The sequence below is a fragment of the Jaculus jaculus genome, chromosome 4 (assembly GCF_020740685.1).
Source record: "Jaculus jaculus isolate mJacJac1 chromosome 4, mJacJac1.mat.Y.cur, whole genome shotgun sequence".
NCBI lineage: Eukaryota > Metazoa > Chordata > Mammalia > Rodentia > Dipodidae > Jaculus > Jaculus jaculus.
Window position 1 is genome coordinate 117,464,357 of NC_059105.1, and position 124,998 is coordinate 117,589,354.

General features: G+C 45.2%; 2 protein-coding genes and 2 pseudogenes across 11 annotated transcripts; 2 read left to right on the forward strand and 2 right to left on the reverse strand.

Annotated features, from left to right (window-relative positions):
* Nucleotides 1-28,734: 28,734 nt before the first annotated feature.
* Nucleotides 28,735-28,912, reverse strand: LOC123460307 (annotated as a pseudogene).
* Nucleotides 28,913-49,400: 20,488 nt separating this feature from the next.
* LOC123460140 (N-alpha-acetyltransferase 11-like) lies at nucleotides 49,401-50,582 on the forward strand. The gene has a single exon (XM_045147718.1). It carries the CDS (start codon nucleotides 49,557-49,559, stop codon nucleotides 50,187-50,189), a length of 633 nt encoding a protein of 210 aa, XP_045003653.1. The 5' UTR covers nucleotides 49,401-49,556; the 3' UTR covers nucleotides 50,190-50,582.
* Nucleotides 50,583-52,720: 2,138 nt separating this feature from the next.
* LOC123460542 lies at nucleotides 52,721-52,809 on the forward strand (annotated as a pseudogene).
* Nucleotides 52,810-59,888: 7,079 nt separating this feature from the next.
* Kansl3 (KAT8 regulatory NSL complex subunit 3) lies at nucleotides 59,889-117,541 on the reverse strand. Of its 10 annotated transcripts, none has more exons than XM_045147226.1 (22): nucleotides 117,479-117,541; nucleotides 116,245-116,509; nucleotides 111,851-112,021; nucleotides 97,361-97,451; nucleotides 97,092-97,277; nucleotides 84,203-84,334; nucleotides 83,843-83,959; nucleotides 83,498-83,599; nucleotides 83,316-83,387; nucleotides 81,470-81,544; nucleotides 81,126-81,283; nucleotides 78,635-78,698; nucleotides 77,839-78,039; nucleotides 77,526-77,682; nucleotides 75,126-75,203; nucleotides 73,703-73,894; nucleotides 73,034-73,115; nucleotides 72,332-72,462; nucleotides 70,857-70,966; nucleotides 70,270-70,492; nucleotides 69,811-69,944; nucleotides 59,889-61,893 (listed from the first exon to the last, which is right to left on the reverse strand). In XM_045147226.1, the coding sequence occupies exons 2-22, from the start codon at nucleotides 116,457-116,459 to the stop codon at nucleotides 61,873-61,875; spliced, it is 2,712 nt and encodes a 903-aa protein (XP_045003161.1). In that variant the 5' UTR covers nucleotides 116,460-116,509; nucleotides 117,479-117,541; the 3' UTR covers nucleotides 59,889-61,872. The 10 variants fall into 10 exon arrangements, with proteins under 10 accessions (XP_045003161.1, XP_045003162.1, XP_045003160.1 ...); XM_045147227.1 differs by lacking the exon at nucleotides 117,479-117,541 and adding an exon at nucleotides 117,131-117,258 and having other exon boundaries at nucleotides 73,703-73,879; XM_045147225.1 differs by lacking the exon at nucleotides 117,479-117,541 and adding an exon at nucleotides 117,131-117,258.
* Between the last annotated feature and the right edge of the window lie 7,457 nt (nucleotides 117,542-124,998).

The following is a 124,998-nucleotide window of genomic DNA, read 5'->3' on the forward strand; positions in this document are numbered from 1 at the left end:
GAGGGTGGACTGCAGTGTGACGCTCTGCTGAGGGTGTCATACGTGTGAGGAGAGAGCGAGGGTGGGGTGCAGTGTGACGCTCTGCTGAGCGTGTCATACGTGTGAGGAGAGAGCGAGGGTGGGGTGCAGTGTGACGCTCTGCTGAGCGTGTCATACGTGTGAGGAGAGAGCGAGGGTGGACTGCAGTGTGACGCTCTGCTGAGCGTGTCATACGTGTGAGGAGAGAGCGAGGGTGGGGTGCAGTGTGACGCTCTGCTGAGCGTGTCATACGTGTGAGGAGAGAGCGAGGGTGGACTGCAGTGTGACGCTCTGCTGAGGGTGTCATACGTGTGAGGAGAGAGCGAGGGTGGGGTGCAGTGTGACGCTCTGCTGAGGGTGTCATACGTGTGAGGAGAGAGCGAGGGTGGGGTGCAGTGTGACGCTCTGCTGAGCGTGTCATACGTGTGAGGAGAGAGCGAGGGTGGGGTGCAGTGTGACGCTCTGCTGAGCGTGTCATACGTGTGAGGAGAGAGCGAGGGTGGGACTGCAGTGTGACGCTCTGCTGAGCGTGTCATACGTGTGAGGAGAGAGCGAGGGTGGGGTGCAGTGTGACGCTGTGCTGAGCGTAGTCATACGTGTGAGGAGAGAGCGAGGGTGGACTGCAGTGTGACGCTCTGCTGAGCGTGTCATACGTGTGAGGGAGAGAGCGAGGGTGGGGTGCAGTGTGACGCTCTGCTGAGGGTGTCATACGTGTGAGGAGAGAGCGAGGGTGGGGTGCAGTGTGACGCTGTGCTGAGCGTCGTCATACGTGTGAGGAGAGAGCGAGGGTGGACTGCAGTGTGACGCTCTGCTGAGCGGTTCATACGTGTGAGGAGAGAGCGAGGGTGGGGTGCAGTGTGACGCTCTGCTGAGGGTGTCATACGTGTGAGGAGAGAGCGAGGGTGGGGTGCAGTGTGACGCTGTGCTGAGCGTGTCATACGTGTGAGGAGAGAGCGAGGGTGGGACTGCAGTGTGACGCTCTGCTGAGGGTGTCATACGTGTGAGGAGAGAGCGAGGGTGGGGTGCAGTGTGACGCTGTGCTGAGCGTGTCATACGTGTGAGGAGAGAGCGAGGGTGGACTGCAGTGTGACACTCTGCTGAGCGTGTCATTCTTGTGAGGAGAGAGCGAGGGTGGGGTGCAGTGTGACGCTCTGCTGAGGGTGTCATACATGTGAGGAGAGAGCGAGGGTGGCTGCAGTGTGACGCTCTGCTGAGGGTGTCATACGTGTGAGGAGAGAGCGAGGGTGGGGTGCAGTGTGATGCTACTGCTGAGCGTGTCTTTCCGTGTGAGGAGATAGCGAGGGTGGGGGTGCAGTGTGACGCTCTGCTGAGGGTGTCATACGTGTGAGGAGAGAGCGAGGGTGGACTGCAAGGTGTGACGCTGTGCTGAGCGTGTCATACGTGTGAGGAGGAGAGGCCAGGGTGGACTGCAGTGGTGACACTCTGCTGAGCGTGTCATTCTTGTGAGGAGAGAGCGAGGGTGGGGTGCAGTGTAGCGCTCTGCTGAGCGTGTCATACGTGTGAGGAGAGAGCGAGGGTGGGGTGCAGTGTGACGCTGTGCTGAGCGTGTCATACGTGTGAGGAGAGAGCGAGGGTGGACTGCAGTGTGACACTCTGCTGAGCGTGTCATTCTTGTGAGGAGAGAGCGAGGGTGGGGTGCAGTGTGACGCTCTGCTGAGCGTGTCATACATGTGAGGAGAGAGCGAGGGTAGACTGCAGTGTGACGCTCTGCTGAGGGTGTCATACGCGTGAGGAGAGAGCGAGGGTGGACTGCAGTGTGACGCTGTGCTGAGCGTGTCATACGTGTGAGGAGAGAGCGAGGGTGGACTGCAGTGTGACGCTCTGCTGTGGGTGTCATACGTGTGAGGAGAGAGCGAGGGTGGACTGCAGTGTGACGCTGTGCTGAGCGTGTCATACGTGTGAGGAGAGAGCGAGGGTGGACTGCAGTGTGACGCTCTGCTGAGCGTGTCATACGTGTGAGGAGAGAGCGAGGGTGGGACTGCAGTGTGACGCTGTGCTGAGCGTGTCATACGTGTGAGGAGAGAGCGAGGGTGGGGTGCAGTGTGACGCTCTGCTGAGCGTGTCATACGTGTGAGGAGAGAGCGAGGGTGGGGGTGCAGTGTGACGCTCTGCTGAGGCGTGTCATACGTGTGAGGAGAGAGCGAGGGTGGGCGTGCAGTGTGACGCTCTGCTGAGGCGTGTCATACGTGTGAGGAGAGAGCGAGGGTGGGGTGCAGTGTGACGCTGTGCTGAGGCGTGTCATACGTGTGAGGAGAGAGCGAGGGTGGGGATGCAGTGTGACGCTGTGCTGAGCGTGTCATACGTGTGAGGAGAGAGCGAGGGTGGGACTGCAGTGTGACGCTCTGCTGAGCGTGTCATACGTGTGAGGAGAGAGCGAGGGTGGGGTGCAGTGTGACGCTCTGCTGAGGGTGTCATACGTGTGAGGAGAGAGCGAGGGTGGGGTGCAGTGTGACGCTCAGCTGAGCGTGTCATACGTGTGAGGAGAGAGCGAGGGTGGACTGCAGTGTGACGCTCTGCTGAGCGTGTCATACGTGTGAGGAGAGACGAGGGTGGGGTGCAGTGTGACGCTGTGCTGAGCGTGTCATACGTGTGAGGAGAGAGCGAGGGTGGGGTGCAGTGTGACGCTGTGCTGAGCGTGTCATACATGTGAGGAGAGAGCGAGGGTGGACTGCAGTGTGACGCTCTGCTGAGCGTGTCATACGTGTGAGGAGAGAGCGAGAGTGGGGTGCAGTGTGACGCTCTGCTGAGCGTGTCATACGTGTGAGGAGAGAGCGAGGGTGGACTGCAGTGTGACGCTCTGCTGAGCGTGTCATACGTGTGAGGAGAGAGCGAGGGTGGGCTGCAGTGTGACGCTCTGCTGAGGGTGTCATACGTGTGCGGAGAGAGCGAGGGTGGGGTTGCAGTGTGATGCTCTGCTGAGGGTATCATACGTGTGAGGAGATAGCGAGGGTGGGGTGCAGTGTGACGCTCTGCTGAGGGTGTCATACGTGTGAGGAGAGAGCGAGGGTGGACTGCAGTGTGACGCTCTGCTGAGCGGTGTCATACGTGTGAGGAGAGAGCGAGGGTGGGCTGCAGTGTGACGCTCTGCTGAGGGTGTCATACGTGTGAGGAGAGAGCGAGGGTGGGGTGCAGTGTGACGCTCTGCTGAGGGTGTCATACGTGTGAGGAGAGAGCGAGGGTGGGGTGCAGTGTGACGCTCTGCTGAGGGTGTCATACGTGTGAGGAGAGAGCGAGGGTGGGGTGCAGTGTGACGCTCTGCTGAGCGTGTCATACTTGTGAGGAGAGAGCGAGGGTGGGGTGCAGTGTGACGCTCTGCTGAGCGTGTCATACGTGTGAGGAGAGAGCGAGGGTGGGACTGCAGTGTGACGCTCTGCTGAGGGTGTCATACGTGTGAGGAGAGAGCGAGGGTGGCTGCAGTGTGACGCTCTGCTGAGGGTGTCATACGTGTGAGGAGAGAGCGAGGGTGGGCTGCAGTGTGACGCTCTGCTGAGCGTGTCATTCGTGTGAGGAGAGAGCGAGGGTGGACTGCAGTGTGACGCTGTGCTGAGCGTGTCATACGTGTGAGGAGAGAGCGAGGGTGGACTGCAGTGTGACGCTGTGCTGAGCGTGTCATACGTGTGAGGAGAGAGCGAGGGTGGACTGCAGTGTGACGCTGTGCTGAGCGTGTCATACGTGTGAGGAGATACGAGGGTGGACTGCAGTGTGACGCTCTGCTGAGCGTGTCATACGTGTGAGGAGAGAGCGAGGGTGGACTGCAGTGTGACGCTGTGCTGAGGGTGTCATACGTGTGAGGAGAGAGCGAGGGTGGACTCCAGTGTGACGCTGTGCTGAGCGTGTCATACATGTGAGGAGAGAGCGAGGGTGGCGTGCAGTGTGACGCTCAGCTGAGGGTGTCATACGTGTGAGGAGAGAGCGAGGGTGGGGTGCAGTGTGACGCTCTGCTGAGCGTGTCATACGTGTGAGGAGAGAGCGAGGGTGGACTGCAGTGTGACGCTGTGCTGAGGGTGTCATACGTGTGAGGAGAGAGCGAGGGTGGACTGCAGTGTGACGCTCAGCTGAGCGTGTCATACGTGTGAGGAGAGAGCGAGGGTGGACTGCAGTGTGACGCTCTGCTGAGGGTGTCATACGTGTGAGGAGAGAGCGAGGGTGGGGTGCAGTGTGACGCTCAGCTGAGCGTGTCATACGTGTGAGGAGAGAGCGAGGGTGGACTGCAGTGTGACGCTCTGCTGAGCGTGTCATACGTGTGAGGAGAGAGCGAGGGTGGACTGCAGTGTGACGCTCTGCTGTGGGTGTCATACGTGTGAGGAGAGAGCGAGGGTGGGGTGCAGTGTGACGCTCTGCTGAGGGTGTCATACGTGTGAGGAGAGAGCGAGGGTGGACTGCAGTGTGACGCTCTGCTGAGGGTGTCATACGTGTGAGGAGAGAGCGAGGGTGTACTGCAGTGTGACGCTCTGCTGAGCGTGTCATACGTGTGAGGAGAGAGCGAGGGTGGACTGCAGTGTGACGCTCTGCTGAGGGTGTCATACGTGTGAGGAGAGAGCGAGGGTGGGGTGCAGTGTGACGCTGTGCTGAGCGTGTCATACGTGTGAGGAGAGAGCGAGGGTGGACTGCAGTGTGACGCTGTGCTGAGCGTGTCATACGTGTGAGGAGAGAGCGAGGGTGGACTGCACTGTGACGCTCTGCTGAGGGTGTCATTCGTGTGAGGAGAGAGCGAGGGTGGGGTGCAGTGTGACGCTCTGCTGAGGGTGTCATACGTGTGAGGAGAGAGCGAGGGTGGGGTGCAGTGTGACGCTCTGCTGAGCGTGTCATACGTGTGAGGAGAGACGAGGGTGGACTGCAGTGTGACGCTCTGCTGAGCGTGTCATACGTGTGAGGAGAGAGCGAGGGTGGGGTGCAGTGTGACGCTGTGCTGAGCGTGTCATACGTGTGAGGAGACTGCAGTGTGACGCTCTGCTGAGCGTGTCATACGTGTGAGGAGAGAGCGAGGGTGGGCTGCAGTGTGACGCTGTGCTGAGGGTGTCATACGTGTGAGGAGAGAGCGAGGGTGGGGTGCAGTGTGACGCTCTGCTGAGGGTGTCATACGTGTGAGGAGAGAGCGAGGGTGGCGGTGCAGTGTGACGCTGTGCTGAGCGTGTCATACGTGTGAGGAGAGAGCGAGGGTGGGGTGCAGTGTGACGCTGTGCTGAGCGTGTCATACGTGTGAGGAGAGAGCGAGGGTGGACTGCAGTGTGACGCTCTGCTGAGGGTGTCATACGTGTGAGGAGAGAGCGAGGGTGGATTGCAGTGTGACGCTGTGCTGAGGGTGTCATACGTGTGAGGAGAGAGCGAGGGTGGGGTGCAGTGTGACGCTGTGCTGAGCGTGTCATACGTGTGAGGAGAGAGCGAGGGTGGGGTGCAGTGTGACGCTCTGCTGAGGGTGTCATACGTGTGAGGAGAGAGCGAGGGTGGGGTGCAGTGTGACGCTGTGCTGAGCGTGTCATACGTGTGAGGAGAGAGCGAGGGTGGACTGCAGTGTGACGCTCTGCTGAGCGTGTCATACGTGTGAGGAGAGAGCGAGGGTGGACTGCAGTGTGACGCTGTGCTGAGCGTGTCATACGTGTGAGGAGAGAGCGAGGGTGGGGTGCAGTGTGACGCTGTGCTGAGCGTGTCATACGTGTGAGGAGAGAGCGAGGGTGGATTGCAGTGTGACGCTCTGCTGAGCGTGTCATACGTGTGAGGAGAGACGAGGGTGGGGTGCAGTGTGACGCTCGTGCTGAGCGTGTCATACGTGTGAGGAGAGAGCGAGGGTGGGGGTGCAGTGTGACGCTCTGCTGAGGGTGTCATACGTGTGAGGAGAGAGCGAGGGTGGGGTGCAGTGTGACGCTGTGCTGAGCGTGTCATACGTGTGAGGAGAGAGCGAGGGTGGGGTGCAGTGTGACGCTGTGCTGAGCGTGTCATACGTGTGAGGAGAGAGCGAGGGTGGACTGCAGTGTGACGCTCTGCTGAGCGTGTCATACGTGTGAGGAGAGAGCGAGGGTGGACTGCAGTGTGACGCTCAGCTGAGCGTGTCATACGTGTGAGGAGAGAGCGAGGGTGGACTGCAGTGTGACGCTGTGCTGAGGGTGTCATACGTGTGAGGAGAGAGCGAGGGTGGGGTGCAGTGTGACGCTGTGCTGAGCGTGTCATACGTGTGAGGAGATAGCGAGGGTGGACTGCAGTGTGACGCTCAGCTGAGGGTGTCATACGTGTGAGGAGAGAGCGAGGGTGGATTGCAGTGTGACGCTGTGCTGAGGGTGTCATACGTGTGAGGAGAGAGCGAGGGTGGGGTGCAGTGTGACGCTGTGCTGAGCGTGTCATACATGTGAGGAGAGAGCGAGGGTGGGGTGCAGTGTGACGCTCAGCTGAGGGTGTCATACGTGTGAGGTGAGAGCGAGGGTGGGGTGCAGTGTGACGCTCTGCTGAGCGTGTCATACGTGTGAGGAGAGAGCGAGGGTGGACTGCAGTGTGACGCTCTGCTGAGCGTGTGATACGTGTGAGGAGAGAGCGAGGGTGGGGTGCAGTGTGACGCTCAGCTGAGCGTGTCATACGTGTGAGGAGAGAGCGAGGGTGGACTGCAGTGTGACGCTCTGCTGAGGGTGTCATACGTGTGAGGAGAGAGCCAGGGTGGGGTGCAGTGTGACGCTCAGCTGAGCGTGTCATACGTGTGAGGAGAGAGCGAGGGTGGACTGCAGTGTGACGCTCTGCTGAGCGTGTCATACGTGTGAGGAGAGAGCGAGTGTGGACTGCAGTGTGACGCTGTGCTGAGCGTGTCATACGTGTGAGGAGAGACGAGGGTGGGGTGCAGTGTGACGCTGTGCTGAGCGTGTCATACGTGTGAGGAGAGAGCGAGGGTGGATTGCAGTGTGACGCTCTGCTGAGCGTGTCATACGTGTGAGGAGAGACGAGGGTGGAGTGCAGTGTGACGCCGTGCTGAGCGTGTCATACGTGTGAGGAGAGAGCGAGGGTGGGGTGCAGTGTGACGCTCTGCTGAGGGTGTCATACGAGTGAGGAGAGAGCGAGGGTGGGGTGCAGTGTGACGCTGTGCTGAGCGTGTCATACGTGTGAGGAGAGAGCGAGGGTGGGGTGCAGTGTGACGCTGTGCTGAGCGTGTCATACGTGTGAGGAGAGAGCGAGGGTGGACTGCAGTGTGACGCTCTGCTGAGCGTGTCATACGTGTGAGGAGAGAGCGAGGGTGGACTGCAGTGTGACGCTCAGCTGAGCGTGTCGTACGTGTGAGGAGAGAGCGAGGGTGGATTGCAGTGTGACGCTGTGCTGAGGGTGTCATACGTGTGAGGAGAGAGCGAGGGTGGGGTGCAGTGTGACGCTGTGCTGAGCGTGTCATACGTGTGAGGAGATAGCGAGGGTGGACTGCAGTGTGACGCTCTGCTGAGGGTGTCATACGTGTGAGGAGAGAGCGAGGGTGGATTGCAGTGTGACGCTGTGCTGAGGGTGTCATACGTGTGAGGAGAGAGCGAGGGTGGGGTGCAGTGTGACGCTGTGCTGAGCGTGTCATACATGTGAGGAGAGAGCGAGGGTGGGGTGCAGTGTGACGCTCAGCTGAGGGTGTCATACGTGTGAGGAGAGAGCGAGGGTGGGGTGCAGTGTGACGCTCTGCTGAGCGTGTCATACGTGTGAGGAGAGAGCGAGGGTGGACTGCAGTGTGACGCTCTGCTGAGCGTGTCATACGTGTGAGGAGAGAGCGAGGGTGGGGTGCAGTGTGACGCTCAGCTGAGCGTGTCATACGTGTGAGGAGAGAGCGAGGGTGGACTGCAGAGTGACGCTGTGCTGAGGGTGTCATACGTGTGAGGAGAGAGCCAGGGTGGGGTGCAGTGTGACGCTCAGCTGAGCGTGTCTTACGTGTGAGGAGAGAGCGAGGGTGGACTGCAGTGTGACGCTCTGCTGAGGGTGTCATACGTGTGAGGAGAGAGCCAGGGTGGGGTGCAGTGTGACGCTCTGCTGAGCGTGTCATACGTGTGAGGAGAGAGCGAGGGTGGACTGCAGTGTGACGCTCTGCTGAGCGTGTCATACGTGTGAGGAGAGAGCGAGGGTGGGGTGCAGTGTGACGCTGTGCTGAGCGTGTCATACGTGTGAGGAGAGAGCGAGGGTGGGGTGCAGTGTGACGCTCTGCTGAGCGTGTCATACGTGTGAGGAGAGAGCGAGGGTGGGGTGCAGTGTGACGCTCTGCTGAGGGTGTCATACGTGTGAGGAGAGAGCGAGGGTGGGGTGCAGTGTGACGCTGTGCTGAGCGTGTCATACGTGTGAGGAGAGAGCGAGGGTGGGGTGCAGTGTGACGCTCTGCTGAGCGTGTCATACGTGTGAGGAGAGAGCGAGGGTGGGGTGCAGTGTGACGCTCTGCTGAGGGTGTCATACGTGTGAGGAGAGAGCGAGGGTGGGGTGCAGTGTGACGCTCTGCTGAGGGTGTCATACGTGTGAGGAGATAGCGAGGGTGGGGTGCAGTGTGACGCTGTGCTGAGGGTGTCATACGTGTGAGGAGAGAGCGAGGGTGGGGTGCAGTGTGACGCTCTGCTGAGCGTGTCATACGTGTGAGGAGAGAGCGAGGGTGGGGTGCAGTGTGACGCTGTGCTGAGCGTGTCATACGTGTGAGGAGAGAGCGAGGGTGGACTGCAGTGTGACGCTCAGCTGAGCGTGTCATACGTGTGAGGAGAGAGCGAGGGTGGACTGCAGTGTGACGCTGTGCTGAGCGTGTCATACATGTGAGGAGAGAGCGAGGGTGGGGTGCAGTGTGACGCTGTGCTGAGCGTGTCATACGTGTGAGGAGAGAGCGAGGGTGGGGTGCAGTGTGACGCTCTGCTGAGGGTGTCATACGTGTGAGGAGAGAGCGAGGGTGGACTGCAGTGTGACACTCTGCTGAGCGTGTCATACGTGTGAGGAGAGAGCGAGGGTGGGGTGCAGTGTGATGCTCTGCTGAGCGTGTCATACGTGTGAGGAGAGAGCTAGGGTGGGGTGCAGTGTGACACTCTGCTGAGGGTGTCATACGTGTGAGGAGAGAGCGAGGGTGGACTGCAGTGTGACGCTCTGCTGAGGGTGTCATACGTGTGAGGAGAGAGCGAGTGTGGGGTGCAGTGTGATGCTCTGCTGAGCGTGTCATACGTGTGAGGAGAGAGCGAGGGTGGACTGCAGTGTGACGCTGTGCTGAGCGTGTCATACGTGTGAGGAGAGAGCGAGGGTGGACTGCAGTGTGACACTCTGCTGAGCGTGTCATTCTTGTGAGGAGAGAGCGAGGGTGGGGTGCAGTGTGACGCTCTGCTGAGCGTGTCATACGTGTGAGGAGAGAGCGAGGGTGGGGTGCAGTGTGACGCTGTGCTGAGCGTGTCATACGTGTGAGGAGAGAGCGAGGGTGGACTGCAGTGTGACGCTCAGCTGAGCGTGTCATACGTGTGAGGAGAGATCGAGGGTGGATTGCAGTGTGACGCTCTGCTGAGCGTGTCATACGTGTGAGGAGAGAGCGAGGGTGGACTGCAGTGTGACGCTCTGCTGAGCGTGTCATACGTGTGAGGAGAGAGCGAGGGTGGACTGCAGTGTGACGCTCAGCTGAGCGTGTCATACGTGTGAGGAGAGAGCGAATGTGGATTGCAGTGTGACGCTGTGCTGAGGGTGTCATACGTGTGAGGAGAGAGACGAGGGTGGGGTGCAGTGTGACGCTGTGCTGAGCGTGTCATACGTGTGAGGAGAGAGCGAGGGTGGGGTGCAGTGTGACGCTGTGCTGAGGGTGTCATACGTGTGAGGAGAGAGCGAGGGTGGGGTGCAGTGTGACGCTGTGCTGAGGGTGTCATACGTGTGAGGAGAGAGCGAGGGTGGACTGCAGTGTGACACTCTGCTGAGCGTGTCATACGTGTGAGGAGAGAGCGAGGTGGACTGCAGTGTGACGCTCTGCTGAGCGTGTCATACGTGTGAGGAGAGAGCGAGGGTGGACTGCAGTGTGACGCTCTGCTGAGCGTGTCATACGTGTGAGGAGAGAGCGAGGGTGGACTGCAGTGTGACACTCTGCTGTGGGTGTCATACGTGTGAGGAGAGAGCGAGGGTGGACTGCAGTGTGACGCTCTGCTGAGCGTGTCATACGTGTGAGGAGAGAGCGAGGGTGGACTGCAGTGTGACGCTCTGCTGAGGGTGTCATACGTGTGAGGAGAGAGCGAGGGTGGACTGCAGTGTGACGCTCTGCTGAGCGTGTCATACGTGTGAGGAGAGAGCGAGGGTGGACTGCAGTGTGACGCTCTGCTGAGCGTGTCATACATGTGAGGAGAGAGCGAGGGTGGGGTGCAGTGTGACGCTCTGCTGAGCGTGTCATACGTGTGAGGAGAGACGAGGGTGGGGTGCAGTGTGACGCTGTGCTGAGCGTGTCATACGTGTGAGGAGAGAGCGAGGGTGGACTGCAGTGTGACGCTCTGCTGAGCGTGTCATACGTGTGAGGAGAGAGCGAGGGTGGACTGCAGTGTGACGCTGTGCTGAGCGTGTCATACGTGTGAGGAGAGAGCGAGGGTGGACTGCAGTGTGACACTCTGCTGAGCGTGTCATACGTGTGAGGAGAGACGAGGGTGGGGTGCAGTGTGACGCTGTGCTGAGGGTGTCATACGGGTGAGGAGAGAGCGAGGGTGGACTGCAGTGTGACGCTGTGCTGAGCGTGTCATACGTGTGAGGAGAGAACGAGGGTGGACTGCAGTGTGACGCTGTGCTGAGCGTGTCATACGTGTGAGGAGAGACGAGGGTGGGGTGCAGTGTGACGCTCTGTTGAGCGTGTCATACGTGTGAGGAGAGAGCGAGGTGGACTGCACTGTGACGCTCTGCTGAGCGTGTCATACGTGTGAGGAGAGAGCGAGGTGGACTGCAGTGTGACGCTGTGCTGAGCGTGTCATACATGTGAGGAGAGAGCGAGGGTGGACTGCAGTGTGACGCTGTGCTGAGCGTGTCATACATGTGAGGAGAGAGCGAGGGTGGGGTGCAGTGTGACGCTCAGCTGAGGGTGTCATACGTGTGAGGAGAGAGCGAGGGTGGGGTGCAGTGTGACGCTCAGCTGAGCGTGTCATACGTGTGAGGAGAGAGCGAGGGTGGACTGCAGTGTGACGCTCTGCTGTGCGTGTCATACGTGTGAGGAGAGACGAGGGTGGGGTGCAGTGTGACGCTGTGCTGAGCGTGTCATACGTGTGAGGAGAGAGCGAGGGTGGGGTGCAGTGTGACGCTGTGCTGAGCGTGTCATACATGTGAGGAGAGAGCGAGGGTGGACTGCAGTGTGACGCTCTGCTGAGCGTGTCATACGTGTGAGGAGAGAGCGAGAGTGGGGTGCAGTGTGACGCTGTGCTGAGCGTGTCATACGTGTGAGGAGAGAGCGAGGGTGGACTGCAGTGTGACGCTCTGCTGAGCGTGTCATACGTGTGAGGAGAGAGCGAGGGTGGCTGCAGTGTGACGCTCTGCTGAGGGTGTCATACGTGTGAGGAGAGAGCGAGGGTGGGGTGCAGTGTGATGCTCTGCTGAGCGTGTCATACGTGTGAGGAGATAGCGAGGGTGGGGTGCAGTGTGACGCTCTGCTGAGGGTGTCATACGTGTGAGGAGAGAGCGAGGGTGGACTGAAGTGTGACGCTCTGCTGAGCGTGTCATACGTGTGAGGAGAGAGCGAGGGTGGCTGCAGTGTGACGCTCTGCCTAGGGTGTCATACGTGTGAGGAGAGAGCGAGGGTGGGGTGCAGTGTGATGCTCTGCTGAGCGTGTCATACGTGTGAGGAGATAGCGAGGGTGGGGTGCAGTGTGACGCTCTGCTGAGTGTGTCATACGTGTGAGGAGAGAGCGAGGGTGGACTGCAGTGTGACACTCTGCTGAGCGTGTCATTCTTGTGAGGAGAGAGCGAGGGTGGGGTGCAGTGTGACGCTCTGCTGAGCGTGTCATACGTGTGAGGAGAGAGCGAGGGTAGACTGCAGTGTGACGCTCTGCTGAGGGTGTCATACGCGTGAGGAGAGAGCGAGGGTGGACTGCAGTGTGACGCTGTGCTGAGGGTGTCATACGTGTGAGGAGAGAGCGAGGGTGGACTGCAGTGTGACGCTCTGCTGAGCGTGTCATTCATGTGAGGAGAGAGCGAGGGTGGACTGCAGTGTGACGCTGTGCTGAGCGTGTCATACGTGTGAGGAGAGAGCGAGGGTGGACTGCAGTGTGACGCTGTGCTGAGCGTGTCATACGTGTGAGGAGAGAGCGAGGGTGGACTGCAGTGTGACGCTGTGCTGAGCGTGTCATACGTGTGAGGAGATACGAGGGTGGACTGCAGTGTGACGCTCTGCTGAGCGTGTCATACGTGTGAGGAGAGAGCGAGGGTGGACTGCAGTGTGACGCTGTGCTGAGGGTGTCATACGTGTGAGGAGAGAGCGAGGGTGGACTCCAGTGTGACGCTGTGCTGAGCGTGTCATACATGTGAGGAGAGAGCGAGGGTGGGGTGCAGTGTGACGCTCAGCTGAGGGTGTCATACGTGTGAGGAGAGAGCGAGGGTGGGGTGCAGTGTGACGCTCTGCTGAGCGTGTCATACGTGTGAGGAGAGAGCGAGGGTGGACTGCAGTGTGACGCTCTGCTGAGGGTGTCATACGTGTGAGGAGAGAGCGAGGGTGGGGTGCAGTGTGACGCTCAGCTGAGCGTGTCATACGTGTGAGGAGAGAGCGAGGGTGGACTGCAGTGTGACGCTCTGCTGAGGGTGTCATACGTGTGAGGAGAGAGCGAGGGTGGGGTGCAGTGTGACGCTCAGCTGAGCGTGTCATACGTGTGAGGAGAGAGCGAGGGTGGACTGCAGTGTGACGCTCTGCTGAGCGTGTCATACGTGTGAGGAGAGAGCGAGGGTGGACTGCAGTGTGACGCTCTGCTGTGGGTGTCATACGTGTGAGGAGAGAGCGAGGGTGGGGTGCAGTGTGACGCTCTGCTGAGGGTGTCATACGTGTGAGGAGAGAGCGAGGGTGGACTGCAGTGTGACGCTCTGCTGAGGGTGTCATACGTGTGAGGAGAGAGCGAGGGTGGACTGCAGTGTGACGCTCTGCTGAGCGTGTCATACGTGTGAGGAGAGAGCCAGGGTGGACTGCAGTGTGACGCTCTGCTGAGGGTGTCATACGTGTGAGGAGAGAGCGAGGGTGGGGTGCAGTGTGACGCTGTGCTGAGCGTGTCATACGTGTGAGGAGAGAGCGAGGGTGGACTGCAGTGTGACGCTGTGCTGAGCGTGTCATACGTGTGAGGAGAGAGCGAGGGTGGACTGCACTGTGACGCTCTGCTGAGGGTGTCATACGTGTGAGGAGAGAGCGAGGGTGGGGTGCAGTGTGACGCTCTGCTGAGGGTGTCATACGTGTGAGGAGAGAGCGAGGGTGGGGTGCAGTGTGACGCTCTGCTGAGCGTGTCATACGTGTGAGGAGAGACGAGGGTGGACTGCAGTGTGACGCTTTGCTGAGCGTGTCATACGTGTGAGGAGAGAGCGAGGGTGGGGTGCAGTGTGACGCTGTGCTGAGCATGTCATACGTGTGAGGAGAGAGCGAGGGTGGACTGCAGTGTGACGCTCTGCTGAGCGTGTCATACGTGTGAGGAGAGACGAGGGTGGGCTGCAGTGTGACGCTCTGCTGAGGGTGTCATACGTGTGAGGAGAGAGCGAGGGTGGGGTGCAGTGTGACGCTCTGCTGAGGGTGTCATACGTGTGAGGAGAGAGCGAGGGTGGGGTGCAGTGTGACGCTGTGCTGAGCGTGTCATACGTGTGAGGAGAGAGCGAGGGTGGGGTGCAGTGTGACGCTGTGCTGAGCGTGTCATACGTGTGAGGAGAGAGCGAGGGTGGACTGCAGTGTGACGCTCAGCTGAGGGTGTCATACGTATGAGGAGAGAGCGAGGGTGGATTGCAGTGTGACGCTGTGCTGAGGGTGTCATACGTGTGAGGAGAGAGCGAGGGTGGGGTGCAGTGTGACGCTGTGCTGAGGGTGTCATACGTGTGAGGAGAGAGCGAGGGTGGGGTGCAGTGTGACGCTCTGCTGAGGGTGTCATACGTGTGAGGAGAGAGCGAGGGTGGGGTGCAGTGTGACGCTGTGCTGAGCGTGTCATACGTGTGAGGAGAGAGCGAGGGTGGGGTGCAGTGTGACGCTGTGCTGAGCGTGTCATACGTGTGAGGAGAGAGCGAGGGTGGACTGCAGTGTGACGCTCTGCTGAGCGTGTCATACGTGTGAGGAGAGAGCGAGGGTGGACTGCAGTGTGACACTGTGCTGAGCGTGTCATACGTGTGAGGAGAGAGCGAGGGTGGGGTGCAGTGTGACGCTGTGCTGAGCGTGTCATACGTGTGAGGAGAGAGCGAGGGTGGGGTGCAGTGTGACGCTCTGCTGAGGGTGTCATACGAGTGAGGAGAGAGCGAGGGTGGGGTGCAGTGTGACGCTCTGCTGAGGGTGTCATACGTGTGAGGAGAGAGCGAGGGTGGGGTGCAGTGTGACGCTGTGCTGAGGGTGTCATACGTGTGAGGAGAGAGCGAGGGTGGGGTGCAGTGTGACGCTCTGCTGAGGGTGTCATACGTGTGAGGAGAGAGCGAGGGTGGGGTGCAGTGTGACGCTGTGCTGAGCGTGTCATACGTGTGAGGAGAGAGCGAGGGTGGACTGCAGTGTGACGCTGTGCTGAGCGTGTCATACGTGTGAGGAGAGAGCGAGGGTGGACTGCAGTGTGACGCTCTGCTGAGCGTGTCATACGTGTGAGGAGAGAGCGAGGGTTGGGTGCAGTGTGACGCTGTGCTGAGCGTGTCATACGTGTGAGGAGAGAGCGAGGGTGGGGTGCAGTGTGACGCTCTGCTGAGCGTGTCATACGTGTGAGGAGAGACGAGGGTGGGGTGCAGTGTGACGCTGTGCTGAGCGTGTCATACGTGTGAGGAGAGAGCGAGGGTGGGGTGCAGTGTGACGCTCTGCTGAGCGTGTCATACGTGTGAGGAGAGAGCGAGGGTGGGGTGCAGTGTGACGCTGTGCTGAGCGTGTCATACGTGTGAGGAGAGAGCGAGGGTGGGGTGCAGTGTGACGCTGTGCTGAGCGTGTCATACGTGTGAGGAGAGAGCGAGGGTGGACTGCAGTGTGACGCTGTGCTGAGCGTCTCATACGTGTGAGGAGAGAGCGAGGGTGGGGTGCAGTGTGACGCTCTGCTGAGCGTGTCATACGTGTGAGGAGAGAGCGAGGGTGGGGTGCAGTGTGACGCTGTGCTGAGCGTGTCATACGTGTGAGGAGAGAGCGAGGGTGGGGTGCAGTGTGACGCTCTGCTGAGCGTGTCATACGTGTGAGGAGAGAGCGAGGGTGGACTGCAGTGTGACGCTCTGCTGAGGGTGTCATACGTGTGAGGAGAGAACGAGGGTGGACTGCAGTGTGACGCTCTGCTGAGCGTGTCATACGTGTGAGGAGAGAGCGAGGGTGGACTGCAGTGTGACGCTCTGCTGAGGGTGTCATACGTGTGAGGAGAGAGCGAGGGTGGACTGCAGTGTGACGCTCTGCTGAGCGTGTCATACGTGTGAGGAGAGAGCGAGGGTGGACTGCAGTGTGACGCTCTGCTGAGGGTGTCATACGTGTGAGGAGAGAGCGATGGTGGGGTGCAGTGTGACGCTCTGCTGAGGGTGTCATACGTGTGAGGAGAGAGCGAGGGTGGCTGCAGTGTGACGCTCTGCTGAGGGTGTCATACGTGTGAGGAGAGAGCGAGGGTGGACTGCAGTGTGACGCTCTGCTGAGCGTGTCATACGTGTGAGGAGAGAGCGAGGGTGGGCTGCAGTGTGACGCTGTGCTGAGCGTGTCATACGTGTGAGGAGAGAGCGAGGGTGGGGTGCAGTGTGACACTCTGCTGAGCGTGTCATTCTTGTGAGGAGAGAGCGAGGGTGGGGTGCAGTGTGACGCTGTGCTGAGCGTGTCATACATGTGAGGAGAGAGCGAGGGTGGGGTGCAGTGTGACGCTGTGCTGAGGGTGCCATACGTGTGAGGAGAGAGCGAGGGTGGGGTGCAGTGTGATGCTCTGCTATGCGGTTTAAGTGTGTTTACTCATATGGCCATTTTCAAGTATTCCACACTGTTAAAGGGACATTGAGAGCATTGAACAATTATTATCATCAGAGAGTTTTAAACAGTGGGCAGAGAGATTCTTTCTTGAAGGCCTAGAGTATATATAGAAGAAGTGACCGAAGGATCAAGAAACATCCAAGTCTCCATGTTGCAGCAGGAGAGTGGGACCTATGAGCCAGAAAGTTTAGGGGTTGGGATAGAGGGACAGAGAAGGAACTCAACTTTCTAGTCTTTTTTTTGGGGGGGGGGGTGTTAGGGTTTCACTCTAACTCAGACTACCTGGAATTCACTCTGTATTCTCAGGGTGGCCTTGAACTCACAGCAATCCTCCTACCTCTGCCACCTGATTGCTGGGGTTAAAGGTGTACACCATCACGCCTGGCTGCCTTCTAATCTTTTACTTGAAATAAAACAAAGGCCAAGGGGCTGGAGAGAAGATGCTTGCCTGCAAAGCCTCAGGACTCATGTTCAACTCTCCAGGTCCCATGTAAGCCAGATGCACAAGGTACACACATACACAAGGGGGTGCACACATCTGGAATTCGATTGCAGTGCTGGAGGCCCTGGTGTTTTAATTCTCTCACACTCTTGCTCTCTTGCACTTAAAAAAAAAAAATCCAAGTTATGTCCTGGCCTCCAGAGTTCTTCCTTAGTGGAACCCACAGTCTTAAATGCATGCTAAGAAAGCACTGTACCACTGGGCTGCAACTCCTAGCCCTGGATTTCAGCTTGTGGTTGTAAATGCTCCAGGCACAAGGCTAGAGCAGAGAGTCCATTCTTGGAGATGGGGCATCTACCCACAGGTATGGGGAGACTGGGGCTGCAGATATATCTGGCCTGTGCTTCTGTTTATGAGCAGAGCACTACTGGGGCTTGGGTTTGGAGAAGGGGGAACTAACTAGCGATCTCAAAGGTGAGCAAGACCACCCCGGGTCAGTGCCCTTGGGCATCTGATTTTTTTTTTGGGGGGGGGTTTCGAGGTAGGGTCTCACCCTGGCCCAGGCTAACCTGTAGTCTCAGGATGGCTTTGAACTCACGGCAATCCACCTACCTCTGCCTCCCAAGTGCTGGGATTAAAGGAGTGCACCACCATGCCTGGCAGGCATCTGATATTTAAAAATATTTTATTTATATTTATTTATTTCAGAAAGGGGAGAGAGGCAGAGAGAGAGAGAATGGGTGCATCAGGGCCTCCAGCTTCTGCAAAAGAAGTTCAGATGCATGTGCCACTTTGTGCATCTAGCTTACATGGGTCCTGGGGAGTTGAACCTGGGTCCTGTGGCTTTGTAGGCAATCACCTTAAACACTAAGCCATCTTTCCAGCCCAAAGTTCTACATTCTATTTGAGATCAGCCAGCTGGGTGCAGACTTAGGACAAGAGAGATTTGAAGTAGGTGAAGGAAAGGGCAGCAGTGGAGGGCCAGGGAGTTGTAATAAGTGAGGGAAGCCAAGGGTGAATAGTGGGACCTCCAGACTGCAGAGAAGGCTGCCTGAAACTGACAGTTATTGCATGCACATATGGGAAGGTGCTGAGGCAGAGTGGGAAGGATCTACCTAAAGGACAGCCAAGGTTTTGGGATCTTTGAAACACCATAAATTAGGACAGCAGGCATGGCTGGTGAGCACAGCAGATATAGCTAGGTGGGCAAGCATGGGGAGGAGGGAAAAGCACCCACAGCAAGGATGCCATGCAGGGAATATTGTCTCTAACAAGCAAGGGCTATCTGCCTCATGAGAGTGTGGAGGAATATCCTGCTGTGTGGGCATAGCCTCAGGTTGGCAGGCTGTACATCAGAGGGGCAGCCAGAGGACAGCAGGCAAGAAAGAGTTTCTACAAAGATTTAGACTCAAAGCTGCTAGAATGTATATTCAGGTGTTTTTGCTTTTCAGTGCTATGAATGGAACCCAGAACTCTGTAGGCTAGGCAAGTGCTCTACCACTGAGCTATACCCCACACCTGTAGGTGTTCTTAAAAATATAACCAAGCCAGGCATGGTGGCATATGCCTTTAGTCCCAGTCCCCAGGTGGCAGAGGGAGAAGGACCACTGTGAGTTCAAGGCCAGCCTGGGACTACAGAGTGAGTTCCAGGTCAGCCTGGGCTGGAGTAAGACCCTACCTCAAAAATAAATACAACCAAAGAAATTTATCAATTGAATTTCAGGGCTGGAGAGATAGCTCAGCAGTTAAAGTGCTTGCCTGCAAAGTCTAATGACCCAGATTCAATTCCCCAGTACCCACATAAATCCAGATGGACAAACTGAACATGTGTCTGGACTTTGCTTCCAGTGGCTAGAAGCCCTAGTACACTCATTCTCTGTCTCTCCTCCCTCTTTCCCTTAAATAAAATAAATGAATAAAAATTCTTTTTTTATGTGCCATCATGTCTAGCAATAAAAATATGTTTTAAAAAGTTGAATTTCACACCAGGCATGGTGGTATATGCCTTTAATCCCAGCACTCAGGAGGCAGAGGTAGGAGGATTGCTGTGAGTTCAAGGCCACCCTAAGACTACATAGTGAATTCCAGGTCAGCCTGGACCAGAGTGAGACCCTACCTCAAACACACACACACACACACACACACACACACACACACACACACACACACACACACGTATATATATGTGAATTTTATAGAAAAAATGAATATTGGATTTCTCTTGAATAACCAGCATTCCTGGCCACATGGGGACACTCTTGGAATTGGGGCAGGGTGACCCATCTGTTCAACTACTCCCTTTGGGACCCCTTTGCCACCTGCCTTGGTTCCCACGAAACAAACTGGAGTCCTGATGCTGCTCAGACACTAGGTGGCAGCAGCTATTTTTCATAAACTCAGCTAAGACCAGTTTCCTAAGCCAATGGCTTTAAGAATTGTGGGTGCTCAACCTCCAAAGGGTTTTCTGGGCAGGAGTGCAGAGCAGTCACTGGCCTGGCTGGGCAGTGAGGTAGACAGGCATGAGCACAAGCTCCCATCCTTTCCATTCCAGAGGTTTGTGCTTCTCTGCCTGGACCAGGTCTGCACAGCTGTACAATGGCAGTGGTGGTTTGAGCAGTACATGGCCCACAATGTGCTGCAAAATGGGGTCTCATATTGGCAAAGAATAGGTGATTGCTAAACATACTCCCTGTCCTCCCAGGAGCAGCCCAGATTCTTAGGGGAGTTTCAGCTGTTCCTACAAAGCCACTGTGTTCTCTCCAGCTACCCACAGGTGGCTATAGGGCCCCAGTGGATATGGGGAAGAAGGTGGGACAGCAGAGAGGTGTCCTAGATGAGGGAATGTCTCTCTCTGCCTTCTCAGGCTCTTGCTTACCTCCTGAGTTCCTGGTTTCATCCCTGGGCACTGAGATGGAGAGAAAAGATCAAGTTGCAGGAAGTGAAAACTGGGTGCTGACCCTGACTTCTCTGCAGTTTGGTGTCAGTGGTGACGTGCTCGGGCTTTTTGTTTGCTTGTTTGCTTGTTTTTTGTGGTAGGGTCTCACCCTAGCCTAGGCTGACCTACAATTCACTATGTAGTCTCAGCGTGGCCTTGAACTCATAGTTCTCCTACCTCTGCCTTTTGAGTGCTGGGATTAAAGGTGTGCACACCTGGCACTCAGGCTTTTCAAAGGCTCACAGCATGCAGGCAGAGCTGAACACCAGGCCACAGGGAGGTCAGGAGAACCTAAGAAGGGGGGGGGCACCCAACCTGCACCTCGTGTTAGTTGCTTTTCTCCTCACTGTGAACAAATACCTGACAGAAACAGTTTAGAAGAGGAAAGAATTCTTTTGCTCAGCTTCCAAGGGCCCAGTTCATGTTCACCAGGCCCCGTGATCTTGGGCAGAACATTATAGCTGGCAGAATTAAATGGCAGGGAAAGTTTTTTGCCCTCTGGTAGACAGGAAGCAATGAGAGGAAGGAACAGTGGACCAGGTATAACCTTCAAAGGCAAACCCAGTGAGCTGCTTCCTCCATTTGGGACCCACCTCCAAGTTTCCACAGTCTCCCAAAATAGCACCAACAGCTGGGGATCAAGCATTCAATACAAACCATAATGACCCATCTCTGGGGCATGGTGAGTGGAGTCAGCTCCTAACCCGGAGAGAACAGTGGACACCTCTTCTTGATCAGTGTTGCAGTCCGGTTCACTGGTAGAAACCCAACCAAGAGCAGCTTCTGGGAAAAAGAGATTTATTTTGACTTACAGGCTTGAGGGGAAGCTCCACGATGGCAGGGGGAAATGATGGCATGAGCAGATGGTGGATATCATCCCCTGGCCAACATAAGGTGAACCTAGCAAGAGGAGAGTGTGCCAAACACTGGAAAGGGGAAACTGGCTATAATACCCATAAGCCTGCCCCCAACAATACACTCCCTCTAGGAGGCATTAATTCCCAAATCTCCATCAGCTGGGAACCTAGCATTCAGAACATCTAAGTTTATGGGGGACACCTGAATCAAAACACCACAATCACTATTCTGTGACATATGCTTCTAGCTTGAACTGGGATGAGATTTCAGTGTTCATATGCCCCAGAAATCATGAGTGTGCATCTAGGGTTTCCTCAGCCCCAGGCCTCTGAGCCTATGCCCTAGTCAGTGGTTAGAACATCAGCAGCAGGCCACTGGCTCCATCTCTTGTGAGTCTCAGCTCTGGGCTGATCCTGAGTCTTGAGCCACTGTGCTCCTGAGGCTCAGAGAAAGTGTCTGTCGTGTGGACCAGAACCCTGGATGACACCAGGTGCACCCACCTTCTCTAGGCCTTCTCCTCCCCCTCTAAAATATGGAAGTGAGTCATTTAACCTCAAAAGTGTTCTGTAAACTAAAGCACTGATGAATGTGAGTCATTACCTCCCTGGCTGGCCTGACCATACCTTGTTGTGCCTTTTACCTTACCACTTTTGAAATTCCTGCATGTGTTCTGACCACTACCCTTCTGCTAGCCTTCTGAGTCAGTCACCCTGACCTTTGGGTCTCATCTGTGTCTGGGTCAAGAATGGCAAGTCAGTTTCCCTCTAGGTACCAACTAACCATGGTTGTCTGTACCTGTGCATTGACTCACTGTGAAAGTGATGCAATTAATTAGTAATGTCTGCCAGGCAGTAAGTAGGAAGGGAGTGTAACAAAGGTATCACCTCTACCTATTGATCTAAATGGGACCTGATGATGGGCTGTCAGATGCATTCTCTCACCTCACTGCCACATATCAGCCACAGCTCTGCTGCAGAGCTGCCTGTTTTTCCTATATATGAGCAAGGGCTCTGAGGAAGCTGGGCTTGCACTGGGAGCCCAACCAAGAAGCCTAGTTTAGATAATGCTTACCATGTGCTGAAGTTTGATGCCTGGGTAGTAATCAGGGAGGGAGCCTCACTTTAATCCCAGCACTCAGGAGGCAGAGGTAGGAGGATCGCTGAGAGTTTGAGGCTACCCTAAGACTATATAGCGAGTTCCAGGTCAGCCTAGACTACTGTGAGACCCTATCTTGAAAAACAAAACAAAACAAAAAAAACTTTTAAAAATGAAGTGGAAGGATGAAAGAAGGAATGAGATGGTTCTTCCTATAGTGACATGGACAGGGATAGACAGGGTGGTAGGGAAGTAGAACTTTCATGCTTTGGATATGAGGCTTATGGCCTTATGTATGGAGGTAATCAGTAGATAATAAGTTACTACAAGCATTTCAAAATGCAGTTCTGATCAACTCACTTCCCTGACCCTCCACTTACCTCACATTAAAACCAAAGGCTTGCCAAGCCTACGGCCTTAGGTTCTCTTCCCCAGAACCCACATAAAGCCAGATGCACAAAGTGGTGCATGAGTCTGGAATTTGCAGTGGCAGGAGGCTCTGACACCCCATACACACACTCTCTTCTTTCATGCACACAAACAAATACAACTACTTAAATTAAAAACCCATGTTTCAGTCTGGAAGGTTCTTCAGAGTTCCTTAGGTTCCTGGCTGCCCAGTCTCCATGGCAATCCTGTTTGGCAGACTCTGCCTGGGCTAAGCCCTATAGTGTCCCTCTTGCTGTTGACAAGTTTGTCCACCCTCAGCTCTGGAAACATGTCTTCCACCTGAAGAATATCCTCTTCTATACTTGCATACTTCCTTTTGCCTGGCACAGAAGACCTTCCCTCCAGGCTTAGGTTCTCACAAGCCTTCACCACAACTGGCACTTCTTCCTTGTGCCACTGGGGATTCTCCTGTCAAGACTGTAGTTTCCCAGATGGCGATCTGTGCTCCCATGCGTCCCCAACTCTAATTCGACCTAGCCCCATATGACATAGGCCCCCGGCTCACCCACATTATTACAGTACAGTGTCCATCAGTCAGTTTTCTGCTATGAGAGGTTTGCAGGGGTTCTAGCATGCTTAGGAGCCAGAGAGGCCCAGTACGATGGTGGCCTAGGAGAGCAGCTCTTTCCACTACTTACTTGGCCAGCTCATCACCTAGCTTTGGGAAAGGCACAGAACCCACCTTGGACTCTTCTTACAAAAGAATGGGTCGTGCCCCATTCCTTTTCCACTTCTACAAACACAATGGAGACAAGGCAGGGGTAGTTAGTGTAAGGAAAGCATAAGAGAAAAGTAAAAGAGAACACTGGACTTGATCTCTATAGACAGACTGTTTACTGAGAGAAACAGCGAGGGGCAACATGAAGGCTGGAGCACTGAGCTAGGCTGGAGTTTAAGTTTATAAGGAGGATTGTAAGAAAAACAGACTACCAGATGCAGGTCTAAGGGAAGTAGATAAGGAACTGTATTTATTTGTGACCTTGCTCAGAATAAGCTTTTTTAGCCAAATCTAGGGAGGATACCCCACCAGATTGTTTCTGTTCCCTCGAGGTTTTCTGAGCTGAGAGAAGTTAAGCAATCAGGAGTAGCCTGTCAAGGCTGCATGCCTCTGAGACTTCTTTATTGCTTGATAGTTTTAAGGACAGTTATTAACTCTTTAGTTCCCTCTACTTTTCAGGGAAGGCTATTAACCCTTCAGTCTGGACTCAGGAAGGATAAAAAAGATTGGGGAGAACTGGGAATGAGTGGGGCATTATAGGGGTGGACTGCACAGGCAGAAGCAAGGGTGACGTCAGATCCTCTGGTTACTTCCTGCTGGGGGGGGCAGTAGACCTCTTGGGGTGTCCAGTGCAGTCCTATGGAAGTTTGATGTTCAGGGGCTGATATTCAATGACCATGAAAAATTTAGTGACTCGTGGTGAAGTCAAGGCAAGGATTCTGTCTTGGAGGAATTTCAACGAAGCATTTCAGTACGTAAGGACCAAAACAGAGGGTAAATATTATCATAATCAGGGGAATAAAGCACATGTCAGAGCCAGGATGGATTTAACTTGAAGGAAGCAGCACTGTGAAATTTCTTAATTTATAGCAATATAAATCTTAGTTGGGGGCTGGAGAGATGGCTTAGCGGTTAAGCGCTTGCCTGTGAAGCCTAAGGACCCCGGTTCGAGGCTCGGTTCCCCAGGTTCCACATTAGCCAGATGCACAAGGGGGCGCATGCGTCTGGAGTTCGTTTGCAGTGGCTGGAAGCCCTGGCGCGCCCATTCTCTCTCTCTCCCTCTATCTGTCTTTCTCTCTGTCTGTCACTCTCAAATAAATAAATAAATAAATAAATTGAACAAAAAATATTTAAAAAAAAATCTTAGTTGGTCACAGAGAGATGTCAGGTCACATGCAAAGAAATAATATTATTGGCCATTAAAAAAGACTAATATAGCCCAAAATATTATTGGCTCTGGTTGGTAACATTTACCTCTCTACAATCATTGTAGTCCATCACCAAAATCTTAGTCACATAGGTGTGGCTTTTGGGAGTTTCAGCTTTTAGTTTTCTGCCCCGGCCAGTGGGGAGTCGAACAAAGAAGCGAGGTGAAAATCAACCTGAATGAAATAAGGCAAACAGACACAAGAAGGAGACCATGCTAGATGTTTGTCATGGCCTCGAGAGTTTATTCTTACATGTAGGTTTATATAGGGTTGTAGGGGGAAGGGGACATGGTCAGGGCAAGGAGTTGTAGGGGGGAGGGGATGTGGCCAGGGCAAGGAGTTGTCAGGAAACCTAGAGGGGATGTAATTAGGTGTTCATCTAACCTTGCCTAACTGGCTTAACATCCTGACTGCACCAGGCTTCACATCCTGATCATAAACTGGCATTTTTTAAAAGATAAGATTCTGTAAGCAGTCTGCTGACCAGTTCCAAAAGTACCTAACAGAAAGCTGGATGGACCAGCTTTCTGAGTAATTAGTCAGTTTATGAGCAGGCCCAGGCAAAATGGAGAGGCTTTTGCTGTATGGCTCCTGACATCTCCTCCCTTTTATACAAAAGAGGAGCAGGACCGCTATTCAGCAGTGGGCTGCAATGCCTTTGTTTCTTCATCAGCTACAGGCAGGATGGGGGAGTATTCAGCCAAGCGTACGATCCCCTGGTAGTTGAATATTATGTGAGGAAGTAGAAACTTAACTTGCTATATGGCAGTCTTTGTTTCTGGTACTTGAGTATTAGGTGAGGAAGTAGAAACTTAACTTGCTATATGGCGGTTTCCATAAACATGGCCGAGGTTTGATTCATAGCTCCCAACATCTCCTCGGGGGAGGGCCACTTTGCAGCGATGGGCATTAACCAACTGGGGGAGTAGGGACCCGACTCCTCCCGTGGGATGTCTTTTTCCCACAATCTTTGGCCCTTGGTACCTTTTGGGGAGGGGAGGCAGGGCCTATGTGGCCAGAGAGCGAGGCACGGCCTTAGTGATAACAGTTATGGTACCAACCTCCATGCAAACCAGGTATACCTCTCAGGGAATCCAGAAGCGGTCAGATAAGGACCTTCCCCTGCAGTGCTTTGCCTCACACCCACGTTGGTGCCCATATCACACTCACTTCATTGTGAGCTGATATGTATAGGTCTGAATCCTATGCAGCTCCCATAGGAGGGGTAGCTATTTGGCCATGACAGGTAGACCGCAGTGATAGCTGAGGTGTAGAAGACAGCGGTATAGTAAATAAGTACAGAGTGTAAGATAAAGAAACTGACAGCTGCAGGTGGCAGGTCTTCAGTGGCAATGCCTCGCCTCGATCCACTGTGATAATAGACCTGTAAAGGCTGCAATCTGTTGACATATAAAAGACATGATTTTAATTATAACAATGGGTCCAATTGTGAGTGAGAGGATTAAGATAAGTAGAGGTCCTTCCAGCTTTGTTCTGTTAGGGAAAAAAGGGAGATTCTCTCAGGGAAGTGTTTCTTCCCTGGATATGTGAGATGTCACTGGAGGATCATCAGCTTGTTTTACAAGTCTCTCTGGTAGCCATCTCGCAGCATTTTCTTTGGTGTCAAGCAAGCATACTGATCCTCGGCCCCAAATGGGTACCGGGTCTGGGCCATTCCATTTTAAGGTTAAAGGATCTTTTTCACATGGTTTTGGCAAAGGTATTTTTTTGTATTTGTGTGCCAAAAGCGATCAGCTGCTGACTTTCCTTGAGCATCAAGGGTTAAAAAGTTTAGGACAAACAGTGCATGATGAAGAATGAGCCTTTTATGGGATATAAGTCCCCCGTTTTTAACTTTTGGAGGGTAAATGGACCCAGAAGAGGGGCCCCTCCTGCCAGAACACCCCAGTGGGTGTAAAGTCAGTGGCACAAATGACCAGGAGAAGAGGCTTTTTATAAGAGATAAAAGTGACTCTTTGGCTCAGAATTGTAGCCTCCACTATCTTCAGGGCCTCTAAAATTTCCCACAGGTAAACTAAATGTAAAATGCTGATGAGGAGTGTAAAGGAATTGTTTAAAAAAAAAAAAAAAAAGCAATCCTTTAGGTCAATAGTGATTTTACAATGTCCTGCAGGAATTGCTACTGGAGTGGGGAGGCCTGGTTGTAGGGCCCCCATAGGTACCATGGCCTTATTAATTTCTCTAAGGTCCTGGAGCAATACAAAGATAGGAGTATTCCAAGGAGAGGTGGTAGGTCCAATATGGCCTGCAGCATGTTTTTTCTGTACTAACATTGTGGCTGTAGCTAATTTCAGAAGTTAAGGGCCATTTATACATTTAAGGTATTTTTTTTTATCTTTGGTTATAGATTCCTCTCTGAGTGTTTAAGACCACGCAGATAGCCAAAAGTTAATTAAGGATTAATTTTAGAGGTCATTAATGGCTCTCCAAAGAGACTTTAGGGACACAGGAGTAGCCCCGTAGTTTACTGGTGTCTTGCCTGTTAGGATGAGTCAGGGCCATGCTGGCCAAGTAATTTTCCCTTCTTTGGGAAGTCAGGAGGGCCAATTTTTCCTCAATTGTGACTCTCCTGTTTTAGAATGTACACCAATTTTGTTTGGGTCTCCATATCCTCCCTGCTCAGGAAGACAGGTGACTTACCAGGGGGTCAGTGTAGAAGTGTCCCATCATCTCCAGTGGCCTCATGGCATGGGAGTACAGGCCAAAATATTGACACTTTTTACTCTAATGATTCCAGTTGGCTTTGGCTTATACATAGGTGATTAACACAATCAGAAAGGAAGTTACATCAGCCTAGATGTATGTACATATAGAGCACATTTGATTACTGAAATAGACTTCATTTTGTCCTATCTTTAAAATTTTTGTTGTACTGTGGCAGCATAAGCCATATATCTGAGGCATAGGAAGTAGGCACATCTCACATTTTAAATATCTAACATTTATAAATATAGGCAGAACCTGTTACCAGTCTTGAAAACAGTACCAATTGATTTATAAACTTAACTAATTTAACCTAGAAATTATCAGAAAAGAACAAGTAAGACAGTATAAGGTCTTAGCACCTCTGTGAAAACATCTTTGACTAGTTCAGATACCTGTGTGGGCACAAATTACCCAGAAAACATTGGAAACAGAACCATAGAGCTTGAATTATATATATTTATATTTATATTTATATTTATATTTATATTTATATTTATATTTATATTTTAGATGAGAACCATTGTTTGAGCATGAGGCTGTACCCTAAAGTAGGGAATATGTCTTAAGAGTTAATTTTGTTATAAGCACTGTACTTAAGATGCAAAAATTGAGACAGTTACTTTACATACAGTAGAGTAGAATTTGGTTTTTCCTGAGCCAAAATAGCTAGCTAAATACTAATATAACCCTTGATAAAATTTTTTGAAAGAAAAACCATTATTTGAAAACCAATGATTTTGGCTTAAACTTGATAGCTATTGATTTTATGTATCACAGAAATTTTTATTAACATAAAACAATTTTATGTTTTACCCATGACTTAAATTTGATAAAGTTTAAGTAAGCTATCCCAACAAATCCCAGGAAGATGAAAGTTATTATTACTGAAATTAAATCACTTAAACCTTAGTGATTAAACCTAGTTATGACCATTCAATAAAATTAGCATAAGTAAGACAGAAGCTATCTGTAAAGTCACAATGTCTTTAGGTATGAGTACTTCACCTTTGGAAATTAACCATTTCTACGTGAGCCTTTATCTTTAGAATAGTTAAAACCTTGATGAAAAGAGGAACCTAATTTACTTTACTGAGTCTTAAAGCCAGTTTTATAATCCTTAAATCATAACAAATTAGCATCAGTGACCTGTTAATGAGTGAGGCCTTATCATAAGACTCAGTTTATCTATTTAACATTTTGTCTAGTGAGAGACTTTATCTAACAGATGTGACTTTAGGTGTTCATAAGAGATGAACTAAAGAGAACCACAGTTATATGCTGTATTCCTTTTTCCTTGTCAGAGACAATTGGCCATTTTTGTTTCTAGTCAGAGTCTGGGGGACACATGGCTTAAATTTGCATGGGGTTTGAGATAAAGGAGATTCTACCTTTTTTTTTTTAAGAGTCCAGCTTTCCATGAATTTAAGTAGGATATGTTGGAAAGCAAGAGCAAAATGAAATTACAAAGCAGAGAGATAAGCATCCTGACATTTTTAAAAATTTGTTTATATTTAGTTATTTATTTGAGAGTGACAGACAGAGAGAGAAAGAGGCAGAGAGAAAGAGAGTGAGAGAGAATGGCGCACCAGGGCTTCCAGCCTCTGCAAACGAACTCCAGACGCGTGCGCCCCCTTGTGCATCTGGCTAACGTGGGACCTGGGGAATCAAGCCTCAAACCAGGGTCCTTAGGCTTCACAGGCAAGAGCTTAACCGCTAAGCCATCTCTCCAACCCCATCCTGACATTTTTTTTCCTATTTCAAAGTTGTTTGTTTTTACATAGCAAATTTACCCATTTGTAAAACACAAGGTGATAGACTTTTGTGTATGTTTAACCTGGTTAAACCTCCAATTACATCTGTACTTATGACTTTGTGACCCACCTAACACAGGCATCACCTGTGTCTAATGTAAGATGAATTTAGATTAAGACTATGTCCCTATATAAAACTTTTAGAGTATCCTTAAGAGTCTGTAAACAGTTGAAGAATCTCTAACTTTAGGCATGGCATTTAGGTTTAGCCTGAAAATTCTTTCCTACATACGCACATCTTTATCCACATACTTTAACATTCTCAGTACCACTCAAAAAGCATTTTTAATGAGGATTCTATGTCCCAACATTGAAAAATTCTTTCCCAGTTCCTTCAATCAATTCATCTCACCCCATCATTAATTATCTTTTCTCTCTCTCTCTCTCTCTCTCTTTTTTTTTTACTCCCCCAAGGGGGTGCACCGTTCCTGCAATACCAGGTCGATGCGTGGAGTGGACGGAGTAAGCTATTCCAACTCCAAGCTCCAAAAATCCGTTTAATATATTGTCCTCGGATACGGACGTATCAGATATTAAACTGATAAGAATAGATACTACATGTGATCTTAGCCAAAAGGCCAAGAAGCGATTATCTTTCTTATAAGGCTATTAAAAAATTACACCAAATTAATCCTATTACTAACAAGTGAGTAGTCTAACAAAATTTTATGTCATTAATATCAATAAGACACTAAATTAAGGCAAATATTGTTGTTATCTTGAGGCAGGCTGGCCTAGAAGTCAGGTCAGTTACCTCCTCCTTTTAAGTAACAGGACATTACAAGCTTTTTTAAAAATATCTGACAAATTATAAGTTACCTCTTTAGAGGAAGTTTTGTTGTTTTTAATGATCTTCTATGTAAGGTGAACTTGACCGAGAACAAATACCTGGCAAATTCCCTCCTTAAAAGACATTTAACTTTTCCTTTTCAATTTCTATGCTTAGGTCTTTGATTTCCTTGAAATCGTTCTCTGGAAGAAAAAGGAATATCACCTGCGTCCATCTCATCTCTTTAGTTACAAACAGTCACAAGCATGACATGACTAGCAAGCACAATGAGCATACATAAACACATATACACATATACACACACATAAAAAGAACAAATCCTCCTGATAAAATTTAAAAATTTGCTTAAAGAACTTGAAGCAATCTCAATTTCTTGTGTTTTTAAAATATCTTTTACTATGGCAATTAGCTCCTTTTTACTCTTTGCTAATTTTTTTTTAACCCATATTCCTTATGCCTTGAGAGAAGTTTTAAGCCTTTCAACAATTTATGCTTACTTAGGGTCTGTCCCATGATAGAAAAAGAAAGAGGAGAAACGGCAAGACCAGAGGGCAACATTCCCGGTCAGAGAACGGGCACGGGGGTTTCCCAGTGGGCCTACCATGAGCCTGACCACAATGTTAAGAGCTGGCAGCCACTCTAAGAGCATTTACTGGCTGTCGCATACCCAGTTTTGTCGATAGGAAGAGAGGCTAGATAGGAGGTCTTTGCCAACGCCCAAACAGGCTGTCGGGATTCACACAGGGAGCTAGGGGCCTTCAGCCAATGCCAGAGGGTAGCCCTGGCTAAGAGGCTTCAGTTGCCCTGTCGCTATGTTGCAATTCCACGCGATGGCGCCAACTGAAAGTAAAAGGAGGAAGAGAAGTGCAAAAAGGAAGTCCCGCAGTTCTTGTGCCTTGAAAAAAATGACTCAATAGTCTTTAGTTTAATTTTGTTTATTTTTATTTAGTTATTTGAGAGCAACAGACAGAGAAAGAGGCAAAGAGAGAGAGAGTGAAAGAATGGGCATGGTAGGGCCTCCAGCCACTGCAAATGAACTCCAGATGCATGCGCCCCCTTGTGCATCTGGCTAATGTGGGTCCTGGGGAATCGAGCCTCAAACCAGGGTCCTTAGGCTTCACAGACAAGCGCTTAACTGCTAAGCCATCTCTCCAGCCCCAATAGTCTTTACTTTAATTGCCTAAAATTCGTCGCTTACCTCAATCGGATCAGCTTCGCAGGCGGGCTTTTTTCTGCGTCAATGGTGGTGTGGGTCTTTACAGGTGTATTGCCTGTAGTGACCTCTATGCAGACATTCACTCACCCATCCAGTGGGGTGGCGGTCTAATGGCTGGGACGGCTGTCCACTTTGAGCGACATTCAGGTCTTTATTTGTACCTCGGTCCTCACGTTTGGGCGCCATTTGTCCTGGCCAGCGGGGAGTCGAACAAAGAAGCGAGGTGAAAATTAACCTGAATGAAATAAGGCAAACAGACACAAGAAGGAGACCATGCTAGATGTTTGTCATGGCCTCGAGAGTTTATTCTTACATGTAGGTTTATATAGGGTTGTATGGGGAAGGGGACGTGGCCAGGGCAAGGAGTTGTCAGGAAACCTAGAGGGGATGTAATTAGGTGTTCATCTAATCTTGCCTAACTGGCTTAACATCCTGACTGCACCAGGCTTCATTCACATCCTGACCATAAACTGGCCTTTTGCAAAAGATAAGATTCTGTAAGCAGTCTGCTGACTGGTTCCAGAAGTACCTAACAGAAAGCTGGGTGGACCAGCTTTCTGAGTAATGAGTCAGTTTATGAGCAGACCCAGGCAAAATGGAGAGGCTTTTGCTCTATGGCTCCCGACAGTTTTCCATTTGCCAAACTTCATTTTGTAGTTTGTGTACATAGTAGGCTATTATCCCACATCAATCTTACGAACAGGCAAGTAGGGAGCTCTTCAGGAGAGTGGTAGTTATCAAAGCCATTAGGAAAGAAACTCCTAGATTATGTTAAATCTATTAGCCATTATGATCTGGTTATTATCTATGTGTGAGTTTTCTTGCATGTGACATGACATTTACAGGTGACACAGACATTATATTTAAGGTTTAAAAATAATAATATAGGTTATAGGTAAGGAAGAAGGAATTACTAACTTGGATGGGAAGTTAATTGGAATTTGTAGAAATATAAAGATTTGGTTTAGGTAAGGTAGGAAGTATAAGAAATTAGTATTGGCCAGGTGTGGTGGTGCATGCCTTTAATCCCAGCACTTGGGAGGCAAAGGTAGGAGGATCGCCATGAGTTCGAGGCCACCCTGAGACTCCATAGTGAATTCCAGGTCAGCCTGGGCTAGAGTGAGACCCTACCTCGAAAAACCAAAAAAAAAAAAAAAAGAAAAAGAAATTAGTATTGAAGTAATATTTGAAATATCTTAAATTGTTTTAAATTTAAATATGATAGAGATTAAGAAGTTTAGATTTAAAGGCTTCTTTTTGTGCAAGTCTTTAATAACCTCTGCCTCCTGAGTGCTGGGATCAAAGGTATGCACCACCATGCCCAGCATGACAGGAGCCATCTTAAGGTAATATTATTATTATAATTATTATTTTGGTTTTTTGAGGTAAGGTCTCACTCTAGCCCAGGCTGACATGGAATTCACTATGTAGTCTCAGGGTGGCCTTGAACTCATGGCAATCCTCCTACCTCTGCCTCCTGAGTGCTGGGATTAAAGTTGTATACCACCATGACTGGCTTGTTTGTTTTGTTAAGATATAATAATCTTATTAAATAGTAAGAGGTCACAAATACAGGAACATAGAAAACTTGGTTGAGAACTTTAAAGTCAGTCTTTCACAACCATTATCATGACCAGATTAATATCAGTGAATTAAAGTTTTTTTTTAAGTTTACAACCTGAATACCATAGCATACTGTTACTAGCCAGGGCCATCCCTTGTTAGTCTGATATAAGCCCTAGGCTAATAGTCATCCTATATATATTTCAAGGAGTCTGTAATCTGATCAAGTATTTTAAGAATTAATCAACTTTGTATTTAACTTTCTGTTTAAATTTACTCATACCTTCACCCACATACTTTACTCCTACCTTCATCTATACACTTTTACCTTACAATCAATGTAACCACTCTGTAAAAGTCATTTTCATCAAACATTTACAAGTATTTAAAGTTTCCAGTTTATTTTCCTTAGTTCATCTCATAACTACCAACAAAAATTTTCATTGTCCTTACCATAAGACTTTTAATATGACCATTTAAGTTTTATTTCTAGTTTCTGCTTGTATGGTTTTTTTGCCCCTATGGTTAATCATAAATAGGCTGTCTGGATTCTGATTGTCTGTCTTCCCATTTCCCTGGGCCAGCAGTCCCCCTAGATGCCCCTCTTTTTTTTTGAACATTTAGAAGGTCAGTTATATTAATTTCACATTTTTGACTTTTATGTTATATTTCAATAAGGTTTAAATAAACAAACAAAAGTTCATTTAAAATGAATCTTGATTGTGTTAAACATTTAGTTTTTTTTCAGTACTCAGAATTTAACAGTAGAAAGTATAGGTATAGCTCAATTTAACTCTGATTTGAGTCATGACAATATAAATTAATCAACTTATTACAAAGAGTAGTCTGAACTATATGAACAATTAAGGTGAAAAAATAGGGAGAACAAAAACTTTTAAGTTAATCCATTTTATCACAGGCAATCCAACCCTTCAGTTTAAGCCCCATAACCTTTCTATATAATTATCATATCCTTTTTATAACATACCTTACATCAATATTTTACCTTATATTCTTTTCTGATCCCAAAACATCTTTTTCTGTAGAAGCATAATTAGAATTTTGTATGCAAATATGTCTATTGTTGTAGTAAGCATGAATAAGCATGTTGTCAAAAATGTGGAGGTTGGGCTGGAGAGATGGCTTAGTGGCTGTGGCACTTGCCTGCAAAGCCAAAGGACCAGGTTCAACTCCCCAGGACCCATGTAAGCCAGATGCACAAGGGGCACACATCTGGAATTGGTTTGCAGTGGCTGAAGGCCCTGGGAAGCCCATTCTCTCTCACTCCTCTACCTGCCTATATCTGTATCTCTCTCTCAACTAAATAAAAATAAAATATTTTAAAATAAAAATATGTGGAGGTTAATTATTTTAAATATCTTATAAACCTGGTTTCAATAATTTAATATCATTTAAAATATATGAGCATCAGAACATTTAATGATTATGTATTGGAACAATTAATGATCATGAACTTAGTCATATATAAAAACTACATGAAACATAGAACATATGGAATGACATGATTAACCAACATTAGACATGACAACACAAAACATGGAGAGAAATATCTTTTTAAAAAATTTTTATTAACAACTTACATGATTATAAAAAATATCCCATGGTAATACTCTCCCTCTCCCCACTTTCCTCTTTGAAAGTCCACTCTATCATATTCCCTCTCCATCTCAATCAGTTTTTGTTTTATTTTGATGTCATGGTCTTTTCCTCCTCTTATGATGGTCTTGTGTAGGCAGTGTCAGGCACTGTGAGGTCATGGATATCCAGGCCATTTTGGGTCTGGGGGGGAACATGTTGTAAGGAGTCCTACCCTTCCTTTGGTTCTTACATTCTTTCCGCCACCTCTTCCACAATAGACCCTGAGCCTTGGAAGGGATGTTAGAGATATTACAGTACTCTGTTCACTTCTTTCCAGCACCATGATACCTTCTGAGTCATCCCAAGGTCACTGTCATCTGAAAAGAGAAGATTCTCTACCAAAAGTGACAGTAGCATTAATATATGGGTATGAACATTAAGAAAAGTGCTTACTGGGCAGTTTGATAAGCATAGTGTATACATTTAGCCAGACAGCAGCAGACGTTACACCCCTGGGGCTCATGACTACTCATTTTAACTTATTAGTATCAGTGATACATTCCTTCCCATGGAGCAGGCCGCCAGTCCAATTAGAGCACAGTTGGTTTCCACCATGACAGATGTGCCACTATTGCACCCATTAGCTCATTTGGCCTGGCTGGAAGAATATAAGGCATGCAGTGTCCACTGTTGAGTATCATCACTGGTAATTTCTCTCTCCCATTGAACTGCACTCAGTGTGGATTTTTCCAGCTTTCTGTCAGTTGCTCTACATGGAAGAGGTTTTCAGTTCAGTTCCAGCAGAATTTCTCAGTGGCCTTGCAGCCCAAGTATGTGGAGTCTTTAGCAATAGGGTCTTACCATCTAACCTGGTAGGCAACCAAAGGCCTTGGCAATGGCCTATAATGTTTTGGGGGCATCAGGGGCCTCCCTGGCCAACAACTCACTAGAAGGTATCCCATCTCTGGCAATGAACATTTTCTAGCAACAATCTATGGCTCCTGAGTGTTCCATTGTCCAAAAAAGTAGGATTCCATATGATTTATTTATATCCTCTTAGATTGTGATTAGCCCTCCCTCCACCTTTCTTTTACTCAATCTCTTCCCCTGACCTCACTTTGGGCCTTTTCACCCCCATTAATCTATTCTTCTATTTATATATATACAATACCATCATATTAAGTACCCCCTCCCTTCCTTTCTCCTCCCTTTATATTTCTTTTCTAGTTTACTGGCCTTTGCTACTGAGTTTTCTTCCTACTCACATGGAAGTCCGATCATCTGTAGCTTGGCTTTCTGGGCCTGGGTTACCTCACTTAGTATAATCCTTTCCAGATCCATCCTTTATTTTGCAAATTTCATAACTTCATTTTTGTTTACTGCTGAGTAGAACTCGATTGTATAAATGTGCCATATCTTCATTATCCACTCATCAATTGAGGGACATCTAGGCTGGTTCTATTTCCCAGCTATTGTGAATTGAGAAGCAATAAACATGGTTGAGCAAGTATTTCTAAGATATTGAGATGAGTCCTTAGGATATGTGCCTAGGAGTGCTATAGCTGGGTCATATGGTAGGTCTATTTTTAGCTGTATTAGGAACCTCCACACTGATTTCCACAATGGCTGGACCAGATTGCATCCCACCAATAGTGTAGAAGGGTTCCTCTTTTTCCACATCCTCGCCACATTTATGGTCATTTGTTTTCATGATGGTAGCCAATCTGACAGGAGTGAGATGGAATCTCAACGTAATTTTAATCTGAATTTCACTGATGATTAGGGATATAAAACACTTAGATGCTTATATGCCATCCATATTTCTTTGAGAACTCTCTATTTAGTTCCATAGCCTATTTTTTTAATTGGCTTGTTTGATTTCTCATTATTTAATTTTTTTGAGTTGTTTGTATATCCTAGATATTAATCCTCAATCAGATATATAGCTGGCAAAGATTTTATCCCATTCTGTAGGTTGCCTCTTTGCTTTATTCACAGTGTCCTTTGCCATACAAAATGTTTGTAATTTTATGAGGTACCAGAGGTTAATCTTGGTTTTATTGCCTGAGCAATTGGGGTTGTATTCAAAAAGTCTTTGCCAAGACCAATATGTTGAAGGGCCATTTGGACTTAATTCTTGTGCATGGTGAGAGAGAAGAATCTATTTTCATCCTTCTGCAGATATATATCCAGTTTTCCCAACACCATTTGCTGAAGAGGCTGTCTTTTCTCCAATGAGTATTTTTGGCATTTTTATCGAATATCAGGTGGCTATAGCTACTTGGGCTTACATCTGGGTCCTCTATTCTGTTCCACTGATTTACATGTCTGTTTTTTTTGCCAGTACCATGCTGTTTTTGTTACTATGGCTTTGTAGTATAGGTTAAAATCAGGTATGGTGATACCACCAACCTTATTTTTGTTGCTCAGTATTATTTTAGATAGTTGAGGTTCTTTGGGATTCCAAATGAATTTTTGGATTGTTTTTTCTATTTCCATGAAGAACACCATTTTAATTTTGATGGGGATTGCATTAAATGTGTAGATTGCTTTTGGTAAGATTGCCATTTTCACAATATTGATTCTTCCAATCCAGGAACAAGGGATGTTTATCCATTTTCTAGTGTCTTCTGAAATTTCTCACTTGAGTGTTTTAAAGTTTTCATTGTAGTGATTCTTTACTTCCTTGATTAGGTTTATTGCCAGGTACTTTATTTTCTTTGATGCAAATATGAATGGGAGTGATTGTCTGATTTCATCCTCTGTGTGTTTGTTGTTAGCATATAGGAAGGCTACTGATTTCTGTATCCTGCTACATGGCTACAGGTGTTTATCAGCTCGAACAGTTTGCTGGTAGAGTCTTTAGGGTCCTTTATGTATAGAATCCATGTCATCTGCAAATAATGGTAACTTGATCTCCTCCTTTCTAATTTGTATCCCTTTATGTGTGTCTCTTGTCTTATTGCTATGGCTAAGACTTCCAGTATTATATTAAGTAAAAGTGGGGACAGTGTCTTGTTCCTGATTTTAGTGGGAAAACTTCCATTTTTTTCCCCATGTAGTAACATGTTGGCTGTAGGCCACAGTATTCTGTTTGCGAATATTGTTTCTATTTTTTTTGTTTATTTTTATTTATTTATTTGAGAGTGACAGACAGAGAGAAAGAGGCAGAGAGAGAGAGAGAGAGAGAGATAACGGGCACGCCAGGGCCACCAGCCACTGCAAACAAACTCCAGATGCATGTGATCGCTTGTGTACCTGGCTAAAGTGTGTCCTGGGAAAACGAGCCTTGAACCAGGGTCCTTAGGCTTTACAGGCAAGCACTTAACTGCTAAGACATCTCTTCAGCCCTGTTTGCCAATATTTTGTTGAGAATTTTTGCATCTATGTTCATTAGGGAGATTGGTGTGTAATTTTCTTTTTTTGTTCTATCTTTGCCTGGTTTTGGTATCAGGGTGATGCTGGCTTCATAGAAGGAATTTAGTTGGATTCCTTCTTTTGCTATTTTATGGAAAGCTTAAGAAGCAATAGTGTTATCTTCCCTGAAGGTCTAGTAAAATTCACCAGTGAATCCAGATGGGCCTGGACTTTTTTTAGTTGGGAGATTTTTGATAACTGCTTAGATCTCCATACTTGTTATAGGTCTATTTATGTTTTTAATCTCGTCTTGATTTAATTTAGGTAGGTCATATAAAACAAGGAAACCCATTTCTTTCAGATTTTCATACTTAGTAGGGTATATGTTTTTATAGTATGTCCCTATGATTTCTTAAATTTCTCCAGTATCTGTTGTGATGTTGCCTTTTTTACCTTTAATTTTATTAATTTGTGTCTCTTCTCTCTTTCTTTTGGTCAGATTTGCTAAGGGTTTATCAATCTTGTTTATCTTTTCAAAGAACCAACTCTTTATTTCATTGATTCTTTGGATTGTTTTTTTTGGTTTCTATTTCATTAATTTCTGCCCTAATCTTTATTATTTCTTCTCGTCTACTGATTTCCGGTTTGCCTTATTCTTCTTTTTCCATGGTTTTAAGGGGAAGCATTAGGTCATTTACTTGAGACCTTTCTAATTTCTTTTTTTTTTTTTAATATTTTTTGTCATTTTAATTTTTTTTATTTGAAAGTGACAGAGAGAGAGAGGGAGAGAAAGAGACATATATACAGGGAATGGGCGCGCCAGGCCTTCCAGCCACTGCAAACTAACTCCAGACACATGCGCCCCCTTGTGCATCTGGTTAACGTGGGTCCTGGGGAATCGAGCCTTGTACTGGAGTCCTTAGGCTTCACAGGCAAGCACTTAACCACTAAGCCATCTCTCCAGCCCAAGCTATCTCTCCAGCCCCTAATTTCTTAATATAGGCACTTAAAACTATAAACTTACTTCTTTGGACTGCCTTCATTGTGTCCCAGAGATTTGGGCATGTTGTGTTCTCATTATTTGACTATGAATTTTTTTATTTACTCTTGATTTCTTCACTGACTCATTTCTCATTTAGTAGTGTATTGTTTAGTTTCCATGATTTTGTTTATGCTCTATAGCTTTTCTTGCTATTGATTTGTAGTTTGATTCCATTGTGGTCAGATAGAATGCAAGGAATTATTTCAATTTTCCTGTCTTTTTAAAGATTTGCTTTGTGTCCTAATATATGGTCTATTTTAAAGAATGTTCCATGTGCTGCTGAAAAGATTGTATATTCTGCAGCATTTGGATGAAATATCCTGTATATATCTGTTAGGTCCATTTCTTCTATGATCTCATTTAATCCAGATATATTTGTTTATTTTTTCCCAGGATGATCTGTCAATTGATGAGAGTGGGGTATTGAAGTCATCCACTACCATTGTGTTTGGTGTTATCCGTGACCTTAGTTCTAATAGCATTTGTTTAATGAATTTGGGAGCCTCCATGTAAGGTGCATATATGTTTAGGATTGTAATGTCCTCCTGTTGGAGTGTGCCTTTAATCAATATAAAGTGACCTTCCTTATCTTTGTTAACTAATGTTGGACTGAAGTCTACCTTGTCAGATATTAGGATAGCAACCCCTGCTTGTTTTCTAAGCCCATTTGCTTGAAACACTGTTTTGCAACCTTTCACCCTAAAATAGTGTCCATCCTTTGTAGAAAGGTGACTTTCTTGGAGGCAAAAAATTGAAGGATCCTGCTGTTTAACCCAGTCTGCAAACCTATGTATTTTGGTTGAGGCATTGAGGCCGTTGCTATTAAGAGATATTATTAAAAGGTGTGTATTTCTTTTTGCCATTTTTTTTGTAATTCTGGTTTTACCTTTGCTCTCTTAACTAGTATTTGAGTATTGTTTGCTTTTTCCAGGTTCCTTATATGTGTGCTTTTCTTTCTCTTCAGTGTGGAGGATTCTTTCAAGTATTTTCTGTAGAGTTGGTTTTGTCTTCAAATACTCCTTTAGCCTGTTTTTGTTGTGGAATGTCCTTATATCTCCATCTATTTGAGTGGATAACTTTCCGGGGTAAAGTAACCTTTCTTGACAGTTGTTATCTTTCAGAACTTGGAATACATCAGTCCAAGCCCTTCTGGCTTTTAAAATATCTTGAAATTCCCTTCATACTTTTCAATTAGTTTGTCTTTCTCTTTGTTGGACTATAGTAGATCTGCCACCTGGTCTTCTAGCTTAGATATTCTGTCCTCTCCTTCATCCACTCTACTGGTGAGATTTTCTAGTTTTTTATTTCATTAACTGTGTTCTTCATTGCTAGTAATTCTGACTGGTTTTTCCTTATTATTTCTATTTCCTTTTGATGTCTTGTATTGACCTCTTTATTTCATTAAATTGGTTTCCTGTGTCTTCTTTGATTCCTTCGATTTCCTTTTTCATTCCTTTGATTTCTTTGAACCTATTTATAATCATCCTTTTGAAATCTTTCTGAGGCATTTCCTCTAACTCATTCTCACTGGAGGTCATTTCTAATGCATTAATTTTTGGTGGATTTATATTGTATTGATTTTTGGTGTTTCTTGTGTTATATATTTTTGCATCTTGGATTAATTTAATGCTTGATTTTCTGCTTAGCTGCAGTATTGCTAGATGTATACAATCAATCTGATGTTATATATTTTCAGGGTTGGAGATTAAGGTGCTAGGTGTGGCTCTCAAGACTCTCAGAGTATCTACAAAAGTGATCCTAGGTGTTGGGTTTGCCTGCTATGAGAGTATTCACGTAGGCTAAGTGGAACATAATATAGGCAGATTCTAGAATTTAACTAACTAATGTACACATTCAATGAAAAACAGCACAAAGTATTTATGCAAATGTAGGTACAACAACCAGATCCTCTAACTGTCCCTTAGGGTGTGTGGCGCCCCAGCCACACCCTTAATCCTGACAACAAGGTGGTTAAGATTTCTGGTTTGTTGGAAGGTTCCAAGTCAGCTTGTGATCAAGTGAAACCCTTCCCTAAGGTATAACAGAAGAGGAAACAAAGCCACTATAAATCAGGAAACAACAAATAACAAGCCCAAAATATAGCTTATTTATGAATGGCAAATCTCACCATCCACCATATTTAACATATAATTTTTCCTGATATGGAAGGTACAATTAGCACTTGCAGTTCAGGCCTATATACCAGGTTTATTAGGTGGTTACTGACCTGGTGTAATCCCAGTTACCTTTTAGGATGATTTTGGTCTCAGTTATGCTGCATTCCTGCTTGGGTCCCTGTGTGGTGCACTGTAGGCTAGCTGAGTCACTGGATCTCTGCTCTGTTTGCCAGTGCTGGGTACTGTGATCTCCCTTCTGCTGGTCTCTGGTGCTTGCTGGCACTTGCACTGGCGATGGGGGAGGGTAGTCTGTCAATGGTGGTTTTACTTCTCTCACTGGTCTACCTGATCCTCTATCTTATGATCAGCTCCTCTGTTGTTCACTGCGGTCCTCCCTTCACATTTCTTGAGTTTGTGAATAGCTGCGGTGTGTGTGTGTGTGTGGAAAATCCCCTCAACTGGCTTTTCCTGCAGCTCAAGCCGAGCCTGGAAGTTGTGGCCCTGTGCTGGAGCTGCTTCTGCCTGCCTATGTAGGCTCTGGATGGTCTGGATCTCTCCTACTTCTCTGTTGCCGTTTCAATTTCTTATACACCTCACTTTTTAGTAAAAGTGTGTATTTTGCTTGTTTTTTTTTTTTTGGCTTTTTCTCCCCTAGGCTGCTTTGGCATGGTTCCTATGCCACCATCTTAACTGGAAGTCTGACATTCCTTTTTAAGGTTTTAGTATGTGTGTGTGTATATATATATATATATATATATATATATATATATATATATATATATATTTTTTTTTTTTTTTTTTTTTTTTTTTTTTTTTTGGTTTTTCGAGGTAGGGTCTCACTCTGGCTCAGGCTGACCTGGAATTCACTATGTAGTCTCAGGGTGGCCTCGAACTCTCAGAGATCCTCCTACCTCTGCCTCCCGAGTGCTGGGATTAAAGGCGTGCGCCACCACGCCCGGCTAGTTATATTTTAAATTGATGAGGACTTAATCTTAACAGGACAAGAGCCAGTGGTTTGAATTTAAAGTTTATAATTTTTCCTTTGGTGGCTTGTAATGAAAAGTTGGGGAAAAGAGAAAAGAAAGGAAAAAATCCTAGAAGCTCTATAGTGATTTTAACTTTGAGCAAGGAGAGAAAAATTAGATATCCATATGCAGAAGAAATTAAAGAGGCCCAGTAAAGACAGGAGTTTCTTTAAGAAGGCAGGGTTTGTATTTGACTTAGTGATATGGCTTGAATTTGGGATGAGATAGAGAGACCCTGGCAAGTCATAGCCAGATGGCAGAATTGTGTGTTTTAGAAGGGTCAGGGTTTTAGAGGGTTTTTGGTGATAGAGAATTTGATAAGTAGAACAAGAAGTACAAAGGGAAGGGCAGGAATGGAGGGCTAAGAAGCCCTGAAGGTAAAGAATCTTGGACCACTTGCCATGTTTTCTGAAGAAGTTATCAAGATCAATGAGAATATTAAAATCACCAGGCATGGTGGTGTACACATTTAATCCCAGCACTAGGGAGGCAGCGGTAGGGGGATTGCTGTGAGTTCAAGACCAGGTCAGCTGGAGCTGGAGTGAGAACCTACCTCAAAAAAATAATAAAAATAAAATCGAAAGTACCAAATTCAGGCTAGTGGTGGCCATTATCTAAGGAATATTGTGGCCAAATTTGAACAGAGAGCTGGAGTAATTTGGCAGACAGGAGCTTAGGAAATTTGAGTTCCTTTCAATTAGCCCTGAAACATGCCAATGGAGTGTCTTTTAGAACAGATGATTTAGAGCCCATTTTTGAGGACAAGGATTACAGTGGCCAATCATGCCACCAGGGACATCTCCCAGGCTTAGGGAGGGTAAATAAAGCCCAAGAATCCTTGGGAAGGGAGCATCACTGCACTCATAATGCTTGGGGTGTGGAATGACACATTGGAGGCTCCCAGAGTCTCTGATCATCTGAAAGGTGAGAAACTCCCAGAGTTTTTAAGGTCTTGGGTGGGGCTCCTCCACCACAGACCAGGAATGAATACTGAATAATGAGAATGATTTTTAAAAAATTTTTTGTTTATTTTTATTTATTTATTTGAGAGTGACAGACAGAGAGAGAAAGAGGCAGATAGAGGGAGAGAGAGAATGGGCGCACCAGGGCGTCCAGCCATTGCAAACGACCTCCAGATGCGTGCACCCCCTTGTACATCTGGCTAACGTGGGTCCTGGGGAATCGAGCCTCAAACTGGAGTCCTTAGGCTTCACAGGCAAGCACTTAACCGCTAAGCCATCTCTCTAGCCCCATGAGAATGAATTTTATGAGGGTGTTGAATGCAGCAGATCACATGGCAAGAGGCCTCTATTCTGCAGTTCAAAAGTCTGGTGGGAGAGGGTGAAAAGAAGAATGAAAGGAAGAAACCCTCACATATTAAGCTGGAAAGACTGGAGGTTTCAGGTCACAGGCAGCTGTTTAGTTCAGAGTAGTGATCATGGTGAGTTTGGTGCTCCTGAGGGAGTGAAACATTGACAGGGATGTAGAGAGGAGAGAGAAACAGAAAGGGAAGACATGTGGCCCCAAAGCCCCAGAGGGCTCTGATCCAAATCAAGGCACTAAATATAAGGAAAGTGTAAGAGAAAAGCAAAAGAAAACACTGGACTTGATCTCTACAGACAGACTATTGAGAGAAACAACGAGGGGCAGCAGCCTTCCTGCGGGATGAAGGCTGGAGCATTGAGCTAGGTTGGAGTTTAAGTTTATAAGGAGGATCCTAAGAAAAACAGACTACCAGCTGCAGGTCTAAGGGAAATAGGTAAGGAACTATATTTATTTGTGTTCTTGCTCAGAATAAACTTTTTTAGCCAGATTATCTAGGGAGGATATCCCACCAGATTAGATTGTTTCTGTTCCCTCAGGTTTTCTGAGTAAAGGGAAGTTTATCAATTGGGAGTAGACAAGCCTGTGAAGGCCACATGTTACTGAGGTTCTTTACTGCCTGCTGGTCTTAGGGATAGTTATTAACTCTTTAGTTCCCTCTAGTTTTCAGGGAAGGCTATTAACCATTCAGTTAGTTGACATGACTTTATTAAGCTCTCTGGAGACATAAAAGGAAGGAGTGAAAGATACTTCCCAACAACAAACATCCAGCTCCTGGTGTGGGTCTAGGCCTCCAGCCACCTGCACCTCCAGGTGGGTGCATAACCCTAAATCCATTTCTAGTCCCAAAACAAGCCTCTTGGCTGGCTGGTGCTGACTCATAGGACAAGATCAATGGCTAACGATTTTTATTTTTAAATTAAATTAAATTTTATTTATTTAAGACACAAGCATAGAGAAAGAGAGATAAAGAGAGAGATTTGGCATGCCAGACTCCAGCCACTGCAAATGAACTCCAGACACATGTGCTACCTTGTGCATCTGGCTTATGTGGGTTCTGGGGAATTGAACTGAGGTCCTTTGGCTTCGCAGGCAAGTGCCTTAACTGCTAAGCCATTTCCCCAGGCCCCTTGGTTTTGTTTCATGAGGTATGGTTTCACTCTAGCCCAGTCTGACCTGGAATTTAGTATATAGTCTCAGGGTGGCCTCGAACTCACAGTAATCCTCCTACCTCGGCCTCCCAAGTGCTGGGATTAAAGACGTGCACCACCATGACAGACAAGCTAAAACTTTTGATGGTACCTCTGTCCAGAAGCAACTGTCAGTGAAAATGGTTGTTTTGGGTTATATCCTTTCAAGAAAGTTGAGCCAGGTGTGGTGGTGCATACCTTTAATCCCAGCACTCAGAAGGAAGAGGCAAGAGGCTTGCCAAGAATTTGAGGCTACATAGTGAATTTGAGACTACATAGTGAATCCCAGATCAGCTTGAGCTTGAGCGAGACCCTGTGCCCCCACAAAAAAAAAAAAAAAGAGGTTGAAGTCCTAACTTCCAACACCTCCAAATATGACTATTCAGAAATAGATCATTACAGATATTACAGTACTTAAGATGAGGTCATGCTGGAGGGGTCTCATATGATTGGTGTCCTTGCAAGAAAAGGGCTCTGTGAAGAGTATTGGACTAACGCATCTACAAGTGAAAGAACCCCAGAGATTGCCAGAACACCACTAGAAGCTATGAAGAAGAGGCATTCCCTGGCATATGTGTTCCTACCTACACTCAATTTGAACTTCCAATATTCAAAACTATGAGGATAACTAATTTACAATAACTTATTTTATTTCTCTCTCTCTCTCTTTCTAATATTTTATTTATTTATTTATTTATTTATGAGAGAGAGTGGGAGGGCGAAACAGAATGGGTAAACCAGGGCCTCTAGCCACTACAAATAAACTCTAGATGCATATACCACTTTGTGCATCTGGCTTTATGTGGGTACTGGGGAGCTGAATCTGAGTCCTGTCCCCCTTTTTTTGAGGTAGGGTCATATTCTAGTCCAGGCTGACCTGGACTTTACTATGTGGTCTCAGAGTGGTCTTGAACTCACAGTGATCCTCCTACCTCTGCCTCCTAAGTGCTGGGATTAAAGACATGTGCTACCACACCCAGCCTAAATAGCCATTGTTTTTGATCTCCCAGATTGAGGTACATTATTATGGCAGCCCAAGGAAACAAACACAATGGTGTTCAAAGGATACAATGTAAAAGAAAAAAAAAGAAAAGAAAAAATAAAGAAAGAAAGCTGGGAGTGGTATTGCATATATATATCACAAGATATAGGATTTTCAAGGTGGAGTCTCACTCTAGCTCAGGCTTACTTGGAATTCAATATTTAGTCTCAGGGTGGTCTTGAACTCATGGCGACCCTCCAACCTCTGCCACCCAAGTGCTAGTATTAAAGGCGTGTGCTACCATGCTTGGCTTCCAAATAAAAAAAATTTTTTTTGAGGTAGGGTCTCACTCTCTAGCCCAGGCTGACCTGGAATTCACTGTAGTCTCAGGGTGGCATTGAACTCACAGTGATCCACCTACCTCTGCCTACCAAGTGCTGGGATTAAAGGTGTGTGTCACCACGCCTGGCTTCAAATAAAATATTTTTTAATCAATTTTTATTAACATCTTCCATGACTATAAAAAATATCCCATGGTAATACCCTCCCTCCCCCCATTTTCCCCTTTGAGATTCCATTCTCCATTATATCCCCTCCCCATCAAAATAAAAGAGAGACTAATTGAGAGGGGGAGGGGATATGATAGAAAATGGAGTTTCAAAGGGGAAATGGGGGGAACGAGGGAAATACCATGGAATATTGTTTATAATTATGGAAGTTGTCAATAAAAAAAAATTACGGTGGTTTGCCGGGCGTGGTGGCACACACCTTTAATCCCAGCACTCGGGAGGCAGAGGTAGGAGGATTGCCATGAGTTCGAGGCCACCCTGAGACTCCATAGTGAATTCCAGGTCGGCCTGGGCTACAGTGAGACCCTACCTCAAAAAAAAAAAAAAAAAAACAGTGGAAGAAAAGGACAGCACCCCAAGGTTGTCCTCTGACCTCCATACATATGCCTTGGTATGCACACCAATACAGTACACATAAAATAAAATTTAAGAAAATGTAAGTAATCAGCAAAACTGGCCCCTTCAGTAGGTTTGTAGTTTTCTTATTCTCTCCTCCTAAGACAATTTAAAGGGAGCCCAAGCTGATGATACAAGAGTTCAGGCCTTTGTGGGTGTGGGTGTGTGTGTGCACCTGCATGCACATACTTATCAGGTAGAAGATTACCCTGAGCCAGGCATGGTGGCACACATCTAAGTTCCACCATTAGGCGGCCAAGAAGAGCACTGCTTGAGGAGGACTACTTGAGACCAGCCTGGCAACAGAGTGAGACTTGGGTGTGTGTGTACCTGGCACACAGACTGAAGGAAGACACAGGTACTTATCTAAATACATTCTTTTCATCTTGCTTTGTTTTGCCTACTTGTTCTTTCTCCTGAACCTTTTCTTTCTCTTCTATAGTTACTTTGGATTCTAGGAATAGGCCTGCTTGACGAATATCTTAAGGACCAAAATTATCTCCTGAGCAATAGAGACCTTGGCACCAAACATAGCTGTGTGGCTGATCCTAAAATAGTGATCAAAGGAGCTGGACTGCAACCATGGGGCGCTCCAAGGTTTTCCTTTGTTTCTCTTTCCTATAGAGCACCAAGGCTGCTATAAGTGCTATAAGACAGACCTTAGGTCATTAGGCCTGTGTTCTTCCCAGTGAAATCATTTTATTAATATAGTTCCAAAGTTGGGTATGGTGGCACACACCTTTGATCCCAGCACTCAGGAGGCAGAAGTAGGAGGATGGCTGTGAGTTTGAGGCCAGCCTGAGACTACAGAGTGAATTCCAGGTCAACCTGGGCTAGGGTGAGACCCTACTTTGAAAAACCAGAAAGATAAACAAAGCTGCTTTCCAGCCCTCACCACTGCTCATCTACTTGATTGGCTTTCTGGGATGAGTGGCCAAGCCTTATCTGCTGGGATTGCCTTGGATCATTAAATTATTATACTATCTTGCAATTGGAACAGTTTTTTTTTTTTCTCTAGTTAGGTTCTCACTCTAGCCCAAGCTGATCTGCAACTCAGTCTTTAGCCTCAGGCTGGCCTCAAACTTATAGCAATCCTGCTTACTTCAGCCTCTGGAGTGCTGTGACTAAAGGCTGAGCCACCATGCCCAGCTTAATAAGAATTGTTTTGTCAAATATCAAAAAATGTGGTGAGATACCTTATGTTCAATCTTTTATGAGTTCATATAATCAATATATTTCTTTTTTAATATTTTATCTTTATTTATTTGAGAACGAAAGAGGCAGAGAGATAGAGAGAGAGCAGGGGCACACCAGGGCCTCCAGTCACTGCAAAAAGAGTCCAGATACATGTGCCACCTTGTGCATCTGGCTTATGTGTTTCTGGGGAATTGACCTGCGGTCCTTTGGTTTTGCAGGCATGGCCTTAGCCACTAAGCCATCTCTCCAGCCCTAATCAATATATTTCTAAGAAAGGGACAAAACTTATGGCACAAAGGTCTCAACTGCCAAAGCCAAAACCACTGCAGAATGATAGATGTTGAAGGGGAAGAAAAGAATGGTATTAACTATTTTAATCCAATCACACAAACATGAGCAAAGTACAATGGTATTTATGTATGGAAATGTCATAATGAAGCCCATCATTCTGTATACTAAAGTAACAAAAGTGAAGGCTGCGGCTGGAGAGATGGCTTAAGGACGTATGTTCTATTCTCCAGATCCCACATTAGCCAGACACACAAAGGAGAGTCAAGCACAAGGGCACACATGTCCACTAGGTGTCGCAAACATCTGGAGTTCAATTGTATGGCTAAGGGCCTGGTGTGCCAATTCTCTCCTCTCTCCCTCCCTCTTTCTGTAAAATTATATATATATATATATATATATATATATATATATATATATATATATATATATATATATATTTAAAAAATTGCAGCCAGGCATGGTGGCTCACACCTTTAATCCCAGCACTCAGGAGGCAGAGGTAGGAGGACTGCCCTGAGTTCAAGGTCACCCTGAGACTACATAGTGAATTTCAGGTTAGCCTGGGCTAGAGTGAGCCTTACCTCAAAAAACTAAACAAAACAAAAAAATAGCAAGGGGCTGGAGAGATGGCTTATTTTTAGGAGTTTGCCTGCAAAGCCAAAGGACTTTGGTTTGATTCCCCAATACCCATATAAGCCAGATGCACAAGGTGGCACATGAATCTGGACTTTGCAGTGGCTGGAAGCCCTGGTGTGCCCATTCTCTCTCTCTCTTTTAAATAAATAAATAAAATAAAATATTTTAAAAATTGCAGGCTGGAGAGCTGGCTTAGCAGTTAAGGTGCTTGCCTGTGAAGCCTTAGGACCCAGATCCCACATAAACCAGATTCACATGGTGGTACATGCATCTGAAGTTTGTTTGAGGTGGCTAATGGCTCTGCCCTGCCCATCCTCTCTGTGTCTCTCTATATATAAGAAAAACAACAACAACAACAACAACAACAACAAAAACAGGTCTCACTCTAGTCCAGGCTTACTTGAAACTCACTCTATAGCCCAGCCTGTCCTCAACTCATGGTGATCCTCTACCTCAACCTCCTGAGTGCTAGAATTAAAGGTTTTTGCCACCACATCCAGTCTCATTCTAGTCCAGGCTGACCCGGAACTCACTCTCTAGGCCCAGGCTAGCCTCCAACTCATGGTGATCTCTCTACCTCTGCCTCCCAATTGCTGGGACCAAAGCCTTGCACCAGCACACCCACCCCCAATTTTTCTTAAAAAAATATTTATTTATTTATTTATTTGAGAGAGAGGCAGATAGAATGAGTACACGAGGTCCTCTAGCCCACTACAAATGAACTCCAGGTGTTTGTACCACCTTCTGCATCTGTCTTATGTAGGTACTGTGGTTTTGAACCTTGGTCCTTGGGCTTCAGAGGCAAATGCCTTAATCACTAAGCCATGTCTTCATCCCAGTTAAAGAAAAAACAAATTAGCAGGGCATGATGGTACATGCCTTTAATCCCAGCACTCACGGATTCAGAGGTAGGATCACTGTGAGTTTGAGGCCACCCTGAGACTACATAGTGAAAAGGGAAAAAAAAGGAAAAAAAAAAAAAAAAGGAGAGGAACCACAGGTCTGGTTGTGGGGTTGGCAGGGACCGCAGAGCTGGACTCATCTAAAGGCATTGGTCTCAGAAAAAGCTAAGCAAAAAAGAGGGCTCGGGTGGTGGCTCACGCTCAGAATCTCAGCACCAAGGTAGGAGAATCGCCGAGAGTTCGAGGCCATCCTAAGACTATATCGTGAATTCCAGGTCAGCCTGAGTTAGAGTGAGACCCTACTTCGAAAAAACAGCCAAACAAACAAAAACAAAAAAAAGAAAGAAAGAAAGACAAGATACTGTCAGGCTAGAGAGATGGCTTAGTGGTTAAGGTGCTTGTCTGCAAAGCCAAAGGAGCCAGGTTTGATTCCCTAGTACCCTCGTAAAGCCAGATGCACATGGTGGCACATGTGTCTGGAGTTTGTTTGCAGTGACTGGAGAACTTGGCATGCCTATTATCCCTCTCTTAAGTAAATAAATATTTTAAAAAATATTTATTTATTTACTTGAGAGACAGAAAGGAGGGGGGAGAGAGAGAGAGAGAGAATGGGCATGCCAGGGCTTCCAGCCACTGCAAACCAACTCCAAATACATGCGCTCCCTTGTGCATCTGGCTTACGTGGGTACTGGAGAATCAAACCGGGATCCTTTGGCTTTGCAGCCAAACGCCTTAACCGCTAAGCGATCTCTCTAGCCCAATTTTTTGTTTTCAAAAAAAGGTATTGGGGCCGGAGAGATGGTTTAGTGGTTAAGGCACTTGCCTGCAAAGCCTAAGGACTCATGTACAACTGCAGATCTCACCTAATCCTGATGCATAAAGAAATGGAAGATAGTGGGAGATCTTCCTCATCTGTTATGAGCCCTATTTGGATATCCCAGCTGTTTTAAAGCAAACGTTGGTGTGTTGGTGTGGCTTGTGCTCCGTGGCATCCTCTCTGGTTCTCTGCAGTCTGACAGGCTTCCCTCCCGCCGCCGCCATGAACATCCGCAGTGCTCGGCCCGAAGACCTGATGAACATGCAGCACTGCAACCTCCTCTGCCTCCCTGAGAACTACCAGATGAAGTATTATTTCTACCACGGCCTCTCGTGGCCCCAGCTCTCCTACATAGCTGAGGACGAGGACGGCAAGATCGTGGGCTATGTCCTGGCCAAAATGGAGGAGGATCCTGATGATGTCCCGCATGGACATATCACCTCCCTGGCTGTGAAACGCTCACACCGGCGCCTTGGTTTGGCCCAGAAGCTGATGGACCAGGCCTCACGGGCCATGATTGAGAACTTTAGCGCCAAATATGTGTCCCTGCATGTCAGGAAGAGCAACCGAGCAGCGTTGCACCTCTATTCTAATACCCTCAACTTCCAGGTCCATAAAGTGGAACCCAAGTACTATGCAGACGGGGAAGATGCGTATGCCATGAAGCGGGATCTCTCCCAGATGGCGGATGAGCTGAGACGGCAGCAGGTGCTGAAGAAGGGCAAATACGTGGTTCTGGGTTCCAGGGACAACCAGGAGACTCAGGAGAGCCTAGCTGGCAGTGATCGTGGGGGTGACGGCAAAGATGGTGCCGATGCCCAGGACAGCTCGGAAGACTTGGACTTCACCTCCTAGAGCCTGCTTGAGCGTCACAGGTCACTGTTGCTCAGGCACTGCGGTCTTCTCTACAGCATCTCTCGGCTCTGAAGTCTTTTCACAGTGACCTGAATTGCTTCTCACTTTGGACTCGGCACCCACTTTGACAGAGCCTACTGTGGTCATGAAGGAATGCCTGGACACAGCTTGCTGGGCATGAGCCAAGGAATCTTGAGGACTGCCGTGAGAGAACCTTCCTTGGCCTCCTCATCCCATGATACCACTGTGTTCTGTTGGCACATGTCTGACTTTGGACAGTGGTTGTCCCGCAGGGGTCTCCTAGAATGCCAAACAGAAAGCAGGGACAGCTCTTGAAGCTCCCCATCTTTCAGGTTTTGCCTTTATCTGAGTTTTTCATCAGGATGATCATGTCCCCTTGTTTCTTGTTTTTTTCTTTTCTTTCTGAAAACTCCCTGTGTCCTGTGTTGTTCTTTCTTCTGGAGGTATTTTTCCCTTTCCACATAGAAGGTGATAAAAATATACTATATGTGCAAAATATATAGATTTTAAGAAAAAAGACATACAGTAGTTAAATTGATCTATAATAAAAAGATAAATGCAAAAAAAAAAAAAAGGAGAAGGAAAGAAAGAAAATGGCACTCCTTAGATCTGGGCTTTTTATTTGTTTATTTATTTATCTATCTATTTTGGTTTTTTTCAAGGTATGGTCTTGCTCTAGCCCAGGCTGACCTGGAATTCACTTTGTAGTCTCAAGGTAGCCTCAAACTAATGGCGATCCTACCTCTGCTAAATGCTGGGATTAAAGGAGTGTGCCACCATGCCCAACTTCTTTCTTTTTTATTTATTTTTTATTTTTATTCATTTATTAAAGACAGAGAGAGGGAGAGAAAGAGAAATAGCAAGAGAGAATGGGCATGCCAGGATTTCTAGCCACTGCAAACGAACTCCAGATGTATGAACCACCATGTGCATCTGGCTTACAGGGGACCTGGAGAATCCAACCTGGGCCTTAGGTTTTGCAGGCAAGTAACTTAATGGCCCCAAAGATTGATTTTTGTAACTTGATTTTTCTCTCTAACTGCTTTCAATATATTTTCTTTGGTTTGTATACTTGGTAGCTTAATTATAATATGGCAAGGAGAGATCCTTCCCAGGTTTTGTCTGGCTGGTGTTCTAAAGGATTCCTGTATCTGCACTGGCATCTCTTTCCCAATTTTGGGGAAGTTTTCTTCTATGATTTTGTTGAAAATGACTACTATGCCTTTGGAATGAAATAATTCTTCTACTATAACCTGAATTCTTATGTTTGATCTTTTCATAGTGCCCTGAATATCTTGAAATTCCCCTTCACACTTTCCTATTAGTTTGTCTTTCTCTTTGTTGGACTGTATTAGATCTGCCACCTGCTCTTCTAACTGTGTTCTTCATTTAGTAATTCTGACTGGTTTATTATCTCTATTTCCTTATTTATGTCTTGTATTGACCTCTTTATTTCATTAAATTGGTTTCCTGTGTCTTCTTTGATTTCCTCTTTGACTTCTTTGAGCATATTTATAATCATTCTTTTGAAATCATTCTCAGGCATTTCCTCTAACTTATTGTCACTGGAGATCATTTCTGATACATTAATCTTTTTTGGTGGATTCGTATTGTCTTGATTTTTGGTGTTTTTGTTATACATATTTTTGCATCTTAGATTAATTTTAATGCTTGGATTTTCTAGTTAGCTGTAGTATTATTAGATGTATCAATCAATCTGAAGTTATATATCTTCAGGGTAGGAACTTTCTTTTCTCAATTTTTATTAACATCTTCCATGATTATAAGAAATATCCCATGGTAATACCCTCCTCCCTCCCCCCACCTTCCTCTTTGAAATTCCATTCTCCATCATATCCTCTCCCCCTCTCAATCAGCCTTTCTTTTATTTTGATGTCATCATCTTTTCCTCCCCTTATGATGGTCTTGTGTAGGTAGTGTCAGGCACTGTGAGGTCATGGATATCCAGGCTATTTTATGTCTGGAGGGAACATGTCAGGAGTCCTACCCTTCCTTTGGCTCTTACATTCTTTCCACCACCTCTTCCGCATTAGACCCTGAGCCTTGGAAGGTATGATCGAGATATTACTCAGTCACTTCTTTCCAGCACCGTGATACCTTCTGAGTCATCCCAAGGTCAGGGTAGGATCTCAAGACTCTCAGAGTATCTACAAAAGTGACCCTAGGTGTTGGGTTTGCCTGCTATGAGAGTATTCAAGTAGTCTGAGTGGAACAAAATACAGGCAGATTCTAAAATTTACCTAAAAAACGTACCTATTCAATGAAAAACAACACAGAGTATTTATGCAAGAGTAGGTGTTATGACAACCATATCCTCTAACAAACTCTCAATCCCTTAGGGTGTGCGTTGCCCCACACCCTTAATCCTGTCAACTAGGAGGTTAAGATTTCTCTGTTGAGAGTTCCAAGTCAGCTTGTGACCAAGTGAGACCCTTCCCTAAAGAACAACAGAAGATTTTCGGCGACGAGGAGGACGTGGAGGTCGTGGCGCTCCGCTGCGGCGCCACAGTACGCGCTCGCGCATAACTGGGGCCGCTTGGCCCGCCGCGGGCGGCCCCTTTAACCGCGAGCCACATCGCAAAAAAAAAAAAAAAAAAAAAGAACAACAGAAGAGGAAATAAAGCCACTATAAAACAGAAAGCAACAAATAACAAGCCCAAAATATAGGTTATTTAAGAATGGCAAATCCAACCTTCCATCAGATTTAACATATAATTTATCCTGATATGGAAGGTGAAATTCGCACCTCTGATTCAAGCCTATATATCAGGCTTATTTGGCAGGTTCAAGCCTATATATCAGGCTTATTTGGCAGGTACTGACCTGGTGTAACCCCAGTTACCTTTTGGGATGATTCTGGTCTGTTATGCTGCACTCCTGCTTGGGTCCTTCTTTGGTGCACAATGGGTTCAAGTAGGCTGGCTGGATCATTGGATCACTGCTCTGGTCACTGGTGCTGGGTGCTGTGATCTCCCTTCCCCTGGTCTCTGGTGCTGGCTGGTGATTGCGCTGGCTGTGGTGAGTGGGGGGGAGGCTGTGGATGGTGGTTCTAGTTCTCCTGTTGTTCCACATGACCCTCTACCTCATGATCTGCTCCTCCATTGTTTACTGCGGTTCTCCACATTTCTTGAGTTTGTGAAGAGCTCCCATGTGAGTGGATAATCCCCTCACCTGGCTTTTCCTGTGGCTCAAGCCGAGCCTTGCAGCTGTGGCCCCGCGGACCTGCTGCTGCAGACCTGGTGCTGCCACTGCAAGAGCTGCTTCTGCCTGCGTATGTGGACTCTCGATCTCTCCTACTTCTCTGCTGCCATTGGTAATTTCTTATACACCTCACTTTTTAGTAGAAATGTGTATTTGGCTGCTTTTTTTTTTTTTCCCCGTTTTTACTCTAGGCTGCTTTGGCATGGTTCCTCTGCCGCCATCTTAATGGGAAGCAAAGATTGATTTTTGATTGGGAAATCTCTCCTCTCCAAAGACAAAAAGTAACTGTGGGGCTGGAGAGAAAGTGTAGCGGTTAAGCGCTTGCCTATGAAGCCTAAGGACTCTGGTTCGAGGCTCAAGTCCTCAAGACCCACATTAACCAGATGCAAAGGGTGCATAAGTCTAGAGTACGTCTGCAATGGCTGGAGGCCCTGGTGCGTCCATTCTCTCTTTCTCTCTGTCACTCTCAAAAAAATATATGTATCAAGACACATAGATCCCTTTGTTGTTGTTGTTTTTGGAGGTAGCAGTTTACTCTAGCTTAGGCTGACCTGGAATTCATATGTAGTCTCAAGGTAGCCTCAAACTCACAGAAATCCTACCTCAACCTTGTAAGTGCTAGGACTGAAGGTGTGTGCCATTAAAGGATAGGAGAAAGCTAGCTTTTAAAAAGCAGTTTCAGTTAGAGATTGAGGCCTAAAGACAACCAGGAGATGCCAACCCATATGTGACCTTGCCCTGGCAAAAGAATGGAACTCTTGGCAGGAATGGAATTCATGTCTGATGGAGACTGATCTCCAGCAACCCCTGCTACCTAGTCTAACATGCTACCTAGACATTTGGTCCAAGTAGGATGGCCACCCTCCAAATCTACAAACCAATTGGGTCTTCCACTTGCATACCTGAACTGGACACTGTAAAGACTGTGTTCAGCCTCCTCCCCTGTTCTCTGTGTGACTCTCTGGATTCCCTCTCATCTCTGCCCAGACACACATGAGTATGGCTTCTACCCCCAGTGGAGATGGGAAAGCATAGCATTATTTTCTCCCCCCCCCCCCCCAAGTAGGGTTTCACTTTAGCCTAGGTTGACCTGGAATTCACTCTGTAGTCTCAGGGTGGCCTCAAACTCGTGGCAAGGCTCCTACCTCTGCCTCCCAAGAGCTGGGATTAAAGGTGTGCGCCACAACACCTGGCTTAGCCTTGATTTTTAAAAAGATATTTTATTTACTTATTTATTTGATGGGGGGGATTGAGGACAGAATGGGCATGACAGGGCCTTCAGCCACTGTAAAAGAACTCCAGATGCATGTGCCTCTTTGTGCATCTGGCTAACGTGGATCCTGGAGAATCAAACTGGGATCCTTTGGCTTTGCAGGCAAATGCCTTAACTGCTAAGACATCTCTCCAGCCCCTCAGCATTGTTTCTTTTCTTTCTTAAATTATTTTTCATTAACACCTTCCATGATTGTAAGCAATATCCCATGGTAATACCCTACCTCCCCCAACTTTCCTCTTTGAAACTTCAGTCTCCACCATATCCCCTCTCCATCTCAATCACTCTCTTTTATTTTTATGTCATAATTTTTTTTGCTCCTATTATGATGGTCTTGTATAGGTAGTGTCAGGCACCGTGAGGTCATAGATATCCAGACCATTTTGTGTCTGAAGGAGCACGTTGTAAGGAGTCCCACCCTTCCTTTGTCTCTTATGTTCTTCCTGCCATCTCTTCCACAATGGACCTTGAGCCTTGGAAGGTGTGAGATATTGCAGTGCTGATCACTCCTCTGTTACTTCTTCCCAGCACCATGATGCCTTCTGAGTACTGGGGAATCTAACCCAGGCCATTAGGCTTTGCAAGCAAGTGCCTTTAACTGTTGAGCAACCTGTCCAGCCCTTGTATTATGTAATGAGTTTTATGACATCAGAAGAGATACTTTTGTTGTTGTTTGCTTTTTTAAGGTAAGGTCCTGCTCTAGCCCACGCTGACCTGAAACTCACTATGTAGTCTCAGGGTAGCCTCATGTTGACCCTCCTACCTCTGCCTCCTGAGTGCTGGGATTAAAGGTGTGCACCACCATGCCATTTCAGAAGAGACACTCATATGAGTAAAGTGTTAATGATAGTTTTCAGAGACTATGTACTTAGGGAAGGTCCAAAGAGCTACCTGTGTCTAGTGGCCTATGATATAATTCTACTTACCAAACATGCCCTGATAGAAGACAAAAGCAGTACAGTGCTTGTGGTTATAATTTCTTAGGTTTAAAACATATTTTTGAAGCTGGGCATGGTGGCGCACACCTTTAATCCCAGCACTTAGGAGGCAGAGGTAGGAGGAACATAGTGAATTCCAGGTCAGCCTGAGCTAGTGTGAGAACCTACCTTGGAAAACAAAACAAAACAAACAAAAAAATTTCTCCAGGCGCTACAAAAGAACTCCACATACATGAGCTACCTTGTACATCTGGCTTATGTGGGTCCTAGGAGTTGAACCTGGGTCCTTTGGCTCTGCATGAAAGCACCTTAACTGCTAAGCTATTTCTCCAGCCCTGTAATTTGTTAGTTTTAAAGACATTAGTTTGGTTGCAATCTTTTTTTTTTTTTTTGAGGTAGGGTTTTGCTCTAGCCCAGGCTGACCTGGAACTCACTAGCAATATCAGGGTGGCCTTGAACTCACAGCAATCCTCCTACCTCTGCCTCCGGAGTGTTGAGATTAAAGGTGTGGCACATACCTGTTTGTTTTTTTTTTCTTTTGGTACCAGGGATTGAACCCAGGGCCTTGTGTAATGCTGACTAAGCATTCCTCCAAGGCCTTATTATGGCTTTGATCTTGTGACCTCCTTCATTAGCCTCTTGAGTGCTGGGACTACCAGGTATGTGTCTCCCTGCCTAACTCCCATTAATACTCTAACTCCTTATATTTATTGTGTATTAATTCCTAATAATTTCATCCAACAATTCTGCTTCAAAGGGTTACGTTGTTGTATGCTACTTTCTGAGATGACTGACTCCATAAATATCTTGTCGGGAGGAGCAGTCCCAGAAAACAAGTGGAAACTAAAACTTTCCTTTTAGTGAAAACTTTGTAAGACATAACAAAAGCTCTAGCAGTCATCCCCACTGTGATTAGGGGCTTTGTGGTTAGCCTAGACATGCACTTGACCTGGCTGCAACAAGGTACACTGCTGTTCCAGCTTGAGTGATGTCATCAAGGACAAGGCGAGGGGACAGTTGCCAATGCCCAAAAGCAACAAGGCCATACAACCCTTATGGTGTTGGTAGGCCAGCTAACAAGGCATCCTCCCCATTCCAGGCAGATTGGACTCTGCATATCCCCAGGGAGCCACAACTCACACCTTCTCCAGAAGCAGAGAAGTCTCCAATCCACTCTAGGTTCATAAAAGCAAAGTAGGGGTCCTGACCTCTGCCCACCCATGGTAGTTAGAAAGTAGCTCCCCTTCACATTCAGGGCAATATCAGACAAAGACTGAGTAAACAGATTTAAACAAGATCTAGGATTTTAGAAATTTCATTCAAAAGTACTCAAAGAGGGATGGAGAGAAGACTCAGCAGTTAAGGCACTAGCCTGCAAAACCTTACAACTCACGTTCACCTTAGCTGTTAAGCCATCTCTCCAGCCCCTACAACCCAAGTTCGATTCCTCAGGACCCAGATGCACAAAGTAATCCAAGCATCTAGAGTTCATTTGCAGTGGCTAGAGGACCATTCTCTCTCCCTTCCCTTGGGGGGAAATATATATATATATAAAACATTCAAAGACAGGGTTGGAGAGATGGCTTAGCAGTTAAGGCATTTGCCTGCAAAGCCTAAAGACCCATGTTTGACTCCCCAGATCCTATGTAAGCCAGATGCACAAGATGACACATGTATCTGAGTTCAATTGCAGTGGCTAGAGGCCCTGGTGTGCCAATTCTCTCCCTGTGAGTTCAAGGCCACTCTGGGCTAGAGTGAGACCCTACCTAAAAACAAACAAACAAAGAAACCAAACAAACAAAAAACTTGCAAGAGGTTATAGCTTACATTATATTCACCAACACTCTCTAACAACTGGTAGAAGATCTTGCACCCAAAAGACAGCTTAAGTCAAGTGCTTGCCTCACAAGCATAAAGACTTGAGTTTGATACTCAGAACGCATAAATTCCGGGTATAGAAACAGACACCTGTGATCCCAGTGCTGGGAAGGCAGAAAAAGGATCCCCAGAGCTCACTAGCCAGCCAGTCTAGCCTACTGTTTGTTTTTTTTTTTTTGAGAGACTCTGTCTCAAAACAACGTGGGTGGTATACTTGAGGATGACACCCAAGCTCATTCTCTGGTTTCCACACACAGGTGCGTGTACACCTGCACAATCATGTATACACACATACACACGAGGGAAAAAAGGAAAAAGAACTTGGCAGAATATCACCAATGAGGGCTGGAGAGATGAGATGGCTTAGCAGCTAACGCATTTGCCTACAAAGTCAAAGGACCCAGGTTCGATTCCCCAGGACCCACGCAAGCCAGATGCACAGAATGCATCTAAGCCCTGGTGTGCCCATTCTCTCTCTTTCAAATAAAAACATTAAAAAAGAACATCACCAATGATAATTAAGAACTTGACAATACTATCAGTGAACAAAATTTTATTGATATTTGTAGAACATTTCACTCAATAGCTGCAAAATGAACATTTAGGGCTAAGGGAACATACACCAAGGCAGACTATCATAATCTTAAATCATAAATAAGCCTCAACAAATTCAAAGGAATATCTACAGTATCATACATCTGTTTAGAACAGTGGGGAAAAAAACAAAGAAACAGACAGTAGTGAGATGGCGCATGCCTTTAATCCCAGCACTTGGGAGGCAGAGGTAGAAGGATCGCTGAGTTCGAGGCCACCCTGAGACTGCATAGTGAGTTCCAGGTCAGCCTGGGCTAGAGTGAAATCCTACCTTGACAAACCAAAAACAATGTGTAATAGGGGCTGGAGAGATGGCTTAGCGGTTAAGACACTTGCCTGCAAAGCCAAAGGATCCAGGTTCGATTCCTTAGGACCCATGTAAGCCAGATACACAAGGTGGTGCATGTGTCTGGAGTTCATTTGCAATGGCTGAAGGCCCTGGTGCACCCATTCTCTATCTGCTTCTCTCTCTCTCCAATAAAAATAAAAAATATATATATTTATAATAGTACTGCTATTCTAGAAAAAAATTAAGACAAGTTGGCATGCCCATACTAAGACATAAAAGGAATAAACTATATTAAGCATCTATACAACTGGATGGACATCAAGGAAATTACAGAGAAAAGATAATCTCAAAAGGTCATGTACTTGAGGATTCTATTTTTATATCATTCTATTTGTGGCAGTGCAGAAGAGATTAGCAGTTGCTATCGGTTAAGATGGGGGAAAGATTATCAAGAGGAAGGAGAACTCTGTGCTAAGGGGAACAGTACTGTCTTGATTATGGCTGCAGGGACAATGGCAGTAGCACACAGCACATTGTTATCAACAGCAGTAGGGTCTTGTTCTAGCTCAGGGTGACCTGGATTTCACTATGGAGTCTCAGGGTGCTGTTGAACTCATGGCGATCCTCCTACCTTGGACTCACGAGTGCTGGGATTAAAGACGTGTGCCACGACGCCTGGCCAGTTTTCTGCTTTTGATATAGTACTTAAGTAAAATGTAAGCATTGGGAGAATCTGAAGGAAAAGTATATAGGCCACTCTCTCACTGCAAGCTAAAGACACACGTAACAAAAGAGATTAGAAGCAGAAGATTACAGTTTTGATTCCTTACCTCCCTTTTTCTAGAAAGGCAATAACATGACATCTCTGGATGTTATTACTGAATGTGGTGGGAAGGGCTAAGAACCAGTCCCTAAGTAGGCTTTCTGCCTTCAGAATTTGAACTGAGAGACAGGCTGTAAAATGAGTCCTATTCTAACAGGATTAAAACGGATTCTGAAGTGGGCAGTCATGGCCATAGGGAAAGCAGCATTCAGCCTGCCTATCTATACACATACATACATACATACATATATGGCTTATTAATTACTATTAATTACTAATGCCAGGCAAGGAAACTCATGCTTGTAATTCCTACAATGAAGAAATTGAGGAAGCCAAGGCAAGATTTCTAGAAGTTCAAAGCCAGCCTGGGCTACATAGTAATAGCTTATAACCCCATCATTTGGGAGGCAGAGGCAGGATATCAGGAGTTCAAGCTTAGCTTTAAGTAGTGAGAAGCTGAGGCCACCCTGGGCTACACATGAAAAAACGTTTCAAGAGAGGGGAAAAAAAAAGATGTATAGTGCTTACCTCATTCCACAGGACAGCAGCAAGATGACCACAGGCACTACCACTATATCTCTTTCTGTGCACCTACTATGTGGTGGGTTCCCATAAGCATGCAAATGAAGTCAAATGAAAACAAGCAAAGGCAATCCAAAGGTTGGGTGTTTTGTTTTTAATTGTTTTTGCTAACATAAGATCAGAACTATCACAGTGACTCAGTTCTAGAACTTATCCATTGCCAAGATTATGCTAGTGATGAGACCAAGAGTGGGCAGAAGGTCTTTGCCTTCAGTCACCTCTTCTCAAAGCCACAAACATCTTCCACAGGGCATTAAGATATATCTGCTGTCCAAGAGCCTTCTTGATCCTTCTGTCTCTGTACGAGGTAATGGCTCCAGGACTGCCATGAGATTGACAGGGTAAAGCTTCCTTTCACATTCCCAAGGGTGTGGTTTGAGGAATGTGATCTAGACTCCAACCCCTTCCTTTGTTGGCTATACTTCAAAGTAGAGATCAGTGCTTTTTTCTCCCCTTCACCAGTTTTGAAGTTCTTCAAAATACATAGTCCAAGCCTCAGAAGTCACCCATGGGGTGCACATAGGAGTTACCAAGGCAGAACAACTTGAGTTTTTCTTTGGTCCCAGTACACAGGGAGCAGCCCCTCCAATGTTGTTCAAGCTGTCCTAAGTCATGCATGATTGTTTAGGGCCCTCTGCCAGACCTAAATGATCCCTCAAAGCTTCACAGAGCCCCAGTCTTACTATCCTTTGCCTTTTGGTGGTTATAATCCTATCTACAAAGCTATCAAACTCTTGACCGCCTTCAGACTTCAAACCTTCTTAAATTCACTGAATGCCTTCTGAATTTCAGAATGCAGTCACCAACCACAATACAAACATGCTGCCTCACTATGTGAATCAATGAGAGCAGTTCTTCAGTCCAGTGAGGTCATGGGATTTAGAGAACTCTCTTCACATCTGTTACACACATCCCTCTGACCTGAGACTTCAGCACTATGTGTTCTCTTCTTGGCTCAACTAAGATTACTGGTGAGGGTCTAGGATTGAACACAGGTGGCCTAATGTGAATACACATGCCCTGTGAACAGTCACACTTGAGATGCCTATCTTTCATCTTGACTGGAAATGTTTTCAGTGTGTGAGGGAAGAGAGCCTACACTGGAACACAAGCATAAAGCCAAACCCCAAGCTATCATTGCACTCTAAGTCTTGTGAAGAAGTAATGACGGGCTCATGGCTCCAATTTCAGGGTCCACATCACTAGGAACTATGATCTGCAGGGCTCAGGCTAGCATCAGGAGTTTCACACAGAAGCCACTACAAACAATCTTCCTACCTCTAAGCAGGAAGACAAAGTTATATGGAAAAGAAACAAACACTGCAACTAAAGCCCAGCCTTCCTTGTCCCAATGCCTCAAACTTCCCGAAATGGCCAAGATATCACCTTAGCTGAACTACCTCTTGGATTCCAAACACAGGACTGTCAGGGTTGAGGCTTCCTTCTGACTTGGCAAATTCTACTTCTCATCTCTAGCTATTAATTAACAGCTCTTCAAGTGCCAGATGCAGACCCTATAAGCCCAAACTGTGGGCACCAAGGGGTTCAAGAACATGCCTACCAGCCACTTCCTTTGCTGCTCTATCCCTCACTTTGTCTTTCTGAACCTGCAGGCTCTCTGGAGACAGGTACTGCACAAATCATGTTGAAAAAGAAAAAAATTCATTCAGAGAGCTATGTTTACCTGGTGACTGTTGTTCCTCACATCCTAGAGCTACTAAAGGGCCTGAAAGCTTACAGCCCAGTTCTCTTTGCCTTTCTCATGAAACTACAATGAGCAGTCCTACACCAACACCAGTGTTGGGGAGGAAGTGTCTCTGATCCCAGTCCTGCTGGGAAGCTGGGACTGCTGGCACCACCTTGCAGATCCAGGATGATGTTCTACCACCTGGCCTAATGGTTTCTTGAAACACAGAGGTGCAACCTTGAAGACAGTTTGTGGAAAGGTGAAAACAACTGTCTTAAAGATGTCTTCAGACCCTTGGATGGCTCCACAGGACCACACAGGCTCACCTTGATGCAGCTGGCACCAATCTAGTAAGGAGGACATATTGCTGTCATGTTCAGGGTGCTGGCGGCAGGCGCTGTGGCAGAAGAGGGATGAACAAGGGTCAAAGCTTTGCCAGGTTACCACATCCAGACCCTCTGACCCAATCATCCCATTCTCGAGAACTGATTCTAGAGTAACCTTCAACAAGAAAGAAGCTGGTTGCACAAGGACAGGCACTCTGGCACTATGTGGTTAATAAATAAAACATGACCTATGACTATGGAGCCAGGCTCACCTGGCTACTCCTGAGAACAAGTAGCTCACAGGCTCTATAAGGCTCCTCTTTACCTGTGAGACATAGATGACAGCACCTACTTCCCAGGATGCTTTGAGGATTAAGTGAGATAACTCACATACAGCATAAACAGGGCAGGATGTGCTCAACCACAAAGGTCACCTCTTAGTAGTGTTTATCACATATCAGATTAGGAAAGGAATGTAGAGAAAAAGGAGGCAAGTCATTAAGGGCAACAGATTGAAGGGAAGAATTCCTTAACTGTTCTGACAATATTACTTTTAGATCTTGGGCATTTTTAAGGACTGCAGAGGATGCCATAGATTGTTGAGCCCTGCCATTTAGGAAGAAGAAAGTAAGACAGAAAGGTGACATTTGTTTGCTAAGTCTTCTACCACCTCTTCACATTTCATACTTTTCTTTAAAAAAAGTATGAATTAAAAAAAATATCTATGGGGGGCATAAAATGGCTGCACCAAGGCCTCTAGCAACTGCAAATGAACTCCAGGAGCATGTGCCACCTTGTGCATCTATCTGGTTTATGTGGCTACTAGGAATTAAATCTGGGTCCTAGGGATTCATAGGCAAGTGCCTTAACTGCTAAGCCATCTCTCTCCAGCCCACATTTCACACTTTAGAAACAGCTAGAATAGCAAAGGAAAAAAGATGGAGGACACAGGACAGGAGGAATGAAGGAGTTTGACAAAACCTCAAAGGATCAACCTATAGAGCCCCATAGCAGAGCTGCAAATAGGAAGTTGCTGTCCTCATGCTGAAAAGGACTACTTGCCCAGGGTCCCCTGTAACACAAAGCCCAGTGTCATGGGAATCAGATAGAGCAGGGCCTTCCACCCTGCTAAGACCATGGTGTCACTGTCTCGAGGACAGAGAGCTTGTGACTGTGAGCAAGAAGTACATTCCTAGACCTCTGATGCAGGACACAACATAGTCCTCTCTTTCCTTCTGTCAGGACACAGACATATTACCCTCAAGGAAACACTGCACTGTCACAGTCCTAGTCAAAGTTTGCTGGTATTTTTAATCTTTTTAAAATTCACTCCACTCAAATATTAAGTAACCTCAAAATTAAAGCACCTGCCTGTGAAGCCTAAGGACCCTAGTTCAAGGCTCAATTCCCCAGGACCCATGTTAGCCAGATGCACAAGGGGACGCACGCATCTGGAGTTCGTTTGCAGTGGCTGGAAGCCCTGGTGCACCCATTCTGTCTCTATCGGCCTATTTCTCTCTCTGTCGCTCTCAAATAAATAAATAAAAATAAAATAAAGACAAAAAAATTTAAAAAGTAACCTCAAAATTATTTTTTTGAGATGAGGTCTTATGTAGTCCAGGCTGCCGTCCAACTTGATACATAGCTGAGGATGACCATGAACTTTTGATCCTTCTGACTTCTAAAGTGTTGGGATCACAAGTGTATGCACCATGCCAGATTTTGTGTAGTGTTGTGGACTGAACCCAGAGGTTTTATGCATGCTAAGCAAATACTCTTTGAGTCAACATTTCTTGCTCTGAATTGTTGGTTTGCTGTTCTTTGCTGTACTTGCCATGAACTTCCAGAAAATTCTTCTGTCTCCACTTTTCATCTCACTATTAGCATCAGCATGCTGAGATTATAGAAAATGTTATCCATTGAGCCATCTCCCAAAGAATTGTTTTTAAAAGCTTAAATGAACTACTATTAACACACAAAAAAAAGGTTAACAAATGCTAGGCTTAACAGTCAACACCTGTAATCTCGGCATTTGGTAGGCTGAGAAAGGAGAATCCTAGAAGACCAGTCTGGGCTATATATAGAGTGAGATCCTATCTTAAAACAAAAACAGCCAGGCGTGGTGGCGCATGCCTTTAATCCCAGCACTTGGGAGGCAGAGGTAGGAGGATTACTATGAGTTCGAGGCCACCCTGAGACTCCATAATGAATTCCAGGTCAGCCTGGGCTAGAGTGAGACCCTACCTTGAAAAACCAAAAAAAAAAAAAAAAAAAACCCAGAAAAATCAATTTCTAATTAGCAACTGTGGTACTTTGAATAGATAGCTCCCAATATATTCAGTGTTTTATTAGTTTGTAGTTTGCATCTGCAGCCATCTGACTGGAGGCAGTGTCACTGAGTGGATCTTAAGGTGTGGTGGTGGGTTTGAGATTTCAATCTAAAGATAAAGTATGCCTAGCTGGAGTTCCTGAAGTGTGCTGTGCTGTGTGGCTTTTTAGGCTTGGGCCTTTCTCTCTCTGTGTGTTTGGTCCCTGTGAAGGCAGGCCAGCTTCTTCTGCCATTATAGAACTTCCCCTGGATCTGTAAGCTTCAATAAACCCCTTCCTCCATAACTGTGCCTGGTCTGGAAGTTCATCTCATTGAACTCGAAGCTGTCTGCTACAGCAACTATGCATGCGTGGATGTATGTATGAATGTGTGAATTTCCAACTGTTCCCCAAATATCAAAATGTTTTGCCAGGATGATTGGGCACATATGTTTACTTCAATAAGCGTGAAATAATAAATTAGGGCTGGAGAGATGGCTCAGCAATTAAGGTGCTTGTCTGCAAAACTTAAAACTGAATTCAATTCCCCAGCACCTACTTAAGCTCTGGCTTAAGTAGTAGTGCACAAAGTGGTCCATGCATCTGGAGTTCGTCTGCAGTGGCTAGAGGGCCTGGTGCTTCCATTCTCTCTCTGCTTGCAAAAAAGTGAATAAAAATATTTTAAAAATATAACTATATATGATGGTGTATACCTATGATCCAGCACTTAAGAGGCCTGATGCTGGGGGACTGTGAGCCTAGACTCAATAGTGAGGCCCTGCTTCAAAAAGAAAAGAGAGCTAGAAAGATGGCTTAGCGGTTAAGAAGCTTGCCTGCGAAGCCTAAGGACCAAGGTTCAATTCCCCAGTACCCATGTAAGCCAGATGCACAAGTTGCCACATGCGTCTGGAGTTCATTTGCAGTAGTGGCTAGAGGCTCTGATGCATCCATTCTCTCCCTCATAAATAATGAAATAGGAAAAAAGGAAGAAAAAGTGGGGGAAAAAAATGGCTGGAGAGATGGTTTAGCACTCAAGGCACTTGCCTGCAAAGCCAAAGGACCCATGTTTGATTTCCTAGGACGCATGTAAATCAGATGCACAAGGTGACGTGTACATCTGGAGTTCCTCTGCAATGGCTGGAAGCCCTGGTGTGTCAAATCTCTCTATTTCAAATAAATAAATAAATAAAAATAAAATATAAAACAAAATAAACATTCAAAAAATTTTAAACTACCTAAGCTTAAAATTTTTCATTTTTTATTTTTTTGCACACACAGAGAAAACAAGACACAAAAAGAGAGAATGGGCATGCCAGGGTATCTACCACTGCAAACTAACTCCAGATATATGTGCCATTTTGTGTACCTACTTTACATTAGTACTGTGGAACTGTATCTGGGCCATCAGGCTTTGCAAGCAAGTGCCTTTAACCACTGAGCCACCTCTCCAGCTTCTCCTTATCCTTTATTTATTTTTTGAGGTAGAATCTCACTATAGTCCAGGAATTCATTATATATTCTCAAAGTGGCCTCAAACTCCCAGCAATTCTCCTACCTCTGCCTCCCAAGTGCTGGGGTGTGTGCCACCACACTCAGCACATGTCAATTTTTAAGAGAATCTCACAAGGTTATGGGTACAATGCCGCATGATTTTTAGTTTAGTTTTGTTTTATGTTTTCAAGGCAGGTCTTGCTGTGGCCCAGGCTGACCTGGAATTCACTATGTAGTCTCAGGGTGGCCTCAAACTCATGGCAATCCTCCTACCTCTGCCTCCTGAGTGCTAGGATTTAGGTGTGTGGCACCATGTCCAAATATTTTTAAACCATGAGGCCATGGCAGGAGGATCTCAAATATAAGAGGAAGGTGGCCTGGGTTACATATGGAGACTCTTTCAAAATACAAAGAAAGTTTTAGCCAGCATAGTGTATACCTATAATCTCAACTACTTGGGGGACTGAAGTAGGATGATGATATGTTTGAAGACACCATGGAAAATTCACTGAGATCCTGTCTCAAACATAAGAAAACAAAACTGGGCTGTAATTTAGCTCAGCATTCTAGCACGCAGAGTCCATCTCCAGTGCCAACACAAAAAAAATCTACATGATAAAAGATCCTGAAATGAAAGTTAAAAAGCAAACATTCAATATGTAAGGAAAAAAAAAAAAAGGGGGGGAAGCACACTGAGAATGTAGCTCATTTGTAAGAGTGCCTTCCTAGCGTGCATAAGACTCTGAGTTCAATCTTATGTGCCAAAAAAAAGGAAAGGAGGGGAATGGAGAGATGGCTCAGTGGTTAAGGTGCTTGCCTGTACAACCTAATGGCCAGGGTTTCATTCCCTAGTACACACATACAGCCAGATGCACAAAGCAGCACAGGTGTCTGGAGTTCATTTGCAGCGGCTGGATGCCCTGGGTACACCTATTCTCTGTCTTTCTTTTCTCTCACTGTGCTTGCAAATAATAAACAAATAAAAATAAAATATACGCAACTGAGTAAAGGATTAGCACCTGAACATATAAATCAAGTCACTATAAATCAAATAAAGAATATAACGAGAAGTTCCTAAAACAGAACCTCAGGAGTAGTCAAGAAAATAGACATTAATACACAATTTTATTTTCACCATTGGTCTAATAAAATAAAAAATTTATTTCCACAATTGGCGAGAAAAAAAAAAAAACCCTGAAGACAAGTAGTCAACAGGTGGCTAGGTGTTAGGTGTAACTACCCTCCTCTTACTGATGTCTACCTTTGAGAACTGCTCCAGAGGGATACAAGAATCATGAGCAAAGGTGCTCAAAGTATCAAAATAAAGCATAATCCAGGTTGAGGTCTTAGCTCAGTAATAGAATGTTTGCTTAGCTTGCCTCAGTCCTTTGCACTAAGAAAGAAAAAAATAGCATGACCTAACCCTCTAACCTATGAAGGGATACCAAGACAATGAGATACACTTTTATCTATTCACACAGTGAAACACAGCCTCTGAAATGATATATACAGGTCTCAATGTAACCAACAAAAACAAAGCTACAAGGGCTAGAGAGATAGTTCAGTGGTTAAGGTACTTCCCTGCAAAGCCTAACAACCCAGGTTCAATTCCCCAGTACCCACATAAAGCCATATGCAAAAAGTGCATCTGGAGTTCACTTGTAGCTGCTAGAGGTCCTGTCACACCCATTCTTTGTCTGTCTGTCTCTCTTCTCTCTATTCCTCTCTGTTTGAAAATATATATTTTTTAAAGGTAGTTATTTTTAGCCAGGTGTGGTGGTACACCCCTTTAATCCCAGCAGTTGGGAGGCAGATGTAGGAGGATTGCCATGAGTTCGAGGCCACCACCCTGAGAGTAAATAGTAAATTCCAGGTCAGCCTGGGCTAGAGCAAGACCCTACCTTAAAAAGCCAAAAAAAAAAAAAAAAAAAAAAAAAGCTAGTTACAAAATAAAAATAAACCATAGTTTGTTTTCTCCTTTATAATTTTTTTTTCCTATTTATTTACTTGCAAGGCAGGGCTGAAGAGATCTGGCTTGGTGGTTAAGACACTTGCCTGCAAAGCCAAAGGATCTTGGTTCGATTCCCCAGGACTCACATAAGCCAGATGCATAAGATGGCACATAGGTTTGGAGTTTGTTTGCAGTGGCTAGAGGCCCTGGCATGCCAATGCTTTCTCTCTCTCTCTCTCAAAGGAAAACAGAAAAGATACATTATTTATTTGTAAGGAGAAAGAGAACAAAAAGAGTGAGTATGAGTGCATTGGGCCTCTTGCATTCGAACTCCAGATGCATGCACCACTTTGTACATCTGGGCATATGTGGGTACTAGGGAATTGAACCTAGGCCATCAGGCTTTGCAAGCAAGTACTTAATTGCTAAGCCATCTCTCCAGCCCCATGATCCCTCTCCCCAGTTTTAAATACTTATTTATTTGAGAGAGAAAGAGGCAGAGAGAATGGGCACGCCAGGGCCTCCAGCCACTGCAAACAAACTCCAGATGCATGTAACCTCTTGTGCAACTGGCTTACATGGGTCCTGGGGAATCGAACCAGGTCCTTTGGCTTTGCAAGCAAACACCTTAACTACTAAGCCATCTCTCCAGCTCTCTCCCTGTTTTACTTAATGAGTGTGACTAAGGGGGGGGGGGGAGGGAGGGAGAGAGGGAGGGAGAGAGAACGGGCATGCCAGGGCCTTAGCCACTGCAAATGAACTCCAAATGCATGTGACACCTTCTGTATCTGGATTACATGGGTCCTGAGGAGTCGAACCTGGATTCTTAGGCTTTGCAGGGAAGTGCCTTCCTTAACTGCTAAGCCATTTCTCCAGCCCATGATCTCTTTTTGTCCAAAATAAATAAGGCTCCTCGTAAGTGGTGGTGCACACCTTTAATCCTAGCACTCGGGAGGCAGAGTTAGGAGGATCACCATGAGTTTGAGGCCACCCTGAGACTACATAGTGAATTCTAGGTCAGCCTGGACTAGAGTAAAACGCTACCTCGAAAAACCAAAAAAAAAAAAAAAAAAAAAAAGGTATTTAGGAACTATTGAATGTAAAATGTAAAGCACTCATCTTGACACTCAGACAGAAGAGCTTAAGGAATGCCTCATGTACTATTGTCGGCCAATAGTACTCAGGATCCTCAGTGTCCAGCAGGTTAACATGGTGGGAAGAAGGACTGGGCTGGCCTGCAGCTAGGAAACGTGTACAGCACCTTGCCTATACACAGAAAGGCCTGGCTAAACAGACCCTTCTGTAGAAAAGGACATACAATATTGACTGGTCCTATATTTGTTTAGCCTCTAATTTTTGGGTGGCTCCTCGGACTAATATTTTAAGATGAAGAACATTTGACTTGAAAAGGTACTGATGGGAATCAGATTGGCTAAGAGGAATCACAGCTTCCTAGGTGAGTTATAAGACCTAGTTGTGCCCTAAAAAGATAGAAATGAAGGTTTGGAAGAAGGCTCAGTGGTTAAAGGTACTTAACTTAATTGCAAAGCTTCACAGTAAAAGTCTGATTCCCCAATACCCAGGTACAGCCAGATGCACAAAGTGGTGCATGTGTCTGGAGCCTGTAGCAGCAGGGGGCCTCGGCGCCCCCATACATACTCTCCTCTTTCCCTCCCCTCTCTTAAAGATAGCAAATGACAAGGTCTGGAAGCAGCCTCTACTCACAACCACTGAATGACAAAACAGAGTGTGAGGAGAAAGATGGAGAGGCAAAGTACACAAATACAAGTACACTAAAATATTTTATGTCGGGTGTGGTGGCACACACCTATGATTCCAACACTTGGGAAGCAGAGGTAGGAGGATCGTCATGAGTTTGAGGATATCCTGGGACTACAGAGTGAGTTCCAGGTTATCATGGGTTAGAGTGAGACCCTACCTCAAAAAAAAAAAAATATATAAATATATATATATATATATATATATATATGCCACTGTACACTCAAATATTATAAGCTTAATCCTTACAACAGCCAGGAAGTATTACAGAAAAGGAAACTCAAAGAGGTCCATGCATTGCTCAAAGTGACAAAACTATATAATATAAACCCCAGATTCTGAATTTGACTCTGGTGTGCTTCCAAGTCCAGTGCAGTAGCAGCTCTGATCAGCTATTTGGCTGGTCTCAACTTTCCCATTATTGGATCCTGCTTCCCTCAGTCTTCCCGAGCAGCCTCACCTGTGAACTAGAAGGTAGCACCTGGGAGGTGGGCTCTTCTGATGCTGCTGCTCCTGACCCCATAGGGCTTAGTGTGGTGATTCTGCTCGGCTGGCCACGGAGTGTCAGAGTAATGGTGGTAGGAACTTTCAAGCCTGAGAGAGAGAGACACACAGATGGGTTTTGGTTATGCTGTTATTTTATGGGATACTTTCCCTTTCTGGAGATTTTCCCACATAACACGCACCCTCAGTCTCCTCCCTGGCTGGGTGTTCTATATGCTCTACTGGTCAATCTGAAAGATGGCAGGAAAAAGCCTGTTCTCTCAACCTTTCTGGGAGTTGGGCCCACACAGCTGATTCTAAGAATCAATGCAAGGACCCTGTGGGGCTGTTTTCAGACCTTGCTCATGTGATGTCAGCAGATAAATTCTGGGGAAGATCTCAATTTTGGAGTCCCCACAGTTCTCATGAAACTCACCTGATGCTTGGTTAGAGATCTGGGCCAGGCCAGGGAGGCTGCTTGCCAACTTAGCGAGGCCCCCATTGGTCAGCAGCTGGTGGATGGCTGTGGGCTTCCCACCAGGGGTGGTACCCAAGGAGGAGAGAGTGGTGGCCACAGGAATGGTACGGACAATGGTGCTGGTGCCCGTGGTGATGGCACCCAGGCTCTGCATGGGGGTGGGCAACTTCACACTGGTGGCCTGTTGGACACACAAGCCCAGGTGATCAGAAGCTGCTGGCCAACAGCAACATTCAAGCTTGGAGGGCCCACAGCATACTATTAAAAGCTAAAATGTACTGAGTGCCCACCACATGCAGGGTACTTCTCCAGGCATTTTGCATATATCACGTTCTTTAATGCTCTTAACTCTAAAGCAAGAAACCCGACCAAGGGTACACAGTAAGTAAGTAGTAGGCCTTAATCTCTGGTAGCTCTTTAGCTGTGTAATTAGAAGGCTATCCTTGATCTACTGCCTCCAGACATAGTCTCCTTGCCAAAACCAATTAAACTGAGGAGTCCTCCTTTTCCACACTTGCCCAGCCAAGTGGAAAGCAGATGTGTACCTGTGGGACTGGCCCTGGGGAGGGATTTGCTGGGAGGCCAGAGGTCTTGCTGCTGATATCCTGCAAGCTGAAGCTGAGGCCTTGGAGTAGGCTGCTGGCTGATGTAGCCCCTAGGAGAAGACATAGCAGGTTTCAGCAGAGGTCAGTCACTCACATGTACCCACAAGCAACCACTGTTCACCCTTAACAACTAAACCTCTTGGCCTTGGGCACTCCCAGAAGGGTACCAGGAGAGTATCCCCAGTACAGTGGATAGGATGTGAGGAAAGATATTATACCAGACACTGCCTTAGATTTGCATAACACACCCCCAATCTGCTTCAGACCATCAGTCCTGAATTTTTTTTTTTTTTGAGGTAGGGTCTCACTCTAGCCCAGGCTGACCTGGAATTCACTATGTCATCTCAGAGTGGCCTGAACTCATGGTGATCCTCCTACCTCTGCCTCCCGAGTGCTGGGATTAGAGACATGCGCCACCACACCTGGCTTCAGTCCTGAATTTTGAACTGTGTTAGGAAAACAGAGAGCTTGAACCCCGCTTTTCAGAAACCTAAGTCTCCTTTATTTATAGGAAAGTGGAAGGATTAAGCCAAGTGGATTCAGATGCCTGACATCACCTTACACAATCCAACATCCTCAAAGCAAAGAGGAAGGACTTTCTGAAGGACAGGAACATCTGAATGGCCCATCCCTGTAGGCTCAGGTTACCAGCCCTTCCATACAGGGTGGGATCATAGAAAGTGAGGGACAAGTACAGACAGAAAAATGTTGTATTTTGCTAATGTCCAGTATAACACCATCTCCAGGTGTTTTTTTAAAAAAAATTATTTATTTATTTGAGAGACAGACAGAAAGAGGTAAACAAAGTGAGTAAATATGGGCATGCCAGGGCCTCCTGCCACTGCAAATGAACTCCCTATGCATGTGCCACTTTGTGCATCTGGCTTTACATGAGTGTTGGGGAATCAAACACAGGCCATCAGGCTTTGAAAGCAAGCACTCTTAACTACTGAGCCATCTCCAGTTTTATTCAGACATATTTAAAACTCCAAAATCAAACAAAATACATATATTAGCCATCCTCATAGTACAGGACACAACCCTAGCAGTTATCAAGGTCAAGAAACTCCTGTAGCCGGGCATGGTGGCACACACCTTTAATCCCAGCACTTGGGAAGCAGAGGTAGGAGGATTGCTGAGAGTTCGAGGCCACCCTGAGACTATACAGTGAATGCCAGGTCAGCCTGAGCCAGAGTGAGACCCTACCTCGAAAAACCAAAAAAAAAAAAGAAAAGAAAAAAGAAAAAGAAACTCCTCTTACCTAATGCCAGCAACCTGCCAGCATCTATGACCACTGGGAGACCAGAACACACCCCTCCAGATCTGGCTCCACAGCTACTATTCTATGACCACTTTCCAGCAGCTGATCAAAGATCAAAAACTGTTAGGAGTGTGTGTGATGGGCTACAAGATACCTGGGAGGGAGCTGCCAGGAGAGGTGGCCACCAAGCGGCTCTGGAGCGTGTGCAGGGCATTGGGTGTGGTATTGCTGGAGACCACTGATGGGACTGGGCTGGCTGCGACTCCACCTTCAGAAGAACTTGGCCTGGAAACAAAGAAAGGCGCCCTGTCAACCAAAGACCAGAGGGAAGCAGACCAGAGCAACATGGAGAGGGTCCAGAGTAAGGTCCAGCAACTTTTTTTTTTGTTCGTTTGTTTTTGTTTTTCGAGGTAGGGACTCACTCTAGCTCAGGCTGACCTGGAATTCATTATGTAGTCTCAGGGTAGCCTCACACTCACGGTGATCCTCCTACCTCTACCTCCCAAGTGCTGAGATTAAAGGTGTGTGCCACCACACCCCGCTCAGCAACACTTTTAATTTTATACAGGACAGAATTTTCTGGGTTTTTTTTGTTGTTCTAGCTTCCGATCCCCACCTCTATTGTCCTTAATATCAGGCCTAAAAAAACTCAGACCTTAGAGCAAAACCAGAGATTCTCTACAATATGTCAAGCAAGGACTCTGAATTGACTCATATGAAAGACAAAGATCAGAAAGAAGTTACATGCCCATAACTGACAGATTCCAGAATCTATCAACTTTTCAAAACACTAAATGAACCAGAAAAGGGGTGTAGGGAAAGGAGGGACTAGAGGGAGACCAAGGAGCGGACTCACTTGGCTGTGGTGAGAAGCCCGGTGAGCTCCTTAGCCCCTGCTGAAGCCCCCAATGTCATGGTGATGGGCTTCCCTCCTGCAGCTGCAAAACAGAAACCCCCCAAACCACAGGTCAGTCCTACTTTGCCCCTACCTTTCTGAGTTTTACAAGCAAGGTTAAATGCATAATGTTATGGCCAAAGATTAGAAGAACAGCTATTGAAGGAAATGTGGAAATTATTTTTTTCCTTCCATTTTCTAAGCATGTTATCATCTTTATTTTTTTTTTCCTGTATTTTATTTTTATCACTGAAGAAGAAAAAAAAACACAGCAGCAAGTTTGGTGTTGGCTTCAATAAGACTGAATAGTTAATCGTTAACATACCCACTACACTCCAGAATTGAAGGCAACACAGTTCATTATCTTTCATTAAAATCAATAAGAACAAAATAAATAATGCTCTGAATGGCCCTACAACTCCTCCCCCTACTCTGCCTTCCCAGCCTTCATTAAGACAAGGTTACTGCCAATTGTCTTGTTATGTATAATCTCATGCTTTCTCCATTCCAGGTAACCCTCATACTGAAGCAGAGGCTGAGCTGTCCATCCAGCAAGCAGCCTCCAACGGGGCAACCTGTGTGCCCAGGAGAGCTGGTCAGCTTTTACCAAGCATGCCATAAGAGACTCACCTTCAGGGGCTCCACTTTGGGAAGGAGTACAAGGTCCTCCAGCTGTGTCCCCTTGGGAGATCAAAGACACCTTGATCTTTGGCCGCTTGGAGGTCTTAGTGCCAGGAAGAGGACTGGAAGGGTGGTGCCGCTTCAGTTGAACCCTCAGCTCTTCTTTCTCTGCCTCCTCTGTTGGTTCTGTTGAAATGGGAACTAAGAGGTGGAGTTGGGGTAAGATCTTCCATAAGCCAAAATAACCCAATAGGTACTAACAGTCAAGCCAACAAGGAACAGTCATGTGGGAAACACAGAAGAGACACTCTAGATATAGGACACATGTCACAGTCCCACCTCAGGCCCCATCTGTGGTGGATCCCACTCCCCCTTCTCAGAGATGGCGCCAACCCATCCACCACTTTGTCCTGAAGTTGGAAAGGAAAGGGCTTTGAATTGGTGGGAACAAAAGGACAGAAACACACTGATGCTTCCTTAGCAAGACCAACAACACAAAACAGAGGGACTCACCACAGTGACCCTCAACAGCCTTTCTAGCCTCCAGGAATGTTTTCATTTTCCTGCTGTAAGCTCTCCCTTATACTGTCCCCCACAGCTGAGGACAGTAAAGATTCTGTAAGGAATGCATGGAGAAACAGCTACCTACCCCTCTGCTAGGTTGAGAGTCCACTTGCCAAATGCAGGCAGTGAGAGAGACTGCTGTTAGAAATTCAGGCTGGCTCTCATTTGCTACTAGGTGAGGAAGCATCTCAGTTCCTGCTGAGGTAACAGGGTAGCAATGGCCCATCTCACAACCTCGTCCCCAAGTCTTCTGTAATAGTAGAGTATCCACGTACATGGGCTGCCCCCTCCACTGATGCAAACTGATCTTTGTGTATACAGTCAAATCTTTTGTACTCAAGTTATCCTTTAAGATCCCCCAGTTTCCCTCTATTTGCTCGTAGAAGTCTCCTTTAGTTCCTCTTAGTACAGGCAAGCAGGGCTGGAGTGAGAGGAAAGCAGCAGTCCAGTGAGCACGGGGGCAAGCAGCCCTTGCATGGAGGTACAATGAGGGTATTACCAGCCAAAAGGACTGCTTAGGGAATATATGTATGTGCTAGCTACAGTGAATGGAGGAAGAAAAAAAGTGGGTAGTGCCTGGCGTGCTTGTAGCAGTCAGGATGAAAACAGGAATACAGAGATAGGGAGAAAACAGAAAGGACATGCAGGCTCACAGGAACACAGAGAAGCAAGCCAAGAAGTATGGTAGAGAACAGTAAGAAAAGGAAAAGGAAAGCAACATTAGAAGCCAACAGAAAGAAGGGAGAAGGGGGAAAGGCTACAGCAAAGGGCAGTAGACAAAAGATGGAAACCAGAGGGGGTGGGGGAAGAGAGCGACAGGGATGGAGTGCAGTGAGCCCAGGCGAGCAAGTGAAAGAGCCATACTCACCAAAGAGACAGGAGGAGGCGCCAGGAGGAAATGCTTTCCTCACCAGCATGTTTTGTTTCAGAAAAGCAGCAAACTGAGCTGGAATGAATCAGAAAGAATTACAGAATCATAGCAACTAAAGAAAGGAGAAACAGAGTAGGAATTAAGAAAAAGGAGAAGCCAGGTGTGGTGGCACACATCTTTAATCCCAGCACTTGGGAGGCAGAGGTAGGAGGACCACTGTGAGTTCAAGACCAGCCTGAGACTACATAGTGAATTCCAGATCAATCTGGGCTAGAGCAAGACCCTATCTTAAAAAAAAAAAAAAAAAAAAAGCAGGGGCTCTTTCTGAGGATACTACATACAGAGTTCTGAAACCTGACTGTGCTACTACATACTAGATGAATCATCTATCAACTGAAAGAATATATATATACACATCTATACACACACACACACACATATATATATACATACATACATACAAGTATATATATTATATATATACATACTTGCTTCATGGGGCCATCATCAAGAGCCAATGCACTAAGGCAAGTCAAGTGTAAAAAGGGGGAGGGGGTAGTATATATTAAGGGCTCTGTCTATATTAGTTATTATTTTTGTTTTATTTATATTTATTTATAATTTTTTTGTTCATTTTTATTTATTTATTTTTGAGAGTGACAGAGAGAAAGAGGCAGAGAGAGAGAGAGAGAGAGAGAGAGAGAGAGAGAGAGAATGGGCACGCCAGGGCTTCCAGCCACTGTAAACGAACTCCAGACGTGTGCGCCCCCTTGTGCATCTGGCTAACGTGGGTTCTGGAGAATCGAGCCTAGAACCGGGGTCTTTACGCTTCACAGGCAAGCGCTTAACTGCTAAGCCATCTCTCCAGCCCAAGTTATTATTTTTCATTTGCCCATCAGCTCTGCTAATGTGGTCCTATAGCTATTGCTGTCCCCATTGACACCTTGGGTCTTATCTTAAACCCAGCTCACTTATCAGCCACCCACAACTCCTTAGATTCTCCATTAGTCCTGCCACCCAAAAGCAAACTGTTGGCTTTGCCTTCATCAAATGTTTACAAGGATCCACAACCCAGAACTTGGCTCTAACCATCACTCAACAGCTAGGTCATAAGGCATCCATGCAGACCCTACAGGCCTGGCTTCTTTTGTTGCCTTCACCCACCCATTCAGATATCTGATCCTTATTTGCTCCACTTCACAAGAAGCCTGGGTTTAAGTTCTGGCCCCGTGGGTCCATTAAAAGCAACATAGGAGCAGGACATGGTGGCACACACCTTTCATCTCCGCACTTGGGAGGCAGAGGTAGGAGGATTGCCATTGAGTTCAAGGCCACCACGAGACTACATAGTGGATTCCAGGTCAGCCTAGACTAGAACAAGACCCTACTTCAGGGAAAAAAAAAAAAAAAAAAAAGCACAACACAGGGAAATGAAGAGCACCATCTTTTCCTCTCAGCATCCTCTAAAAGCCACCTTGAGCTGTTGCGTCATCCAAGGCACTCCTACCCCTAAGAACCTCAAATAACACATGCTCTTAGACACAATAGCAAACACCAAGAGGATTTTGCTCAAGGCTGCTCACCTGGACCACAGTGAAGAGGCAGGGGAGAAAGCCATTGTTGCTTGTTTCTCCGCACACTGAACTCTCTTTTCTTCAGTTCTTCTCATAACCCGTGGAGCTCTCTAAGCCTTAATTTCAACAATACAAATGTTCCCTAGCCTCATTGAAAACCCAAATGCAGGGGTGGGGAAATGAAAATCAGCCACTAAAGGTACTTGCTTGCAAAGCCTGCCTGCCAGGGGTTCATTCCCCAGTACCCATGTAAAGACAGATGCACAAAGTAGCACATATGTCTGGAGTTTGTTTGCAGTGCCCATTCTCTCTCTCAAATAAATAATATTTAAAGGAAAAAAAATCAGAAAGCCTAATTCAGAATCCTGGTTAACTCTGTGGAAGGCCCAGCATGGGAATTACAACTCTTCAAGAGCAAAACAAAGAAGGGCATGATGCAAGGTGTGCTGCCCAAGAAACCTGATAAACTAAGTCACCCTGTGCTCATGATCAGAAAAGTTTCCTGACTATAGGACTGTGGCTGGCTATGCTTAGAATAAAAGATGTAGCTTCTGCAGTTAATAATTAGAAAAAAAGCTAGACCACTACACATGCAATAGTGTTCTAAACCTAATATTTCCAGCACATCAAGACAAAGCTGTGCCTAGTGACATAAAGCTCCACTCCCATACAGTCGTTGGTGCTCAACTTAATTTTGCCTAGACAATAATGTGTGAAAAGTTATTTCCATAAAAAAATAGCAGATTTTATATTTTCCAGCTACCACATGACATCAATAAAGAAGAAAGAACCCCAGTGGTGCTGCTGGGCCAGGAGCCTATACCTTGGGCTTGTTTATGAGTCAGCACAGCTTCTGTCCTCTGCACATGTCTCTTTAGCAGCTGGGAGGTCCCAATCTGACTAGACTTCTGGGCAGAGGACACTGTGGTTGCTTTGGTCTTGGGACTGGAGGTGGGGCTGCTAGAAACACTGGAGAGATCCTGAGTAGAGTGAGAAAACCAAAAATGAGTCAATGTTGTTTGCATTCAACCACCATTCAGCATGTCTCCTTGGAACTTCCCTTGTAGGAACTCCCAGACATCCCCGGTGAAGCAAGGAGCCAACTATGTGTGCTCCTTTCCTGCCAGCATTATTACCTCTGAGCCTGAGGGTGAGGTGGGCAGCTTGGCAGCTGGGGAAGCAGGCCGACTGCCTCGTTCAGGTACTTCAAAGGCCAAATCTCTTCGGGTAAAGTCACGGGGCTTCTTCTTTTTCTCAGCATCTTGATCCCGAGGCTCAGAGCCTACAAGACCCTCAGTGCGAGTGAGCACTCCAGTTAGAAAGTCTACGATCTCATCCTAGTGTGAAAAAGAGCCAAAGCCTGAGTTCTCTGGACAACAGGACCCTCCTAGAAAGTGTCAAACTTCATGACTCCACCTCAGCTTTGGCCCCCAAATGTTGGGCCTTCCCCACTCACAAAGCCACACAAAGCTGAGGCTTGTAAGCAGCCAAGGTTGGAGACCAGCAGGTGCCTTTGTGAAGGGTGCTCTGGAATAGGTATATCCTACCCTTTCTCCAGTATACTCTATCCTTCATTTTTTCCTAATTCCTCACCTACAACTCCTTTATTTTTCCTTTATTTTACTTTTCTATCTCTGTCCTTTCCTTTTATTGTGCTTTAGGTCTCCAGATAGCCAAGGGAAACCCATTTCAGAGAAAAGAAGCTGTTGCCAACTAGAGCAAACCTAATGTTAACAGAAAGGAAATCCCAGCTGAGAAAAACACACAAGCCAGGCTTTAATCCTAGCACTCAGGAGGCAGAGGCAGGAGGATTGTTGTGATTTCCAGGCCACCCTGAGACTACATAGTGAATTCCAGGTCAGTGTGGGCTACAGCAAGACCCTATCTTGAACCCCCCCCCAAAAGAGAAAAATACATTGGCAAACAATTTACCTGAATACATCTGTCTACCATGCTTTGAGTCAACCCTTCTGATTTCTTCTTTGCTTTGCTTATTCTACAAGACAAAAAAAAAAAAGATTTATTTTAAAAATCATTTATTTCTTTTTAAGTTTTATTTTTGAATTTATTAGCAAGCAAGACAGAATATGGGCATGCACCACCATGTGCATCTGGCTTACGTGGGTTCTGGGGAGACAAATCTGGGTCTTAGGCTTCACAGGCAAGTGCTTTAACTGCTAAGTCATCTCTCTAGCCTTGGCTTACTTTTTAAACATTCTATGATATCCTATAGAAAAATGGATTTCTAGACCTTGGAAAGACTATAGTAACCCTCTGGCAGGTGATATAATCTCTGAACTTATTTGCATACCTGCAAAATGTGCCTCATAGTGCCTCATTCATAGAGTTGAGGTTAAGTAAAACACCAGGCATAGTGCCCAGGATGGTCTACTTAGGAAGTCCTCAACCTATGAATTAATAGGTGCAGTCTACCTGGAATTCTAGGAGTTCATCAAAAGGTCTCCCCAGCACAACTTCCAATTCTGAGGTTATTGAAATAGTAGAAGAAAAAGGTTCCTGGGTTACTTCTAAAGTGATAAAATGACCACTGATATCTATATTCCCTTCTTGGAAAGCTAGCCTTTAAAACTGGTTTTGGAGCTAAGGTAAGTAGGTAAGAGTGCTTGCTACATAAGCATGAGGGCCTGAGTTCAATCCCCAGTAACCATATAAAAAGTTGGGTGTGGCCATGCATGCCTGTAACCCCAGGGGCAGAGATAAGAAGGCAGCTGTTCTGACAGTCTAATTAAAAAACTGTGGGCTCCAGGTTCAGTGAAAGACTCTATCTCAATGAAATAAAGTGGAAGAGCAACAGAGGACAATAGCCAATGTCTTCCTCAGACACCTACCCACGTTACACTACTCAAACTGCCTCCATTTCAGCACTTAGGAGGCTGACAGAAAGATCTCAAGTCACACCATCCTAGGTCAAAAAGAGAGATTCTGACTCAAATACCAAAACCCTGCTTTCTGACTTTGGCTCCAGGAAAGCCTGGTCCCAAGTTACAGGACAAAGAACATTACTGAAACTCCAATACCAGCCAATTTTGGTTATATTTATACTCCAAAATATCAACTGAAGTTTAATACAAATAACATCTATTTTCACAATGATCTTCAATAAGGAATTAAAACTTATAAAACACCTACCCCAGTGAAAGTCTGATGACAGAGAGTCTCAAAGTATCTTCTCTCCACAAAATAACTACTAATTACGAATGGAAAAATAGTAATTCCATAGTGGAGAACCTGGGAGTAGCTACCATAATCATACAAACAAGGTAGTTATCAGGAGTGACAAGACAAATTAACATCAGGTATCCCATGATGAAATGTACTGAGATGGTAGATCACCTCTGTAGCATTCCTGACAAAACTGCACATGTTCTGAAAAAAATGCTAAAAAGCTACACTGAAAGAAAGTCTACCAGTACTCTTCAAAGGCACACACCTTTAATCCCAGAACTTGGGAGGCTGAGGCAGGAGGATCACTGTGAGTTCAAGGCCAGCCTGAGACTACATAGTGAATTCCAGTTCAGCCCTAGGCTAGAGCAAGACCCTACCTCAGAAAAAAAAAAAAACGTTAAAGTCATAGAAAACAATCCCCCCTCCAATACAAACAAACAAAAAACCACCAACCATGGTGGAAGAGCAACTAAATAACAGTATTTGCTCTTGGACCGAAACCTAGACCATAAAAAAAACATGAGGGAGATGATGAAATCTGAGCCTACAGTTAGGTAATGCTGTCATAGCAAGGTTCATGTCCTCATTTTGAGAATTATACTTTGGTTATATAGATATTTAGAAAATCTAGGTGAGGGACATATGTGATTTCTTGTGCTAGTTTTGCAGAATTTTACTTTTTTTTTAGTTTTAAAAACATTTATTTGAGAGAAAGACAGAGAGAGAGAGAGAAAAAGACAGAGACAGAGAGATTGGCACGCCAGGGCCTCCAACTCCAGATGCATGTGCCACTTTGGACATCTGGCTTACATGGGTCCTGGGAAGCACCTTAACTGCTAAGCCATATCTCCAGCCTATTTTTCTGTTTTTGAGACAGGGTCTCACCAACTAGCCCACTATGGCCTTAAACTCACTCACTCTCTCTCTCTCCTCTCTGTCTTTTTTTTTTTTTTTTTTTTTGAGGTAGTGTCTTACTCTAGTCCAGGCTGACCTGGAATTCACTATGTATTCAAGCTGGCCTCCTACTGCTGCATTCCAAGTGCTGGGATCAAAGGCAAGTGCCACCATGCCTGCCTGGCTCCTTAAATTCTTAATCGTGTTTTCTGCTTCCTGAGTACAAAGATTATAGACATGGACCACCAAACCAAAGTGCAACTTTTTTCTGCTTGGTTGCAATTTTTTTTTTTTTTTTATAAATCTGAAATGAATTAAAATAAAAATAGGGGAATTTACCCACCGGAGATTATCATCAGCTCCCCCAACTACCACCAAACTATTTTCAGCTCGAATTTTCTCCCGGAAGTCCTCCATAGCTTCAGGGTGACACTGCAGGGAATTCTGACCAATGACAAAGAGGACTGGAGTCTTCATATCCAAAAGGGGATCATCCACATCCTGAAACAGTTTACATTCAGCTAGTTCATCCCCAAGAAGCATTGACTCTGAAGCTACTCAGAAGAGTCAGCCATACACCTACAGTAGGCCTCACCCCCACGTGAGGCAGGCACTCTACTGTTCCATGCTCTGTTACCCCACTCCCATTTGCTGATGACCACACAACCAGCTTCACCTCACTCTTACCCCCCGGGGGCCGTCCACAGTAAGCAGAGGAAATCCAAGGCAGACGACTGCAGTGACATACTCCATCACTGATACCTGTAAATAATGGCATCATTCATCTGAAAGGCAAGTGACTTCAATAGACCTCGGTCTACCTAGAATCCATATGGGACAGGCTGGTCCACACCCACCAGTCAGTTCCAGTTCCTCCTCTCTTACCCTAACTCTCAGCTATACCAATCATGACAACAGGATTAAAAGCAAAGAACCAAAAGTGTGCTGTTCTCAAGCTGCTATTACATAAAGAATTGCAGCTCTTGGGCTGGAGAGATGGCTTAGCCGTTAAGGCATTTGCTTACAAAGCCAAAGGATACTGGTTCGACTCTCCAGGACCCACGTAAGCCAGATGCACAAGGGGGCTCATGCATCTGGAGATCGTTTGCAGTGGCTAGGGGCCCTGGCATTCCCATTCTCTCTCTCCCCCTCTTTCTCTCTCAAATAACTAACTAAATAAATAAATAAATAAAATAGGGGCTGAGGAAATGGCTTAGCAGTTAAGGCATTTGCCTGTGAAGCCTAAGGACCCCAGTTCAATTCCCCAGGACCCATATAAGCCAGATGCACAAGGGGGCACATGCGTCTGGAGTTCATCTGCAGTGGCTAGAGGCCCTGGCATGCCCATTCTCTCTTTCTTTCTGCCTCTTCCTCTTTCTCTCTCAAATAAATAAATAAAATATATTTTAAAAAAAAAGAAAGAAAAACTGCAGCACTGAAAGGTATATGGCTAAGCCATAGGAGGGAAGCTATAATACTCAAACCTGCCAACCCCTAGAACAGAGCCTTTTAACTATTTTACACCACTAAGAATAAACATAACCAAGACGACACAAATGTTGCTGGGCTGGGGATGCAGATCAGTGAGAGAGCATTTATGTAGCATGTATGAAGTTCTGGGTCCTATACACAGCAACACATAAAACACACAAAACAAAACACAAGAGAATGAACACAAATGTTGCCATTCACCTCACCAATGGGCTTAAGGGACAGTCCCTAGGCATCTGAGATTTCTCGGAGCCATCAGCAGTTGCTGACTGAGCTCTACTGTCTCTGGGAGCAGGGAGTATGAGCAGATGCCTTTTCTTTCTCTGCTCTAAATCATACTTGACTGGATAGAATTGGGTTTTAGACAAGTCAAGGACACTTACACAAACAGTAGACATATTAATGTTAAGTGCCTTTTACTTCTTATAGGGGACAAACATTAGCACATCAAATTCAATGCTTTTAACTTGTACCACTAGAACCATTCATCATTTAAGTGAAACAGTATGGCACTTATGTTTGAAGAAAAAGAAATCACTTTTTCAGAGATACATGTTGAAATATATGTACATGAAATATGTATTTGGGACTTTTTGTTTTGTTTTGAGAAGGGTCTCATTATGAAGCCCAGGCTGGCCTCACACTTGGAGTGATCCTGCTGTCTCAGCCTCTCAAGTGCTGGGATTACAGGCATGTACCACCACACCTTGCTTTAGGACTCTCTTCAAAATAATCTGGGAAGCAGAGAAAGTGGGCAAAAATGAAGACAAGCCTGACTGTCAGCAGATCACTGGTAAAGATGGATGAGGAGCCCAAGGAGTTTCTTTACTACTCTATTCTCATTGTTTTTGTTCCTGCTTAAATTTTTCCACAATAACATTTGAAAAACTACAGTTTAAAATGTAATTTTACAGGTAAAGCATCAACAGAGAGGCTGAAACAATAAAAAAAGATTTTATGGTATTACTATTAGTAGTAGTATTAAATCCCAAGACAACTATCAATTTTTTAGTGACCTCCAAAAAAGACAGAAATTACTTACATGACAGGCCACCAAAGCTCCTGCGTTCCATCCAATCAAGATAATGGGTTTGTGTGGGAAGTGGCTATGAATCTTTGTGGGAAGAAGAAAGGAGACAGTAAGACAAGAGACTATAAAATGGACACAAAACAATCCTAGGATGCTGGGTGCACAACAGTAAACTGAAATAGGGGAGTTCTCACCTCCAGCACTTTGCTTCTCACTGACCCAATCATATGCTCAAGACATTGCAAAACTCCTACCCCAATGCCATTATTCAGCAGATGGGTGGCTACAGGGATGACCTAAAGGAAAGAAGGGACATCTAAAATAGTGGTAAAATTTCGAACCCCACATTTCTTCTTAACTTCCCTGAATCCCTTTAACCTTAAACAAGCGACAAATAAGTTAGGAGAGCCAGGCAGGGTGGCTCATGCCTTTAATCCTTAGCACTGAGGAGGCAGAGGTAGGAGTATTGCTGTGAGTTTGAGACCAGTCCTCACAGGCTACATTTCTAACCAGAAGAGTCCCTCTTGCCCCACAAATACCTTGCCTAAGCAGGAAAGCTGAGACTGCCAGAATCGGTGGCGACGTGAAGTAGGAAAAACAGAGCTGGAAGGTCCGGACGAGGCGATGAGAATCAAAGGAGAACCAGGGAGTTTGCTCTGAGGAGACATAATTCCACCTAAGTACCAGTGAGTGAGTGTAAAGGGTTCATCCACAAACTTACAACAACTGCATCTCAATACATTTCTTATCCCATCCAAGGATCCTCTACTTATGAAACTAGGCTAGGGACTATTAAAAAAGTTATTAGTGAAAAAATGACCCACATATCATTCTCTTACAAGTTCCTAAGGATACTAAACATTACATGTGCCACAGTGAAGCCTGAACATCCAACTCACTGGTTTGTTATGAGAAAGCACGCCCACAGCAGGGTCCCAGGGCCTCTTCAGAAGGAGAGATAAGGCCTCAGCTCCTGCAGCTCCAGTCTTTGTATTAGACGATACAAGCATCCGATCAATCAAGGTTGGGATCTAGAAAGAAAGAAGACAAAATTTAATCATCTCAAACCTTCTGTGGTGGTTTGATTCAGGTGTCCCCATAAACTTAGGTGTTCTGAATGCAAGGTACCCCGCTGATGGCAAATGAAAATTAAAGCCTCCTGGAGGTGTATAGTTTCGGGTGGGCTTATGGGTGTTATAGCCAGTTTTCCCATGCCAGTGTTGGGCACACTCTCCTGCTCCTGTTGTCCACCTTATGTTGGCCCCCTTATTTGGGCCTAAACTGCTGCCTATTCACCTGCAAATTGTTCAAGAGATTACAACCTTTGAGGTGGGGCCAGCAGACCTGCACTTGAGCAACAGGAAGAATGTAGACTGTTTTGAAGAGGTCTGAGTGCTCAAGGAGTGTCTGTTCTTCAAAGTCTGCTTTATTTCCCCCTGGATTAACAAATTGGTACCCTACCTGGTATTATGGAGTATAACAAATGCAGGAAAGAGAGGGTCATTGAGTTTGCAACATGGTCTTGTGTTTTGGAAATGGCCATGGGCAGTGTGAAGCAGGTTGCTGGATGCCTGCATGGAGACTCAATGGAGCCATGAGGATGAACCGTGGATTGCAATGGAGACCAGGGGAGATGCCAGAACCACAAGATGGCTGTCAAGGAAAGCTACCAGCCCCCATGAAGTTTTCTACAACTGAGTAAGTCTAGCTGGAGGGGCAGAATTGGATCACCAGAGACTTGCTGCTGGTTAGAATTATCAGATTTGGAGATTTGTCATTGACTAGAGGTGTTGGACTTTAAGAGTTTGATGTTTGCCCTGTTTTAATCTTGTATGGGTTGAAAATTTCTTTGCTATCTCCAATGCCATCTTTTGCAGTGTGAATGTTTACTCTGTGCCATTGTGGGTTTTTTGAGGTTATTTTTTGGTATTATGGCTCAGTTAAAAGATCTTGAACTATGGGGATGTATGAACATCATTGGAATTGATAAAAACTATGGGGACTTTTAAAGTTGGATGAATGCATTGCATTTTACAACATGTATGGTTATCAGTTTATGAGGGTCAGGGGCAGAATGTGGTGGTTTGATTCAGGTGTCCCCCATAAACTTAGGTGTTCTGAATGCTAGGTTCCCAGCTGATAGAGAATGGGAATTAATGGCTACTGGAGGCAGTGCATTGTTGGGGGTGAGCTTATGAGTGTTTTAGCCAGTTTCCCCATGCCAGTGTTTGGCACACTCTTCCTGTTGCTGTTGTCCACCTTATGTTGGCCTGGGGGTGATGTCCACCCTCTGTTCATGTTGTCATTTTCCCTGCCATCATGGAGCTTCCCCCTTGAGCATGAAAGCCAAAATAAACCTCTTTTTTCCCCCACAGGCTGCTCTTGGTGGTGTAATTTCTACCAGCAATGTAAACCTGACTGTAAAACCTTCCTTGTGAGAAAAGGTACAAATAAGTAGACGGCTCCCACCACGAGAGGAAAGTAGATCTGATCTTTCAGAAAGTAAATTGTTGAGCCTGGCCTGGTAGAGCACGCCTTTAATTCCAGCACTTGGAAGGCAAAGGTAGAAGGATCACTTTGAGTTTGAGGTCACCCTGAAACTGCATAGCAAATTCCAGGTCAGTTCGGACTGGAGCAAGACCCAACCTCAAGGGAAAAAATAAAAAAGTAAACTTGATATGCATCAGGGAATTTACAAATGCACTTCTGGGAATCTTCCTTAAGAAAACATATTAGAAATTCACACAGAAAGCTAGGTCTAAACTGGGTATAGTGGAATATGCCTTTAATCCCAGCACTTGAGAGGGAGGACTGCCAAGAGTTCCAGGCCAACCTGACACTACAGAGTGAAATCCTTGTCAGCCTATACTAGAACGAGATCTCACCTCAGGGGGAAAAAAAAATACACACATATACATATATAATTTCTGCCTTGGGAGGGCGAGGGTGAGATAGGAAGATCCACATGAGTTCAAAGCCAGACTGGGGCTGGTGTTTTAGGTCACCCTGGGCTATAGCTACATTTTGCCTCAAAAAAGAGGGGGAGGGGGCTGGAGAGATGGCTTAGCACTTAAGGTATCTGCCTGTGAAGCCTAAGGACCCAGGACCCACACAAGCCAGATGCACAAGGGAGCACATGCATCTAGAGTTTGTTTGCAGTAGCTAAAAGCCCTGGCATGCCCATTCTCTCTGCCTTTCCTTCTCTGTCTCTCTCTCAAAATAAATTAATTTTTTTAAAAAAAGAGATAAGGCAAGATGACTAAGTAGATTAAGCACTTGCAAGAGCAAGTATAAGAACTGAATTTAGATTCCCCAGGCACCCACACATAAAATACTAGGCAGAGTCACATGGGCCTGTATCCCAGTGTTGGGGAAGTAATGACGGGCGGATCCGTGAGGTCTAGGGCCTGGAGAGCAGCAAGTTCAGTGAGAGACCCTGTCTCATAAAATACAAGGGGAAGGGGCAGGAGAGATGACTCAACAGTTGATGGCGTGCTTGCAAAGTGTGATGGCCCAGGTTTGATATCCCAAGTTCCCATGTAAAGCCAGATGCGCAAAACAGGGGTTCTTTGCAATGGCAGGAGGCCCTGTCATGCCCATATTTACTCTTTCTCTGCCCCTCTCACATATAACAAAAAAATAAAACTTTTTTTTCTTTGTTCTGCTTTTCAAGGTAGGGTTTCACTCTAGCCCAACCTAACCTTTAATTCGCTATGTAGTTTCATGCAAGCTTCAAACTCACAACAATCCTTTTACCTCTGCCTCCCAAGTGCTGGGAGAAGTGTGTGCCACCACATGTGGCAATTTTTTTTTTTTTTTTTTTAACCCAGGTAGGGTCTCACTCTAGCCCAGACTGACCTGGTGTTGCAGTCAGGTTTGCATTACTGGTAGAAATTGCCCAACCAAGAGCAGCTTGTGGGAGAAAGAGGTTTATTTTGGCTTACAAGGTTGAGGGGAAGCTCCATGATGGCAGAGAAAAACGATGGCATGAGCACAGAGTGGACTTCACCTCCTGGCCAACATACGTTGGACCACAGCAATAGGAGTGTGTGCCCAACACTGGCATGGGGTAACTGGCTGTAACACAAATAAGCCCACCCCCACAATGCAATGCCTCCGGAAGACATTAATTCCCAAGTACATCAGCTCCAACCTAGCATTCAGAACACCTAAGTTTATGGGGGACACCTGAATCAAACCACCATACCTGGTTTTCACTCTGTAGTCTCAGGGAGGCCTCGAACTAATGGTGAACCTCCTACCTCTGCCTCCTGAGTGTTGGGATTAAAGGCATGCACCACCTCGCCTGGCACAAAAATATATTTTAAGGAAGCAAGGTGGTGAGCTGTGCGTGGTAGCACACACCTTTATTCCCCCTCCGTTTTTCGAGGCAGGGTCTTGCTCTAGCCCAGGCAGACCTGAATTCACCATGTAGTCTCCAGGAGACTCACTGCAATCCTCCTACCCTGAAATCCTCCTACCTCAGCCTCATGCCTTCAATCCCAGCACTTGGGAGGTCAAGGTAGGAAGGTCACCATGAGTTCGACCACCCTAAGACTACATAGTGAATTCCAAGTCAGCCTGGGCTAGAGACCCTACCTCGAGGGGGGGGGGGGGACAGAGAGAAAACTTTGGTAGGGGGGAAGCCAGATAAGATGCCATATATTTGTAATCCTAATACTTTGGAAGTTGAGACAAGAATTGTGAATTCAATTTGAGGCCTGCCTAGACCACATAGCAAGTTCAAGATTAGCTACATTGGGCTGGACAGATGGCTTAGCAGTTTAGGTATTTGCCTGCGAAGGCTAAGGACCCAAGTTCAAACCCCAGTACCCCTGTAAGCCAGATGCACAAGGTGTGCATGTGTCTAGAGTTCATTTGCAGTGGCCAGAGGCCCTGATGTGCCCATTCTCTCTCTTTCTCAAATAAATCATAAAAATTAAAAAAAAATAGCTACACAGACCCTGCCCCACAATCTTCTACTATATTGTGTTAGAGCTGATAAACACTTATAGCAATATAGCAGGATACAGAATAATCTTCGTATATACTAACAACAAACATGCTGAGAATAAAGTTAGGCGTGGTGGCGCACGCCTTTAATCCCAGCACTCGGGAGGCAGAGGTAGGAGGATTGCCATGAGTTCAAGGCCACCCTGAGATGATACAGGTAATTCCAAGTCAGCCTGGACCAGAATGAGACCCTACCTCGAAAAGCAAAAAACAAACAAACAAACAAACAAAAAAACGGCTTCAAGAAACAAAAAGTATCTTGGAACAAACCTAACCAAGGAAGTGAAAATCTCTACAATGAAAACTTTAAACCACTCAAGGAAATGGAAAGGCATCCCATGTTCTTGGGATTGGAAGAATCAATATTGTGAAATGTCAATTTTACCAAAAGCAATCTACATGTTTAATGCAATCCCCATCAAAATGCCAATGGCATTCTTCACAGAAATAGAAAAAAACAATCCTAAAATTCACATGGAAGGACAAAACTTCTTGAATAGCCAAAACTATTTTGAAGAACAAAAATAAGTCTGGTGGTCTTCCAGTTAACATGGCAGCTTAGGAACCATGTGAAAGCAGCCTAGGGGAGAAAAAAAAAAAAAAACCAGCAAAATACACCCTTCTACTAAAAAGTGAGGTGTATAAGAAATTACCAAAGGCAACAGAGAAGCAGGAGAGATCCAGAGCATCCAGAAAAAGCCAGTTGAGGGGATTTTCCACTTACACTAGAGATCTTGGAAAACTCAAGAAACGTGAAAGGAGAACCACAGCGAACAACACAGGAGTAGATCATGAGGTAGAGGATCATGTGGACTGAGGAGAACTAGAGCCACCATCCACAGCCTCCCCTCCCCCATGGCCAGTGCAAGCGCCAGCAAGCACCAAAGACCAGGGGAAGGGAGCTCACAGCACCCAGGACCAGTGACCAAAGCAGTGATCCAATGACCACCCATCCTACTTGAACCCACAGGGCACCAAAGAGGAACCCAAGTAGGAGCCCAGCATAACTAAGACCAAAATCATCCAAAAGGGTAACTGGGATTACACCAGGACATTACCCGCCAAATAAGCCTGGTATATGAGCCTGAACCAGAAGTGCTAATTGCACCTTCCATATCAAGATAAATCATATGTTAAAGCTAATAGATGGTCGGATTTGCCATCCTTAAATAAGCTGTATTTTGGGCTTGTCATTTGTTGCTTCCTGATTTATAGTGCCTTTGTCTCCTCTTCGGTTGTTTATTGGAGCAGAGTCTAACTCAGTCACAAACTGACCTTGAAACCCTCTACAGAACAGAAATCTTAGCATCCCAGTTGACAGGATTAAGGATGTGGGGCACCATACACCCCAAAGTACAATGACTTTGTTAGAGGATCAGGTTGTCTTCATACTTACTCTTGCATAAATACTGTGTTGTTTTTCACTGAATGTATACATTGTTTAATTAAAGAACCTCTCCTCACCATATTACAATCAAACTACCAAACACACAAACCAAAGAAAAAAATATTGAAAGCAGTTAGAAAAATCAAGTTACTTACAAAGGCAAGCCCATCAGGATCACAGCAGATTACTCAACACAAATTTAAAAGCCAGAAGGGCTTGGCACTGATGTATTCCAAGTTCTGAAAGATAACAACTGTCAACCAAGGTTACTTTACCCTGCAAAACTATCCATTCAAATAGACGGAGATATAAGGACATTCCACAACAAAAGCAGGCTAAAGAAGTATTTGATGACAAAACCAGCTCTACAGTAAATACTTGAAAGAATCTTCCATGCTTAAAAGAAAGAAAAGCACACATATAAGGAACCTGGAAAAAGCAAAGAATACTAGTTAACACAAGAGAGCAAAGGTAAAACCAGAAGAACTACCAAAAAAAAAAAAAAAATGGCAAAAAGAAATACACACCTTTCAATAATATCTCTTAATATCAAAGGCCTCAAAGCCCCAACCAAAAGACAGATGTTTGCAGACTGGGTTAAAAAACAGGATCCTTCAATTTTTTGCCTCCAAGAAACTCACCTTTCTACAAAGGATGGACACTATCTTAGGGTGAAAGGTTGGAAAACGATGTTTCAAGAAAATGGGCCTATAAAACAAGCAGGGGTTGCTATCCTAATATCTGACAAGGTAGACTTCAGTCCAACATTAGTTAACAAAGATAAGGAAGGTCACTTTATATTGATTTAAGGCACACTCCAGCAGGAGGACATTACAATCCTAAACATATATGCACCTAACATGGAGGCTCCCAAATGCATCAAACAAACACTATTAGAACTGAGGTCACAGATAACACCAAACACCCCACTCTCATCAATTGACAGGTCATCCCGAGAAAAAATAAACAGAGAGGCATGTGGATTAAATGAGGTCATAGAAGAAATGGACCTAACAGATATATACAGGACATTCTTTTCAGCAGCACATGGAACATTCTCTAAAACAGACCATATATTAGGACACAAAACATATCTTACAAAAGACAGGAAAATTGAAATAATTCCTTGCATTCTATCTGACCACAATGGAATCAAACTACAAATCAATAGCAAGAAAAGCTATAGAGCATACACAATATCATGGAAACTAAACAATACACTACTAAATGACAAATGGAGAAATCAATGAAGAAATCAAGAAGAGCCAGGCATGGTGGCGCACGCCTTTAATCCCAGCCCTTGGGAGGCAGAGGTAGGAGGATCGCAGTGAGTTCGAGGCCACCCTGAGACTCCATAGTGAATTCCAGATCAGCCTGCGCTAGAGTGAGACCCTACCTCGAAAAACCAAAAAAAAAAAAAAAAAAAAAAAAAACCCAAAAAAAACCCAAAAAACAAGGAAATAAAAAAATTTATAGAGTTAAATGATAATGAGAACACACATACCAAAATCTTTGGGACACAATGAAGGCAGTCCAAAGAAGTAAATTTGTAGCTTTAAGTGCCTATATTAAGAAATTAGAAAGGTCTCTAGTAAACGACCTAATGCCTCACCTTACATCCTTGGAAAAAGAAGAAAAAGGCAAACTGAAAATCAGTAGATGGGAAGAAATAATAAAGATTAGGGCAGAAATTAATGAAATAGAAACAAACAAACAAAAAAAGCAATCCAAAGAATCAATGAAACAAAGAGTTGGTTCTTTGAAAGGATAAACAAGATTGATAAACCCTAAGCAAATCTGACCAAAAGAGAGAGGAGATACAAACTCCTTCTAAGAAGCCAAAATCACCCTGATACCAAAACCAGGCAAAGATAGAACAAAAAAAGAAAATTACAGATCAATCTCCCTCACAAACATAGATGCAAAAATACTCAACAAAATATTGGCAAACAGAATACAAGAACCTATCAGAAAGATCACTGACCCTGACAAGTAGGCTTTATCCTAGAGATGCAGGGATGGTTCAAAATATGTAAATTGATAAATGTAATGCATTATATATATATAAATGGACTGAAGGACAAAAGACACATGATCTTCTCAATAGATGCAGAAAAAGCATTTGACAAAAATCTGACATCCCTTCATGATAAAAGTCCTACAGAGATTGGGAATAGAAGGAACATATCTCAATATAATAAAGGCTATTTATGACAAGCCTACAGCCAACATATTACTAAATGGGGAAAAAATGGAAGTTTTTCCACTTAAATCAGGAACAAGACAAGGGTGTCCACTGTCTCCACTTTTACTTTATATAGTACTGGAAGTCTTAGCCATAGCAATAAGGCAAGAGGCACACATAAAAGGGATACAAATTGGAAAAGAAGAGATCAAGTTACCATTATTTGCAGATGACATGATTCTATACATAAAGGACCCTAAAGACTCTACCAGAAGGGCCAGGCGTAGTGGCACACGCCTTTAATCCCAGCACCTGGGAGGCAGAGGTTGGAGGATCACCATGAGTTCGAGGCCACCCTGAGACTCCATAGTGAATTCCAGATCAGCCTGGGCTACAGTGAGACCCTACCTCGAAAAACCAAAAAAGACTCTACCAGCAACTGTTCGAGCTGATAACCACCTGTAGCCATGTAGCAGGATACAAAATAAATAGACAGAAATCAGTAGCCTTCCTATATGCTAACAACAAACACACAGAAGATGAAATCAGACAATCACTCCCTTTCACAACTGCATCAAAGAAAATAAAGTACCTTGCAATAAACCTAACCAAGGAAGTAAAGGATCACCACAATAAAAACTTTAAAACACTGAAGCGAGAAATTGCAGAAGACACTAGAAAATGGAAAAACATCCCTTGTTCCTGGATTGGAAGAATCAGTATTGTGAAAATGGCAATCTTACCAAAAGCAATCTACACATTTAATGAAATCACCACCAAAATTCCAACGGCGTTCTTCATGGAAATTAAAAAGAAAATCCAGCTGGGCGTGGTGGCTCACGCCTTTAATCCCAGCACTCGGAAGGCAGAGGTAGGAGGATCCCAGTGAGTTCGAGACCACCCTGAGACTACATAGTGAATTCCAGGTCAGCCTGGACTACAGTGAAACCCTACCTTGAAAATAAAAATCCAAAAATTCATTTGGAATCACAAAAAACAAATATTTAAAATAATACTGAGCAACAAAAATAAGGCTGGTGGTATCACCATACCTGATTTTAACCTATACTATAGAATGGGAGAAAATCTTTGTCAGCTATACATCTGATTAATATCCAAACTATACAAAGAACTCAAAAAACTAATAAGAAGTCAAACAACCCAATTACAAAATGGTCTATGGAGGATAAAGAGATGGCTTAGTCGTTAAGGCGCTTAACTGCAAAGCCAAAGGACCTCAGTTCGATTCCCCAGTATCCATGTAAGCCAGATGTACAAGGTAGCACATGCAAATGGAGTACATTTGCAGCAGCTGGATACCCTGGTGTGCACATTCTTTCTCTTTTCCACTGCCTCATTCTCAAATAAATAAAAATAAAAAATACATTTTAAAAATGTGCTATGTAAATAGAGAGTTCTCAAAAGAAGAAATACAGATGGCATAAAAACAACTAAAATTATGTTCCACATCCCTACCAGCAGGGAAATGAAGATTAAAACTACACTGAGATTGCAACTCATCCCTGTAAGAATGGCCACCATTGTGAAAACAAATGACCATAAATGCTGGCAAGGATGTGGAAAAAGAACCCTTCTATACTGTTGGTAGGAATGCAATCTGGTCCAGCCATTGTGGAAATCAGTGTGAAGGTTCCTGAGACAGTTAAAACTGACCTACCATATGACCCAGCTATAGCACTCCTAGGCATATATCCTAAGGACTCATCTCACTACCTCAGAGATACTTGCTCAACCATGTTTATTGCTGTTCTATTCACAAAAACTAGGCAATGGAACCAATTTAGATGTCCCTCAACTGATGAGTGGATAATGAAGATGTGGTACATCTATACAATGGAATTCTACTCAGCGGTAAAAATGAAATTATAAAATTTGCAGGTAAATAGATGGACCTGGAAAGTATTAGTGGGGTAACCCAGGCCCAGAAAGCCAAGTGTCTCATGTTCTTTCTCTTATGTATATCCTAGCTACAAATGATTGGACTTCTATGTGAGTAGGAATAAAACTCAGTAGTAGAGGCCAGTAAGGTAGAATGGGGATATAAAGAAACTAGAAAGGAAGCAAGGGGGTGCTTAAGATGATGGTATTGTACATTTGTAAGTAGAAGAACAGATTAATGGGGGTGAAAAGGCCTAAGTGAAGTCAGGGAAAGAGACTGAGCAAAGGAAAGGTCGAGGGAGGGCTAATCAAAATCTAAGAGGATATAAATAAGTCATATGGAAACCTACTCTTTTGGACAATGCAGCACTCAGAAGCCATGGAATGTTAGTAGAAAATTTTCAGTGTCAAGGGTGAGATACCTTCCAGTGAGTTGTTGGCCAGGGAGTTCACTGATACCCCCAAAACATTATAGGCCATTGCCGAGGCTCTTGATAGGCTCTTGATTTAATAGATGGTAAGACCCTGTTGCTGAAGACTCCACATACTTGGGCTCAAGATCACTGAGAAATCCTGATGGAGCTGAGCTGAAAACCTCCTCCACGTAGTCCAGCTGGAAAAAGCTACGTTGCATGCAGTTCAACAGGAGAGTGAGAAATCACCAGTGGAGATACTCTACAGTAGACACTGCAAGTCTTAAATTTGGCCAGCCAGGCCAAATAAGCCAACAGGTGCACACGCCTTTAATCCCAGCACTGGGGAGGCAGAGGTAGGAGGATCATGAGTTCCAGGCCACCTTCTTGCAGTGGCAAGAAGCCCTGGTGCACCCATTCTCTTTCATTATCTCTCCTTGCAAATAAATTAAAAATAAGTAAATAAAAGTTCTCAGGAGGCTAAAGAGAAGGATTATCATGAGTTCAAAGCCAACCTGGGGTACAGTTAAGTCTTGGCTAGAGTGGGATCCTACCTAAGAAACAAAAGAAGCAATAACAGGTTTTAAGAAATTAAGTGTGATTTGATATAAAGTAAAACTTCAAAGGCAGCAGGCTAAGATAAACTGCTACTAATTTAGAGAGAGACTAGAGCTGGAGTGTGGTAAAGTGCTTCAGTATTAGTCATTGCCTAGCATCCCTGGGTTTGAGGGCCTGTGAGTGTACACAAACTGGGACAATGCATTGGAGTAACTGGAGTATGTTACTTATGTTCCTTGAAATCCCTTATTTGTTCTCTATATACAAGTTTGAGATAAGTAAGTAAATGAAAAACAAAGTTAGGAGGACCATAGTGAGCTCAAGGCCACCCTGAGACCACATAGTGTATTAGCCTGGGCTACAGTGAGACTCTACCTCAGAAAAAGAAAAGGGGGGGGGGGAGAAATGACACTAAAAAGATACGTGCAGGAGAAATTAGAGAATTATAACCATTAGACTCAGTTATCTCAGGAAATAAAATGTTTATGCAGCAGTTGCTATTACAAGGCAACAGAGTAGCCCTGCAAAGGAATTTAATTAACAAGGCGTAGGGAAAGCAAACATACAAATAATTTGTGGAAGTGAAATAGTAACTGCCTTGGAGGAACAGAAGCCTGAAACTGGAAGCATCCAATAGAGTAAGGGGAGATTAACAGCTAATTCTCATCCAAAACAGCAATAAATGAAGTTAAACAGGCTCTTTTTGAGTTTGTTTGTTTTTAAGGTAGGGTCGCAATTCTAGCCCAGACTGAGCTGGACTTCATTTGGTAGCCTCAGGGTGATCCTCCTACCTGTCTCCCAAGTGCTGGGATTAAAGGTACACATGTGCCACCACACCTGGCCATCTTTTGTTCTTTCTTTCTTTCTTTTTAAATATTTATTTATATGCAAAGAGAGAATGAATGAACAAATAAATAAATGAATGAATGAACATGGGTACACCAGGGCCTCTAGTCTTTGCAAATGAACTCCAAATGCATGTGCCACTTTGTGTATTAGCTGGATCAACTATTTTTTTGTTCTTATTTATTTTTTAAATATTTTGCTTATGTTTATTTATTTGACAGAGAGAAAAAGGGAGAGAGAAAAAATGGGTACACCAGGGCCTCCAGCCACTGCAAACGAACTCCAGACGTGTGTGCCCCATTGTGCATCTGGCTAACATGTGTCCTAGGGAATTGAACCTGGGTTCTTTGGCTTTGTAGGCTAACACCCTAAGTGTTAAGCCATCCCTCCAGTCCTTATTTATTTATTTATTCATTTATTTATCTGCATATGGGGAGGGAGAATAAGTGGGCATGCTAGGGTCTCTTGCCACTGCAGACCAACTCCAGATGCATGTGACTCTGTGCATCTAGTTTTATGTGGATACTGGACAATTAAATCTGGGTAGTCAGGCTTTGTAGGCAAGTGCCCTAATCACTGAGCAATCTCTCCAACCCTGATTAATTTTCACAAGAATCCTTGACGGTACTGTTGTCAGCCATACTTTGGAGAAGAGGAACTGAAGACACTGGTCTGAGTTTATGAAGCAACTCAAGCAGTAGTAAGAGCTTAGAGCAGGCAGGCAATTTGAATTTCAGAACCTGCTGCCCACAAGGCTTAGGACAGCCCAATGCAGACAGACACTAACGTCACAAAGTGGAATCTCCAAGCAAAACACTTTATTGCTGTGCCAATACTAAGTAATAAAGCAGAGGCATATAATGATATGTTTGTAATGAACTGTTATAGTCTCAGTGGTGGTACTGACAGTTCATCCCTTGATGAGTAAAGACATGTGTCAGACCCTCCTTGCTAAGTAACCCTACCTTCTGAATGCCAGAAATCTGCTTCTTACACCCTCCTTATCAACAATCTTCCCTGGTAAACCCATCATCTCCAAAACAATTCAATTCAGTGATTACTCAAACCACAAGCTGTGGGGCTACAGAGTTTAAATGTGTATTCTGGTTTTCAGGCTCCATATCTCATCCAGAGGATGGAAGGGCTGGAAAAAAAGTATACCAGACACACACCTAAAATGATACCATGTCTCCTACTTTTCTCTTTAGTTTCTTGAGGTAGGGTCTCACTCTGGCCCAGGCTGACCTGGAATTCACTATGGAATCTCAGGGTGGCCTTGAATTCACAATGATCCTCCTACCTCTGCCTCCCAGTGCTGGGATTAAAGGCATGTACCACCACACCCGGCCATGCCTCCTACTTTTAAGAACAAATCTGATAGCTTCAACCGTGGCCTACAAGTTGGCCAGGTAATGGCCAACCCCCCACATCCTAAACCCATAGCAGAGGCTGGCTACTGCTAGGACAAAACAACCACACAGCCTTACCTTTCCTTTCAGTGTCTGCAAAGCATCCAGGTACGCAGCTAGCATGGGCAGACTCAAGGTCTCCACAAGGGTGGTGTGCAGCCACTGGATCAGCTTGGTGTCCCAGCTCACACTCGCCAGAGCCTGCCGCACCCTCCTTGCACACTTATCCACAGCAACACGGCGCAACACGGGCTCATTGCAAGCCTGAAAGATGTTAGTAGAAGGAATAAAACAGGAGTTCCAAGTGAGTTAGCCAGCCCACTGTAAGCAGATGACAGATGCCTCACCCCTTCATTGGCCAGGCGGGCCAGACGGTCAGACTGCAGGGCCTTGAGAATCTTGTTAAAGAGCTTGCTCTGGGCCAGGGTCCAGCCAGTCCTGAAAAAGAAACAGGCATTACAGGAGACCCTGGGGAGTTCCCACACATACTCACCACACAACATTGTCGCTTCTGTTATAAAGACATAAGACCTAGACTCCAGTTCTTCAAACAAATCACCTCAGACATGTTTGTATCAATCATACACATTTCAAGCCAAACCAGATATAAAGGAAGTCTTCACTACTAGCTGTTTACTTAGTGGCTAAAATAATCAGATTAGTTAGTAATATACTGCTACTAATAAAGACATGATGCCACTGCACAGGTATGTTTGAGTTTCTTTTTGTGAACAAATATACATAAGAGTGCTGGAGAGATGACTGAGTGATTAAGGCACTTGCCTGCAAAACCTAGCAACCCTGGTTCAATTCCCCAGTATTCACATAAAGCCAGATGCACAAAGTGGTGCATGCATGTGGAGTTTGTAGCGGCTAGAGGCCCTGGCATGCCTAGTCTGTCTCTCTTCTCTTTCTCCTTTCAAATAAATAACATACACACACACACACACACACACACACACACACACACATGCACGCATGCACACGCACACACTCACTCTCTCTCTCCAAAGCCGAGCACATGCCTTTAACCCCAGCACTTGGGAAGTAGAGGTAGGATTGCCATGAATTCCAGACCACCCTGAGACCACACATAGTGAATTCCAGGTCAGCCTGGGCTAGAGCAAGACAGAACCTTAATAAACCAAAAACACAAAATGAAATAAATAAAAATATAGCTGGGCGTGGTGGCACACACCTTAATCCCAGCACTTGGGAGGCAGAGGTAGTAGGATCACCATGAGTTCAAGGCCACCCTGAGACTCCCCATAGTGAAGTCCAGGTCAGCCTGGGCTAGAGTAAGACCCTATCTTGAAAAGCCTAAAATAAAATAAATAAATTAAAAAAATTAAGCAGAAGCTGGTTGTGGTGACTCATTCCTGTAATCTTAGTTCTCAGGAGGCAGAGACAGGAGAATTGCAACGAGTTCTACGCCAGCCAGCACTGTCTCAAAAAAAAATAAAAAATAAAAAAGGGCTCAGCAGTTAAAGTACTTTCCTGAAAAACATAAGAATCCAGGTTCAATTCCCCAGTAGATATGTAAAGCCAGATGCACACAGTGGCACATGTGTCTGGAGTTTGTTTGTAGTGGCTAGAGATCCCAGAGTGCCCATTCTCTCATTCTCAAATAATAAATTTTTTTTAAAAAATTCAAATTTAAAATAAGCACTCCAGAGCCTTCAGCCACTGTAACTGAACTCTAGACGCACGTGCCACCTTATGCATCTAGCTTACGTAGGTCCTGGGGAATTGAACTTGGGTCCTCTGGCTTTTTAGGCAAACACCTGAGCCACTAAGGCATCTCATCAGCCCCTAAAAATGTTTTAAAAAATGAGTACTAGACAAAATGAGATCAATCAAGGTAGTATTTCATATCAGTAGGGACAAAGCCACTAAGTAGGGCTGAGACAACCAGCAGCTAGTTGGAAAAAGAAAATGTGGAACCCTACATAACACATTTTATACCAAAATAAATTTCAAACGAGATAGGCAGGCATTCTAGCTAAATACTCTACCACTAACTCTTAACTTTTTGTTTGTTTGGTTTTGGGCTTCACACTTCTGAAATATACAACACACTTGTCTGAGTATCATTCCTCAGGTATAGTCATTCTGAGGGCAGTTGAGAATCAGGTAGAGGTAAAAGGAAACAGATAGTTCAAAAATAGTGCAGAAAAGCTCTTTGGAGACACAACAATAAATCACCATACTAATGTACCTACCTCTGTTTTCAATGTCTGGTTGAGTTCTAGTTCCTAGCATTTTGGTTGACTTTTTTAACTGTTTATTTCAGTTGTAATGACCAGTCCTTCCTTCTCCCCCGTGTACATATGCACATCTATCTTTATATTCTCATGAAAGTATACCTGTCCTGGGGTCTGGGGTGACTGAACCCAACCCTAAGACATGTCTTGGAAGCAAGATTTCTTTCCTTGGGTTGACATGGACCCCCACACCGTCCACAGAGAAGTAGCTCAGTTGATAAGAGTTGCTTGCCTAACATGCACAAAGTCCTGGGTTCCACCCCCAATGCCAAATACACTGAGTGCAGCAGTACATGCCTGTAATCCCTGCACTCAAGAGATAGAAAGGATAGGGCTGGAAGGATGGCTTAGTGGGTAAGGTGCTTGCCTGCAAAGCCAAAGGACCCAGGTTCAATTACCCAGGGCCCACGTAAGCCAGATGTTCAAGGTGGCACATGCGACTGGATTTTGTCTGCAGCAGCTAGGAGCCCTGGTGTGCCCATTCTCTCTCTACCTCTTTCTGTCAAATAAATTAATTAAGATTAAAATTTAAAAAGACAATGATTGAGATGGGGAGGTAATATGATGGAGAATGGAATGTCAAAGGAGAAAGTGGGGGGAGGGTATTACCATGGGATTTTTTTTATAATCATGGAAAATGTTAATAAAATTTAAATAAAGGGCTGGAGAGATGAGTTGGCGGTTAAGCGCTTGCCTGTGAAGCCTATGGACCCTGGTTCAAGGCTCGATTCCCCAGGACCCACGTTAGTCAGATGCACAAGGGGGCGCACGCATCTGGAGTTCATTTGCAGTGGCTGGAGGCCCTGGCACGTCCATTCTCTCTCTCTCTCTCTCTGTCGCTCTCAAATGAATAAGTAAAAATAAACAAAACAAAAAAAAATTTTTAAAAATTAAAAATGAAGACAACAACACAAAAGAAAAAGAAAGTGCTCCTGTTCAGTGTTAAAATTTTTAGTTTTGCCAGGTGTGGTGCACATACCTTTAATCCCAGCCCTTGGGAGGTGGGGGGATTGCTTTGAGTTCAAGGCCACCCTGAGATTACATAGTGAATTTCAGATCAGCATGGGCAAGAATGAAACCCTCCCTCAAAACACCAAAAATTTCAGTTTCCAGTTCTGGGAAAATAATATATTCAAAGGACCTAATGATCATAATCACAAAAGTGGTACTTCATCGTAGCCTTAGTAATAATTAGTAATAATGCTAGCATATACGCAACTGAGCTAAGTAATGAATGTAATTTTTGATGTTCAACAACTGGAACTTTCTCAAAGCCCATTAATCACACTGCGAACTTCAGCTCTAAGAACAGAGAATGATGCCTAATATATGAAGTACCAACATTTCCAAACTTGCCACTCTACATTATGTAAGACATAGTTCCTATTTTTTAGGCTCACTTTCATTATGAAATCCAAAATTATGTGAGAGGAAAATGATCAAAACAAAAAAGGGTGCTAAAATAGCTACAGAAGGGCTGGCAAGATGGCTTAGTGGTTAAGTACTTGCCTGTGAAGCCTAAAGACCTCAGTTCGAGACTCGATTCCCCAGGACCCACGAATGCCAGATGCACAAGGTGGCACATGCATCTGGAGTTTGTTTGCAATGTCTGGAGGCCCTGGTGTGCCCATTCTCTACCTACCTGTCTCGTCCTCTGTCACTCTCAAATAAATAAATAAATATATATTTTTTTAATTTAATTTAATTTTTTTTTTTTTTTGGTTTTTTGAAGTAGGGTCTCACTCTAGCCCAGGCTGACCTGGAATTCACTGTGTAGTGCTAGGGTGGCCTGGAACTCATGGTGATCCTCCTACCTCTGCCTCCCAAGTGCTGGGATTAAAGGCGTGCAACACCACGCCCAGCTCTCAAATAAATAAATAAATGAATAAATTTTAAAAAAATAAAGCTACAGAAGCCAGCCATGGTGGCACACACACCTTTAATCCCAGCACTAGGAAGGCGGAGGTAGGAGGATAGCCATGTGTTCGAGGCTACCCTGAGACTACATAGTGAATTCCAGGTCAGCCTGGGCCAGAGTGAGACCCTACTTCAAAAAACCAAAAAAAAAAAACTATAGAAATTACTACCATTGGGAAAGGGGGGGGGGGTGTCATGAGCCCCTAAGGAGTGTAACATCTGTTGGTGGTGTCTGGCTAAATGCATACACTATGCTCATCAAACTTCCCAGGAAACACTTTTAATGTTCATACCCATATATTAACGCTACTCTCAGTTTTGGTTAGACAACCTTCTCTTTCCAGATGGTGGTGACCTTGGAATGACTCAAAAGGCATCTTGGTGCTGAGAAGTGACAGAGCAGTGCTCAGCACTGCAATATCTCAATCACACCTTCCATGCATGGCTCAGGGTCCATTGCTGAAGAGGTGGCGGAAAGAATGTAAGAGCCAAAGGTAGGGTAGGACTCCTTACGATGTTCTTCCAGACACAAAATGGCCTGGATATCCACAACCTCGCAGCACCTGACACCACCCACAGAAGACCATCATAACAGGAGGAAAAGATGATAACATCAAAATAAAAGAGAGACGGGTTGAAAGGGGGAGGTGATATGATAGAGAGTGGAGTTGTGAAGGGGAAAGTGAGGAGGAAAGAAAATTACCATGGTTTATTGTCTGTAATTATGGAAGTTGTCAATAAAAAAAGAAATCACTACCATTCAACAATTACAGATGAAACCCACAAAATTGAGAGTCTACAATTCAAGAAAAAGTTCTTAGGATTGTTGCTGGATATATATAAAAAGTGATCTCAAGAATTTAAATATGTTCTCTGCATGCTGTCAGCTTTGTGGGAGGCTGGAAAATTAAGTGGGCAGAAAAAAATGATCTAACCCAAGATTAAGATAATGAGCATGCAAAAGATATAATTAAGGAAAAATTCAAAACAGAAGACAGAACTTTAAATACAACTCTAAACAGTCAGAAGTTGATGGGAACTGTGATGAGTCAACTTCCCCCTCCCCTAAAACCTAGTTTAATTTTCACTGAGTAAGGGGAAAAAATCCTTTTCTTCATTTCTTAGATGAGATCAGATAACCTTTTATTTACTATGGTCTAACCAAACCTGAATGACATGCTAGCCCCTGGCTCATCTTAGGCAAGGCTACCAAAATAGCACATTGGTCATAGAAAAAAACTGTTCATTTTCTTTTTCTTTCTTGAGATAGGGTCTTTTTTTTAAATTTAATTTTTATTAACATTTTCCATGATTATAAAAAAAAATCCCATGGTAATACCCTCCCCCCACAACACTTTCCCCTTTGACATTCCATCTCCATCATATTACCTCCCCAATTGAGATAGGGTCTTACTTGCAGCCCAGGTTGGCCTCAAATGTGGGTCATTCTGCCTTAGCCTCCCAAGGGCTCAAATTATAGACATATGTCACTATGCCAGGCAAACCTAATAGTTTTAAAGTAACCATTAATTCCCTGTTTCAAGAGACCATTCAGGATTGGGGAGATGGCTCAACAGTTGAAAGTGCTTGCTTGCAAAGCTTAAACCCAGAGTTTGGCTCCCTAGTATCCATGTAAAGCCAGACACACAAAGTGGCACATGGGTCTGGAGTTTGAGGTGGCAAGAAGCCACCCTGGCGTGCCCATTCTCTCTCTCTGTCACTCTCAAATAAATAAAAATAAACAAAAAATTTTAATACATACATAAAAAGTAAGTATTTTTAAAAGGGACTACTCAATACTAAAATGCCTAAAGAATTTATTTTTCAATGCAGGAGGGAGGGAATGGACACGCCAGGCCTCCAGCCATGGCAATCTAACTCCAGACGCATGTGCCCCCTTATGCACTTGTGTGACCTTGCAAGCTTGCATCACTGTGTGTCTGGCTTACATACGACCTGGAGATTTAAAATACATGAGTCAGGCTTCACAGGCAAGCTCCTCAACTGCTAAGCCACCTCTCCAGCCCTAAAGGATTTTTTTTAATGAAAGTCAAATGAGGCAAGACAGAGTATCAGAAAAACTCGGTAAGCCACACAAATAAGAGAAAAAAAAAGGATCAAAAAGAGAGTAGATGGGGGTAGAAAGGAGGGGAAAATGAAAAACTCAAAGATCTTGGACTTAAAATTTCAAGCATCCAGCCTAAGAGTAAGCATACAAGAATTTAGATTATATAATTAGACAAAGTTCAGAGAAGAATTTTTTATATTGCTGAATTTAAACATTCTAATTTCAAAGATAAGGCAGACTGCTTTTCAATGTTAGATTTTTTTCCATCAAAATGTCAGATATTGGCCAGGTATAGTGGCACAAACCTTTAATTTCAGCACTCAGAGGCAGAGGTAGGTAGACCTCCATGAGTTCGTGGCCATCCTGAGACTACATAGTAAATTCCAGTTCAGCCTGGGCTAGAGGGAGACCCTACCTTGAAAAACAAAACAAAACAAAACATACATACATACATACATACATACATACATACATATACATATATAAAAGATATGTCTCTGGGCTGGAGAAATGTTTTAGGTTTAGGGCACTTGCCTGCAAAGCCAAAGGACACAGGTTTGATTCCCCAGTACTCACATAGAGCCAAACACACAAGGTGGGCATGCACCAGAAATTCGTTTGCAATGGCTAGAGGCCCTGGGGCACCCATATTCTCATTTTCTCTCTCTCTCTCTCCCTCCCTCTCTCTATATATTTATGTTTCTACCTCTCACTGGCTCTCTTTCTCAAGTAAATAAATAAATACAATATTTTTTAAAAGTTAGATATGGGGCTAGAGAGATGACTTGGCAGTTAAGGCATTGCCTGTGAAGCCAAGGACCCAGGTTCAGTTCCCCAGGACCCATGAAAGCCAGATGCAAATGGTGACGCATGAGTCTGGGGTTCGTTTACAGTGGCTGATGGCCCTGGCATGCCCATTTTCTCTCTTTTTCTCTATCTGCCTCTTTCTGTCTCTCAAATAAATAAAATTTGTCAGATATCTTCCAAAAGCAGTATATCTAATGAATCTTTCCATCAGACAAATGTTTTAAGAATGACAGAAGGTGATAACATCTTTAGAATTAAACTGCTCAGCCACCAAATATAATTCCAACTTATGTGCTATGAAACAGACACAAAAACATGATCCTGATCTGTTAACTTGTTGGAAAATGAGAAAGTACACAGATTAAGCTGAATGTGGTGGCACATACTTTAATCCCAGGAGCCTAAGGTAGGAAAACAGATATGAGTTCCAAAGCCAGACTGGGGCTACCAACTGAGTTCTAGGTCAGCCTGGACTAAAATGAAACCCTACCTTGAGAAAACCAAAAAGAGGCAGGTGTGGTGGCACATGCTTTTAATCCCACCACTAGGGAGGCAGAAGTAGGATCACAGAGAGTTCGAGGCTACCTTGAGTCTACAGAGTGAATTCTAGGTTGGCCTAGAGTGAGACCTTATCTCAAAAAACAAACAAACAAAAAAAAGGGAAGGAAAAAGAGAAAGCAAGCTTTATTTAAGAAAAGGAGGGGTGCTAGAGAGATGGCTTAGCAGTTAAGGAGCTTGCCTGCAAAGCCTAAGGACCCGTGTTCTACTCTCCAGACCCACATTAGGCAGACACACAAAAGTGAGGCAAGTGCACAGTAGGTGGTGCAAGCATCTGGAGTTCAATTTCAGTGACTGAGGCTGTAGCATGCCAATTCACACTTGCCTGGGAAGCCTAGTACCCCCAAGTTCAATTCCCTAGTACCCATGTAAGCCAGATGCGTTAAGGAGGTACATGCAACTGGAGTTCATCTGCAATGGCTGGATGCCATGGTGCACCTGTTCTATCAATCTGCCTCATTCTCCCTCTCTCACTTACTCTCTCAAGATGGATAAATAAAAATTAAAATTAAAAAGAAAAAGAACAAATAAATTAGGGCTTAAAAGCATATGGTTGTAGTGCAAAAGCAGTCATGGGCAATACTTAAGGAGTGAACATAGCTGTACGCCAATAAACTTTTAAAAATTAACTTATTTATTTGCAAAAAGAGAAAGAAAGTAAGAGTGGGTATGCAAGGACCCAGTACCACTGCAAACAAAACCCAGACACATGGACTACCTTTGCACATGTGGCTTTATGAAAGCACTGGGAAACTGAACCCAGGCATTTATGCTTTGCAAGCAAGGGCTTTTAACCACTAAGCAATCCCAATAAACTTTTTTCAAGGTAGGGTCTCACTCTAGCCCAGGCTGACCTCAAGCTCCCAGTGATCCTCCTACCTTTGCCTCCCATGTGCTGGGATTAAAGGCATGTACCATCAAACCTGGCTTACATGGGTGATGGGAATTAAACCTGGCCAGAAGGCTTTGCAAGTAAGTGCCTTTTATCACTGAGCTATCTCCCCAGCCTCTCCAGTAAACTTTATTCACAGACAGGAATCACTGAATTTCATGTCATGAATAACTCTTCTTGGCTCATAAGCCATACAAAAGTATATATATAAGCAATAGGCCAGGTGTGGTGATGCACATCTTTAATCCCAGCACTCAGGAAGAAAAGGAAGAAGATTTGCCAAAATTCAAGGCTACCCTGAGACTACATGGTGAATTCCAGGTCAGCCTGGGCTAGAGTGAACTCCTACCTTGAAAAACCAAAAAATAATAATAAAATAAAAAGTAAGCAATAGATTAAATCTGCCCTCATGAGTCAGTTTGACAACCCATGACCCAGACAATTCAATCAAGCAGACAGATTTTAGTAATTTCACAAAATATCACCTATTTACTAGCAAAGGCCAGACATAGATACGCTAGATAAAAGGTGACTAGTATTCTCTATGGAGAGTCCATGGAGTTCTCAATTTGGGAAACTGTAATTTACCTGGCTTTATACAGGAAGAAAGGAAATAGCAATCTAACAAGCAAGTCAAGGAAAAGAAGGAAACTCCAAGCTACCTCAGGAATAGGACCATAAAATGGTGACCTTTGAAAATGAAGCTATTAAGTACTCACAAATAAAATTAAATTAAAAAAAAAAAAAGAAGAAGCTAGTTGTGTACAAAAGTGACTTACTGGGTCTGTAAAGATGGATCAGTAGCTGGGCGTGGTGGTGCGCATGCCTTTAATCCCAGCACTCGGGAGGCAGAGGTAGGAGGATCACCATGAGTTCAAGGCCACCCTGAGACTCCATAGTGAATTCCAGGTCATCCTGGACCAGAGTGAGACTACCTCAAAAAAAAAAAAAAAAAAAAAAAAAAAGTTGGTTCAGTGGTAAAGACACTTGCCTGCAAAGCATAATAATCTGGGTTTGATTCCCCAGTACCCACGTAAACAGATGCACAAAGTGACACATACATTTGAAGTTTGTTTACAGCCGCTAGAGGTCCTGGTGTGCCCCCCCCATTTGCAAATATTTATGTGTAATTTTTTTAAGTGACCTACCCAGCCAGGTGTGGTGGCACATGCCTTTAATCCTAGCCCTCAGGAGGCAGAGGTAGGTGGATTGGTGTGAGTTCAAGGCTACCCTGAAACTACATAGTGAATTCTAGGTCAGCCTAGGCTAGAAAGTAAGACCTTACCTCAAAAAAAAAAAAACAAAAAAACAAACAGGGGCTGGAGAGATGGCTTAGCGGTTAAGCGCTTGCCTGTGAAGCCTAAGGACCCCGGTTCGAGGCTCGGTTCCCCAGGTCTCACGTTAGCCAGATGCACAAGGGGGCGCACGCGTCTGGAGTTCGTTTGCAGAGGCTGGAGGCCCTGGCACGCCCATTCTCTCTCTCCCTCTATCTGCCTTTCTCTCTGTGTCTGTCTTTCTCAAATAAATAAATAAATAAAAATTAAAAAAAAAAAACAAAAACAGGTGACTTACTCACTGAGATGTTGCTACTGAGAATACTTCCAAAATCTCAAAGAGCCTGAAATAGCAGTTTATTTTAAAATAACTAAATCATACAAAAATGTAGTAAGAGGCTGGGCATGGTGATGCATGCCTTTAATCCCAGCACTTGGGATGCCGAGGTAGGAGGACCACTGTGAGTTCAAGGCCACCCTGAGACTACATAGTGAATTCCAGGTCAGCCTGGGCTAGAAAGAAACCCCTACCTCGAAAAGCCAAAAAAAAAGGGGGGGGGGGTGTTGGAGAGATGGCTTAGTGGTTAAGGCACTTGCCTGCAAAGCCTAAGGACCTAGTTTCGATTCCTCAGGACCAGATGAACAATGTGGCACATGCATCTTGAGTTCAGTTGAAGTGGCTAAGTGGGGTGGGGAGGCCAGGCACAGTGGTATACTCCTTTAATCCCAGCACTCAGTAGGATAGCCATGAGTTCTAGGTTACCCTGAGACTATATAGTGAATTCCAGGTCAGTGTGGCTATAGCCTACTTCAAAAACAACAACAACAACAAAAAAGTCTCTATTACTCAAATAAACACAAATAGTCTCCAAAACCTCTCAATCTAGCCAAGAGTGAATTGATTTTTTTTTAAGGTCCTAGAATTCTAAAAATACTGCAATACTAAAAAGGGGTCATAGTCAGGCATTGTGGCACACACCTTTAATCCCAGCACTTGGGAGGCAGAGGCAGGAGGATCGCCATGAGTTTGAGGACCCCCGAATCTACAAAGTGAATTCCAGGTCAGCCTGGGTGAAACTCTACCTGGAAAAAAAAAGGGGGGGGCATAACCATGTTAGCTGCCTCATTCAATCACCTGTTATTGCCCTTTTTACTGCCCTTAAAAGCAGAGTCAAGGCTACTTGACACAAATGACATTATTCTTGCTCCATCATTTTAATTTTTGTTATATTTTTTATTTGAGAGAGCAAGAAAGAGGCAAAGAGTGAATGGGCGTTCCAGCGCCTCTAGCTACTGCAAACAAACTCCAGACACATGTGCTACCTTGTGCATCTGGCTTACGTGGGTTCTAGGGAATCAAACCGAGGCCCTTTGGCTTTGCAGGCAAACACCTTAACCGCTAAGCCATCTCTCCAGCACAAGGCAGACTAGGCATTGTGTTTTTTAATTTTTATTTCTGCTCCATCATTTTTAAACTAAGGTTTCTTCAACTCCCTGAGCTCAATTTCATCTTACAAAATAGAGATGAAGGAAGGAGTTAGACATCTCCAAGAATTACTGAGAGGATTACAAAAAGTGTTCAATGCTAAATGAGACATCTCTATCAACCCTCCAAGGCTCAGGAACCACTGTGGAAGAGATGGTATGGCAAAGAATTGTTAAGAGCCAAGGGAAGGGGAGGACTGTTTACAAAAGCTGTCTTCCAGACATAAAATGACCTTGATATTCTTGATATTCAGTAGCTGACATTATCTACACAAGACCTGCACAACAGGAAGAAAAAAATGATGACACCAAAATAGGAGACGGAGATGCCTCATCTAATGAGAACCATCAAGACTCTTGTCTCAAACGCACACGTTCACCATGGGGTGATGCTTACTTGACTTTACTTGACTGCTCAAAAAAGTTTGCAGAGGGCTGGAGCAATGGCTAGGCGGCTAAGATACTTGCCTGCAAAGCCGAAGGACAGGAAGTCGATTGCGAAGTACCAACTTAAAGCCAGATGTACAAAGTGACACATGCATATGGATTTCATTTGCAGGGGTTCGAGGCCCTGATATTCCCATTCTCTTTCTTCTACCTCTTTCTGTTTGCAAATAAAAATTATATTTTTTAAAAGTTTGCAGGACTGTCACGAGCTGGAGGCCGGCCTGGACTGAAAGCAGGAGATGGAGGCAGGCTGGGACTCCCCAACAAAGCAGAGCTTCTTGTTCCAGACCCTTTTCAACACACTAAGCCCATCCATTTTCCCAGGCTACACCCTGAATGGTGGGATCAAAAGCTCTTGGTGAAGGCAGGTGTGGCAGTGGACGCCTTTAATCCCAGCACTGGGATCATCATGAGTTGGAGGCCACCCTGAGAATACAGAGTGAATTCCAGGTCAGCCTGGGCTAGATTGAGACCCTACCTCGGAAAAAAAAAAAAAATAATAATAATAATAATAATAAATAAAAAGAAAGAGAGAGAAAGACTAATTGGAAAGAAGGGATTCAGGGGAGGAGGGATTTGGGAGGGGAGAAATGGAGGAAGTGGGGGTATGTTATGGAAGTTGTCAGTAAACAGTTTTTTTAAAAAATATCTTTTATTTATTTATTTGAGAGAAAGGGAGGCAGAGAATGGGCACGCCAGGGCATCCAGTCACTGTAAACGAACTCCAAGACACATGAGTCCTTTTGTGCATCTGGCTTATGTGGGTCCTGGAGAATCGAACTGGGAACCTTTGGCTTTGCAGGCAAATGACTTAACTGCTAAGACATCTCTCCAGCCCAATTAATACTTTAAAAAAAAGAATGCATATGAAGCACTTGACATATTGGACACCTAGAAAACACTCAAAAAAAGGTGGTTCTTTTTTGTATGTAACACTTTATTTTTCATTAGTATAAAATTGTGATAAATCAATATTCTGAAACTTGTGGCATTAACTGATTCTGGCAATATTCTAGAAGTTGAGCTTCCCTTCACCAGCCAGCGCAAGAGGTTCCTGCGATGGAGCACAGAAGGCACTTACAAGAAACAAGGTACCATGTCCTCATCTCCCTGTCTGTCAAGATAGCCTTATTTATCTCTTCACTTGTATTCTAGGGATGTGCTGGTTTATAGTTTTAGAAACAGCAGAACTGCTAAAAGTACAGGCTGTGTATCATCTTCCTCTCATTACCATGATGCCCAACTTTTCTTTTTGTTTTTTTTGGGTAGGGTTTCACTCTAGTCCAGAGTCCAGGCTGACCTGGAATACACTATGTAGTCTCAGGGTGGCCTCAAACTCACATTGATCCTCTTACTTCTGCCTCTCAAGTGCTGGAATTAAAGACGTGTGCACCAAACCCTGTTCATATTGATTTTTATATTTGCAGAGAGAAATAGAGAGGAGAGAGACAGACAGAGGAAATGGGCATGCCAGGGCATCCACCTGCTGCAAATAAACTCCAAATTCAAGTGACACCTTGTGCCTTTGGCTTTTACTTGAGTACCAGGGAACTGAACTTGGGTCATTACGCTTTACAGGCAAGTGCCTAACTACTAAGCCACCTCTCCAAACCCCCCATCCTGCATGACTATATATGTGTGTGTGTGTTTGCATATATATATATACACACACATACACATACATATTACAAATCTCATTTTTAAAAGCAATTTAAACATGTTAACTATACATGCAACCCCAAAACATTTTTATTTTATTTATTTATTAGAGTACACCAGAGCCTCTTGCCCTGCAAATGAACTCCATATGCATGACCCTCTTGTGCATCTGGTTTATGTGGGTCCTGGGGAATCAAACCTGGGTACTTTGGCTATGCAGGCAAGAACCTTGACTGCTAAGCAATTTTTCCAGCCCCGAAAACATTATTTTATCATCATAATATAACTTCAATTATTATCACTGTACATTTAGTTCTTTTTTCCTATATTTTGTAACCTACAGAGCTAAAGTTCCAGATGACTATTAAACCTCTGTTGAAGCTGGGCATGATGGTGCATGCCTTTAATCCCAGCACTCAGGAGGCAGAGGTAGGAGGATTCTTGTCATGAGTTCGAGGCCAGTCTGAGACCACGATAGTGAATTCCAGGTCAGCCAGGGCCAGACTTTGGCCCTACCTCGAAAAACAAAAAAAAAACAAAAAAACAAAAAAAAAAAAACCACTTCTATGTTATGTGAAGTATGTATAGCCTGTTCAATTTTCTCACCTGTGTCCAGCAAGCAAACTGTGTAGGTTTTGTTTTGTGTTGCTGGGGGTTCAAATCCAGGGCCTCATTTATGCTACCTAAATCCTTTACTACTTGGCTACATCCTCAACTCCTACTCCTACCTCTTTTTTAAAGTTTATTTGGAGGGCTGGAGAGATGGCTTAGCAGTTAAGCGCTCGCCTGTGAAGCCTGAGAACCCAGGCCCGTGCTCGATTTCCCAGGACCCACGTAAGCCAGATGCACAGGATGGTGCATGCATCTGGAGTTCATTTGCAGTGGTTTGAGACCGTGGCACGCCCTTCTCTATCTGCCTCTTTCTCTGTTTATTGCTCTCAAATAAATACATAAAAATAAACAATAAAATAATTTTTTAAAGTTTATTTGGAACCGGGTGTGGTAGTACATGCTTTTAATCCCAGCACTTGGGAGGCAGAGGTAGGAGGATCGCCATGAGTTGGAGGCCACCCTGAGGCTATATAGAGTGAATTCCAGGTCAGCCTGAGCTAGAGTGAAACCCTAAACTGGTCTTGAATTTCTAGGCTCAAGTAAGCCTCCTGCCTCAGTCCTCTGAAGTAACTGGGGCCATAGACATCTACAACTACACATGGCACTGAATGCTTATTATATAACTATTGTATGCTAGGCAGTATTATAAAGGTAGGGATGGCAATATGCAAGCTCTGTTCTGAAGAACCTCACAGCAATGAGCTGAGAGATACAATGCAGTTAGGAGAACATTCTGATTTACATAGCTACAAATGAAATAAGCTCCTAATGTGTGTTTCAATGAAGATATCATATAATTGTAGGACAGTGACCAATGACCCTGTAGTAACCCATACTACTTAGGAGTGGCCTACCTGTTGACATGTTCCTCCCAGTCCTCTGGTGGGGGAGGGGCATCTGCATCCGTTCTGGCAAAGATGACATGTCGTTCACATTCATTCATCACACTGCGTGCCTTCTGATTGTCATAAAGTGGTACAGGAGTTGACGTGACTGTCTCAACATCTATTGGTACGTCTGATTCACTGTAAACATGTGAGAAAATAAGAGAGGCCATACATACCTCACATAACATGGAGATTTAATAATCATCTGGTTGCTAAGAAATGTTTTTTAATATAATTAGCTTTAAATAATTCATAAACTCATCATATTCACAAGAAAATTTGATTAAAGTCATCTTTCCAATACTCATCTAGATCTCTGCTCTCTATCCTGCAAGTGCTAGAGGAATACAAAGTCTATTTATTTATATTTGAGACATGGTTTCACACTGGCCCAGAATTCACTATGTAGCCCAGGCTGGCCTCAAACTCAGCAATAGTCCTACCTCAGTCTCCTGACTGCTAAGGTTATAGGCTTGGGCCATCATACCTGTCTATTAAGTCACTTTAAAAAGCATCTATAGGAAGCTAGGAGTGGTGGCACATGCTGTTAATCCCAGCATGGGAAGCAGAGGTAAATCACGGTGATTTCAAGGCTACCCTGAGAATACATAGTAAATTCTATGACTATAACTGAGCTACAGTGAGACCCTACCTGGGGGGGAAAAAAAAGCATCTATAGGGCTGGAGAGATGGCTTAGTGGTTAAGGTGCATGCCTGCAAAGCCTAAGGACCCTGGTTCAATTCTCCATGTTCCAGGTAAACCAGATGCACACAGTGGTGTGTATGTCTGGAGTTCGTTTGCAGAAGCTAGAGGGCCTGGTGTGCCCATTCTCACTCTCTCTCCATCCCTCTGTCTGTCTCTAATAAATAAATAAATAAAAATAAAATCCTGGGCTAGAGAGATAACTTAGCGGTTAAGCGCTTGCCTGTGAAGCCTAAGGACCCTGATTCAAGGCTCGATTCCCCAGGACCCACATAAGCCAGATGTACAAGGTGGTGCAAGCATCTGGAGTTCATTTACAGTGGCTGGAGGCCCTGGCATACCCATTCTCTCCTTCTCTCTCTGCCTCTTTGACATTCTCAAATAAATAAAAATGAACAATTAAAAAAAATCCTTTAAATGCTTCTACATAAAAATCTATTTTTTAGAGCTGGGCGTGGTGGTGCACACCTTTAATTCCAGCACTCGGGAGACAGAGGTAGGTGGATTGCCGTGAGTTAGAGGCCACCCTGAAACTCCATAGTGAATTCCAGGTCAGCCTCAGCTAGTGAGCAATATGTGGCTACTGGCTACAATACTAACATCACAGGGTTAGAACATTTCAATTACTTCAGAGTTCTGTTGGACAGTCTTGAGTTTTAAACTAGTCACATAAACTTTCCCTGTTAGGTCAATAGGCAGTTAATTATATGCTCAAAAAAACATATAATTATCTAAGAAAGATCACCCAGAATGAAAACACCATTAACTATTTATCTTGCTTTGTTTATAGCTTGAAACAGAAATGAATAGAAATAGAAAATGGAAGGATTTTTTGCAATTAAAATGTTAATAAAATTTTGTGCCATCAAGGCCCTTCCCCACTTTGTAGTACATTGTTACCAAGATTATCACTAGAAATACTACGCAACCTATGATCTTATAGCATCCATTCTCAAAGACAAGAATAACTGCATCATTAAGAAATGAAATATGCAGCTAGATTTGGCAGTGGCTAAAGAGCCAATCATCTCTGGCGTGACACTGTGCTTGTACTTGGACATGTTTGCTTAAGAGTTTTTGTTTGGTTGGTTGGTTTTTCGAGGTGCATCTGGCTAACATGGGTCCTGGGGAATGGAGCCTTGAACAGGGGTCCTTAGGCTTCACAAGCAAGTGCTTAACTGCTAAGCCATCGCTCCAGCCCCGAACATCATTTTGAAAGTCATGAAAGCCAAGAGTGGTGGTTCATGCCCATAACTCCATTATCTGGGAAGACTGAGGTAGAAAGATCACAGTTGAGTTTGAGGGCAGCCTGGGCTATAAAGACACTGCCTCAAAACAAACAAACAAATGACATCATATATAGACACATGAGGTTCAATGTTAGCAAGCTTTACACAGCAAAGAAGAAAAAAATCCAAATTCTACTTAAAGGAGCTTTTCAGTTATGCTCCCAGGCCCCAGGCATCAAGATTATTAACAGACTGTTACAAAGTCTTGAATCATGTACCCTGAGGCTCAAAAGAGAGGGAGGAGGAGGGAGGGAGAAAGGGAAGGAGGGAGGGAGAGATGGGAATGGGTTGGTGCACACCTTTAATCCTAGAAATTGGGAGGCAGAGGTAGGAAGGCACCGTGAGTTAGAGGCTGCCCTATGACTACATAGTATATTTCAGGTTAGCCTGGGCTAGAGTGGGACCCTATCTCAAAACAATAACAAAAAAAAAAATGAGCCATGCATAATGACACATGCCTATAATCCTTGCATCTAGGAGGTAAAGGTAAGTAGATCAAGAGTTCAAGGCCAACATCATCCTTGACTACATAAGTGACTTTAAGGCCAGCCTGGGCTACGTGGAGCCTTGTCTCAAAAAACAGGGGAGGAGGGGCTGGAGAGAGTGATGGCTTAGAGGTTAAAGCATTTGCTAGCAAAGCCAGAGAACCCCAGTTCGACTCTCCAGGACCCACATAAGCCAGATGCACAAGGGGGCACATGCATCTGGAATTTGTCTGCAGTGGCTGGAGGCCCTGGTGCTGCCCATTCTCTCCCCCGCCTTCCTTTATCTCTCTCTCAAATAAATAAAAAATATAATTAAAAAAAATTACGCCAGGCATGGTGGTGCATGCCTTTAATCCCAGCACTCAGGAGGCAGAGGTAGGAGGATCACCATGAGTTCGAGGCCATCCTGACACTTCATAGTGAATTCCAGGTCAGCCTGAGCTGAGACCCTACCTCGAAAAGCAAAAACAAAAGTTTTTTTTTTTTTTTTTAAATGAGGTAGGGTCTCACTAGCTCAGGCCAGGTGTGGTGGTGCATGCCTTTAATCCCAGCAATTGTGAGGCAGAGGTAGGAGGATTCCTGTGAATTCAAGGCCACCCTGAGACTCCATAGTGAATTCCAGGTCAGCCTGGGCTAGAGTGAGACACTACCTCGAACCCCCCCCAAAAAAATTAAAGCCAGATGTAGTGATGCATGCCTTTAATCCCAGTGCTTGGTCGTGTGGGGGGCTGGGTTAGGAAAATTGCTTTGAGTTTGAGGCCAGCCTGAGACTACATAGTGAATCCTAGGTTAGCCTGGGCTAGAGCAAGACCCTACTTAGAAGAAAAAAAATCAAGAAAAGGAAAAACAAAAAATCTCCACTATTCTACATTGTTTAAGAACACATTATGGGTGGGTGGGGCGACACATTACAGTCCCTCATAATGACTCAATGGAAGATCTAGAGAACCAAACTAAGATCTCTCTCACAAGCCTATGCTTGAGGAAAGATTAAACATTTTAAGCTGAAACAAAAACCTCTTGTTGAGCTGGAGAGATTGCTTAGTGATTAAGGTGCTTGCCCATAAAGCTTAAACAGCAGTGTCTGATTTCCTAGTACCCACGTAAAGCTACATGCACAAAATGGCACATGTGTCTGCAGTGGCTATAACCCATTCTCATTCTCTCTCTCTATCTCTCTCTCTCTCTTCCTGCCAGGAAAACCAAAAGACAAAAAGATTTCTTGTCTCAAAGTTTATGATTACATTACGGGCATAGTTTGATCATCAGAATAGAATTTGTCAACAAATCCTGAAATGTAAGGAATAGAATGTTCAATGTACACAATTGCTACTTAAGTAGATTTACTTAGGCCAAATGTAACTGTTATCACTTATCAGTAGATTTATAAAATTTTCTATCCCTATAATGTAGGTTGGCAGAAAAAAATTAGATCTAAGAAAGGTTTAGATTAACCCATGGGTGTTAGTTCTGTAAAAAGGTCAGAATGAAAGCAGTATCTTTGGAATTCCCCTCCTAATCTTTGTGAAGCCAGGAAAAGCAAAAATAATAAAGCTATTGTTGCCAACCAAATGCCGCAACAAAATGGCAAGCGGTTTCATGCAGTGCAGCAATCTTTTAAAATAAGCTTTTCAGTCTTTTTCTTCACCAGTTTAATCCTCTTCAATTTCCTTTCCACACAAGTCCTGAGTAGAATAGGCTGTCTGATTTCATTTGCACATCTTGCTGTGATAGATGCCCAAGGTAAATCACAAGATCCCATAGATCACCCCCAATCATTCCCAAAAAATCCTTATTTAATCCCCATCATCTCATCACTGTCCAGTTTGGGCAGTAGTACCCTTAAGAAGGAAACCCAAACTCACATGGTATTCTCAAACTCACATAGTATTCTCATGCTGCCGACGGGGAGTTACAAAGAGCATGCGTGTGGGGCGGGCACTACTGGCATCTGGGTGGGCACTCCAGGGCTTGGCATAGCTATGATCCAGAAATACGAGGTCAAGCTCCCGCTCGTGCACTGAGAGCTGGAAGAGCAGAGAGGTACCCATGCGGCGAGCTGAAGTCTGGAAGTCCCTCTCCCCACCCCGGTGGGCCATGTCAGGAAGCCGGCAGCAAGTCAGAGACAGGATTTCTGCATGCTAGTCACCTGCGGTGAAAAAGTTTCAGTTTGTCAATTAAAGTGTTCCAAGTTTCTCCCAACCTATACTCGCTTACATTTAGGCTCCACTACCATTTACAGAGTATCTACTGAGGGTTCCTGAGATTCTATACCACCACCAAAAAGGTGCTGGTTACATGCATGCGTTCTTCCATACACAATCTCCACAAAACTAAGAAACTGGAAGCCGAGACTTTCGCAGTTCACAAAGGCCTAAACTTGCTTGGCCAGCACCATAATTTCCTTCTTGGCAAACAAATCACAAACATGAATTTTAAACAGCTAAAGCAGGGACCCTAGTTTCCATCCTCCGAAGATAACGTGAACAAAGGCGGTTGGCCCCGGAACAGCCGCGCACCGCGGGCCTCCTGTCCTCCTCCCGCCCGGGCTTTCATCGCCGCCCGGCCTCTCGGCTAAGACCAAGTGAACACTCCCGGTTACGGCAAACTTAAGTTCTGCAACGACTTCATGCTATGCTGGTTTTTAAGATACGGAAAGCAGAGCCCCGTCCCCCACGCGCCTGCGACAAAAGACCCGGCAGCCCTCCCCTCACCCCGGCGGAGCCCCCGGCAAACCGCCCGCTACTCCTTGGGACTCCCACCACCGAACCTCAAAACCTCAAAACGGCCCGCCCAGGAGGCAAGGCTTTTCACAGGCGAGGGCGGCGGCTCCCCGGCAGAAGCGACTTGGCCAAGGTCACCCGGAGTTCGAGGCGAGGAGGAGCCGCCGGGCTCCCGCCTCCCGCTACCCCCCCCCCCACCCGGGGCCCCGGCTCGCCGCCCGCGCCTCGGCGGCCCAAGCGCCGTCTCCGGCCCACCACGCCCCGGGCCCCCAGCCCCGCATGTCTGCGGAGTCCCGAGGGCCTCACCGAGGCCGCCGCCCGCCCTCCCGCCCGCCCGGACCGCGGCCGCGAACCCCAAGGCCCACCACCCCCACGCCGACGGACCCTGGCCTCACCCGCAGTCGTCGGCCGCGCGCTCGCCCGGGCCGGACCCCAGCGCGCGTGCGCGCTACCGCCCCCGCGCCGGCGCTCGCGGCGCAGAGGAAAACGCGGGAGTGGAGCGTCGCCGGGAAACGGAGCGCGGTGGGCCGCAAAGCGCGGAAAGGACTCCGCTCCGCGACTCCGCCGGCCCGCGTGGAGCCGCGAACGCGCGCGCGACTCGAGACATAAATTTCCACCCGCTGCCTTTTCAGCAGGGAAAGTAAGGGCCAAGCGTGAGCGCGACTCGGCGTCCGCAGTGTCGTGTCGGCGTCCCCACCGGGGACTGCCGCTCCGTCCGGCTCCAGCCCCCCCAAAGGCCAAGCTTGGAGGGCGCGCACCTGACCCAAATTTACTGTTAGGGTCGGGGGAGGGATCGTACAGGGCTGCGCTTTCTGCTGTATCGGGGGAGAGGTGGGGAGGGATTACTTTCGTTGTAACTCTTTTTACTCTTAGCGGGGGGGGGGGGGGGGGGGTTGTTGAGGAAGGAGTGCGAGTTTAAGGACACCCTGGACTACAATAGCGAGCCCCGGCCTCAAAAAAACAAAACTGAAGCTGGGCGCGGTGGCGCACACGCCTTTAATCCCAGCACTCGGGATGCAGAGGTGGGAAGATCGCCATGAGTTCGAGGCCACCCTGAGACTCCATAGTGAATTCCTGGTCAGCCTGAGCTACAGTGAGACCCTACCTCGAAAATCTAAAACAAAAAACAAAATTGAGCATGATGGCTAGCGCCTGTAATCTCAGCATTTAGAACACAGGAGGATTATCATGACTTCAAAGGCAAATCAAACCAGCGTTTGTTTGTTGTTGTTGTTGTTGTTTTGTGTGTGTGTGTGTGTGCGTGCGTGCGCGCGCGCGCTAATTGTTTGTTGCTGCAGAGGTAAATCAAGACCAGGGCCTCACCCTGAGGAATTTAAGAATAAAGAGAAGGCAGTTCTGGGTAGAGTTCAGATTTGGGGGGTGAGGGGTGAGATTGGTGGGGTTGCATGTCAGCTTAAATATTTAAGCTTAGATCTAAGACCACCTCACGACCTCAGCCTTCCTAAATGTGCTAACATCTAGTCCTACAGAGCAGTGATGAATTCATCTCTCAAGAACATAAATTTCTTTCTTTCTTTTGTTTGTTTGTTTTTCGAGGTGGGATTTCACTCTAGCTTAGGCTAACCTGCAATTCACTATGCAGTCTCAGGGTAGCCTGAAACTCATAGCGATCCTCCTACCTCTGCCTCCTGAATGCTGGGATTAAAGGCATGCGCCACCACTCCCCTTCAAATAGATTTCTTGATGGTAATTATCATGAGCCCCTCCCCCATATTCTAAAACACAGCTTCTCCTTCTCCTTCCCTCCTGTTTATTTATTTATTTATTATTTTTTTATTATTATTATTATTTTGGTTTTTGGAGGTAGGGTCTCACTCTAGCCCAGGCTGACCTGGAATTCACTATGGAGTCTCAGGGTGGCCTCGAACTCACCGCGATCCTCCTACCTCTGCCTCCCAAATGCTGGGATTAAAGGCATGCACCACCACACCCGGCTCCCCTCCTGTTTTGTTTCATTTGTTGAAACCTCGTCTCCTGCAGCCCAGGCTGAGCTCAGACTCCGGAAGTTGTATAGGATGACCTTGAAACCTTGAGCTCTTCATTCTCCCAAGTGCTAGGATTTCAGGTGTGCACCACCATGCCTGGCGTAGAACCCAGCTACTTAAACTCTGAGTTGCTTATTAAAAAAAAAAAAAAGTTGGGGCTGGAGAGATGGCTTAACGGTTAAGGCACTTGCCTGGAAAGCCAAAGGACTCAGGTTGGATTCCCCAGAACTCATGTAAGCCAGATGCCCAAGGGGGCGCATGCCTCTGGAGTTCGTTTGCAGTGTCTGAAAGCCCTGGCATGCCAATTCATTCTCTCTCTCTCTCTCTTCTTCAAATAAATAAAAATAAAATATTTTTTAAAAATGTCAGGAGAGCTGAGCGTAGTGGTGCACGCCTTTAATTCCAGCACTTGGGAGGCAGAAGTAGGAGGCTCCCTGTGAGTTTGAGGCCAGCCTGTGACTACAGAGTGAGTTCCAGGTCAGCCTGGGCTAGAGTAAGATCCTACTTCAAAAACAACCCCCCCCAAAAAAAATCTGAGCTGCAGAGATTGCTGGGTGGTTTAAGGTGTTTACCTGCAGAGCCTAATGGCCATAGTTCATTTCCCCAGTACCCATGTAGAGCCAGGTGCACAAAGTGGCACATGCATCTGGAGTCCATTTGCAGCAGCTAGAGTGCCTGATGTGTCTATTCTTTCTCTCTTCTTTTTCTGTTGCAGATCAATAAATAAAAGTATTTTTTTAATATTATTTATTTATTTATTTGAGAGCAACAGACACAGAGAGAAAGACAGATAGAGGGAGAGAGAGAATGGGCGCGCCAGGGCTTCCAGCCTCTGCAAACGAACTCCAGACGCGTGCGCCCCCTTGTGCATCTGGCTAACGTGGGACCTGGGGAACCGAGCCTCGAACCGGGGTCCTTAGGCTTCACAGGCAAGCGCTTAACCGCTAAGCCATCTCTCCAGCCCAATAAAAGTATTTTTAAAAATTGGGGGCTGCACTGGGCTATTCTGTGCCTAGGAGGAGTGTGACACAGACCACAGGAAGCCATTTGAGGCAGGGGTCTCTTCACGCTTAACGCCACCCATCACTAAGACACTCCAGGGACCAGAAGCATGAGACTGGCATCTCTCCTTCCTGTCTAGACTACACAGGTCCCTGATGTATGCAATGGCCCCTAGTCACCCTTAATGACTACAGTATCTGGCTACATCCAGCCTTGTGGGGAGGGGTGTGGCTCCTTCTAGGGGGAGAGCTGCTGTTTGTGGTTTGGGATGTGCCCCTGACCACAGCCTGACCACCCATGACCTCGGCAGTGCCCATGGACACAATAAAGCAGTTGAATCAGAAAAAAAAAAAAAAAAAATTGGGGGCTGGAAGGCCAGGTGTGGTGGTGCATGCCTTTCCTCCCAGCAATTGTGAGGTAGAGGTAGGAGGATTCCTGTGAATTCAAGGCCACCCTGAAACTCCATAGTGAATTCCAGGTCAGCCTGGGCTAGAGCAAGACCCTACCTCGAAAAACAAAACAATTCCAATTCACTGGAATTCACTATGGAGTCTCAGGATGGCTTCAAACTAATGGCAATTCACCTACCTCTGCCACCTGAGTACTGGGATTAAAGGCGTGCAACACTATGCCCAGCTTATTATTTATTTATTTGCAATGGGAGAGAGAGAATGGGCACACAAGGGCCATGGGCCACCTTGTGCTTATGGCTTTACATAGGTACTGGGGAATTGAACTGTGGCTATCAGGGTATGCAAGCAAGCACTTTAACTGCTGAGCCATCTCTCCAGTCCAATAATTTTTGTTTTGTTTTGTTTTGTTTTGTTTTGTTTTGTTTTGTTTTCTGAGGTAGGGTCTCACTGTAGCTCAGGCTGACGTGGAATTCACTATGTAGTCTCAGGGTGGCCTTGAACTCTCAGCGATTCTCCTACCTCTGCCTCCCAAGTGCTGGGATTAAAGGCATGCGCCACCACGCCCAGCTCAATAAGATAATTTTTGTTGGGCTGGAGGGATGGCTTAGCGGTTGAGGTATTTGCCTGCAAAGCCAAAGGACCTAGGTTTGAGTCCCCAGGACCCATGTTAGCCAGATGCACAAGGGGGCGCATGCATCAGGAGTTCGTTTACAATGGCTGGAGGCCCTGGTGCACTCATTCTCTCTCTCCCTCTCTTTCTCTGCTAAATAAATAAAAATAAAGTATTTTTAAAATTTTGTTTGTTTATTTGCACACATATGTGATTGGGTGCATGAGGACCTTTTACTGCTGTAAGTGAATTTGTGCTACTTTTTGTGTTAGCTCATGTGGGTGGCTTAGGAATTGAACCTAGGGCTGGCAGACTTTGTAAGCAACTACCTTTAACCACTGGGCCATCATCCCAGCCCATGAGTTGCTTTTAAACTCATGTGCGTAAGCCCAAGGACCCAAGTTCAATGCCCCAGCACCCAAGTAAGCCAGATGCACAAAGTGCATGCATCTGGCTGATTCTTCCTATATATCTGCCTCTTTCTCTCTCTCTTAAATGAATAAATAAAAATATTTTCAAAGAAATTTGACAACAGGGGCTGGAGAGATGGCTTAGCAGCTAAGGCCTGTGAATCCTAAGAAGCTACGTTTGATTCTCTAGGACCCACGTAAACCAGACACACAAGGTGGCGCATGCATGTGGAGTTCATTTCCAGTGGCTGGAGGCCCTGGCACCTTCATTCTCTCTCTCTGCCTCTTCCTCACTCTCTCTCTTCTCTTCCTCTTTAAAATAAATAAATAAATAAAAATTTGACAACAGCAAAACATTTCTGAATTTGCAATAACCAAATATTAATTCAAGTGGTGTTTCTGGTAGTGCTCACCTGAGTTGCATCTGCAACTTTACTGTAGCCTTGGTTCTGAACACAGAGTGTGTACACTGCACTGATCATGCCATGTCACCCAAACCCAACAATAAACTATGAAATACCAGCCAGGTGTGGTGGCGCACGCCTTTAATCCCAGCACTAGGGAGGCAGAGGTAGGAGGATCGCCGTGAGTTCGAGGCCACCCTGAGACGACTGAGTTCCAGGTCCGCCTGGGCTAGAGTGAGACCCTACCTTGAGAAACCAAAAAAAAAAAAAAAGAAAGAAAGAAATATGAAATACCTTAGCTCTGAATTGAGAGCATTATATGCTACAAATTGTAGTGTTTTTATAGTACAAAGCCAGGCATGGTGACACACACCTTTAGTCCCAGCACTCAGGAAGCAGATCACTGCAAGTTTGAGACCACCCTGAGACTACAGAGTGAATACCATGTCCCCTGGGGTAGAACAAGACCCTACCTCAAAAAACCAAAATAAAATAAAAATTTCCATTTGAAGCCAAGCATGGTGGTGCACGCCTTTAATCCCAGCACTTGGGAGGCAGAGGTAGGAAGATCACATGAGTCCAAGGCTGCCCTGAGACTACATAGAGAATTTCAGATCAGCCTGAGCTAGAGTGAAACCCTACCTCAAAAAACAAACAACAACAACAAAAAAGATTCTCATGGAAACAGGTGGATGAGCAAAGAGAAGAGGACACCAGACATTGTACTCTGTCCTCCACACCTGTGTGCACAGGACACACCTGATCTGCACACAAAAGTGCATATACTACATTTACATCACACCACACATACTCTATATGCACCCACCAAAAAAACAAATAAATAGGAAGTCCCTGAAGCTGGGGTCTGAAGGACCAGACTATTCTAGACAGAGTAATTAGAAAGACTGGCAAGCACAAGATGAGCAGTGGAGAAAAATAGGCAAAATGTGATCATTTCAACAATTCTGGACTGCTTCTAATACTACAGTGAACCTATAGCAAAGACTGAAACTCAATGCTATGTTGAAGTTATTTATTTATTTTCTGGTGCCTATGGCAGACATGATTAATTAATCACAGTCTACCTCAGTACAGGAACTTTTAAGTTTATCCAGTTAAGTATGTCAGCCTTTCCTCCATGAGGTCTTTTGTGCTATGCTTCATTTGGGAAGTTATTAACAAAGCAAGAACATTACACTCCGTTCATATTTCAAGGAAAATTATCAGGAAGTACATTTTCTTTTCACGTATTGAACTGGAAAGCATATTAGTCTCAGGGTCTCTCATCCAGCTTTGTATTTCATTTATTTTATTTTATTTGGGGGGAGTTATTGTTGTTGTTTTCCAATTAAGTATCACCATAGCCCATGCTGATCTAGAATTCACTATGTAGTCTCAGAGTGGTAATTATTTTGAAACAGGATCTTTTTTAAAAATTTTAAAATATTGTATTTGAGCAGGGCATGGTGGCACACGCCTTTAATCCCAGCACTTGGGAAGCAGAGGTAGGAGAATCACTGTGAGTTCTAGGCCACCTTGAGACTACATAGTAAATTCCAGGTGCACATGGGATAGAATGAAACTCTACCTCAAAAAACAAAACAAAACAATATTTATTTATTTATTTGAAGAAGAGAGAAAGAGAAGAAGAAAATAAGAGAGACCAAGAGAATGGGTGCTTCATGGCCCAAACGCATGTGCCACCTTGTGCATCTGCCTTACTTGAGTGGAACCTGAGTCCTTGGGCTCCACAGGCAATTGCCTTAACTGCTAAGCCATCTCTGCAGCCCTGAGACAGGATGTTATGTGTACCAGGCTTGTGTTGAACTTGCTGTGTAGCTGATGTTGACAATGAACTGCTGATCTTTCTGCCTCTAGTTCCTGAGTATTGGAATCACAGGTGTGCACCACATGCCCAGTTTATGTGGTGCCAGGGTTTTAACTCAGGGCCTTCTGGGTTAAGTAAGCACTCTAGCAACTAGATTCATCCTCAGCAAGATATCCAGCTTTTGGTCTTTGAATGCCATGAGTCTGTACTTACAAAGTATGCTTACTGCTGACCAGCTGTTTCATCAACTAATCCACACTTAAAAAAAATATTCATTTGAGGCTGGAGAGATGGCTTTGCAGTTAAAGTGCTTGCCTGAAAAGCCAAAGGACCCACATTTGATTCCCTACATAAAAGTACCCACATAAACTGGGTGTGGTGGTACACACCTTTAATCCCAGCACTCAGGAGGCAGAGGTAGGAGGCCACCTGAGACTACATAGTGAATTCCAGGTCAGCCTGAGCAACAGTGAGACCCTACCTCAAAAAAAAAAAAAAAAAAGTACCCACATAAAAGCCAGATGCACAAGGTGGCACATGCGTCTGGAGTTCTTTTGCAGTGACAAGTGACCCTGGTGCATCCATTCTCTCTATATATATGCCTTTCTCTCTCTCATATGAATAAATAAAATATTTTTAAAAATTCATTGGGGCTGAAAAGATGGCTTAGAATTTAAGGCACTTGCCTGTAAAGCCTAAGGATCCAGGTTCAATTCCCCAGTACCCACATAAGCCAGATGCACAAGGTGGCACATAGAATTCATTTGCAGTGGCTGGAGGTCCTAGCATGCCCATTCTCATTCTCTCTGTCTGTCTCTCTCTTCTCCCTCTCTCTCTGCTTGAAAATAAATAAATATTTTTTAAATATTCATTAATTTTCACTCGGTTAATTCCTCTGTAAAGCTGGGCATAGTGGACCATGCCTATAATTCCAGGACTTGGGAAGCTGAGGTAGGAAGACTGTCATGACTTTAAAACCAGCCTGAACTACATAGTGAGTGTCAGGTCAGCTTGGGCTAGGGTACGACCCTACCTCAAAATAAAAAATTGCGAGGACTTCCGGTTAAGATGGCGGCGTAGGTACCACGCCAAAGCAGCCTGGAGGGAAAAAAGACCAAAAAACCTCAGCAAAATACACACTTTTACTAAAAAGTGAGGTGTATAGGAAATTGAAGCAGCAGCGGAGAAGTAGAAGAGATCCAGAGCATCCAGAGCCCGCACAAGCCAGCAAAAGCAGCCCAG

Excerpts from the sequence above, each read along its gene's own strand:
- LOC123460140 (XM_045147718.1), top strand. The coding sequence starts at position 49,557 with ATGAACATCCGCAGTGCTCGGCCCGAAGACCTGATGAACATGCAGCAC.
- Kansl3 (XM_045147226.1), bottom strand. The coding sequence starts at position 116,459 with ATGGCCCACCGGGGTGGGGAGAGGGACTTCCAGACTTCAGCTCGCCGC. Across the intron at positions 83,388-83,497 it reads TGAGAAGCAAAGTGCTGGAG|ATTCATAGCCACTTCCCACA; the intron begins GTGAGAACTCCC and ends CTTCCCACAAAG. Across the intron at positions 69,945-70,269 it reads GATCTCTAACCAAGCATCAG|GCTTGAAAGTTCCTACCACC; the intron begins GTGAGTTTCATG and ends TCTCTCTCTCAG.